The sequence below is a fragment of the Hordeum vulgare genome, chromosome 4H (assembly GCF_904849725.1).
Source record: "Hordeum vulgare subsp. vulgare chromosome 4H, MorexV3_pseudomolecules_assembly, whole genome shotgun sequence".
NCBI lineage: Eukaryota > Viridiplantae > Streptophyta > Magnoliopsida > Poales > Poaceae > Hordeum > Hordeum vulgare.
In genome coordinates, this window is record NC_058521.1 from 322,941,702 (window position 1) to 323,085,880 (window position 144,179).

The following is a 144,179-nucleotide window of genomic DNA, read 5'->3' on the forward strand; positions in this document are numbered from 1 at the left end:
CTAGCCGTTGTGTGCTAGTGAGAGCACTGGCTGGTCAAGGGGGACAGGTTTCACTAGTGCTGTCAGCCCTGATCTGTGGCACAAATTGGGGTTCTTGTCATTTGCGCTTTGAACTAGGGAGGGGCGAGTTGACTGGGTGTTTAGGTTGGTCAGAGGCACTAATACACCAAGTTTGAGGCTTTGACATTGGGTAGAACAGTGGCTAGGTGGGTTTTTACCTTCCTGTCAGAAGGTGTTCGACGGTGGTTTGGGATGCTTCCACTCTACCACTGGAACTACAACTTAACAGGTTTGGTCTAGGGGTTAAAGTAGGGATTTCCACCAATTTTGAGCTCCATTGAACAAGTTTAGCATTGTAAACTTGAAAATACATCAAAATGGCCAGATCTGTCCTCTCCAAAGGGAGTGTGACTAAACAGAGTCTAGAAAATCTCATTTTTGGTGTGGAGTCCTCATTTTAGGTGCCAAACACCCCTTCAAAGTTTCAGCACCATTGGACAAACTTTGCTATGTAGAGTTGTTCCAACTCTATTCTGGACACAAAGGGTTTTAGGCTCATTTGGTGTCTTTCCCCACCTTGGATTAAGGTGAGATTTTATGTGGGCACCAAATATGGCTTGGGGAGGTTCGTGTAATTTAATGGGATTTTATTGAGAGTATGTCCTTTGGAAATACCTAAAAAGGTTAAAATAGACAGGAATGGTTTTCAGGGTTTTATTCAAATAATTGTAATATAAAATAGGGTTGAAAATCTTATATATGGAAAATATATGTCCTTCTGAGTTTCCATGATTTTACTCAGAATTTTCTAAGGCAGAGAAGCATTTTTCCTTGTGGGAATATCATTCCTGGCCTTAGAAACAGACATGTATTTAAAATAGAAAAATAATGTTTTAAAACATTAAATAATGTTTTTGGTAAATAACTAGCAAAAGGGCCCGTGCATTGCAACGGGAGAAAAAAATACCACACGCTTTTAATCTTTCTATAATCATTTTGATTTATTAAAATAATAAGCTAACTAACTAATATAGCGAGTCCTATCCTATTTTGTTAAGAAATCACACATCCATTGTTAATTCCACCATGATGAGAAGTTGAGCGGGACAAGCAAAGCAAAACAAAGAGGCTACGTGAATTGATCAATGGACTGTTATCTTATTTCACTCATGGGGTAGAGAATGTGGGATCAGATGACAAACTGAAGGTGGTGATCCATTCTCTATCTCTACAACAATACGATCTTACATTCAATACATTCATTCATCAGCAAACAAATCCCCACAAAACAAAATTTCTTGCTGGTGCTTGGCACACGGTTGAAGGCATGGGGAGGGGATCTCACCAGATGATGAGTTCCTGCCGGAGGAGGGGATACGATGAGGGGAGCAAGGGTTAGGCGCCTCTATCTGGCCATAAGGAGTCGCCGTTGCCGCGCCATAACCTCGGAGTTCCCCGTGTGAGCCATGGAGGCCCGCCTCCACCTGCAAGTACTTCGCTCCGCCGCGCCGCCGCCGTTCTGCATTGAGCAGACACATCATCCCCAGTCACTGTAGCTGTCGGGTTGATTTGATCCAGAAGCTGCGCTCGAGCGCCGAAACGGGGGCAGCAAACGGGCAGAGGTACGGCTGCGGAGGCGGGTGGGTTGAGATCGACAACAGTGGTGATTGAGGTCGGCCGCGGTGGCGAGTGGTGTGGTAGCGGCCTAGGCACATGCCAGGGTGGACCAGGGTCGACGCGATGCGCTCGAGCGCCGCAACGGGGACAGTGAGCACGGAGAGGTACGGCCGTGGAGGCGGGTGAGTTGAGATCAGCAGCGGTGGTAGTTGAGGTCGGCCGCGGCGGCGAGTGGTGTGGCGGCGGCCTGGACACAGGCCAGGGTGGCCCAGGATCGATAGGAGGAGACGATGCGTACGGGTATAATTTTTGCAGCGAATCGTTTTTCCTTTTGGGTTGCAGATAAATGATGGAGCGCGGGTTGAATAAAAAAAATTACAGAGGCTTTTTTTTATAATAATACCGCGGTGGGTTTTCCGACGGAAGCAATAGCCTCTTTATTATTTGGTATAGATAATAGTATTTGAGTTCAGATCACCAACTTTGGTTGGGATTGCTACTAGGCATCATGAGCTAGTAGTGTAACCCAAGCAAGGCAGTGGTGATCTGGTGTCAAAGAAAAAGAGTTTTGGAAACTCATTTAAAAATAAATAAATTTATCATGGGTTTTGGATCATCAAGCAAACAAGCATAATTCATACAAGACATTCATTGCATTCACAACGTCACTAGAAAACGTTTTAACAAGCTCTGATTTTTGCAACTTAAAGCATTGGTGGTGAAAAACAGGGTGTGACATATGTTGAGATTGCTTTTTCCTCTTTCTTCTTCCTTGCATATGGTAACTATTGTTTGTCTTGACAATTTGCTTTCCTTCAAAATACCTATGCATAGGAAGTATGTTAGACTTTGATATGTTTGTCACATGCTTTATGATGCTTTCGTTGTGCTTCAATTCTTGTCTTTTATGTGAGCATCATTGAATTATCAATGCCTAGCTAAGGGCGTTAAACAATAGTGGTTGTTGGGAGGCAACCCAATGAATTTATCTTTTTCTTTCTGTTTTTTTGCATCCACACCATCATAATTCTGTTATGATTGTGTCTTTTGTGTTTCTTTTTGTGTTTGAGCCAAGCAAAACCTTTATGACTAGTCTTGGTGATGGTTGTTTGATCCTGCTGGAAAAAGACAGAAAGTTTTCGCTCACAAGATTATTTTTCATTTTTGTTCAGAAAGAGCTATTGAGTTGATTCTTTTTGCGGCTGGTTGATATGCCTTTTTCCCAGGCAGTCGTAAATTGTCAGAAATTTTGAGGTACAAGAAGTATACGAAGTATACAGATTGCTACAGACTGGTCTGTTTTTGACAGATTCGGTTTTTGTTGAGTTGGTTGCTTGTTTTTATGACATTATGGATAGTATCGGGGGGTACTAGCCATGGAAAAGTGAGAATACAGTAATCTAACACCAATTTGAATAGAAATCAAGTTTTCTACAGTACCTAAAGAGGTGGTAGTTTGTTTTCTTGTGCTAATGATATCACGAGTTTCTGTTTAAGTTTTGTGTTGTGAAGTTTTCAAGTTTTGGGTGATGTTCTCATGGGCAAAGGGTGGAAAGAGCTCAAGCTTGGGGATGCCAAAGGCATCCCAAGCCAAATTCAAGGACACCAAAAAGCCTAAGCTTGGGGATGCCCCGGGAAGGCATCCCCTCTTTCGTCTTCAATCCATCGGTAACATTACTTGGAGCTATATTTTTATTCACCACATGATATGTGTTTTGCTCGGAGCGTCTTGTATCGTAGGAGTCTTTTCATTTTGTTGTGTCACAATCATCCTTGCTTCACACCTTTTGAGAGAGACATGCACTCATCGTGAATTTGCTAGAATGCTCACCGTGCTTCACTTATATCTTTTGAGCTAGATAATTTTGCTGTATGTGCATCACTTAGATCTTTTAGAGCACGAAGGTGCGTGACTTGGTAGTTGGTTTGTGCTATGAAAGTAGTCCCAAAGGTGATAGGTACCCAAAGAGGATACAAAAACTTCCATCTTCATGTGCATTGAGCAGAAAGAGAAGTCTGATTCCTCTCAATTAGTTTTGAGACGTGGATTTGGTAATATTAAGATTTATGTTAGTACGGTGTTGTGGATCTAGAAATACTTGTGTTGAAGTTAGTGATTCCCGTAACATGCACGTATGGTGAACCTCTATGTTAGGAATTCGGAGCATAATTAATCTATTTATTGTCATCCTTTGTGTTGCGGTCGGGATCGCGCGATGGTTAACACCTACCAACCCTTCCCCTAGGAGTATGCGTTTAGCACTTTGTTTCGATTACTAATAAAAACTTTCGCAACAAGTATGTGAGTTCTTCATGACTAATGTGAGTCCATGGTATAGATGCACTTTCACCTTCCACCATTGCTAGCCTCTCTAGTACCGCGGTGCATAAACCCACCATATGCCTTCCTCAAAACAGCCACCATACCTACCTACTATTGCATTTTCATAGCCATTCCGAGATATATTGCCATGCAACTCCCACCGTTCCATCTCATGACTTGTGCTGTCACTCTCATACCGCCATTGCATGATCATAAGATAGCTAGCGAGATGTTTCAATGTCATACACCAAGCTAGATCGTTGCACATCCCAGTACAGTGCCGGAGGCATTTCCTATAGAGTCATCATCGTTCTAAGCTTTGAGCTATGAGTAAATAAAAGTGTGATGATCATCATTATTAGAGCATTGTCCCATGTGAGGAAATAATAAAAAAGAGGCCAAAGTTGCCCACATAAAAAAACAAAAAGAAAAAAGAGGCCAAAGAGACCAAATAAAGAAAGGAGAGAAGGGACAATGCTACTATCTTTTTCCACACTTGTGCTTCGTAATAGGACCACGTTCTTCATGATTGAGAGCCTCTTGTTTTGTCACCACCATATGCTAGTGGGAATTTTAATTTTATAACTTCGCTTGTTTATTCCAAGGACGGGCTTCCTAAAATTGGCCTAGGTCTTCGTGAGCAAGCATGTTGGATGCACACCCACTATTTCTCCGTTTGAGATTTCACATTCTTATAGCTCTAGTGAATTCTTTGTATGGCAATCCCTACTCATTCACATTGATATCTATTAATGGGAATCTCCATATCCCTTTAATACGCCGAGTCAATGTGACCATCTCCTCCTTTTTGTCTAACAACCACCACCACACTCTATTCCACCTATAGTGCTATATCCATGGCTCACGCTCATGTATTGCGTGAGAGTTGAAAAAGGTTTGAGAAAGTAAGAGTGCGAAAACAATTACTTGACCAATACCGGGGTTGTGCATGATTTAAATTAGTTGTGTGAGGATGATGGAGCATAGCCAGACTATATGATTTTGTAGGGATAGCTTTCTTTGGCCTTGTTATTTCGAAAGTTCATGATTACCTTGCTAGTTTGCTTGAAGTATTATTGTTTTCATGTAAATAGCAAACTATTGTTTTGAATCTTATGGATCTGAACATTCATGTCACATGAAAGAAGTTACAAAGGACAACTATGATAGGTAGCATTCAACATAAAAATTCAGTCTTTACCACTTCCCTACTCGAGAACGAGCAGGAGTTAAGCTTGGGGATGCTCGATACGTCTCCAACGTATCTATAATTTTTGATGGTTTCATGCTATTATCCTGTCAAACTTTGGATGTTTTGTATGCCTTTTATATCTTTTCGGGATTACTTATTAACTTAGTGCCAAGTGCGAGTTCCTGTTTTTTCCATATTTTTGACCCCTTTTAGAGGAGGATTTTAAACGGTGTCCAAACGGAATAAAACTACCGAAAAGATATTTTTCGGAACAGAAGATACGCGCCAGACTTAAGAACCAAGGCAGGGGCCAGCAGGGGACCCCACAAGACCCCTAGGCGCGGCCAGAGGGGGCCGTGCCTAGCAGGCTTGTGGGCCCCTATGGCTCGTCTGTCCTACCTCTTCCGCCTATAAATTCAGAAAAAATCCAAAACTGCGCGAGAGATCCACGAAAATACTTTTCCGCCGCCGCAAGCTTCTGTGTCCGCAAGATCCCATCTGGGGCACGTTCTGGTGCCGTGTCGGAGGGGGATTCGGATATGAAGGGCTTCTTCATCAACACCATGACCTCTCCAATGATGCGTGAGTAGTTCACCATAGACCTTCGGGTCCATAGCTAGTAGCTAGATGGCTTCTTCTTTCTCTTAGATCTTCAATACAAAGTTCTCCGTGATCTTCATGCAGATCTATCCGATGTAATCTTCTTTTGTGGTGTGTTTGTCGAGATCCGATTAATTGTGGATTTATGATCAGATTATCTATGAATCTTATTTGAGTTCTTCTGATCTCTCTTATGCATGATTTCATATCCTTTTAATTCTCTTCAAGTTGTGGGTTTTGTTTGGCCAACTTGATCTATGATTCTGCAATGGGAGAAGTGCTTGGTTTTGGGTTCACCCAGTGACAGAAGGGTAGCGAGGCACGCATCGTGTTGTTGCCATCAAGGGTAAAAAGATGGGGTTTTCATCATTGGTTTGAGTTTATCCCTCTACATCATGTCATCTTGCTTAAAGCGTTACTCTGTTCGTCATGAACTCAATACACTAGATGCATGCTAGATAGCGGTCGACGTGTGGAGTAATAGTAGTAGATGCAGAAAGTATCGGTCTACTTGTCTGGGACGTGATGCCTATATGTATGATCATTGCCTTAGATATCGTCATGACTTTGCGCGGTTCTATCAATTGCTCGAAAGTAAGTTGTTCACCCACCGTATTATTTGCTATTTTGAGAGAAGCCTCTAGTGAACACTATGGCCCCCGGGTCTACTTCACACCATATTTTCAGCCTTACAATTTTACTTCATTGCACTTTCCGCCTCCATATCTCACTTTGCAATCAATCTTGAAGGGATTGACAACCCCTTTATAGCGTTGGGTGCAAGCTCATTTGTGTTTGTGCAGGTACTTTGGACTTGACGCGATTCTCCTACTGGATTGATACCTTGGTTCTGAAACTGACGAAAATACTTACTGCTCCTGTGCTGTATCGCCCTTTCCTCTTCAAGGTAAAAACCAACGCAAGCTCAAGATACGACAGAAGGATTTCTGTCGCCATAGCACACATCTCAAGGGAACCAAACGTTTCCACGTTAAAGGAAACTCACTCCAAGGTTCATTGGACCTTTTAAGATCACTACAAGGCATGGAGAAGTTGTTTATCAATTGGAGCTACCTCCGGAACTTTCAGGTGTGCACAACGTCTTCCACGTGTCACAACTTTGGAAGTGTCTTCTAGCGCCAAGTCGTCCCGATCTTTGCAAGGACATTGACCACCCGGCCATTGATAACCCACAAGTATAGGGGATCGTAACAATTTTCGAGGGTAGAGTATTCAACCCAAATTTGTTGATTCAACACAAGCGGAAGCCAAAGAATATTCTCGAGTATTAGCAGTTGAGTTGTCAATTCAACCACACCTGAAAGACTTAGTATCTGCAGCAAAGTTTCAGTAGGAGAGTAGTGTGATGGTAACGGTAGCAGCGGTAATAGTAGCAGTAGTGACAGCAGTAGCGGTAACAGTAGCGGTAGTGGCAGCGGTAGCGGTAACAGTAACTTAGCAAGGACCAGTAGGAAAAACTCGTAGGCATTTGATCGGTGATGGATAATTATGTCGGATGACATTCGTCATGTAACAATTATAACATGGGGTGATTTGTAACTAGCTCCGGTTCGTCAATGTAATGTAAGCATGTATTCTGTATTTAGTCATACGTGCTTATGGAAAAGAACTTGCACGACATCTATTGTCCATCCCTCCCATGGCAGCGGGGTCCTAATGGAAACTACGGGATATTAAGGTTCTCCTTTTAATAAAGAACCGGACCAACGATTTAACACTTGGTGAATACATGAACTCCTCATACTATGGTCATATCCGGGAGTGGTACCGGCTATGGTCACTCCGGGGTTGCCGGGTCATAACACATAGTAGGTGACTACAACTTGCAAGATAGGATCAAGAACACACAATATTGATGGGAACATAATAGGTTTACATCTGAAATCATGGCACTCGGGCCCTAGTGGCAAGCATTAAGCATAGCAAAGTAGTAGCGACATCAATCTTAGAACATAGTGGATACTAGGGATCAAACCCCATCAAAAAAACTCGATTACATGATAGATCTCATCTAACCCATCACTGTCCAGCAAGCCTACGATGAGATTACTCACGAAAACGATGAAGAGCATCATGGAATTGGCGATGAAGGATGGTTGGTGATGATGACGGTGACGATTTCCCCTCTCCGGAGCCTAGAACGGACTCCAGATCTGCCCTCCAGAGGAAGAACATGTGGTGGTGGCGGCTCCGTATCGTAAAACGCTATGAACTCTTCTCTCCTAATTATTTCTGGGCGAGAGAGACTATATAGAGCTGGAGTTGGAGGCGGCGGAGCCACGAGGGCCTCACAAGCCTGCCAGGCGCGGCCCGGGGGGCCCGCGCCTCCTGGGCTTGTGGGCTCCTGGCTCCGTCCCTCCAGGTAATTCTTGCACCAGTATTTTTTATATATTCCACAAAAAATCCTCGTAAATTTCCACGTCATTCCGAGAACTTTTATTTATGCACAAAAACAACACCATGGCAATTCTGCTGAAAACAACGTCAGTCCGGGTTAGTTCCATTCAAATCATGCAAATTAGAGTCCAAAACAAGGGCAAAACAAGGGCAAATCATGCAAATCAGCCATTGACCTTCAGCCTCATCTCACCTACTGCGAGAGGCCGATCCGCATTCTGGATGAAGCAGAGCGTTGCACCAGAAGCCGCACCATCAAGTATTTCAAAGTTCAATGGAGCAACCACATAGAAGCCGAAGCTACATGGGAGTGTGAAGACTATCTCCGATCTGAGTTCCCTGACCTTTTTAGCACTTAGCTTAGGAATCTCGGGGATGAGATTCTTGTAAGGGGGATAGGTCTGTCACACCCTATTTTTACTATCACTTATCTGTATTGTGAAAATCCGAGCTTGTTAAAACTTTTTCAAGACTAATGTTGTGAGTGCCATGATTGTCATTGTATGCTTGTGTGATCAATCATGTGATGATAAAACCCAATTTCATAAAGCATTGATTTCCAAAAAACCTTACTTATTTCTAAACAGGGAAAAACCCTACCTTGAGTTGCACTACATGCCCTTGATAGAAAGCAGTGCTTCTTCTCGAAGTTGGTGATCTGATTTCAACCTATCTTTATATTCCAAAACCACAAAAATAATTATTTTTGTAATTATTTTCCTAATTAAATAACATGTCCAATTCCGAGGACAGAATTGGTATTCCTACATGGAAAAATACTTTTCTGCCTTAGAAAAATCTGATTATATTTAGAGATGATCAGAAGGACATATATTTTCCATACATAAGATTTCAAACCCTATTTTATATTATAATTATTGAATAAAACCATGAAAGTCATTTCTGTCTGTTTTAACCTTTTGAAATATTTCCAAAGGGAATATTCTCAATAAATCCTAGAAAATTCCAGTGATATCCCTAAGCTATATTTGGTGTCCACATAAAGTTTCACCTTGATCAAAGGTGATTAAGGACCGCAAATAACCCTAAAACCCCTTCTGTCCAAATTGAAGTTAGAGAAACTCTACATAGCAAAGTTTATCCAATGATGCTGAAACTTTGCAAGAATGCCTAATAACTCAAATGAGGGTTCCACACCAAAAATGGGATTTGTGGGACTTAGTTTGCCCACACTCTCTTTGGAAGGGACAGATCTGGTCATATTGGAGTGATTTCATGTTTACAAAGCTAAACTTGTCCAATGGAGATCCAGCTTGGTGAAACCCCATGATTTAGCACCAAACCCAAGCCTGTTAAGTTGCAGCACCAGTGGTGGGGTTCAGCCCCCTCAAACCACTCCCGAGCACCTTGTGACAGATAGGGAAAAGCCACCTTAGCCACAGCTAAACCCAACCCCTTTGGTCCAAACTCATAGATTAGGTGGCCAGTATCTGTGTCTAACCCTAGTCAACTGGCCCCTCACTGGTTCAAAGTGGAAAGGCCAAAAACCCCAATTTAGATTTCAGTTCAAGGCTGACATCACCAGTATTTCTTGTCTCCCTTGACCAGCCAAAGCTCCCTCAAGAACCAAACAGCTAGCCACACTCCTAGCCAGTGCTAGGACATGCTAGACACATCCAAAGTGCCTCAGAGCGCACCAGCATGCCGTGGCATGCCAAAACTGCGCTCTGGGCGCGCTACAGGAAGCCACCAAGGTGGGGGCAGCGTTCTCGGCCAGTTCCAGCCTCCCCCGAGGTGTCCAACCTCTTCCCCGACAACGTCTCTCATTCGAGCAACCCTCACGGCTCCTCCTCTCCCACGCTAGAGCTCGTGCGACGCGTTCCCGCGCGCACCAGAACCGACCAAGGTTGTGTAGCCACGGATGCTCGACTTCTCCCCCTCCCCCTCCGCAGCAGATGGCTCTGGTTGCCCAAAACCATGTCCAGAGACCATGGTTTCGGCCCCAGCCTCTCTCTGCACCCCCATGCGTGCCACAGTGAGTCACCGGTGCTCCTGGATCAGCTCACCGTTGCGGGCCTATAAATAGCCCTCCCCCTCGCTCCAGCACCCCTCAGATAGCTTCACCACGATCACTAGTACCTCCCTAGCCACCCCAGCAACCTAGTAGAGCCCTGGTGCTCAAGATCGACCGAGGCCCCTTCTACTTTGGAGCTCCGGTCGATCTCCGGCTACGCGACAGCTCCTGCGCCCCTTGACCCACCAAACTGATCCTCTCAACCCCATGAAGCTTTCCCCCAACTCGCCCGAGCATTTCTGTGTCTCTAGCCACCTCCTCGACCACCTCCCGAAACTCCTCCACCACGGCCTCCTCGTCGCCGGCGAACCCCTGCCTCTCCGACGTTGTTCCGACAACCAGCAGGTCGGCGACAGCAAGGCGAACCCATTCCAGTCCTTGTTGGGGCTTGAGAGCGCCGGCAACCTCGCTGGCGTGCTCCTCCTCCTCTCTGGCTAGAGGTAGGAGACGACCCTGACAGGTGTTCCCCACCTGTCGGTGGCCCAACCTCCTCCCCCGCACTGTCCACAACCACTGACCACAAGGCCCCGCATGTCAGGTTCCAACCTGACGGCGCGCGCGCCTGGGTAGGCTGTCGGCTAGCCATGGGCCAGCCAAGATCCATGCCGAGCTAGGCGAGGAGTTTTGCCGATTTTCTTTTTATTTTTAAAACCTGGTTTCTAAGATTTTTATAAAAATATTTAACGAGTGTAAAAATATATTTTTTCCACTTTTATTTTTCTAATAATATGATTGGATGAATTTTTCTACAACTACTGTGTTTTACAATAATAAAAAGGACTAAATTGGAATAGTTTTGCTTCTATTTCGTTAATTTCAAAACTGTTCCTTCAAGGGAAATTAAGGCAAATATTTTTCAAAATGATAACTTAGATTTATCAGTAATGAAGAACATTTTTAAAATGACTTTGTGATCTGTTTCTGTGTGAGATATTTCTTAATTATTGTTTTATCGATGATAGAAAACCCGTGTGACGAGGGAATCGGAGCGGAAGACCTCGAAAACCCCGGATACTTAGCTGACCCAGGCAAGCTGCCCTGTGACCATGACTGAGCATAAGTTACTTCACATGATTAAAATAGCAAGTATTTCCATTGCATATGATCATAAGTGTCGGTAATCATTTGATATGATTTACCGATGGCTCCCCCGGAGCACCTGCATTGAGCTTGATCCTACCCCTTGAGGGTCATGCTAATATCATGTTGACAAGTAAAGATAGAAGTAGTATTATCATGAGCATATTGATGACATAAAGCAGGAGTTTATGAAAACCACGTCGGGTGCCACTAATGCCCGAGGGTGATGATGAGTTAGGTGGTCACTTTTGGTGAAGTGATGCACCCAGTATTTGTGTGAGTATGGTTTCAGAAATGGGCTTAGATTTATGATGTGTCGACCGTCCCAACCTTACCAGTACGACCACGTTACCCCTTGTGGGACGTGGTTATGTTAATTACTCTGGTCGGTGCTAGCAAAGAGCCACATTACTAGTAGCGGGAGTGATGTGTGGTCACTCTCGTGATGGGGTCGTGCCCGGTAGGACGACTATGCCATTTTTATGAGTTCCAGTAACACTGTTGGTCCCCGCATGGTTGGTACTGTCTAGAGTCAATGCTCGTAAGACGTACAACATGTGGGCTGGGTACCAATCGAGTTGACCTCTTTGTCTAGTATCGTCAGGGGAAAGGCATTGATCGGGTACTTACCTCGGGTACGTTATATACCGCGAGTCGTGGATGACACGGAAGTTTCCCGGATCTCGTGGGTCTAGCGTACTACCTCTGCAGAGTGTAAAACTATTCGAATAGTCGTGTCCATGGTCAAGGACAGTTGGGTAATGATGCTTAAACTACGTCCAGCTATTTCCGCATAAACCAAGTGTGTGTGTGTGAGGTGATGAAAAAGTCATTGTTATGGAAGTAATAATATGACCAAGTTTGGAGACTTGGCATATTGGGTGAGCCCGGATGGCTCAGCCCTCGACAAATATATTGATATCTGTAACCTGTTCTTCAAAAGTAATTCTTTAACTTAATGCATATTCATGATCATTCCACCAAGATGAGTTACACGAAAGATGTATGATATTGGTATCCTTCACTTTCATTGTTCATATCATGGGCTGTTTGCGAGTACATTCAAAGTACTCATTGGCTTGCCACTGGTTATGTTATTGACCTGACATGGAAGGACCAGAGTTTGGAGATGAGTACGTCTTCGGAGACACCCCTGCGAACTAGGACGCTTCCGAGTCAGAATGCCTGTCGGTGTAGGCTTGATGGCATGGGCACCCGCTTAGCCCCTATGATTTCCGCTACTAGTTGTATCAGAGTGATTTGGCCTTAGGCCCTGCTTTGTGAGCTTGACCATTCGGCCATGTGTTGTAATAATCCGTACTTGGATGTAAGACTCTTTTATTCGGTATCTGTGTTCGATGAGCATTGATCTCTGGGATCACTGAGCACGGCGATCTAGACTCGTAAGTCGGGGTACCCACAGCGACCTTCCCCCGCAACCACCTCCATCGAAGAACATGACCATAGATCAGTTTCTCCAAGTTCTTTGGGAGGAGCACCAATCCAACACTACCACTATCCAACAGAAATACTTCAAGCAAACTAGCAAAGTAATCATGAACTTTTAAAATAACAAGGCCAAAGAAAGTTATCCCTACAAAATCATATAGTCTGGCTATGCTCCATCATCCTCACACAACTAATGTAGATCATGCACAACCCCGGAATTGGCCAAGTAATTCATTTCGCACTCTTACTTCCTCAAACCTTTTATAACTATCACGCAATACATGAGCGCGAGCCATGGATATAGCACTATAGGTGGAATAGAGTGTGGTGGTGGTTGTGAGACAAAAAGGACGAGATGGTCACATTTACTCGGCGTATCAATAGGCTATGAAGATGCCCATTGATAGATATCAATGTGAATGAGTAGAGATTGCCATACAAGAGATGCACTAGAGCTATAAGTATGTGAAAGCTCAAGAGGAAAACTAGTGGGTGTGCATCCAACTTGCTTGCTCACGAAGACCTAGGGCAATTTTGAGGAAGCCCATCATTGGAATATACAAGCCAAGTTATAAAACAAAGATTCCCACTAGCATATGGTAGTGACAAAGCAAGAAGCGCTCAATCATGAAGAACATGGGGCTAACATGAAGCACAAGTGTGGAAAAAGATAGTAGCATTGTCCCTTCTCTCCTTTTCTCTCATTTCTTTTTTTTATTTGGGCTCTTAGGCCTCTTTTTTTCTTTTCTCCCCCCCTTTTTTTGGGCTCTTTGGGCTCTTTTTTTTATTTCCTCGCATGGGATAATGCTCTAATAATGATGATCATCACACTTCTATTTACTCACAGCTCAAAGATCACAATGATGATGACTCCATAGGAAATGCCTCCGGCAGTGTACGGGGATGTGCAATGATCTAGTACGAGCATGCAATGGTAATATGAGAGTGACGGGACAAGTCATGAGACGGAACGGTGGGAGTTGCATGGCAATATATCTCGGAATGGCTATGAAAATTCCATTGTAGGTAGGTATGGTGGCTATTTTGAGGAAGGAATTTGGTGGGTTGTGCACCGGCGAGAATTGCGCAGCACTAGAGAGGCTAGCAATGGTAGAAGGTGAAAGTGCATCTATACCATGGGCTCACATTAGTCATAAAGAACTCACATACTTGTTGCGAAAGTTTTTATTAGTAATAGAAACAAAGTGCTAAACGCATACTCCGAGGGGAAGGGTTGGTAGGTGTAAACCATCGCGCGATCCCGACCTCAACACAAAGGATGACAATCAATTGATCAATTATGCTCTGACTTCCTAACATAGCGGTTCACCATACGTGCATGCTACGAGAATCACTAACTTCGACACAAGTATTTCTAGATTCACAACACCCTACTAACATAACTCTCAATATTACCGAATCCACGTCTCAAAACTAATTGAGAGGAATCAAAACTTCTCTTTCTACTCAATGCACATGAAGATGGAGATTTTTGCATCCTCTTTGGGTACCTAGCACATTTGGGACTACTTTCATAGCATAAGCCAACTACCAAATCACGCACCGCAGTGCTCTAAAGATATAAGTGAAGCACAAGAGCAAAAGTATCTAGCTCAAAAGATATAAGTGAAGCACTAGAGCAAAAGTATCTAGCTCAAAAGATATAAGTGAAGTACTATGAGCATTCTAGCAAAAGTATCTAGCTCAAAAGATATAAGTGAAGTACTATGAGCATTCTAGCAAAATCAGGATGAGTGCATGTCTCTCTCTCTCAAAAAGGTGTGCAACAAGGATGATTGCGACACAAGAAAAGGAAAGACTCCTAAGATACAAGACGCTCTAAGCAAAACACATATCATGTGGTGAATAAAAATATAGCTCCAAGTAATGTTACCGATGGATTGAAGACGAAAGAGGGGATGCCTTCCCGGGGCATCCCCAAGCTTAGGCTTTTTGGTGTCCTTGAATTTGGCTTGGGATGCCTTGGGCATCCCCAATCTTGAGCTCTTTCCACTCCTTATATCTTTGTCCATGAGAACGTCACCCAAAACATGAAAAATTCACAACACAAAACTTAAACAGAAACTTGTGATAACATTAGTACAAGAAAACAAACTACCACTTCTTTTGGTAATGTAGCAAACTTGAATTCCATCTATATTGATGATGGGCTACTGTATTCTCACTTTTCCATGGCTAGTACCCCTCGATACTAACCATAGTTTAATCAAAACAAGCAACCAACTCAACAAAAACAGAACCTGTCAAAAACAGACCAGTCTGTAGCAATCTGTATACTTTGTATACTTCTGGTACCCCAAAAAATCTGAAAAATTACGACGGCTTGGATGAGTTCTTGACTTGATCTTCCTCCCCGGCAACGGCGCCAGAAATTCTTCTGCTACGACAACAAAAGTCCTTCCCTGGCGCTTAGGAATTCTTCTTGTTACTTCTGTGGTTCGCGTCGGTTTTTCCCTTGAAGAGGAAAGGGTGATGCAGCACAGGAGCAATAAGTATTTCCCCTCAGTTTGAGGACCAAGGTATCGATCCATAAGGAGGACCTCGTCAAGTCCAAAGTACCTGCGCAAACACAAACAAGCTTGCACCCAACGCTTCAAAGGAGTTGTCAATCCCTTCAAGATTGTTTGCAAAGTGAGATCTGAATGCGGAAAGAGCAACGGAGTAAAAAGTGTAAGGCTGAAAATATGGTATGGAGTAGACCCTGGGGGCCATAGTGTTCACTAGAGGCTTCTCTCATAATAGCAAATATCATGGTGGGTGAAAAAATTACTATCGAGCAATTGATAGAACCGCGCAAAGTCATGCCAATATCTACGGCAATGATCATGCATATAGGCATCACGTCCGAGACAAGTAGGCCGGTACTTTCTACATCTACTACTATTACTCCACACATCGACCGCTATCCGGCATGCATCTAGTGTATTGAGTTCATGACGAACAGAGTAACGCTTTAAGCAAGATGACATGATGTAGAGGGATAATCTCAAACCAATAATGAAAACCCCATCTTTTTACCCTTGATGGCAACAACATGATGCGTGCCTCGCTACCCCTTCTGTCACTGGGTGAGGTCACTGCATGGTATGAACCCAAAACCAAGCACCTCTCCCATTGCAAGAACCATAGATCTAGTTGGCCAGACAAAACCCACAACTCGAAGAGAATTACAAGGATATGAAATCATGGATAAGAAAGATCAGAAGAAACCCAAATAAGAATCATAGATAATCTGATAATAAATCCACAATTCATCGGATGTCAACAAACACACCACAAAAGAAGATTACATCGGATAGATCTCCATGAAGATCATGGAGAACTTTGTATTGAAGATCCAAGAGAGAGAATAAACCATCTAGTTACTAGCTATGGACCCGTAGGTCTATGGTGAACTACTCACGCATCATCGGAGAGGTCATGGTGTTGATGGAGAAGCCCTCCGTGTCCAAATCCCCCTCCGGCAGGACACCAGGACGTGCCCCATATGGGGTCTTGCTGAGACAGAAGCTTGCGGCGGCGGAAAAGTGATTGCGATCGTCTCTTGATTTTTTTGGGAATATTTGAGAATATATAGGCGCAAGATCTAGGTCAGGGGACCTCCAGGGGGCCCACAAGCCTGGATGGCACGCCCCCCTGGCCGTGGGGTTGGGGCTTGTGGGACCCCTGGCGCTCCTCTGGCTTGGCTCCCAAGTTCTCCGATCTTCTTTCGTTCCAAAAAAAATCTTTTCGGGGAATTTCTTCCGTTTGGACTCCGTTTCAAAATCTCCTCTAAAAGGGGTCAAAAACATGGAAAAAACAAGAACTCGCACTTGGCACTGAGTTAATAAGTTAGTCCCACAAAATAAATAAAAAGCATGCAAAACATCCAAAGTTTGACAAGATAATAGCATGAAACCATCAAAAATTATAGATATGTTGGAGACGTATCATTGACCAAGCACCAAAGCTTGGTAGACTATGACAAGAGGACCGTTCCCATGACCAATAGCCCATGAGTTGAAGTCAAGTATGTTCCCACCCTACCTCTGCTGAAGCTCTGAGGTTAATTGTCTGTCGGGAATTGAGTTAGATCAAGTGCCAGTGGTATGTGGATACCCTGACGTCTTTCCTCATGAGCTGTTCGGAATGCCTCCTAACCATGACATTGAGTTCATTATTGCGCTAATGCCCGAAGCATGGCCCATCTATAAGAAACCCTATAGAATGGGTTCCGAAGAGTTGGCTGAATAGAAGAAGCAACTGGCTAAGCTGCTCACAAAAGGATTTATTCTCCCTAGTGCCTCTCCTTGGGGATCACCTGTTTTATTTGTGTCAAAGGGCCGGAACTATCTGACTTTGCGTCGATTACCATTCTCTCAATGAAGTCACAAGAAATAACAAGTACCCACTAACCAAGATTGAAGACCTGTTCGATCAGTTAAATGGTGCCAAGGTGTTCTCCAAGATTGATCTCAGGTCTGGGTACTACCAGTTGAAGATCACACCTAGGATATTCTGAAGACGACAATTGTGACCAAGTATTGCGTGTATTAATATATGGTCATGTCATTTGGGTTAACCAATGCCCTAGCCTAGTTCATGCACCTCATGAACAAAGTCTTCATGGAGTATTTGGAAAAGTTTGTCATCGTCTTCATCGACAACGTACTCGTTTTCTCCAAGTCTAAAGAAGAACATCATCAACACTTGAGGATGGTCCTAGATAAGCTTCGAGAGTAGAAGATTTATGCCAGAGTCAGCACGTGTGTATTCTAGCTGCATGAAGTTCAATTCTTGGGTCATGTATTGACGACAGATGGATTGTTAGTGGATCCTGCCAAGATTGAAGCCGTGAGTGAATGGAAATCTCCGAACAATGTGAACAAAGTAAGCAACTTCCTTGGACTCGTGAGATACTATCCCAAGTTCGTAGAAGGATTCTCAAGAATTGCCCAACCAATGACTCATCTCTTGTAGAAGGACAAGAAGTTCGAGTGGGCGCCGAATTGTTAACAAAGTTTCCACGAGCTCAAGAAGCGATTTACAACGGCCCCAGTTTTGGCCACTCCTGATATTCACAAGGGGTTTGTGATATATTGTGATGCATCGAGGACAGGGCTTGGTGGTGTCCTGATGCAAGAAGGCAGAGTCGTGGCATATCTGTCTAGATAGCTACGCACTCATGAAGAGTACAACACCACTCATGATCTTGAGTTGGCAGGTACAGTTCATGCCTTGAAGACATGGCAACATTACCTTCTGGGGAAGCAATTGAGATCTACACAGACAACAAGAGTTTGAAGTATATTTTCAGTGAAAAGGAGTTGAACATGATGCAAAGAAGATGGTTGCAGCTAATCAAGGTTACGACCTCAGTGTTCAATACCACCCTGGGAAGGCTAATGTGGTAGTTGTTGCGTTGAGCAGAAAAATCTGTTCCTTGAATGCTATCGTCAAGGAAATGCTACCTTCCTTGTATGAGGAACTTGAAAGCTTCAGGTTGGAGCTAGTCATACCAGGATTTTTGGCCAACTTCGAAGCAAAGCCTATATTGATGGATGACGTTGAGGAAGCTCATAAGGGACACGAGAGCATCGAAGGCATCAAGAAGAAGATCAAGAAAGGCAAGGCCCGAGGATTGTCACTAGATGAACAAGGAGTCATATGATTTGGGAATTGCTTTTGCGTACCCAACAAAGTTGCGTTCAAGAACCTGATCTTGCAAGAATCACATGACATCCCATATTCCATCCATCCTTATGGAACCAAGATGTACCAAGATCTCAAGGCAGGATTCTGGTGGCATGGCATGAAGAGAGAGATAACTTCTTATGTCACTAAGTGTGACATATGCCAGAGGGTTAAAGCTGAGCATCAACGACTTGCTGGACTACTATAACCTCTCAAAGTGCCTAAATAGAAGTGGGACATAGTTGGGATGGACTTCATCGCTGGTGTGGCCAAATCAAGCGAAGGACATGATTTCATTTGGGTCATAGTCGACCACCTGACCAAGGTAGCCCACTTCACCCCCATCTACACCACCTATGATGGTAAACAACTAGCCAACCTCTACATCAACCGTGTAGTGACTCTACACCAAGTTCCAAAGGAGAACGTGTCAGACCGAGGTACCCAGTTTACCTCGAGGTTTTGGAAGAAGTTTCAAGAAGCCATGGGGACCGAGCTATCCTTCAGCACTCCTTTTCAACCTTAGACAGGCGGATAGATGGAGCGAGTAAATCAGATACCCGATGACATGCTCCGTGTTTGTGTTTTGGCATATGGATCCAAGTGGGAAGACTGCTTGCCCTTACCAGATTTCTCCTACAACAACGACTATTAGTCCAACCTTCAGATGGCACCATTTGTGGTCATGTATGGACGTAAGTGTTGCACTCCCCTCAACTAGTCAGAAACCGGGAAATGACTAGTCCTTGGACCAGATATTCTCTAGGAAGCCGAAGAACAAGTTCGACTATTCAAAGAGCGTTTGGAGACCGCCAAGTGAAGACAAAAGAGCTATGCCGACACCCATCACCAAGAAGTAAACTTCTACACCGGAGACCAGGTCTACCTACAAGTTACACCTCTCAAGGGAAGCAAGCGCTTCCACGCCAAGGGAAAGCTCGCGCTAAGGTATATCTTCCACTTTAAGGTCACTTTGAAGCAAGGAGAAGTTTCCTACCAACTCGAGCTAACCTCCGAGTTTTGGGATGTGCACAAAATTTTCCACGAGTCACAACTCTCGAAGTGCCTCCAAGTCCCCAACCGCCCCGACCTCTACAAGGACATCGATCATCAAGTCATCGATCTTCAGCCAAACCTCACTTATCGAGAGAGACCATCCACATCTAGGATGAAGCCGAGCATTGCACCAGAAGCCACACCATCAAGTACTTCAAGGTCGAGTGGAGCAAACTCACCGAAGTAGAAGCAAGATAGTAGCATGAAGACTACCTTAGATGAGAGTTCCATTATCTTTTTAGCGCCTAGCCTAGGAATCTCATGGACGAGATTCTTGTAAGGGGGGTAGGTCTGTCACACCCTATGTTTGTACCACTTTGCCACATGATGATTTTATTAAAAAATAGAGCCAATTAATTTTTTTGCATGCTTGTGATGGTTGCTCTGGTTGCTACTTGCTTGTGTGATTGATAGTGTTTTGAACCACCTAAAATTATTCTCCTCCCAAGAACTCATCTCGTTGACTCCAAACCTTTGCCCAATGATCATGACATGTGTATAGGACGAGAAACTATTTTTATAAACTATTATTTCAATTAAAAGGCATTTATTTATTTTGAGCTTTTTAAAACCCCTTAGTTGAGATTTTTAGTACAAGTCCTCAATTTAGGAGAGATGCTTTACCCAAATATTTTATTTGGATGATATTATCAAAAATACTTCCCAAAACAATACAATAATTATTTTAAAAGTTATTTTCCTATTTTTCTTAAGTACTTCGTTTTGAGGACAAAAATGGTATTTCCTAGGAAAAAATATATTTTATTACTTCAAAAATAGTTGAGAAAATTAAGAGAAACTTAGTGGACATATATTTTCAATATGTAGGAGTTTCAACACATGGTCATGTTCAAAATTTTGGGTAGAACTCCTCAAAACCCTTTCTGCCTATTTCAAGCTTTTGAAATATTTCCATAGGAAATATTCTCAATAAATTCGAGAAAAAATCTAGCAAGTCACACATGCTATATGTGGTGATCTTGCCAAGTTTCATCCCAATCCAACTAGATTTGGTCCACCAAAATATTCCAAAACCATCTTTGTCCGCAACCAAATTTAAGCAACTTTACATTGCGAAGTTTATACAATTGATCTCAGACTTTGCGGGAGTGATCTAAACCTCCAATAATGATGCCACACCAAGTTGTGCATTTTTGGGGATAGATTTACCTAACGAAGTCTACAGAAATCTGATTCTACCAATTTCAGGGTTTTTCATGATTACATTGTCAACCTTTCTTCAATGAGCACAAACCTTGTGATCCCTCTCATTTTTACCCATCAATTCGTCGTGTTAAATCTCAGGCAAGTGGTAAAATTTACCTTCTTGAGAACAACATCAAACACCTTCTAGTGATTTGGTAAAATTTTTGCTTTCACCCTTTCTACTATTCCCCTTCACTCCAAATTCTTACCACAAGCCCACATTGTTACCTTTCACCTCAAGTAAAACTTACACGACCACAACTCTATGATTGATGGGTGAAAACCCCCATTTTATCCCCGTGGACTGCTAGGACATCACTCATTTTTACCTCCCGAGCTAGTTGCCTCTAGTCTTCTTAGCCTCCCTAGACCCTAGAGCATCTTCAGATCCACCACAAGCTAGTGGACAAAGACGGGCACGCAGAGCGCGCAAATATGCCATGGCATGCCAAAACAACTCTCTTGAACACACTACAGTGCACTCCCACAATGTAGGTGCTGCCCAAGGGCTAGCCCCGACAGTCTCGAGCCCCACCATGGTGTCCCATGTGGTGTTCTCGGTGTCCGGAACCCGACGCTTTGTCGGACCCCTCCTCTCTCTTCCAATCTCTCCCCTCTGCAACGCATGCCCGCGGCCACCCAGCTCGGGCATTATGCACCCGCGCTTGGGACCCGCCAGCAGCCTGCCCCGCTCCTCCTTGTCCTCTACCCGACCCAGAACGCGTCCACAAAGGCCCCACACATCTCCCCGGGTGCTCTCTCTCCCTTTGGAAGTCGCCATGGCCTCACCGCCACATGAGCACATGATGGACCGTGGCGTAGCTATTTAAGCCACTCCCAGGCCTCCTTTTTCCCCCGTGGTAGGTTCCTCCTCCTCCCAATCGTACCCCCGTTCCTCTCCATCTCCATGTTCGTGCTCAGATGCTCGTGATCGAGCCAGAGCTCGCCTCCTCGGGCCGCCAGCGTTTGTACAGTGAGATCCCTCCCCGCCGCCCCTTCTTCCTCGATCTGGAGCCGCCGCAACCTCCTCACCCATTCTCCTCTATTCTCCCCTCTATTTGGTGCATGGGGCGATCGAGGCTTCACCTTCCCGAAGTGTCACCACCGCACTTCTCGTCACCGACAAACAGGGGCTCTCCAACGCCCCTCTCCTGGACCAATCGACGTGCGATGAGGTCCTGGACCCATTCGTGCCACCCACTCATCGAACGGCCGCCTAGATTGCTGCCGGTGAGCACCTCTCTCTTCCTGTCGCAAGGAAGGAGATGACTGGTGGTCTCCACCTATCATCATCCCATGGTCTCCCGCTCTCTCTCACTGTTCGGTCTGGCCCACCAGTCAAGTATAAACAGCCACATGCCGCACGCAACCCTCTCCCTTGGCCCTTTTTCATCTCGGTCGGCTGGACTGGCATCAGTTTCATCCCAAAGGGCACAGTTAGCTTTATCTTTGTCCTAGTTTAGCAGATTTTGCAAAAAATCCCTAGATTTAAATATAGGTACAAATGCAATGATTCCAACTCCTAAAAATTTCTACAAGCCCCACCTACTTTATAATGCCATTTGTGTAATTTTATAGAAAGTTTCATGCATGATTTTATTTAAAAACCTAGTTTTAAATATTATAGCTAACTGTTAAAATGCTTTCTATTCCTTTTTATACTGCAAAAATAAAATCCAATAAGTTTTACAAAGCTCATATTCACCCCACTATTTTATAAAAAATATGTACATTTTTAGGGAGACTTTATTTTCTCTGTTTTGTCGTGCTCTTATTTTTGCGTGTTAAATTGCAACAATAGATTGCATGGTTGACGAAGGGTTTGGACCAGAACAATTTTAAGACTTCGTTGAGCTAGGCAAGTAGCCCTATGATCATGTCTAAGAAATCATTTTATTGCATGCCATATAGCACTCTACTTTGTTGCATCTGATTCATGTTGAACCGGTGACCACCTTGGTCGGTTGTCTCTCAAAAACTCCTTTTTGCTACTTGCACTTGGGCATAATCCTACTTTCCTAGGGTTGTGCGGGTGAGAAGTAGTTAGGATGCCAGTAGTTGCTACGACAATGGGATGGGAATATGGATGATGACGATGATGCATGCCCTCACAAGAAATTGATCATGTCATTGCACCTGAAATTCTCCTTTCTGCAATTTACCCATTAGTGCTATATGATGCATTGTTATTCCCTCGTTCCACAACATGGGTTGCTTGCGAGTACATTCAAAGTACTGATTGGCTTGCCACTCGTTATTTAATTGGCCAGGCATGGAAGAGCAAGAATTTGTAGAAGAGTTTCTCGTGATGAACATGCGAACTAGGAGGCTTCCTAGTGAGAATGCATGTAGGTTAAGGTAGATGGCAAGGGTTCACCCTTTCGTCCAAGAATTATACTGCTAGTTATGTTTGGTGTGTCGGCCATCGAGGCCCTATCTATGTAAGACTTGACCTTAAAGGTCTCTATTTGTAGCAGACGGTATGTAAGAATGTAAGACCCTTGTATTCAGCTTTTGTGTGTTCGATGAGCATTTATATCTGGGATCACTGTACACGTGTAATCTTTCATCACGACTTATGAGTAGGGGTCCCCACAAGAATCTCCTCCGCTCCGTAGACCAGGACGAAGGGTGTCCCACTGGTGGCTCGATTTGGTATCATTATAATTGACCAAAGAACCGTCGGGACTTCATGAATCCAGTGCCTTTCATGCTTGTGCAGCTTGTGGAAAGTCCTTGTCTTGTGGTCCCGCAACACTTCCGCATTAGGGTGAGAAACAGAGGTGAAGCAGATCTTGCCGCCAATATCTTGACAATGTCGCATGAAAGTGCTACTGGTGAACTGCGTACCGCTATTGGTTATGATCCTGTTTGGGACCTTGAAACGACAAACAATCCATGTGAGGAACTTGACTGCTGCCAGCGCCATCACCTTTCTTACTGGCTCCACCTCAGTCCGCTTCGTGAAATTGTCGATGGCGATGAACAAGAATTCTAATCCCCTAATAGCACGATGGAGGGGGACGATGATGTTGAGCCCCCACACTGAGAATGGCCAGGAGAGTGGTACGGTTTGAAGGGCTTGTGTTGGTTGGTGTATGTGCTTGGCATGGTATTAGCATGATTCACATGTCATCACCACCGCCAAGCCTCATTGAAGGGTCATGGGCCAGTAGAAGCCTTGCCGAAACGGCTTCCAGAAAAGGCCTCAAAATCCTACGCGGGAGCCACATATTCATTCGTGTATCTCTGCCAACATCTGTTTTCCTTCAACCTCGGTGATGCACCTGAATTTCACCCAGTTGGGTCTCCGAGTGTATAGATCCTAGTCAGTTAACTAGTACATGCTCAACCGTGATACGTCTCCCACGTATCTATAATTTTTTATGGTTCCATGCTATTATCTTGTTAAACTTTGGATGTTTTGTATGCCTTTTATATCTTTTTTGGGACTAACTTATTAACTCAGTGCCAAATGCGAGTTCCTGTTTTTTCCGTGTATATTACCCTTTTCAGAGGACAATATTAAACAGAGTCCAAACGGAATAAAACCTCCGAAAAGATTTTTTCCGGAACAGAAGATACGCAAGAAGCTTGAGAACCAAGACACAGGGCACCGGGGGAGGCCACAAGCCCCCTAGGCGCGGCCAGGGGGGCCCGCACCTAGCAGGCTTGTGGGCCCCCTGGGCTCCTCTGCCCTACTTCTTCCGCCTATAAATCCCCGAAAAATCCAAAACCACAGGAGAGATCCATGAAAATACTTTTCCGCCGCCGCAAGCTTCTGTCTCTGCAAGATCCCATCAGGGGCAAGTTCTGGTGCTCTGCCGGAGGGGAGATTCGGATAGGGAGGGCCTCTTCATCAACACCATTGCCTCTCCGACGATGCGTGAGTAGTTCACCATAGACCTTTGGGTCCATAGCTAGTAGATAAATGGCTTCTTCTCTCTCTTGGATCTTCAATACAAAGTTCTCCATGATATTCATGGAGATCTATCCGATGTAATCTTATTTTGCGGTGTGTTTGTCGAGATCCGATGAATTGTGGATTTATGATCAGATTATCTATGAATTTTATTTGAGTTTCTTTTGATCTCTTATATGCGTGATTTCATATCCTTGTAATTCTCTTCGAGTTGTGGGTTTTGTTTGGCCAACTTGGTCTATGATTCTTGCAATGGTAGAAGTGCTTGGTTTTGGGTTCATACCGTGCGGTGACCTCACCCAGTGACAAAAGGGGTAGCGAGGGACGCATCATATTGTTGCCATCAAGGGTAAAAAGAAGGGGTTTATATCTATTGCATGAATTTATCCCTCTACATCATGTCATCTTGCTTAAGGCGTTACTCTATTTGTCATGAACTCAATACACTAGATGCATGCTGGATAGCGGTCGATGTGTGGAGTAATAATAGTAGATGCCGAAAGTATCGATCTACTTGTCTCGGACATGATGCCTATATGTATGATCATTGCCTTAGATATCGTCATGGCTTTGCGCGGTTCTATCAATTGCTCAAAGTAATTCGTTCACCCACCGTAATATTTCCTATCTTGAGAGAAGCCTCTAGTGAACACTATGGCCACCGGGTCTACTTCACATCATACTTTCAGCCTTACACTTTTACTTTGTTGCACTTTCCGCCTTCAGATCTCACCTTGCAATCAATCGTGAAGGGATTGACAACCCCTTTGTAGCGTTGGGTGCAAGTTTGCTGTTTTTGCATAGGTACATTAGTGATGCGTCCTTGATACTCCTACTGGATTGATGCCTTGGTTCTCAAACTGAGAGAAATACTTACTGCTACCGTGTTGCATCACCCTTTCCTCTTCAAGGGAAAAAAACCAACGCAAGCTCAAGAGGTAGCAAGAAGAATTTCTAGCGCCGTTGCCGAGGAGCATCAAGTGAAGCTTATCCAAGTAAGTGTCGCAAACTCATCTCTTGCATTTACTTTTTTTCCTCTCGTTTTCCTCTCCCCCACTTCTGAAAAACAAGAATTTACAAAAATATTTTCCTTTTTCCTTCGCCCTTTTTCTTTAGCTTGCTCTCTGTTCGCTTGTGCGCTGGTCTGCCTGCTAACACCTGTATGGCCCAACCAAAGGATTTTGATGCTTACTACAAAAGGTTGGAAGAGATTGAAACTACTGTTAAAGGCTTCATGTCTACAGAGTTCGATTATAATAGTTACTTCCGTAGAGAACTAATGTCACACCCTGTTTATGCTATCACTTGTCTGTATTGTGAAATTCTGAGCTTGTTAAAACTTCTTCAAAAACTAATGTTGTGAATGCCATGATTGGCATTGTATGCTTGTATGCTTGACCATTTGAGGATAAAACCCTAAATTCTTTTTGTATAACACTGATTTCCAAAAACCTTTGCTTATTTCTGATCAAGGTAAAACCCTACCTTATGTTGCACTACATGCCCTTGATAGCAAGCAGTGCTTCTACTCATAGTTGGTAATGTGATTTTAACCTATCTTTATATTTCAAAACCACAAAGATAACTATTTTCGTAATTATTTTCCTAATTAAATAGCATGTCCATTTCTGAAGCCAGAATTGGTATTCCAACATGGAAAACATACTTTTCTGCCTTAGAAAAATCTGATTAAATTTGGAGTTGATCAGAAGGACATATATTTTCCATACATAGGATTTTAAACCCCATTTTTATTGTCTTTATTGAATAAAACTATGAAAGCTATTTCTGTCTGTTTTGGCATTTTGAAATAGTTGCAAAGGAAATATTCTCAATAAATTCCTAGAAAATTTCAGCAATATCCCTGAGCTCTATTTGGTGTCCACATAAAGTTTCACCTTGATCAAAGGTAAATAAGGACCCCAAATAACCCAGAAATCCTTCCTGTCCAGAATCAAGTTAGAGCAACTCTACATGGCAAAGTTTGTCCAATGATGCTAAAAATTTGCAGGAGTGCCTAATACTTCAAATCAGGGTTCCACACCAAAAATGGGATTTGTGGGACTTAGTTTGCCCACACTCCCTTTGGAAGGGACAGATCTGGTCATATTGGAATATTTTCAAGTTTACAAAGCTAAACTTGTCCTTTGGAGCTCAAATTTGGTGAAACCCCATGGTTTACCACGAAACCCAAACCTGTTAAGTTGCAGCACCAGTGGAAAAAGCCACCTTAGCCACAGCTAAACCAAACCCCTTTGCTTCAAACTCATAGATTAAGTGGCGCTCCCGAATCTTCTCACCGTCGCGGGCCTATAAATAGCCCTCCCCCTCGCTCCAGCACCCCTCAGATAGCTTCACCACGATCACTAGTACCTACCTAGCCACCCCAGCAAACCAGCAGAGCCCCGGTGCTTGAGATCGACCGAGGCCCCTCCGCCTCGGAGCTCCGGTCGATCTCCGGTTACACGACGGCTCCTGCACCCCTAGACCTATCAAACTAACCCTTTCAACACCAGGAAGCTTTCCCCCAACTCGCCCGAGCATTTCCGTGCCTCTAGCCAACCCCTTGACCACCTCCCGAAACTCCTCCGCCACGGCCTCCTCGTCGCCGGGGAACCCCTGCCTCCCCGTCGCAGTTCCTACCACCAGCAGGTAGGCGATAGTAAGGCGAACCCATTCTTGTCCTCATTGGGGTCATGAGAGCATCGGCAACCATGGCGGCGTCCTCCTCCTCCTCTATGGTCAGAGGTAGGAGACGAACCCGACAGGTGTGCCCCACCTGTCGGTGGCCCAGCCTCCCCCCCATGCTGGCCTCAGCCACTGACCGTAGGGCCCGCACGTCAAGTTCAAACCTTACGGCGCGCGCGCCTGGGCAAGCTGTCGGCTGGCCATAGGCCAGCCCAGCTCTGGGCCGAGCCAGGCCGGGAGTTTTAGCCGGTTTTCTTTTATTTTTAAACCCTGGTTTCTAAGATTTTTATAAAAACATTTATCCAGTGTAAAAATATAAATTTTCCACTGTTATTCTTCGAAAAATATGTAGTATTTAATGATATGCTTGGATGAATTCTTCAACAACTATTCTATTTTTCATTAACAAAAAGGACTAAAATGAAATATTTTTGCTTCTATTTGGTTGATTTCAAAAATATTCCTTCAAGGAAAATTTAGGCAAATAATTTTTAAAATGATACCTTAGATTTATCAGTAATAAAGAAAAATTTTAAAATGACTTGGTGATCTGTTTCTGTGTGAGCTATTTTCTTATTTATTGTTTTATCAACGATAGAAAATCCGTGTGACGAGGGAATCGGAGCAGAAGACCTCGAAGACCTCGGATACTTAGCTGACCAAGGCAAGCAGCCCTTTGACCATGACTGAGCATAAGTTACTTCGCATGTTAAGATAGCAAGTATTCCCGTTGCATATGATTATAAGTGCCGGTAATGATTTGATATGATTTCACCGAAGGCTCCCCCGGAGCACATGCATTGAGCTTGACCCTACCCCTTGAGGGTCCTACTAATACCATGTTGACAAGTAAAGATAGAAGTAGTATTATCATGAGCATGTTGTTGACATAAAGCATGAGTTTATGAAAACCCCGTCGGATGCCACTAATGCCTAGGGTGATGAAGAGTTAGGTGGTCACTTCCGGTGAAGTGATGCACCCAATATTTGTGTGAGTATGGTTTCGGAAATGGGATTAGATTTATGATGTGTCGACCGTCCCAACCTTACCAGTACGACCATGTTACCCCTCGTGGGACGGGGCTATGTTAATTACTCTATGGGTGCTAGAAAAGAGCCACATTACTAGTGGCGGGAGTGATGTGTGGTCACTCTCGTGATGGGGTGGTGCCGGGTAGGACGACTATGCCATTTTTATGAGTTCCAGTCACACCGTTGGTCCTGCATGGTTGGTACTGTCTAGAGTTGGTGCTCGTAAGACGTACAACATGTGGGCTGGGTACCAATCGAGTGGACCTCTTTGTGTAGTATCGTCAGGGGAAAGGCATTGATTGGGTACTTACCTCGGGTATGGGATATACCGCGAGTCGTGGATGACACGGAAGTCTCCCGGATCTCATGGGTCCAGCGTACTACCTCTGCAGAGTTTAAACTATTCGAATAGTCGTGTCCATGGTCAAGGATAGTTGGGTAATCCTGCTTAAACTACGTCCGGTTATTTCCGCATAAACCAAGTGTCCGTGTGTGTGTGTGGTGTTGAAAAGGTGTTGGTTGTGACAGTAATGATATGACCAACTTCGGTGACATGGCATATAGGGTGAACCCGTATGGTTCAGCCCTCGACAGATATATTGATATATGTAACCTGTTCTTCTAAAGTAATTCTTAAACTTGATGCATATTCATGATCATTCCACCTAGATGACTTACACAAAAGATGCATGATATTGTTATCCTTCACTTTCGTTAATTATATCATGGCCTGTTTGCGGGTACATTCAAAGTACTCATTGGCTTGCCACTGGTTATGTTATTGACCAAACATGGAAGGACCGGAGTTTGGAGATGAGTACGTCTTCGGAGACGCCCCTGCGAACTAGGACGCTTCCGAATCAGAATGCCTGTCAGTGTAGGCTTGATGGCATGGGCACCCGCTTAGCCCCTATGTTTTCCGCTATTAGTGTACCTGAGTGATTTGGCCTTAGGCCCTGTCTTGTGAACTTGATCCTTCGGTCATGTGTTGTAATAAACGGTACTTGGATGTAAGACTCTTTTATTCGGTATCTGTGTTTGGTGAGCATTGATCTCTGGGATCTTTGAGCACGGCGATCCCGACTAGTAAGTTGGGGTCCCCACAGAGCTGGTATCAGAGCCATCCTAACTATAGGAAGCCTTAGGTAGCATGGACGATAGCCGAACAATTAGTGCACATAAGCCTGACCCGAGAACCTGCACCCACTAAAAATTTTCTAACCCTCTCCTCTACACCTTGTAGGTGGCCGCCGTACCTGAGATGCTTCTGGAGACGGGCTTTTCTCTCCTTTTGAGCTATAGCCTTGAGAAGTGTCAAGTACGTCGCACACCCATCTTCCTCTACCACGAACACTGGGTCAACACCGACACCAAGGAGTATCACGTGGACGTGATAGTGAAGGCTAACGACTCCCCACCTAGTTGGTTCTTTGAAGGGCCACAGATGTAGGATCTGATGTTGGCCATGGAGACTGCGGTGCGAGAGGCACTCATGCGACTCCCTGACATCCTTCCTGAGATGGCTGACGAGCCAGCTACTCGCCACCTACCTTTTGTTAAAGATAAGGTAGACGGGAGTTGGACACTCAACCCCTCATCCGAGGACGGGACGCCATTGAGGTTTGAGACCTACTTCAGTCTCTCCTCAGACACCTTGACGCATCTTTTGATCAAGGAGTCGACTAGAATCCGCCAAGAGCTGCACCAAGTCAAGGACCTAGTTCGCATGGAGAAGATGAAGAACCGCAAGGTGAAGAAAGAAGGAGCACCCATAATATCACCTGGCTTTGCTTTCCGAGGAGGAATACCCCCGCGTCAGGCCGTTCCTCTCCAGAGTCGTCGCTTAACCGCAGAAGAGTACACCGAACTCTTCGCCACCTCGTCAACCAAGAGACGTCGAGATGGTCTGCTTCCTTCCCCTACTCCTTCAAGGAAGGGAAGCACAAATGAAGACGAAGATAGAGAGGAAGATGAAGGCGAAGATCCCATGGAGCCGCCTTATGAGACCGCGCAGTAGACCGCTTAGCAGCATAGGCAACTAAGGATGTACCGAGTGTAGGAGTTCTTGTATCAGGATTGTATGACCCCAGATGTTGTGTAAGCCTGTTGGATGCAAGTCGCATTCTCCCTTAGGCACCTTCTGAGCGACTACATCAGTTGTTTCAAATTTAATGCAGTACTTCTTTTCAAAACCATGGTCATAAAAATCTTGCACACTAGCACGACACCACACCCCCTCTTTACTAGAACATCATCCCTTTCGAATGCAACCAGTTCAGCAAATTGACCTGTCTACTCCTCTGACAGGATGGTGAATGCAACTCGCAATAGCACCTTCGGCAACCCCGGCTCTGCCTCCTCAGGACAGCAGAAGGGAATAGGAGGGGAAGCTCAAGCTGGAGATCACCACGAGCAGCAAGCCGACGTTCCATCGCCACCACCTCCTCCTGAAAGCTTGACCATGGCTCAGTTCCTTCAAGCTCTTTGAGAGGAGCTTCAGGCCAACAATGGCGCTATCCAACAGGTGGATCAAACCTTGGTGAACCACCCACCGCAGAGCGGGATTGGCAACGGTCGCTCAATTCTCTGTGAGTTTATGCGAACTACACCACCCATATTCTCGGAGACGACTGAACCCTTGGATACCAATGACTGGATCCGCACTATTGAAGACCTTCTCGCACTGGTCAAATACATTGATGACCGTGAGAAAGTCCTCTATGCAACTCACTGTCTCGAAGGCACAACCAGAGCTTGGTGGGATGGATTTCAGATCATGCGAGCAGGGCAAGTCATCACTTGGGCCGTGTTCAAGGATGGATTCCGCGTTTCTCACATTCCTCCGGGAATGATGACCATTAAGAAGCGGGAATTCCGAGCCTTAAGGCAAGGCAGTTGATCTGTCAAGGAGTATTTGCGGAAGTTCAACCTCCTATCAAGATACGCACCAGAAGACGTCAGCACTGAGGCTGCCAAAGTGGAATGCTTTATGGAAGGACTGCAGTAGTCACTCCAGTATCAGCTGGTTGTTTGTGAATGCCTAACCTTCACCAACCTGGTTAATAAGGCTCTTATGTTGGAAGACAAGCGTTGTGCAATGGATGACACCCGTAAGCGCAAGCTAATGGGTAGTGGAGGACCGAGTAGCTCAAAACCACGACCATGGCAGTCAGCCCTGGCAAGACCCAACTATCAGCAGCAACAATACAAGTATCCGACATTTTGCCAGAATTACCAGCCTCAGCAGCAAGTCAACGCCAAGCCAGCGAGCACTCCGCCAAACAACAGTGGGGGCAAGACCAATCTTCCAGCGCAAGTGTCACACCCTGTTTTTCACCACAAGTATTTTGTGTTGCAAAAATCAGAGCTTGTTAAAACTTCTTCAAATAATGTTGTGAGTGCAATGTGAACCCTTGTATGAGTGAATGCTTGCTTGTTTGATGACTCAAACACATGAAACCTTCTTATTTTGCTCTCTTCAAAAACCCTTTTTCCTTTATATCAAGATCACCTTCACCATGTTAGGATACACTACTAGCTCATGAAGCCAAGTTGCACTTCCAACCAAAGGTGGTGATCCGATCCAAATATTATTTTTCATTCATTAAAAACATTAATTGGTGATTTAAAATATTATTTTCTATTTTATATCTATGTCTGTTTCTAAGGACGGTAATGATATTTCCACAAGGAAAATTGCTTTCCTGCCTTAGGAAATTCTGAGTAAATTCATGGAAGCTCAGAAGGACATATATTTTCCATATATAAGATTTTCAACCCTATTTTATATTAATATTATTTGAGTAAAACCCTGAAAACCATTTCTGTCTATTTTAGCTTTTTGAGATGTTTCCAAAGGAAATTATCTCAGTAAATTCCCATAAAATTGCAGGAGCCCTCCCAAGCCATATTAGGTGCTCACCAAAAATCTCACCTTGATCCAAGGTGGGGAAGTGCACCTAATGAGCCCAAAACCCTCTCTGTCCAGAGTAGAGTTGGAACAACTCTACATTGCAAAGTTTCTCCAATGGAGCTGAAACTTGGCACAGGTGTTTGACACCCCAAATGAGGAGTCCACACCAAAGATGGGATTTGTGAGACTCTGTTTGGCCACACTTCCTTTGTAGAGGACAACACTGGTCATTTTGAGGCATTTTCAAGTTTACAAAGCCAAACTGGTTCAATGGAGCTCAAATTTGGTGAAACCCCATGTTTTTACCCCAAGACCAAACCTATTAAGTTTCATTTCCAGTAGTGGAGCCCAAGTCACTGTCGAACACCTATTGATAGGAAGGTAAAAACCCTCCTAGCCACTGTTTTACCCAATGAAAAGGCCCCAAACATGGTGGGTTAGAGCCCCAGAACACCCTGAGCACCCAGTCAATCAGCCCCTCCCCAACTCCAAGCACTAGTGACAAGAACTCCAATTTGAGCAGCAGGGCAGTACTGGCAACACTAGTGTCCCTTGCTCCCTTGACCAGCTCGAGCTCCCACTAAACCACAACGTCTAGGAACACTCCCAGCAACACTCAGGACATGGAGGACACGTACCAAGTGCCCCAGAGCAAGCCAGCATGCCGTGGCATGCCAAAGCTACGCTCTGGGCGCGCTGCAGAGAACCTCCCGCAAGGGGACGACGCCCCGGCCGGTCCCGACCTCCCCAGTTATGTCCAAACGCTCCCCCTAAAACCATTAAGTGCAAAGCTACCCCAGGGACCCTCTCCCCCTCGCGCAAGAGCTCAGGCGACGCATGCTCGTGCGCACCCGACGCGGCCGAGCATGCACGGTCGCTGCGGCTCGAACCCACTCGCTTTCCCTCTGCGGCCGATGCACCAGGAGGTCCTAAACCACGTCCTGAACCCGTGGTTTCGTGGCCAGCACCTCACTGTCCTCGCACGCGCGCCACGGTGAGTCACCAGCGCGCCCGAGTCGGGTCAGCGTCGATGGCCTATAAATAGGTCCCACCCGGCACCCCAGCACCCTCCAAGCAGCTTCAACACGACTAGTAGACACCCCCTAGCCACCAAGTCGAGCTCGCAGAGCCCCGGTGCTCGAGATCGACCGAGGCCCCTCCGCCTCGGAGCTCCGGTCGATCTCCGGCTACACGTCGGCTCCTGCGCTGCCCGACCTCCCATTACACTCCCCTTGACACCAGGAACATTTCCCCCAGCCTTCCCGAGCGAATCCGTGCTCCTAGCCACCAGTTCACCACCAACCCGAAACCCTTCCGCCACGGTCACCTCGTCGCCGGCAACCCAGACCACCTCCGGTGACGTCCCGACCACGAGCAGGTAGGCGGAGGCACGAGGGACCCGTTCCCGTTCCTAGATTGGCCTGAGGACAACGGCAGCCTCGCCGGCGTCCGTCTCCACCTCTCTGGCTCGAGGTAGGAGAAGGACCCGACAGGTGGAGCCCACCTGTCGGTGTCCTGGGGCAGCCAGCGCGCGCAGCCACTGACGCTGACCCCAGGGGCCCGCAGGTCAGGTTTGAACCTGGCCCGTGCGCGCCTGGTGGCCAGGCCTGCTCGCTGGGCCGACTGGATCCAACCCCCTAGCCTTTTTCCTTTTGTTTTAATACAGTAACTTAAATGATTTTTATAAAAATATTTAACCAGTAGAAAAATATGATTCTTCCACCAGTAATTTTCTAAAAGTGAGTAGTATTTTATTCTGTAGTGTTTGACATTCATCAAAAACAGAAACTATTTTGATATACTAAAATGATATTTAAAAGCACTTGTTGCTTCTGTTTGCTTTTAAATAAATATGCTTAGCTAATAAAAACTATAGGAAACATTTTCCAAAATAATAAGCTGAATTTATTCAAACTTTGCAACATTTTTTTAAAAGCACTTTGTGATCTGTTTTTAGTGAGTGCTATTATTTATTTACTCCTTTCTCGACGGTAGAGTTACCGAGTGACGGAGGACCCGGAGCGGAAGACCTCGAAGACCCCGGATACCTAGCTGACCAAGGCAAGCAGCCTTTGACCCTGACTTAAGTATATAAAATGATGCACGCTAGTATAGCAAGTACTTCCGTTGCATCAGATCATAGTGCCGGTTCATCATTGATGTGATGGTACCGAAGGCTTCATCGAAGCCCTTGCATGATAGTAATGTTATTCACCTGGCTCCTCGGAGCACAAACATGATGAGCTGACCCTACTATCCATGAGGATCATGCTACTGTCATGTTGATTAGTAAAGTTATAAGATCTTTGCATTGAGCTTGACCCTACCCCGTGAGGGTCAAGTTATTACCATGTTGACAAGTAAAGATAGAGCATTTATCATGAGCATAATGATGAGTTAAATAAAGAGTTTATGAAAACCCCGTCGGGTGCCACTAATGCCCGAGGGTGATGATGAGTTGGTGATCACTTTTGGTGAAGTGATGCATCGGTGATTTTGTGTGAGTATGGTTCCAGAAATGGGATTAGATTTATGATGTGTCGACCGTCCCAACCTTACCAGTACGACCACGATACCCCTTTATGGGACGGGGCTTTGTTGATTACTCTGGTCGGTACTAGCAAAGAGCCACATTACTAGTGGCGGGAGTGATCGGTGTCACTCTCGTGATGGGGTCGTGCCAGGTAGGACGACTATGCCATTATTATGAGTTCCAGGCACACCGTTGGTCCCTGCATGGTTGATACAGTCCAGAGTCGGTGCTCGTAAGACGTAAAACATGTGAGCTGGGTACCAATCGAGTGGACCTCTTTGTCTAGTATCGTCAAGGGAAAGATGATGATCGGGTACTTACCTCGGGTATATGTGATATACCGCGAGTCGTGGATGACACGGAAGTTTCCCGTTTCTCGTGGATCCAGCGTACTACCTCCACAGAGTGTAAACTATTTGAATAGCCGTGTCCACGGTCAAGGACATTTGGGTGGAGCTGCTTAAACTACGTCCAGTGTTTCCGCATAAACCAAGTGTGTGTGTGTGTGTTGTTAAAAAGATGTTGTTATGATAATCACAATAATATGATCAAGTTCGGTGACTTGACATATAGGGTAAACCCGGATGGTTTAGCCCTCATTAATACATTGAGATTATGACAAGTTAGATGACTTGGCATATTGGGTGAACCCGAATGGTTCAGCCCTTAGCAAATATGTTGATATCTGTAACCTGTTCATCAAGAGTAATTCTTTAACTTGTTGCATATACCTGATCATTCCACCAAATTGCATTCCACTAAAGATGCATGTTACTGTTATTTTTCACTATAAATGCTCATATCATGGGCTATTTGCGAGTACATTCAAAGTACTCATTGGCTTGCCACTAGTTATATTATTGACCAGACATGGAAGGACCGGAGTTTGGCGATGAGTACGCCGTCGGAGACGAACCTGCGATCTAGGACGCTTCCAAGACAGAATGCCTGTCGGTGTAGGCTTGATGGCATGGGCACCGCTTAGCCCTTACGAGTTTCTGCTACTCGATGTATCTGTTTAATTTGACCTTAGGCCTCGCTCTTGAACCCGACCTTCTAGTCATTTGATGTAATAATTTCAGTACTTGGATGTAAGACTCTATTATTCAGTATCTGTGTTCAGTGAACATTGATCCTTGGGGTCACTGGGCACGGCGAACTCGACTTGCTAGTCGGGGTCCCCACAGAACTGGTATCAGAGCCATCCTAACTACAGGAAGCCTTAGATAGCATGGACGTTAGCCGAGAACGTTAGAACACCAGCCTTGCACAAGACTTTTGCACATACAACCTTCTGACTTCTCTCCTATGCCTTGTAGATGGCTGCCGTACCTGAGACGCTTCTGGAGACCGGCTTTCCACTACTTCTGGTGGATTGTCTCAAGAAGTGCCACGTACGTCGCACGCCCATCTTCCTCTACCACGAGCACTGGGTCAACGCCGACACTAAGGAATATCACATGGACATGATAGTGAAGGCTAATGACTCCCCGTCTAGTTGGTTCTTCGAGGGACCACAGATGGGAGAGATGATGTTGGCAGTAGAGACGGCTGCACGAGAGGCGCTCGTGCAACTCCGCAGCATCCTCCCTGAGATGGCTAATGAGCCTGTCACTCGTCACCTACCTTTCATCAAGGAAGGAGTGGATGGGAGTTGGACACTCACCCCAGCCACGGAGTATGGGATGCTATTAAGGTTTCAGACCTACTTCAGTCTCTCGTCGGACACCCTGACGCACTTCCTAGTTAAGGAATCAGTTAAGCTTCGCCAAGAGCTGCACCTAGTCAAGGGCTTGCTCCATGCTGAGAACATGCATAACCCCAAGCTAAAGAAGGCAGGCGCACCTGAAGGGAGGACAGCTGTTGCCACTAGGGGTGGTGTGTTACCCATCCAGACAGTCCCACTTCGCAGTCGCCGCCTGAGAGCGGAAGAGTACACTGAGATCTTCGCCGCCTCGCCTAAGAGACGCCGTGATGTGCGGATTCTTTCTTCCACTCCTATAAAGAAGGAAGATGTTGATGAAGATGAGGATCCTGTTGAGTCCGCCTTTGAGACCGAGCAGTCCGCCGCGTAGGATTTAGCGTAGGCAATTAGGAATACCCCGAGCATAGGGTATCCATGTATCCGTTTCTAGTGTGCGTATGTGTGCATGATGTAAGTCACATATTGCCTTAGGCAGCTTGTAAGTGACTACATCACTTAATTTTTATGAATGCAATTTCCAGTTTGTCAAAATTTTGGTTTTGAAAACTTGGCACATGCACGTATTGGACCCCCTCTTACTAGGAGCGAATCCTTGTATTCCCGAGCAAGGTGGCATTTTGACCTGTCTGTTTCTATGACAGGATGGTGAATGCAACCCGCAACAGCACCTTCAGCAACCCCGGCGCAGGCTCCTCAGGGACGCCACAGGGAACCGAAGGAGAAGCTCACGCTGGAGGTCACCACGAGCAGCCTAGAGACCTTCCGCCACCACCTCCTCCTGAGAACTTGACGATGGCTCAGTTCCTTCAAGCTCTTCGGGAGGAGCGTCAAGCCTGCAATGCCGCTATTCAGCAGCTGACTCAAGTCCTGGTGGACAACCCGTCGCGGAATAGGAATGGCGGTGGTCGCTCTACTCTTTCTGAGTTCATGCGGACTACGCCCCCCATATTCACGGAGTCGACTGAACCACTGGACGCCGATGACTGGATTCGCACCATTGAAGACCTCCTTGCACTGGTCATGTGCACCGACGATCATGAGAAGGTCCTTTATGCTTCGCACTGTCTCAGAGGCACCGCCAGGGCATGGTGGGATGGATTCCAGATCATGCGGATAGGGCAAGTCATCACTTGGGCGATGTTCAAGGAAGGATTTCGCGCGGCTCACATTCCACCTGGACTGATGACCATTAAGAAGCGGGAATTCCGATCCTTGAGGAAGGGTAGTGGAACTATTAAGGAGTACCTGCAGAAGTTTAACCTCTTGTCGAGGTATGCGCCCGAAGATGTTAACACTGAGGCCGCTAAGGTGGAACGCTTCATGGAAGGGTTACAACAGTCCCTGCAATACCAGCTGGTGGTTTGCGACTGCCAGACTTTCAGCGAGCTGGTTAACAAGGCGCTTATGCTGGAAGACAAGCGTCGTGCGATGGACGACACCCGTAAGCGCAAACTGATAGGCATTGGAGGACCCAGCAGCGCAAGACCAAGACCATGGCAGTTAGCACCTGCAAGACCCAACTTTCAGCAGCAGCAGTACAAGTATCCGGTGTTCCGCCACAATTATCAGCCTCAGCAGCAAGCCAAGCCAGCAGTCAACCCGCCAAACAATGGTGGAGTCAATACCAACCCTCCGGGGCAAGTCACCTGCTTTGGGTGTGGTCAGACCGGGCACTATTCCAGGCAGTGCCCCAACAAGAAGCCTAACGCACCGCGTCCCAATGCACCCAACCCCGGTCAAGGTGCACCAGGAAGAAACCAGGCCCCCCGCAACCAACAGTTCAATGGCAGGGGCCGGATCAATCACATCAGTGCAGAAAGAGGCGCAGGAAGACCCGGACTGCATTCTGGGTACGTTCCTCATCAACTCAACTCCAGCAACAGTGTTATTTGATTGTGGGGCCTCACATTCTTTTGTTACTCAAGGGTTTGTGGAGAAGTGTGGTTTAAAACCCACTCTACTCCGTGGGAAGATGGCAATTCAAACCCCGGGAGCTGTATTGCGAACCAACCTAGGGTGTAGAAGGGTCGAGATAGTTATCAATGGGACGAGCTTCTTGGCAGACCTCATTGTGCTTAAGTCGCAAGGTGTAGAAGTAATCCTCGGCATGGATTGATTGGCCAAGCACCAGAGTCTTTTGGACTGTGCCAACAGGGCCATTACCATGACAAGCAACCAAGGGGTCAAGGTCAAGTTTGTCTCTGAGCCAGTATCGGCTCAAGTGCCTCGAGTCAACAGTCTATCCGAGGTAGAGCTTGATCAAGTGCCTATAGTCTGTGAATACCCGGACGTATTTCCTGACGAGCTGCCCGGAATGCCTCCTGACCGAGACATCGAGTTCATCATTGAGCTCATGCCCGGATCAAGGCCTATATATAAAAAGCCTTACAGGATGGGTTCCGAAGAGTTGGCAGAGCTGAAGAAGCAGCTCGAAGAGCAACTCACGAAAGGGTTCATCCGTCCGAGTGCATCACCTTGGGGATCACCTGTTCTATTTGTTTCAAAGAAGGTGGTACCATTCGACTCTGCGTCGACTACCGTTATCTTAATGAAGTCACAATTAAGAACAAGTACCCGCTCCCCAAGATCGAAGACCTGTTTGACCAGTTAAATGGGGCCAGGGTATTTTCCAAGATCGATCTTCGATCAGGATACTACCTGTTAAAGATTCGACCCGAAGATATACCTAAGACTGGATTCGTGCCCGGTAGGGTCTATATGAGTGCACGGTCATGCCCTTCGGTTTGACAAATGCCCAGGCTACTTCATGTACCTCATGAACAAGGTCTTCATGGAGTATTTGGACAAGTTTGTCATCGCGTTCATCGATGACATGTTAATCTTCTCCAAGTCCGAAGAGGAGCATGAGCAACACCCGAGGCTAGTACTGGGAAAGCTTTGAGAGCACCAACTTTATGCCAAATTCAGCAAGTGTCAGTTCTGGCTGAACGAAGTTGGATCTCTGGGTCATACCCTGACGGCACGCGATTTGGCCGTAGATCAGTCCAAGATTACTACAGTGACCAACTAGGAATCACCAAAGGACGTGAAGGATGTCAGGAGTTTCCTCAGGCTCGCGGGATACTACCGCAAGTTTGTCGAAGGATTCTGCAGCATCGCTCGGCCTATGACTCAGCTCTTGAAGAAAGGCCAGAAGATCGAGTGGATACCGGCGTGTGAAGCAAGCTTCCAGGAGTTGAAGAAGAGGCTAACTACCGCCCCGGTATTGGCTACCCCCGACATCAACAAGGAATTCGTGATATATTGTGATGCCTCTGGAACCTGGCTCGGTGGAGTCCCGATGCAAGATGGCAGGGTCGTGGCGTACTTGTCACGGCAACTGCAACCGCATGAGGAGAACTACGCCACCCATGATCTCGAGCTAGCATCTGTGGTGCATGCTCTGAAGACGTGGCGACATTACCTTCTGGGGAAGCGATGTGAGATATATACAGACCACAAAAGTCTGAAATATATCTTCACTCAGAGGGAACTGAATATGAGGCAGCGGAGATGGCTTGAGTTAATCAAGGATTACGACCTCAGCATTCAGTATCACCCCGGCAAGGCGAACGTGGCAGCCGATGCCTTAAGCCGGAAGGCAGGCTCCTTGAACGTCACGCTCAAGGAAAGGTTACCCGTCTTGTATGAAGAGATGGAGGACTTCGGGCTTGAGATAGTCGAACCAGGGTACCTGGCCAACCTCAAGGTCAAGCCTACTCTGGCAGACGACATCAAGGAAGCCCAGAAGGGGCACAAGAGTATCGAAGGTCTCAAGAGGAAGGTGCGAGAAGGCAAAGCCCCAGGATTCTCGATTGATGAGCAAGGAGTACTGTGGTACGGGAAGCGCTTGTGCGTACCTAACAAGGCCGAACTTAAGGACTTGATCCTGCAAGAGGCTCATGACACACCGTACTCTATCCATCCAGGTGGTACCAATATGTACCAAGACATCCGAGAACGATTCTGGTGGCATGGCATGAAGATAGAAATTGGATCCTATATCGCTAAATGCGATGTATGCCAGCGAATCAAGGCTGAACACCAGCGACTTGCTGGATTACTGCAACCTCTTCAAGTGCCGGAATGGAAGTGGGATAAAGTCAGCATGGACTTCACCACCGGGTTGCCCCGGTCGAACAAGGGTCATAAGTCCATTTAGGTCATAGTCGATCATTTGACCAAGGTGGCCCAATTCATCCTCGTTAACACCACCTATGATGGCAGCCAGCTGGCCAGTCTGTACATTCACCGAGTGGTGAGTCTCCATGGAGTTCCCAAAGAGATCGTGTCCGACCGCGGCACGCAATTCACCTCAAGATTCTGGAAGAAGTTTCAAGAAGCTCTTGGAACCAAACTCTCCTTCAGTACGGCTTTCCACCCGCAGACGGGCGGACAGACCGAGAGGGTAAACCAGATACTTGAGGACATGCTCCGCGCATGTGTTTTGGCTCATGGCTCCAAATGGGAAGACTGCCCGCTGTTTGCTGAGTTTTCTTACAACAACAGCTACCAGTCCAGTCTTCAGATGGCCCCGTTCAAAGCGTTATATGGGCACAAGTGCCGCACCCCACTCAATTGGTCCGAAACCGGTGAAGGACTAGTTTTCGGGCCAGAAGCACTGCACGAAGCAGGGGACAAGGTTCAGCTTGTCCGAGAAAACCTGGAGGCACCTAAGTCAAGGCAGAAGAGCTATGCAGACCCTCGTCGCAGAAACGTGAAGTTTGTTCCCGGAGACCAGGTGTACTTGCGAGTCACGCCTCTCAAGGGGACCAAGCATTTCCGCGTCAAAGGGAAGCTAGCTCCAAGGTTCATTGGACCCTTCAAGATCACGACAAGGCGCGGGGAAGTAGCTTATCAATTGGAGCTACCTCCTGAGCTTTCGGGTGTGCACAACGTGTTTCACGTGTCACAGCTCCGGAAGTGCTTGCAAGTGCCGAACCGTCCCGATATTTACAAGGACATTGATCATCAAGCTATTGACCTTCAACCGGATCTTACCTACCGCGAGAGTCCGATCCGCATTTTGGATGAAGCCGAGCGTTGCACCAGAAGCCGCACCATCAAGTTTTTCAAGGTTCAGTGGAGCAACCATACCGAAGCAGAAGCCACATGGGAACGTGAAGACTATCTCCGATCAGAATTTCCCGAGCTATTTGACGCTTAGCTTAGGAATCTCGGGGACGAGATTCTTGTAAGAGGGATAGGTCTGTCACACCCTGTATTTCACCACATGTATTTTGTGTTGCAAAAATCAGAGCTTGTTAAAACTTTTTCAAATAATGTTGTGAGTGCAATGTGAACCCTTGTATGAGTGAATGCTTGCTTGTTTGATGACTCAAACCCATGAAAACTTCTTATTTTGCTCTCTTCAAAAACCCTTTTTCCTTTATATCAAGATCACCTTCACCATGTTGGGATACACTACTAGCTCATGAAGCCAAGTGGCACTTCCAACCAAAGTTGGTGATCTGATCCAAATATTATTTTTCATTCATTAAAAACATTAATTGGTGATTTAAAATATTATGTTCTATTTTATATCTATGTTTCTTTCTAAGGCGAGTAATGATATTTCCACAAGGAAAATTGCTTTCCTGCCTTAGTAAATTCTGAGTAAATTCATGGAAGCTCAGAAGGACATATATTTTCCATATATAAGATTTTCAACCCTATTTTATATTAATATTATTTGAGTAAAACCATGAAAACCATTTCTATCTGTTTTAGCTTTTTGAGATGTTTCCAAAGGAAATTATCTCAGTAAATTCCCATAAAATTACAGGAGCCCTCCCAAGCCATATTAGCTGCTCACCAAAAATCTCACCTTGATCCAAGTTGGGGAAGTGCACCTAATGAGCCCAAAACCCTCTCTGTCCAGAGTAGAGTTGGAACAACTCTACATTGCAAAGTTTCTCCAATGGAGCTGAAACTTTGCAGAGGTGTTTGACACCCCAAATGAGGACTCCACACCAAAGATGGGATTTGTGAGACTCTATTTGGCCACACTTCTTTTGTAGAGGACATCACTAGTCATTTTGAGGCATTTTCAAGTTTACAAAGCCAAACTGGTTCAATGGAGCTCAAATTTGGTGAAACCCCATGTTTTCACCCCAAGACCAAACCTGTTAAGTTTCATTTCTAGTGGTGGAGTGGAAGCACCCCATGTCACTGTGGAACACCTACTGACAGGAAGGTAAAAACCCTCCTAGCTACTGTTTTACCCAATGGCAAGGCCCCAAACTTGGTGGGTTAGAGGCCCAGAACACGCTGAGCACCCAGTCAATCAGCCCCTCCCCAACTCCAAGCACTAGTGACAAGAACTGCAATTTGAGCAGCAGGGCAGTACTGGCAACACTAGTGTTCCTTGCTCCCTTGACCAGCTCGAGCTCCCACTAAACCACAACAGCTAGGCACACTCCGAGCAACACTCAGGACATGGAGGACACGTCCCAAGTACCCCAGAGCGAGCCAGCATGCCGTGGCATGCCAAAACTGCGCTCTGGGCGCGCTGCAGAGAACCTCCCGCAAGGGGACGACGCCCCGGCCGGTCCCGACCTCCCTAGTTATGTCCAAACGCTCCCTCGACAACCATTCAGTGCAAAGCTACCCCAGGGACCCTCTCCCCCTCGTGCAAGAGCTCAGGCGACGCGTGCCCGTGCGTGCCCGACGCGGCCCAGCAAGCATGGTCACTGTAGCTCGACCCCACTCGCTTTCCCTCTGCGGCCGATGCACCAGGAGATCCTAAACCACGTCCCGAACCCGTGGTTTCGCGGCCAACACCTCACTATGCTCGCACGCGCGCCACAGTGAGTCACCGGCGCGCCCGAGTCGGGTCACCGTGGATGGCCTATAAATAGGTCCCCCCCGGCACCCCAGCACCCTCCAAGCAGCTTCAGCACGACTAGTAGACACCCCCTAGCCACCCAGTCGAGGTCTCCGAGCCCCGGTGCTCGAGATCGACCGAGGCCCCTCCGCCTCGGAGCTCCGGTCGATCTCCGGCTACACGTTGGCTCCTGCGCTGCCCGACCTCCCATTACACTCCCCTTGACACCAGGAACATTTCCCCCAGCCTTCCCGAGCGAATCCGTGCTCCTAGCCACCAGTTCAACACCAACCCGAAACCCTTTCGCCACGGTCACCTCGTCGCCGGCAACCCAGACCACCTCCGGTGACGTCCCGACCACGAGCAGGTAGGTGGAGGCACGAGGCACCCGTTCCCGTTCCTAGATTGGCCTGAGGACAACGGCAGCCTCGCCGGCGTCCGTCTCCACCTCTCTGGCTGGAGGTAGGAGAAGGACCCGACAGGTGGAGCCCACCTGTCGGTGTTCTGGGGCAGCCAGCGCGCGCAGCCGCTGACGCTAACCCCAGGGACCCGCAGGTCAGGTTTGAACCTGGCCCGCGCGCGCCTGGTGGCCAGGCCTGCTCGCTGGGCCGACTGGATCCAACCCCCTGGCCTTTTTCCTTTTGTTTTAATCCCGTAACTTAAATGATTTTTATAAAAATATTTAACCAGTAGAAAAATATGATTCTTCCACCAGTAATTTTCTAAAAATGAGTAGTATTTTATTCTGTAGTGTTTGACATTTATCAAAAACAGAAACTATTTTGATATACTAAAATGATATTAAAAAGCACTTGTTGCTTCTGTTTGCTTTTAAATAAATATGCTTAGCTAATAAAAACTAGAGGAAACATTTTCCAAAATAATAAACTGAATTTATTCAAACTTTGCAACATTTTTAAAAGCAATTTGTGATCTGTTTTTAGTGAGAGCTATTATTTATTTACTCCTTTCTCGACGGTAGAGTTACCGAGTGACGGAGGACCCGGAGCGGAAGACCTCGAAGACCCCGGATACCTAGCTGACCAAGGCAAGCAGCCTTTGACCCTGACTTAAGTATATAAAATGATGCACGCTAGTATAGCAAGTACTTCCGTTGCATGAGATCACTGTGCCGGTTCATCATTGATGTGATGGTACCGAAGGCTTCATCGAAGCCCTTGCATGATAGTAATGTTATTCACCTGGCTCCTCGGAGCACAAACATGATGAGCTGACCCTACTGTCCATGAGGATCATGCTACTGTCATGTTGATTAGTAAAGTTATAAGATCTTTGCATTGAGCTTGACCCTACCCCGTGAGGGTCAAGTTATTACCATGTTGACAAGTAAAGATAGAGCATTTATCATGAGCATAATGATGAGTTAAATAAAGAGTTTATGAAAACCCCGTCGGGTGCCACTAATGCCCGAGGGTGATGATGAGTTGGTGATCACTTTTGGTGAAGTGATGCATCGGTGATTTTGTGTGAGTATGGTTTCAGAAATGGGATTAGATTTATGATGTGTCGACCGTCCCAACCTTACCAGTACGACCACGATACCCCTTTATGGGACGAAGCTTTGTTGATTACTCTGGTCGGTACTAGCAAAGAGCCACATTACTACTGGCGGGAGTGATCGATGTCACTCTCGTGATGGGGTCGTCCCAGGTAGGACGACTATGCCATTATTATGAGTTCCAGGCACACCGTTGGTCCCTGCATGGTTGATACAGTCCAGAGTCGGTGCTCGTAAGACGTACAACATGTGGGCTGGGTACCAATCGAGTGGACCTCTTTGTCTAGTATCGTTAGGGGAAAGATGCTGATCGGGTACTTACCTCGGGTATATGTGATATACCGCGAGTCGTGGATGACACGGAAGTTTCCCGTTTCTCGTGGGTCCAGCGTACTACCTCTGTAGAGTGTAAACTATTCGAATAGCCGTGTCCACGGTCAAGGACAGTTGGGTGGTGCAGCTTAAACTACGTCCAGTGTTTCCGCATAAACCAAGTGTGTGTGTGTGTGGTGTTAAAAAGATGTTGTTATGATAATCACAATAATATGATCAAGTTCGGTGACTTGACATATAGGGTAAACCCGGATGGTTTAGCCCTCATTAATACATTGAGATTATGACAAGTTAGATGACTTGGCATATAGGGTGAACCCGAATGGTTCAGCCCTTAGCAAATATGTTGATATCTGTAACCTGTTCTTCAAGAGCAATTCTTTAACTTGTTGCATATACCAGATCATTCCACCAAATTGCATTCCACTAAAGACGCATGTTACTGTTATTTTTCACTATAAATGTTCATATAATGGGCTGTTTGCGAGTACATTCAAAGTACTCATTGGCTTGCCACTTGTTATATTATTGACCAAACATGGAAGGACCGGAGTCTGGCGATGAGTACGCCGTCGGAGACGAACCTGCGATCTAGGACGCTTCCAAGTCAGAATGCCTGTCGGTGTAGGCTTGATGGCATGGACACTGCTTAGCCCTTACGAGTTTACGCTACTCGATGTATCTGTTTAATTTGGCCTTAGGTCTCGCTCTTGAACCCGACCTTCTGGTCGTTTGATGTAATAATTTTGGTACTTGGATGTAAGACTCTATTATTCAGTATCTGTGTTCAGTGAACATTGATCCTTGGGGTCACTGGGCACGTCGAACTTGACTTGCTAGTCGGGGTCCCCACAGCAAGTTACCTGTTTCGGGTGTGGACAAACAAGACACTATTCCAGGCAGTGCCCCAACAAGAAACCCGATGCTCCACGCCCCAATGCGCCAAATCCAGGCCAAGGAGCGCTAGGCAGGAACCAGGCTCCCCGCAATCAGCAGTATCACAGCAAGCGGCAGATTAATCAGATCTCTGTGGAGGAAGGACAGGAAGACTCGGACTGCATTCTGGGTACGTTCCTCGTCAACTCTACCCGAGCAACTATATTGTTTGATTGTGATGCTTCGCATTCTTTTGTTACGCAAAAGTTTGCGGAAAAGTGTGGTCCAGAACCTACCTTGCTTCTTGGGCATATGGCAATTCAAACCCCGGGAGCAGTTTTGAGGACCAACCTAGGGTGTAGGAAGGTCGGGATAGTTATCAATGGGACGAGCTTCTCAGCGGATCTCATTGTGCATAAGTCGCAAGGCCTAGAAGTAATTCTCGGCATGGACTGGTTGGCCAAGCATCAAAGCATCTTGGACTGTGCCAACAGGGCCATTACCATGACAAGTGACCAAGGGGTCAAAGTCAAGTATGTCTCTGAGCCAGTACCCATTCGAGTACCACGAGTTAACAACCTGTCAGAAGAAGGACTCGACCGAGTGCCAATAGTCTGTGAATACACGGACGTCTTTCCTGATGAGCTACCAGGGATGCCTCCTGACCGAGACATCCAGTTCATCATCGAACTCATGCCCGGATCAAGGCCTATCTATAATAAGGCTTACAGGATGGGATCCGAAGAGATAGCAGAGTTGAAGAAGCAACTGGATGAGCAACTTAGGGAAGGGTTTATTCGTCCGTGTGCGTCACCTTGGCGATCACCTGTTCTCTTCGTGTCCAAGAAGGATGGGACAATCAGACTTTGTGTCGATTACCGTTCTCTCAATGAGGTCACGATCCAGAACAAGTACCCACTCCCAAAGATCGATGACTTGTTCGACCAACTAAATGGAGCTAAGATATTCTCCAAATCGACCTCCGATATGGATATTACCAACTAAAGATCCAATCCGAAGACATACCGAAGACATCATTTGTGACCCGGTACGGTCTATACGAATGCGATGTCATGTCTTTTGGATTGACTAATGCCCAACTTACTTCATGTACCTCATGAATAAGGTCTTCATGGAATTTCTGGACAAGTTTGTCGTCGTATTAATTGATGACATATTAATATTTTCCAAGTCTAAAGAAGAGCTTGAGCAACACTTGAGGTTAGTATTGGAGAAGCTTCGAGAGAACCAACTGTATGCCAAGTTCAGCAAATGTCAGTTTTGGCTGAACGAAGTTGGATTCTTGGATCATACCATGACAACAAGTGGATTGGCAGTTGATCCCTCTAAGATCACCATGGTAACCAACTGGGAATCGCCAATCGACGTGAAGGAAGGTAGGAGCTTCCTCGGGCTCGCGGGATATTACCGCATGTTCGTAGAAGGATTCTCCCGCATCGCGCGACCTATGACTCAGCTCTTGAAGAAAAGCAAGAAGTTCGAATGGACGCCGGAATGTGAATCAAGCTTCCAAGAGTTGAAGAAGAGGCTAACCACCGCCCCGGTTTTGGCCACTCCAGATATCAACAAGGAGTTCATGATATATTGCGATGCCTCAAGGACCGGGCTAGGTGGGGTTCTAATGCAGGATGGCGGAGTCGTGTCATACTTGTCATGGCAGCTGCGCCCGCATGAGGAGAACTACGCCACCCATGATCTCGAATTGGCAGTAGTAGTGCATGCTCTAAAGACATGGCGACATTATCTTCTGGGAAGCGATGTGAAATATACACAGACCACAAGAGTCTAAAGTATATCTTCACCCAAAGGGAATTGAATATGAGGCAACGAAGATGGTTAGAGTTAATCAAGGAGTACAACCTCAGGATTCAATATCACCCCGGTAAGGCTAATGTAGTGGCTGATGCCTTGAGTCGTAAGACCGACACCTTAAACGTCATGCTTAAGGAAAGGCAGCCCGCCTTATGTGAAGAATTGGAGAACTTTGGGTTGGAACTAGTGGAATCTGGATTCCTAGACAAACTCGAAGTCAAACCAACGCTTGTAGAGGACATCAAAGGAGCCCAGAAGGGTCACAAGAGTATTGAAGGTATCAAGAAGAAGATTCAAGAAGGCAAGGCCCCGGATTCTTGGATGATGATCAAGGAGTGGTGTGGTTTGGGTATGCGTACCCAACAAGGCTGAACTCAAGGATTTAATCCTAAGGGAAGCACATGATACACCCTACTCCATTCACCCCGGTGGTACCAAGGTGTATCAAGATCTCCGAGGATGATTCTGGTGGCACGACATGGAGAGGGAAATCGCGTCGTATGTGGCCAAGTGCGTCGTGTGCCAGCAAGTTAAGGCTGAGCATCAGCGACCCGCAGGGGTGCTACAACCTCTCAAGGTGTCAGAATGGAAGTGGGACAATGTAGGCATGGATTTTGTTACCGTCTTACCAAGGTCTAGCAGGGGTCATAACTCGATATGGGTTGTTGTTGACCATTTGACCAAAGTGGCCCATTTCATCCCTGTCAACACCACTTATGATGCGAACAAGTTGGCTAGTCTCTACATTGAGCGTATGGTAAGCCTTCATGGAGTTCCCAAGGAGATTGTATCTGACCGAGGCACGCAGTTCACCTCAAGGTTTTGGAGGAAACTTCAAGAGGCCCTCGTTACCAAGCTCTCTTTTAGCACCGCCATCCACCCACAAACGGGAGGACAAAAGGAAAGGATGAATCAAATACTCGAAGATATGCTCCGCGCATGCGTGCTAGTGCATGGAGCCAAATGGGAAGACTGTCTGCCGTTTGCTGAGTTTTCATACAACAACAGCTACCAATCCAGTCTCCAGATGGCCCCGTTTGAAGTATTGTACGGACGGAAGTGCCGCACCCCGCTCAACTGGTCGGAAACCGGAGACGGGCTGATTTTCGGTCCAGAAGTCTTGCACATGGCAGAAGAGTAGGTGCAACTAGTCCAAGAAAATCTGAAGGCAGCCAAGTCACGACACAAGAGTTATGCGGACTCTCGCCGCAGGAATGTGGAGTTCAATCCCGGAGACCTAGTCTACCTCCGCGTCACACCTCTCAAGGGAACCAAGCGTTTCCACGTTAAAGGGAAACTCGCTCCAAGGTTCATTGGACCATTTAAGATCACGGCAAGGCGTGGAGAGGTCGCTTATCAGTTGGAGTTACCTCCGGAAATTTCGGGTGTGCACAACGTCTTCCACGTGTCACAACTTCGGAAGTATCTTCAAGCGCCAAATCATCTCGATCCTTGCAAAGGCATTGACGACGAGGCCATTGACCTTCAGTCTGATCTCACCTACCGCGAGAGGCCAATCCGCATTCTAGACGAAGCAGAGTGATGCACCAGGAGCCGCACTATCAAGTATTTCAAGGTTCAATGGAGCAACCACACCGAAGCCGAAGCTACATGGGAGCGTGAAGACTATTTCCGATCTGAGTTTCGAGTCCTTTTTAGCACCTAGCTTAGGAATCTCGGGAACGAGGTTCTTGTAAGGGGGATAGATCTCACACACCTGTTTTTGCTATCACTTGTCTGTATTGTGAAATTCTGAGCTTGTATGCTTGACCATGTGAGGATAAAACCCTAAATTCTTTTTGTATAACACTGATTTCCAAAAACCTTTGCTTATTTCTGGTCAAGGTAAAACCCAACCTTAAGTTGCACTACATGCCCTTGATAGCAAGCAGTGCTTCTACTCATACTTTGTAATCTGATTTTAACCTATCTTTATATTTCAAAACCATAAAGATAATTATTTTCCTAATTAAATAGCATGTCCATTTCTGAAGCCAGAATTGGTATTCCAACATGGAAAAATACTTTTCTCCCTTAGAAAAATCTGGTTAAATTTGGAGGTGATTAGAAGGACATATATTTTCCATACATAGGATTTTAGACCCCATTTTTATTGTATTTATTGAATAAAACTATGAAAGCCATTTCTGTCTGTTTTGGCAATTTGAAATATTTCCAAAGGGAATATTCTCAATAAATTCCTAGAAAATTTAAGCAATATCCCTGAGCTCTATTTGGTGTCCACATAAAGTGTCACCTTGATCAAAGGTAAATAAGGCCCCAAATAACCAAGAAACCCTTCCTGTCCAGAATCAAGTCAGAGCAACTCTACATGGCAATGTTTGTCCAATGATGCTAAAAATTTGCAGGAGTGCCTAATACCTCAAATGAGGGTTCCACACCAAAAATCGGATTTGTGGGACTTAGTTTGCCCACACTCCCTTTGGAAGGGACAGATCAGGTCATATTGGAATATTTTAAAGTTTACAAAGCTAAACTTGTCCTTTGGAGCTCAAATTTGGTGAAACCCCATGGTTTACCACCAAACCCAAACCTGTTAAGTTGCAGCACGAGTGGTGGGGTGCAACCCCCTTAGCCAACTGTCGAACACCTTCTGATAGTTAGGAAAAAGCCACCTTAGCCAGAGCTAAACCAAACCCCTTTGCTTCAAACGCATAGATTAAGTGGCCAACATCTGTGTCTAACCCCAGTCAACTGGCCCCTCACTGGTTCAAAGTGGAAAGGCCAAAAACCCCAATTTAGATTTCAGTTCATGACTGACAGCACCAATATTTCTTGCCTCCCTTGACCAATCTAAGCTCCCACAAGAACCAAACGGCTAGCTACACCCCAAGCAAGTGCCAGGACATGCTAGACACGTCCGAAGTGCCTCAGAGCGCACTAGCATGCCGTGGCATGCCAAAACTGCGCTCTGGGCGCGCTATAGGGAGTCACCAAGGTGGGGGCGACGTTCTTGACCAGTTCCAACGTCCCCCGAGATGTCCAATCTCCTCCCTGACAACCCTCCTGCGTCGAGCAAGCCTTAGGGCCCCTCCTCTCCCACGCTAGAGCTTGCGTGACGCTTGCCCGCGCGCGTCAGAACCGGCCAAGGTTGCGCGGCCACGAATCCTCGACCCCTCTCTGTCCCTCTGCTGCAGATAGTTTGGGCAGTCCAAAAGCACGTCCTAAGACCGTGGTTTCGACCCCATCCTCTCTCTGCACCCCCATGCGCACCACGGTGAGTCACCGGCGCTCCCGAATTTGCTCACCGTCGCTGGCCTATAAATAGCCCTCCCCCTCTCTCCAACACCCCTCAAATAGCTTCACCACGATCACTAGTACCTCCCTTGCCACCCCAGCAAACCAGCAGAGCCTCGGTGCTCGAGATCGACCGAGGCCCCTCCGCCTCGGAGCTCCGGTCGATCTTCGGCTACACGACGGCTCCTACGCCCCTCGACCCATCAAACTAACCCTCTCAACCCCAGCAAGCTTTCCCCCAACTCGCCCGAGCATTTTCGTGCCTCTAGCCAACCCCTCGACCACCTCTCGAAACTCCTCTGCCACGACCTCCTCGTCGCCGGCGAACCCCAGCCTCCCCGTCGTTGTTCCAACCACCAGCAGGTAGGCGACAGTAAGGCGAACCCCAGCAAACCAGCCAGGCCGGGAGTTTTAGCCGGTTTTGTTTTATTTTTAAACCCTGGTTTCTAAGATTTTTATAGAAACATTTAACCAGTGTAAAAATATAATTTTTCCACTTTTATTCTTCTAAAAATATGTAGTATTTAATGATATGCTTGGATGAATTCTTCAACAACTATTCTATTTTTTCATTAACAAAACTGACTAAAGTGAAATAGTTTTGCTTTGCTTGGTTGATTTCAAAAATATTCCTTCAAGGAATATTTAGGCAAATAATTTTTAAAATGATACCTTAGATTTATTAGTAATAAAGAACATTTTTAAAATGACTTTGTGATCTGTTTCTGTGTGAGCTCTTTTCTTAATTATTGTTTTGTCGACGATAGAAAATCCGTGTGACGAGGGAATCGGAGCGGAAGACCTCGAAGACCTCGGATACTTAGCTGACCAAGGCAAGCAGCCCTTTGACCATGACTGAGCATATGTTACTTCGCATGTGAAGATAGCAAGTATTCCCGTTGCATATGATCATAAGTGCTGGTAATCATTTGATATGATTTTACAGAAGGCTCCCCCGGAGCACATCCATTGAGCTTGACCCTACCCCTTGACGGTCCTGCTAATACCATGTTGACAAGTAAAGATATAAGTAGTATTATCATGAGCATGTTGTTGACATAAAGCAAGAGTTTATGAAAACCCCGTCAGGTGCCACTAATGCCGAGGGAGATGAAGAGTTAGGTGGTCACTTTCGGTGAAGTGATGCACCAAGTATTTGTGTGAGTATGGTTTCGGAAATGGGATTAGATTTATGATGTGTCGACCGTCCCAACCTTAGCAGTACGACCATGCTACCCTCATGGGACGGGGCTATTATGATTAATCTATCGCTGCTAGAAAAGAGCCACATTACTAGTGGCGGGAGTGATGTCTGGTCACTCTCATGATGGGGTCGTGCCGGGTAAGACGACTATGCCATTTTTATGAGTTCCAGTCACACCTTTGGTCCCCGCATGGTTGGTACTGTCCAGAATTAGTGCTCGTAAGACGTACAACATGTGGGCTGGGTACCAATCTATTGAGCTCTTTGTCTAGTATCGTCAGGGGAAAGGCATTGATCGGGTACTTACCTCAGGTATGTGATATACCGCGAGTCGTAGATGACACGGAAGTTTCTCGGATCTCGTGGGTCCAGCGTACTACCTCTACAGAGTGTAAACTACTCGAATAGCCGTGTCCACGGTCAAGGACAGTTGGGTATTCCTGCTTAAACTACGTCCAGTTATTTCCGCATAAACCAAGTGTGAGTGTGTGTGTGTGTGTGTGTGTGTGGTGTTGAAAAGGTGTTGGTTGTGAAAGTAATGATATGACCAAGTTCGGTGACTTGGCATATAGGGTGAATCCGGATGCTTCAACCCTCATATATTGATATCTGTAACTTGTTCTTCTAAAGTAATTCTTTAACTTGATGCATATTCATGATCATTCCACCTAGATGACTTACACCAAAGATGCATGATATTGTTATCCTTCACTTTCGTTAATTATATCATGGCCTGTTTGCGGGTACATTCAAAGTACTCATTGGCTTGACACTGCTTATGTTATTGACCAGACATGGAAGGACCGGAGTTTGGAGATGAGTACGTCTTCGGAGACGCCCCTGCGAACTAGCACGCTTCCGAGTCAGAATGCCTGTTCGGTGTAGGCTTGATGGCATGGGCACCCACTTAGCCCCTATGTTTTCCCCTATTAGTGTATCAGAGTGATTTGGCCTTAGGCCCTGTCTTGTGAACTTGACCCTTCGGTCATGTGTTGTAATAATCGGTACTTGGATGTATGACTCTTTTATTCGGTATCTGTGTTCGGTGAGCATTGATCTCTGGGATCACTGAGCACGACGATCCCGACTAGTAAGTTGGGGTCCCCACAACTAAGAGAGAAAAATTCTTTTTTGGCTTTTATGAATAAAGAAGTTGATGATATGGCCAAGGAATTCCTTGCGCTAAATTTTCATTTTGCTCCTCCTGAAAAATTGGTATGCCAGATTTGTGATAAACATGCTACTTTAGTCAATAAAATGGCTGCTAAACCAGAATTATGTGATGAGAATCACGAAGATCTTAAAGTGCTTGGTGTGACTCCAAATCAATCCTTGTTTTCTAGTGCCAAACCTAATGATGATGGGGTTGGATATGAATCCATCTTGGAAAAACGCCCCAATGATTCAGAGTCTATGTATCTTGATGCTTAAAGCATTGAAAGTGGAGTAGAGGATATCAAAACTTTGAGTAATAATGAAACTACTACTTTGGATTTCAAGGAATTCAATTATGACATTTGCTCTTTGATTGATTCTATTTCCTTGATGTAATCCTTGCTAAACTCTCCACACGCTTATAGCCAAAACAAGGCCTTTACCGATCATCCGTCGATGCTATTATGAAATCTCTTGAAGAGAAATTGAATTGGAAGTTTCTATTCCTAGAAAACTTCATGATGAGTGGGAACCTACTATCAAAATCAAGATCAAAAACTATGAATGCAATGCTTTGTGTGATTTGGGTGCTAGTGTTTGCGCGATTCCAAAGTCTTTATGTGATGTTCTAGGCTTTAGTGAGATTGATGAGTGCTCTCTTAATTTGCATCTTGCGGATTCTACTGTTTAGAAACCCATGGGAAGGATCAATGATGTTCTTATTATTGAAAATAGGAACTATGTACCCGTGGATTTCATTGTGCTTGATATTGATTACAATCCTACATGTCCTCTCATTCTTGGTAGACCTTTCCTAAGGACTATTGGTGCTGTCATCGATATGAAGGAAGGGAATATTAGATTTAAATTTCCTTTAAAGAAGGTCATGTAGCATTTTCCTACAAAGAAAATAAGACTGCCTTATGAATCCATGATGAGGGCTACTTATGGTTTGACTACCAAAGACGACGATACGTGATTCTATCGCCTTATGCCTAGCTAAGGGCGTTAAACAATAACGCTTGTTGGCAGGCAACCCAATGAATTTACCTTTGCTTTTTGCTTTCTGTTTTATTGTGTCCACACCATCATAATTGTGTTATGATTGTGTCTTTTGTGTTTCTTTTTGTGTTTGAGCCAAGTAAAACCTTTATGACAAGTTTGGTGATGGTTGTTTGATCCTGCTGGAAAAAGACAGAAACTTTTCGCTCACGAAATTATTTTTCATTTTTATCCAGAAAAATATTTTGAGTTGATACTTTTTTCTGCTGGTTTATATGCCAATTTCCCAAACTGTCGTAATTATTCAGAATTTTTGACATACCAGACGTATACGAAGTATACAGATTGCTACAGACTGCTCTGTTTTTGACAGATTCTATTTTTGTTGTGTTGATTGCTTATTTTGATGAAACTATGGATAGTATCGGGGGGGGGGGGGTACTAGCCATGGAAAAGTGAGAATACAGTAATCTAACACCAATATAAATAGAAATCAAGTTTTCTATAGTACCTCAATAGGTGGTAGTTTGTTTTCTTGTGCTAATGATATCACGAGTTTCTGTTTGAGTTTTGTGTTGTGAAGTTTTCAAGTTTTGGGTGATGTTCTCATGGACAAAGAGATAAAGAGTGGAAAGAGATCAAGCTTGGCGATGCCCAACGAATCCCAAGCCAAATTCAAGGACACCAAAAAGCCTAAGCTTGGGGATGCCCCGGGAAGGCATCCCCTCTTTCGTCTTCAATCCATCGGTAACATTACTTGGAGCTATATTTTTATTCACCATATGATATGTGTTTTGCTTGGAGCGTCGTGTATTATAGGAGTCTTTTCTTTTTGTTGTGTCACAATCATCCTTGCTGCTCACCTTTTAAGAGAGATATGCACTCATCGTGAATTTTCTAGAATACTCGTTGAGCTTCGTTTATATCGTTTGAGTTAGGCAATTTAGCTCACATGTGCTTCACTTATATCTTTTGAGCTTGATAACTTTGCTCTGTGTGCTTCACTTAGATCTTTTAGAGAACGGCGGTGTCATATTTTGGAGAAATAATAACTCCCGATCTTCACTTATATCTTTTTGAGAGTGGTCTCTCTGAGCAACTTGGTAGTTGGCTTGTGCTATGAAAGTAGTCCCAAAGATGATAGGCGCCCAAAGACGATACAGTAAAACTTCCATATTCATGTGCATTGATTAGAAAGAGAAGTTTGATTCCTCTCAAATAGTTTTGAGACATGTATTTGGTAATATTAAGAGTCATGTTAGTAGGGTGTTGTGAATCTAGAAATACTTGTGTTGAAGTTAGTGATTCCCGTAACATGCACGTATGGTGAACTGCTATGTTAGGAAGTCGGAGGATAATGGATTCATTGATTGTCATCCTTTGTGTTGCGGTCGGGATCGCGCGATGGTTAACACCTACCAACCCTTCCCCCAGGAGTATGCGTTTAGCACTTTGTTTCGATTACTAATAAAAACTTTCGCAGTAAGTATGTGAGTTCTTCATGACTAATGTGAGTCCATGGTATAGATGCACTTTCACCATCAACCATTGCTAGCCTCTCTAGTGCCGCGCAACTTTTGTCGGTACACAAAACCACCATAGATCTTCCTCAAAACAGCCACCATACCTACCTATCATGGCCTTTTCATAACCATTCTGAGATATATTGCCATGCAACTCCCACCGTTCCGTCTCATGACTTGTGCCGTCACTTCCATATTGCCATTGCATGATCGTAAGATAGCTAGCGAGTCATACGCTAAGCTAGATCATTATTGCATTGTTCTAAGCATTGAGATGTGAGTAAATAAAAGTGTGATGATCATCATTATTAGAGCATTTTCCCATGTGAGGAAATAAAAAAAAGAGGCCGAAGTTGCCCACAAAAACTATATGGAAAGAGGCCAAAGAGCCCAAACAAAAAAAGAGAAAAAAAAAGAAAGAAGGGACAATGCTATTATCTTTTCCACACTTGTGCTTCATAATAGCACCATGTTCTTCATGATTGAGATTCTCTTGTTTTGTCACCACCATATGCTAGTGGGAATCTTCATTATATAACTTGGCTTGTATATTCCAATGATGGGCTTCCTCAAAATTGCCCTAGGTCTTCATGAGCAAGCAAGTTGGATGCACACCCACTAGTTCTCCTTTTGAGCTTTCACATACTTATAGCTCTAAGTGCATCCATTGCATGGTAATCCCTACTCTTTCACATTGATATCTATTGATGGGCATCTCCATAGCCCTTTAATACGCCGAGTCAATGTGACCATCTCCTCCTTTTTGTCTCACAACCTCCACCACACTCTATTCCACCTATAGTGCTATATCCATGGCTCACGCTCATGTATTGCGTGAGAGTTGAAAAAGGTTTGAGAAAGTAAGAGTGTGAAAACAATTACTTGGCCAATGCCGGGGTTGTGCATGATTTAAATTAGTTGTGTGGGGATGATGGAGCATAGCCAGACTATATGATTTTGTAGGGATAATTTTCTTTGGGCTTGTTATTTTGAAAGTTCATGATTACCTTGCTAGTTTGCTTGAAGTATTATTGTTTTCATGTCAATAGAAAACTATTGTTTTGAATCATACGGATGTGAACATTCATGTCACATGAAAGAAGTTACAAAGGACAACTATGCTAGGTAGCATTCCACATCAAAAATTCAGTCTTTATCACTTCCCTACTCGAGGACGAGCAGGAGTTAAGCTTGGAGATGCTTGATATGTCTCCAACGTATCTATAATTTTTTATGGTTCCACGATATTATCTTGTAAAACTTTGGATATTTTGGATGCCTTTTATATATTTTTTGGGACTAACTTATTAACTAAGTGCCAAGGGCCAGTTCCTGTTTTTTCCGTGTATTTGACCCTTTTCAGAGGAGAATATTAAAAGGAGTCCAAACGGAATAAAACCTCCGAAAATATTTTTTTCGGAACAGAAGATACGCATGAAGCTTGAGAGCCAAGGAAGAGGGCACCAGGGGAGGCCACTAGCTCCCTAGGCGTGGCTAGGGGGCCCGCGCCTAGCAGGCTTGTGGGCCCCCTGGGGCTCCTCTGCCCTACTTCTTGCGCCTATGAATCCCCGAAATATCCAAAACCACGGGAGAGATCCACGAAAATACTTTTCCGCCGCCGCAAGCTTCTATCTCCGCAAGATCCCATCTGGGGCACGTTTTGGTGCCCTGCCGGAGGGGGGATTCGGATACGGAGGGCTTCTTCATCAACACCATTGCTTCTCCGATGATGCGTGAGTAGTTCACCATAGACCTTCGGGTCCATAGCTAGTAGATAAATGGCTTCTTCTCTCTCGTGGATCTTCAATTCAAAGTTCTCCATGATATTCATGGAGATCTATCCGATGTAATCTTATTTTGCGGTGTGTTTGTCGAGATCCGATGAATTGTGGATTTATGATCAGATTATCTATGAATCTTATTTGAGATTCTTCTGATCTCTTAGATGCATGATTTCATATCCTTGTAATTCTCTTCGAGTTTTTAGTTTTTTTTGGACAACTCGATCTATGATTCTTGCAATGGGAGAAGTGCTTGGCTTTGGTTCATACCGTGCAGTGACCTCACCCAGTGACAGAAGGGGTAACGAGGCACGCATTGTGTTGTTGCCATCACGGGTAAAAAGATGGGGTTTATATCTATTGCATGAATTTAGCCCTCTACATCATGTCATCTTGCTTAAGGCATTACTATGTTTGTCATGAACTCAATACACTAGATGCATGCTGGAAAAGCGGTCGACGTGTGGAGTAATAGTTGTAGATGCAGAAAGTATCGGTCTACTTGTCTCGGACGTGATGCCTATATGTATGATCATTGCCTTAGATATCGTCATGACTTTGCGCGGTTCTATCAATTGCTCGACAGTAATTCGTTCACCCACCGTAATATTTTCTATCTTGAGAGAAGCCTCTAGTGAACACTATGGCCCCCGGGTCTACTTCACATCATATTTTCAGCCTTACGCTTTTACTTTGTTGCACTTTCCGCCTTCAGATCTCACCTTGCAATCAATCGTGAAGGGACTGACAACCCCTTTGTAGCGTTGGGTGCAAGTTTGCTATTTTTGCGCAGGTACATTGGGGCTTCGTCCTTGATACTCCTACTGGATTGATACCTTGGTTCTCAAACTGAGGGAAATACTTACTTCTACTGTGCTGCATCATCCTTTCCTGTTCAAGGGAAAAAACCAACGCAAGCTCAAGAGGTAGCAGACCGTCGGGCTACTCTTTTGGCTTCCTACTGTTGTTCGGGGAGGTCTCCTGTCTAGAGGTACCGGACAATCCGCTGCACCCAATTCAGAGCCCGAGGCTTGAGGACAAATATCAAAAGCGTCTCTTTCGCCGCGGGAGCGCTAGCTTCGACGGTAAGGACTCCTTGTCCTTCCGGAGATTGACGCTTACCGTCGAGCGCTTAGTCACCCTGGGCATATAAGCCCAAGATGCAATCCTATCCTTTTTTTGGCGCGAGGGCTTCAACAGGGATAGAAGCGCATCTCGTCGTTTTGCAAGAATGGATATCGTTACAATTACATGTACTGAAAAGATGAGTATAAGGAGTTGGATTACACTCGCCGCAAGCTACATGATCACATCAATACAACAATATATAGTCAGCATGTAGAAGAGTAGAGTCCGAGTGCAGACGAAAAACAAACGATAAAAGAACGACGTCCATCATTGCTATCATAGGTTGCCGGCCTGGAACCCATCCTAGATTGACGATGAAGAAGAAGAAAACTCCAATTAGCACAATGATCACACTCACGTCTTAATATCACTTTACCTTTACCTGGAACTGCCGTTGTAGTAATCTATGAGCCACAGGGGACTCAACAATCTCATTTCCGAAGGTATCAAGACTAGCAAAGCTTAATGGGTGAGGTTTGGCTAAGTGGTGAGGCTCCAACAAGCGACTAAGCATTTATTTGGGGTGGCTAACTTACGTGTACAAGAATAAAAGCGCGGGATGATCTACGCATAATGGACGTGACTAATAATGATCAAATGAATGATCCTGAACACCTACTTACGTCAGACATAACCCCATCGTTGCCTCTTACGAATACAAAACTCACGAGAAGAGATAGTCACGGTTACGCACCCGTTTCGCATATTTTACGTAAGTTTACTTCATGTTATCTACAACCGGATGTTAAACAATGTATCCAAGTTTGCCACATAACCGCGGGCATGACTTTCCGAAAGATTTAACCCTGCAGGGGTGCTCCAACTAGTCCAACACAAACTACCACACGCTGCGCCAGAATAACCTCGATCAAGGAAAACCCGTGATCTCCTCGGGTTCCTTTTCGAAAACCTCAACCTCGAGATAGCCCAAAGTATCGTCGGTATCTGTAACTATCAAGATATGACACTTTCCTTATTTGGGGGCGAGGCCTCAAAACGGGAAAGGGTCGCATCTGAGCGTCTCACAAGTAGAATAACAATGCCATTACATAAATAGAGAGATGAGTATAAGATTTGGCTTACACTTTCCACATGCTAAATTACAATCCACACAAGCATTCGTTATTCATACAAAAAGCAGGGTCCGACTATAGACAAGATAAACATCAAAATCATGCTATCACATCTTGCTAGTCCCACAATCATGACCATGCGCCTCTAGTCCTCGGGGTACGTCACATACAACCTGCCATTGTCTTCATCGAACTCCCCCTCAGCTGGGTATCCTCTAGAAAACCTGCATCTGGGGTACCTGTACCTTGGGGTGTTTGTAGTAAACTGTGAGCCAAGAGGACTCATCAATCTCATGACCTTGGTATCGACCCTAACTAAGTTAAATAGGCGACGTAGGTTAAGTGTTTGAGTTTGCAGCACCCTAAGCATGTATGGTGGCTATCTTACGATGAACAACAATTAAATATGGTGGTCTACGCAAGGCGGTCGAAGACAAGATTGATCACTAAGTGATCCCGAACACCTACTTACGTCAATCATAACCCCATCGTGTCCTTGATCACAGAAGGAGCTCTGAAGGAAACAATCATGGTTACGCCACAGTTGGCAGTTTTATTTGGATTACTTTATGTTGTCTAGACCCGGATGTTAACAAAATATCCATGTTTGGCACATAACCGAGGACACGACTTTCCGAAAGATTAAACCCTGCAGGGGTGCTCCAACTAGCCCATCACAAATTAACACATGCCGCAGAGTAATCCTCTATCACGAAACTCGTGATCTCGTTAGATTCCTTAGTGGAAAACCTCAACTCTGAGAAGACCGAAAGTCTCACCGGAATCCCAATGCACAAGATATCTCGTAAAAGGTAAAACTAATCCAGCAAGGCCGCCCGGCGTGGCGACAGTCCCGATAGGAGCCGCGTATCTCGTTCTCAGGGTGTGGGGACCCCGACTTACGGGTCGAGATCCCGTGCTCAGTGATCCCAGAGATCAATGCTCACTGAACAAAGATACCGAATAAAACAGTCTTACATCCGAGTACCAATTATTACAACACATGACCGAATGGTCAAGTTCACAAGGCAGGGCTTAAGGCCAAATCACTCTGATACAACTAGTAGCGGAAATCATAGGGCTAAGCGGGTGCCAATGCCATCTAGCCTACACCGACAGACATTCTGAGTCGAAAGCGTCCTAGTTCGCAGGGGCTTCTCCGAAGACGTACTCATCTCCAAACTCTGGTCCCTCCATGTCTGGTCAATAACATAACTAGTGGCAAGCCAATGAGTACTTTGAATGTACTCGCACACAGCCCATGATATGAACAATGAAAGTGAAGGATAACAATATCATGCATCTTTGGTGGATTTCATCAGCATGGAATGATCATGAATATGCATTAAGTTAAAGAATTACTGTAGAAGAACAGGTTACAGATGTCAATATATCTGTTGAGGGTTGAGCCATCCGGGCTCACCCTATATGCCAAGTCACCAAACTTGATCATATCATTACTTCCATAACAACACCTTTTTAACACAACACACACACACACTTGGTTTACGCGAAAACACAAACACACACCTTTTTAACACAACACACACACACTCTTCAGAGGTAGTGTGCTGGACCCACGAGATCCGGGAAACTTTCGTGTCATCCACGACTCGCGGTATATACCATACCTGAGGTAAGTACCTGATCAATGCCTTTCCCCTGACGATACTAAACAAAGAGGTCCACTCGATTGGTACCCAGCCCACATGTTGTACGTCTTACGAGCACCATCTCTAGATAGTATCAACCATGCGGGGACCAACAATGTGCCTGGAACTCATAAAAACGGCAAAGTCGTCCTACCTGGCACGACCCCATCACGAGAGTGACCACACATCACTCCTGCCACTAGTAATGTGGCTCTTTGCTACCACCGACCAAAGTAATCAACATAGCCCCATCCCATAAGGAGTAACGTGGTCGTGCTGGTAAGGTTGGGACGGTCGACACATCATAAATCTAATCCCATTTCCGAAACCATACTCACTCAAAATACATGATGCACCACTTCACCAAAAGTGGCCACCTTGCTCATCATCACCCTCGGGCATTAGTGGCACCCGACGGGGTTTTCATAAACTCTTGACTTATACCAACAACATGCTCATGCTATTATTCTAATATTACTTGTCAACATCATGATAGCATGATCCTAAAAAGGGGTAGGATCAAGCTCAATGCATGTGCTCCGGAGGAGCCATTGGTAACATCACATCGAATGATTTACCGGCACTTATGATCATATGCACGGAAATACTTTCTATTTAAACATGCAATATAACATATGCTCACTCATGGTCAAAGGGTTGCTTGCCTTGGTCAGCTAGGTATCCGGGGTCTTCGAGGTCTTCCGCTCCCTTTCCCTCGTCACACGGATTTTCTATCGTCGATAAAACAATAAATAAGAAATAGCTCAGACAGAAACATATCACAAAGTCATTTTAAAAATTTTCTTTATTACTGATAAATCTAAGTTGTCATTTTGAAAAATATTTGCCTCAAATTATCTTAAAGGAACATTTTTAAAATTAACCAAACAGAAGCAAAACTATTCCAATTTAGTCCTTTATATTATTGAAAAACGGAATAGTTGTAGAAAAGTCATCAAATCATATTATTAAATACTACATATTTTTAGAAGAATAATAGTGGAAAAATTATATTTTTACACTGGCTAAATATTTTTATAATAATCTTTGAAATCAAATTTATAAAAATACAGAAAAATGGGCTAAGCCCCTGGCCTGGCTCGGCCTCGAGCTGGGCTGGCCCAAGGCCAGCCGAGAGCCTGCCCAGGCGTGCACGCCGTCAGGTTTGAACCTGACGTGCGGGGCCCTGCGGTTGGTGGCTGTGGACAGCGCGGTGGAGGAGGTTGGGCCACCAACATGTGGGGCACACCTGTCGGGGTCGTCTCCTACCTGTGGCCAGAGAGGAGGAGGAGCACGCCGACGGGGCTGCCGATGCTCTCAAGCCCCAACAAGGACTGGAATGGGTTCGCCATGACATCGCCTACCTGCTGGTGGTCGGAACAACATTGGAGAGGCAGGGGTTCGCCGACGATGAGGAGGCCGTGGCGGAGGAGTTTCGGGAGGTGGTCGAGGAGGTGGATAGAGACACGGAAATGCTCAGGCGAGTTGTGGGAAAGTTGTTTGGGGTTGAGGGGATTAGTTTGGTGGGTCGAGGGGCGCAGGGCACGTCGTGTAGCCGGAGATCGACCGGAGCTCTGAGGCGGAGGGGCCTCGGTCGATCTTGAGCACCGGGGCTCTGCTGGTTTCCTGGGGTGGTTAGGGACGTGCTAGGGGTCGTGGTGAAGCTATCTTAGGGGTGCAAGAGCGAGGGGGAGGGCTACTTGTAGCCCCAAGACGGTGAGACGATTCGGTAGCATCGGCGACTCATCGTGGCGCGCATGGGGGTTATCGAGAGGGGCTGGGGATGAAACCACGGTCTCAAGACATGGTTTTGGACTGCCAGAACCATCTGTTGCAGAGGGAGAGAGGGAGGAGTCGAGCATCCGTGCCCGCGCAACCTTGGTCGGTTCTGGTGCGCAGGGGCATGCGTCGCACGAGCTCTTACGCAGGGGAGGAGGGGCCGTGAGGATTGCTCAACGCAGAGGGGTTATCGAGGAAAAGGTTGGACACCTCGGGGGAGGTTGGAACTGACCGAGAGCGTCGCCCCCACCTTGGTGGCTTCCTGTAGCGTGCCCAGAACACAGTTTTGGCATGCCACGTCATGCTGGTGAGCTCTGAGGCACTTTGGACGTATCTAGCATGTGCTGGCACTGGCTGGGATTGGGGCTAGCCGTTTGGGTCTCATGGGACCTTCGGCTAATCAAGGGAGACAAGAAATACGGGTGCTATTAGCCTTGAGCTGAAGCCTAAACTGGAGTTTTTGGCCTTTCCACTTTGAACCAGTGAGGGGCCAGTTGACTCGGGTTAGATATGGATACTGGCCACTAAATCTACGAGTTTGGACAAAGGGGTTGGGTTTAGCTGTGGCTAAGGTGGCTTTTCCCTATCTGTCACAAGGTGCTCGACACTGGTTTGAGGGGGTTGCTCCCCACCACTGGTGCTGCAACTTAACAGGTTTGGGTTTGGTGCTAAAACATGGGGTTTCACCAAGTTTGAGCTCCATTGGACAAATTTAGCTTGGTAAACTTGAAAATACTTCAATTTGACCAGATTTGTCCCTTCCAAAGACAGTGTGGGTAAACTAAGTCCCACAAATCCCATTTTTGGTGTGGAGCCCTCATTTGAGATATTAGGTACTCCTGCAAAGTTTCAGCATCATTGGATAAATTTTGCTATGTAGAGTTGCTCTAACTTCAATCTGGACACAAGGTGTTTTGGGGTTATTTCTGGTCCTTAATATCCTTCGATCAAGGTGAAACTTTATGTGGACACCAAATATGGCTTAGGGATACTACTGGAATTTTCTAGGATTTTATTGAGAATGTTTCCTTTGGAAATATTTTAAAAGCTCAAAACAGACAGAAATGGCTTCTAGGGTTTTATTCAAATTATTATAATATAAATAGGGGTTTAAAATCTTATGTATGGAAAATATATGTCCTTCTGATCATCTCCAAATTTAATCAGATTTTTCTAAGGCAGAGAAGTATTTTCCCAAGTGGGATTCGAATTCTGGCCTGAGAAATGGACATGCAATTTAATTAGGAAAATAATTATAAAAATAATTTTTTGTGTGGTTTTGGAATATAAAGATAAGTAAAAAATCAGATCACCAACTTTGAGTAGAAACACTTCTTGCCATCAAGGGCATGTAGTGCAACTCAAAGTAGGGTTCTACCTTGATCAGAAACAAGTAAAGGTTTTTGGAAATAAATCAATATTGTAAAACAGGGTTTTTATCATCACATGATCAAACACACAAGGATACAATGACAATCATAGCACTCACAACATTAGTTTTGAAAAAGTTTTAACAAGCTCAGATTTTTGCATTACACAGGAGTGGTAGTAAAAACAGGGTGTGACACACCTATCCCCCTTACAAGAATCTCGTCCCCGAGATTCCTAAGCTAGGTGCTAAAAAGGTCCATAAACTCAGATCAGAGATAGTCTTCATGCTCCCATGTTGCTTCGGCTTCGGTGTGGTTGCTCCAATGAACCTTGAAATACTTGATGGTGCGGCTTCTGGTGCAACGCTCAGCTTCATCCAGAATGCGGATCGGCTTCTCGCGGTAGGTGAGGTCAGGCTGAAGGTCAATGGCCTGATGGTCAATGTCCTTGTAAAGATCGGGACGATTTGGCGCTTGAAGACACTTCTGAAGTTGTGACACGTGGAACACGTTGTGCACACCCAAAAGTTTCGGAGGTAGCTCCAACCGATAAGCAACTTCTCCACGCCTTGCCGTGATCTTAAAAGGTCCAATGAACCTTGGAGCAAGTTTCCCTTTAACGTGGAAACGCTTGGTTCCCTTGTGAGGTGTGACACAGAGGTACACCAGGTCTTCGGGAATGAACTCCACATCCCTGCGGCGAGAATCCGCATAGATCTTTTGTCATGACTTAGCTGCCTTTAGATTTTCTCGGACAAGTTGCAGCTTCTCTTGTGCCTTCTGCAAAACTTACGGCCCGAAAATCAGTCCTTCTCCGGTTTCGGACCAGTTGAGCGGGGTGCGTCACTTTTGTCCATACAACACTTCGAACGGGGCCACCTGGAGACTGGACTGGTGGATGTTGTTGTATGAAAACTAAGCGAACGATAGACAATCTTCCCATTTGGCCCCATGCGCCAAGACGCATGCGTGGAGCATATGTTCCAGTATCTGATTCACTCTTTCCGTTTGTCCGCTCGTTTGCGGGTGGAAAGCGGTGCTCAAAGAGAGCTTGGTTCCGAGGGCTTCTTGGAACTTTTTCCAAAATCTTGAGGTGAACTGCGTGCCTCGGTCCGATACAATCACCTTGGGAACTCCATGAAGCCTTACAATACGCTCAATATATAGACTAGCCAACTTGTACCCATCATAAGTGGTGTTGACAGGAGTGAAATGGGCCACTTTGGTCAAATGGTCGACAATAACCCATATAGAGTCATGGCCTCTCCTAGACCTTGGTAAGCCGGTAACAATGTCCATGCCTATCTTGTCCCACTTCCATTCTGGCACTTTGACAGGTTGCAGCAGTCCTGCAGGTCGTTGATGCTCAGCCTTGACTTCTTGGCACACGTCGCACTTGGCAACATAAGACGCTATTTCCGTCTTCATGCCATGCCACTAGAATCTTTCTCGGAGATCTTGATACATCTTGGTACCATAGGGGTGAATAGAGTAGGGTGTATCATGTGCTTCCTGTAGGATCAAGTCCTTGAGTTCAGCCTTGTTGGGTACACATAAACGTTTCCCAAACCACACTACTCCTTGTTCATCCACCGAGAATCCTGGGGCCTTGCCTTCCTGAATCTTCTTCCTGATGTCTTCAATGCTCTTATGACCCTTCTGGGCCTCCTAGAGGTCGTCCACCAGCGCTGGTTTGACTTCGAGGTTATCTAGGAATCCTGATTCAACTAGTTCCAAACCGAAGTTCTCCAATTCTTCATATAAGGCGGGTTGCCTTTCCTTGAGCATGACGTTCATGGTCCTGGTCTTCCGGCTTAAGGCATCAACCACTACATTGGCCTTACCAGGGTGATATTGAATGCTGAGGTCGTAGTCTTTGATTAACTCCAACCATCTTCGTTGCCTCATATTGAATTCCCTTTGAGTAAAGATATACTTCATACTTCTGTGGTCAGTGTATATTTCACATCGCTTCCCAGAAGGTAGTGTCGCCATGTCTTCAGGGCATGCACTACGGCTGCCAACTCGAGATCAAGGGTGGCAAAGTTATCCTCATGCGGGCGTAGTTGCTATGAAAGATACGCCACGACTCTGCCATCCTGCATTAGAACCCCACCGAGTCTGGTCCTCGAGGCATCACAATATATCACAAACTCCTTGTTGATATCTAGAGTGTCCAATACCGGGGCGGTGGTTAATCTCTTCTTCAATTCTTGGAAGTCGGCTTCACACTCCGGCGTCCAGTCGAACTTCTTGCCTTTCCTATAGAGCTGAGCCATGGGTCGAGCGATGCGGTAGAATCCTTCTACGAACTTGCGGTAATATCCCGCGAGTCCGAGGAAGCTCCTGACTTCCTTCACATAAATTAGCGATTCCCATTTAGTTTCCGTAGTAATCTTGGAGCGATCAACTGCCAATGCACTTGTTGTCATGGTATGACCCAAGAATCCAACTTCGTTCAACCAAAATTGGCATTTGCTGAACTTGGCATAAAGTTGGTGCTCTCGGAGCTTCTCCAATACTAACCTCAAGTGTTGCTCATGCTCTTCTTCGGACTTGGAAAAGATTAAAATGTCATCAATGAATACGACGACAAACTTGTCCAGGTATTCCATGAAGACTTTATTCATGAGGTACATGAAGTAAGCTGGGGCATTAGTCAACCCAAAAGACATGACAGTGCATTCGTACAAACCATACCGAGTCACGAATGCAGTCTTGGGTATGTCCTCGGGTCGGATCTTCAGTTGGTAATATCCAGATCGGAGATCGATCTTGGAGAATACCTTAGCTCCATTTAGCTGATCGAAGAAGTCTTCAGTCTTGGGGAGTGGGTACTTGTTCTTAATTGTGACCTCATTGAGAAAATGGTAATCGACGCAGAGTCTCATAGGCCCATCCTTCTTGGACACGAAAAGAACAGGTGATCCCCAAGGTGACGGACTTGGACGAATAAATCCTTTCTTGAGTTGCTCATCCAGCTGCTTCTTCAACTCCGCTAGCTCTTCAGATCCCATCCTGTAAGGCTTCTTATAGATAGGCCTCGATCCGGGCATGAGCTCAATGATGAACTCGATGTCTCGGTCAGGAGGCATCCCTAGTAGCTCATCAGGAAAGACGTCTGGGTATTCACAAACTATTGGCACTCGATCGAATAATTCCTCTGACAGGCTGTTAACCTGTGGTACTCGAGCGGGTACTGGCTTAGAGACATACTTGACTTTGACCCCTTGGTCACTTGTCATGGTAATGGCTCTGTTGGCACAGTCCAAGATGCTTTGATGCTTGGCCAACCAATCCATGCCAAGAATTACTTCTAGGCCTTGCGAGTTAAGCACAATGAGATCCGCTTTGAAGCTCGTCCCATTGATAACTATCCCGACCTTCCTACACCCCAGGTTGGTCCTCAAAACTGCTCCCGGGGTTTGAATTTCCATATGCACACGAAGCAAGGTACGTTCTAAACCACATTTTCCGCAAAATTTTGCATAACAAAAGAATGCGAAGCACCACAATCAAAAAATATTGTTGCTGGCGTAGAGTTGACGAGGAACGTACCCAGAATGCAGTCCGGATATTCGCGTGCCTCTTCCGGGAAATATGATTTATCCGCCCCTTGCTGTGATACTGCTCATTGCGGGGAGCCTGATTCCTGCCTGGTGCTCCTTGGCCTGGATTTGGCGCATTGGGGCGCTGAGCATCGGGTTTCTTGTTCGGACACTGCCTCGAATAGTGCCATGTTTGTCCACATCCGAAACATGTAACTTGCGCTGGAAGATTGGTCTTGATTCCACCCTTGTTCGGCGGATTGCTTGCTGGCTTGGTGTTGACTTGCTGCTGAGGCTGGTTGTTCTGGCGAAATGTTGGATACTTGTACTGCTGCTTCTGATAGTTGGGTCTTGCTGGAGCTGACTCCCATGGTCGTGGCTTCGTGTTACTCGGTCCTCCACTACCCATTAGATTGCGCTTACGGGTGTCGTCCATGGAATGACGCTTGTCTTCCAACATAAGGGCCTTATTAACCAGATCGCTGAAGGTCCAGCATTCACAAACAACCAGCTGATACTGGAGTTACTGCTGTAGTCCTTCCATAAAGCGTTCCACTTTGGCGGCCTCAGTGTTGACGTCCTCAGGCGCGTACCTTGACAGGAGGTCGAACTTCTGCAAATATTCCTTGACGGATCCACTCCCTTTCCTTAAAGCTCGGAATTCCCGCGTCTTAATGGTCATCATTCCAAGAGGAATGTGAGTAGCGTGGAATCCATCTTTGAACACTGCCCAAGTGACGACTTGCCCTACTCACATGATTTGAAATCGATCCCACCAAGCTCTGGTTGTGCCGCCGAGACAGTGAGAAGCATAGAGAACTTTCTCACGATCATTAGTGCACTTGACCAGCACGAGGAGGTCTTCGATAGTACGGATCCAGTCATCGACATCCAAAGGTTCAGTCGTCTCCGTGAATATGGGTGGCGTAGTTCGCATGAACTCAGAGAGAGTTGAGTGACCATTGCCATTCCTGTTGTACGGTGGGTTGTTCACCAAGGTTTGAGCCAGCTGCTGAATAGCGGCATTGTTGGCTTTACGCTCTTCTCGAAGAGTTTGAAGGAACTGAGCCATGGTCAAGCTTTCAGGAGGAGGCGGTGGCGGTGGAACATCGTCTGGCTGCTCGTGGTGATCTCCAGCTTGAGCTTCCCCTTCGGTTCCCTGCTGCTGACCTGAAGAGGTAGAGCTGGGGTTGCCGAAGGTGCTGTTGCGAGTTGCATTTACCATCCTGTTAGGGGAGTAGACAGGTCAATTTGCCAAACTAGCTGAAATCATAAGGGATGATGCTCTAGTAAAGAGGGGGTCTGGTGTTGTGCTAGTGTGAAAATTTTAAGCCAATGGTTTTGAAAAGAGCTACTACATTAGATTAAAAACAAGCGATGTAGTCGCTCACAGGCTGCCTAAGGCAGAATGCGACTTGCATGCAACAGGCTTACACAACACTCGTGGTTCATACAAACCGATACAAGAACTTCTACGCTCGGGGGTACATCCTAATTGCCTACGCTGCTAAACTAAGAGGCCGACTCCGCGGTCTCATAAGCGGGTTCTGCGGGATCTTCGTCTTAATCTTCACCTTCATTAGTGCTTCCCTTCTTTGAAGGAGTAGGAGAAGGATGCGGACCACCACGGCGTCTCTTGGTTGGCATGGTAGCGAAGAGCTCGGTGTACTCTTCCGCGGTCAAGCGACGACTTTGTAGAGGAGTGGCCTGAAGCGGTGGTATTCCTCGGAAAGCAAAACCTGGTGGTCCTACGGGTGCTCCTTCCTTCTTCACCTTGCGGTTCTTCATCTTCTTTGTGCGAAGCAGATCCTTGACTTGGTGCAGCTCTTGGCGGATCCTAGTTGTCTCCTTGATTAAAAGGTGTGTCAAAGTGTCGGAGCAAACACTAAAGTAGGTCTGAAACCTCAGTGGCATCCCGTCCTTGGAAGATGGTTTGAGTGTCCAACTCCCGTCTACCCCATCCTTAACAAAAGGTAGGTGACGAGTAGCTGGCTCGTCAGCCATCTCGGGAAGGATGTCAGGGAGTCGCACGAGCGCCTCTCGTGCTGCGGTTTCCACTGCCAACATCAGATCTTCCAACTATGGCCCTTCAAAGAACCAACTAGTCAGGTAGTCATTAGCCTTCACTATCACGTCCACGTGATATTCCTTTGTGTCGGCGTTGACCCAGTGCTGGTGGTAGAGGAAGATGGGCGTGTGGCGTACCTGACACTTCTCGAGGCTATCACTCAAAAGCAGAGGAAAGCCCGTCTCTAGAAGCATCTCATGTACGGCGGCCATCTACAAGATGTAGAGGAGAGAGTTAGAACGTTTTTAGTGGGTGAAGAATGTCAGGTTAAGATCTATGTGCATTAGTCATCTCGGCTTCCGTCCATGCTACCTAAGGCTTCCTATAGTCAGGATGGCTCTGATACCAGCTCTTTAGGGACCCCGACTTACGGGTCGAGATCGCCGTGCTCAGTGATTCCAAAGATCAATGCTCGCTGAACACAGATACCGAATAAAAGAGTCTTACATCCGAGTACCGATTATTACAACATACGACCGAATGGTCAAGTTCACAAGGTAGGGCCTAAGGCCAAATCACTCTAGTACTACTAGTAGCGGAAATCATAGGGGCTAAGCGGGTGCCCATGCCATCAAGCCTACACCAGTAGGCATTCTAACTCGGAAGCGTCCTAGTTCGCACGGGCGTCTCCGAAACGTACTCATCTCCAAACTCTGGTCCCTCCATGTGTGGTCAATAACATAACTAGTGGCAAGACAATGAGTACTTTGAATGTACTCGCAAACAGCCCATGATATGAGCAATGAAAGTGAAGGATAACAATATCATGCATTTTTGGTGGATTTCATCGGGATGGAATGATCATGAATATGCATTAAGTTAAAGAATTACTTTTGAAGAACAGGTTACAAATGTCAATATATCTGCCCAGGGCTGAGCCATCCGGGCTCACCCTATATGCCAAGTCACCAAACTTGATCATATCATTACTTCCACAACAGCACCTTTTTAAGACAACACACACACACACTTGGTTTATGTGGAAATAACTGGACGTAGTTTAACCAGGATTACCAAACTATCCTTGACCATGGACACGGCTATTCGAATAGTGTTACACTCTGCAAAGGTAGTACGCTGGACCCACGAGATCCAGGAAACTTCCGTGTCATCCACGACACGCGGTATATACCATACCCTAGGTAAGTACCCGATCAATGCCTTTCCCCTGACGATACTAGACAAAGAGGTCCACTCGATTGGTACCCATCCCACATGTTCTATGTCTTATGAGCACCGACTCTGGACAGTATCAACCATGCAGGGACAAACGGTGTGCCTGGAACTCATAAAAATGGCATAGTCGTCCTACGTGGCACGACCCTATCACGAGAGTGACCACAGATCACTCCCGCCACTAGTAATGTGGCTCTTTGCAAGCACCGACCAGAGTAATCAATATAGCCCCGTCCCATAAGTAGTAACGTTGTCGTACTGGTAAGGTTGGGACGGTCGACACATCATAAATCTAATCCCATTTCCTAAACCATACTCACTCAAAATACCCGGTGTACCACTTCACCAAATGTGGCCACCATGCTCATCATCACCCTCGGGCATTAGTGGCACCCAACGGGGTTTTCATAAACTCTTGACTTATACCATCAACATGCTCATGCTATTATTCTAATATTAATTGTCAACATGATTATAGCATGATCCTAAAAAGGCGTAGGATCAAGCTCAATGCATGTGCTCCAAAGGAGCCATCGGTAACATCACATCGAATGATTTACCGGCACTTATGATCATATGCATGGAAATACTTGCTATTTTAACATGCGATAAAACATATGCTCAGACATTGTCAATGGGCTGCTTGGCTTGGTCAGCTAGGTATCCGGGGTCTTTGAGGTCTTCCGCTCCGATTCCATCGTCACACGGATTTTCTATCGTCGATAAAACAATAAATAAGAAATAGCTCACACAGAAACAGATCACAAAGTCATTTTAAAAATGCTTTTTATTACTAATAAATCTAATTTGTCATTTTGAAAAATATTTGCCTCAAATTCTCTTGAAGGAACATTTTTGAAATTGACCAAACAGAAGCAAAACTATTCCAATTTAGTCCTTTATATTATTGAAGAACAAAATAGTTGTAGAAAACTTCATCCAATGATATTATTAAATACTGCATATTTTTAGAAGAATAAGAGTGGAAATTATATTTTTACACTCACTAAATATTTTTATAAAAATCTTTGAAATCAGATTTTTAAAAATAAAGAAAAATGGGCTAAGCCCCTCGCCTGGCTCGGCCTGGAGTTGGGCTGGCCCAAGGCCAGCCGACAATCTGCCCCAACAAGGACTGGAATGGGTTCGCCATGGTGTCGCCTACCTGTTGGTGCTTCGAACAATGTCGGAGAGGCAGGGGTTCACCGGCGACGAGGAGGCCGTGGCGGAGGAGTTTCGTGAGGTGGTCAAGGAGGTGGCTAGAGACACGGAAATACTCGGGCGAGTTGGGGGAAAGCTTCCTGGGGTTGAGCGGATCAGTTTTGTGGGTCGTGGGGCGCAGGATCCGTCGTGTAGACGGAGATCGGCCGTAGCTCCGAGGCGGAGGGACCTCGATCGAACTTGAGCACCGGGGCTCTGCTGGTTTGCTGGGGTGGTTAGGGAGGTGCTAGAGGTCGTGGTGAAGCTATCTAAGGGGTGCAGGAGTGAGGGGGAGGGCTATTTATAAGCCCGCGATGGTGAGCCGATTCGAGAGTGCCGTTGACTCACTGTGGCGCGCATGGGGGTGTAGAGAGGGGTTGGGGTTGAAACCACGGTCTCAGGACATGGTTTTGGACTGCCAGAACCATCTGCTGTGGAGGGACGGAGGGAGGAGTCGAGCATCCGTGGCCGCGCAACCTTGATCAGTTCTGGTGCGCGCGGGCACGCGTCGCACGAGCTCTAACGCGAGGGAGGCGGGGCCCTGAGGGTTTCTCGATGCAGAGGGGTTGTCGGGGAAGAGGTTGGACACCTCGGGGGAGGCTGGAACTGGCCGAGAGTGTCGCCCCCACCTTGGTGGCTTCCTGTAGCGCGCCTAGAGCGCAGTTTTGGCATGCCACGGCATGCTGGTGTGCTCTGGGGCACTTTGGACGTGTCTAGCATGTCCCGATACTGGCTGGGAGTGTGGCTAGCCGTTTGGGTCTCGTGGGAGCTTCGGCTGGTCAACTGAAGCCTAAATTGGAGTTTTTGGCCTTTCCACTTTGAACCAGTGAGGGGCCAGTTGACCGGGGCTAGATATGGATACTCACCACTTAATCTAAGAGTTGAGAGCAAAGGGGTTGGGTTTACTTGTGGCTAAGGTGGATTTTCCCTATCTATGAGAAGGTGCTCGATAGTGGATTGAGGGGGTTGCACCCCACCACTGGTGCTGCAACTTAACAGGTTTGGGTTTGGTGCTAAAACATGGGGTTTGACCAAGTTTGAGCTCATTGGACAAGTTTAGATTTGTAAACTTGAAAACACTTCAATTTGACCAGATCTATCCCTTCCAAAGAGAGTGTGGTTAAACTAAGTCCCACAAATCCCATTTTTTGTGTGGAGCCCTCATTTGAGGTATTAGGCATTCCTGCAAAGTTTCAACATCATTGGATAAACTTTGCTATGTAGAGTTGCTCTAACTTCAATCTGGACAGAAGGGATTTTGGGGTTATTTGGGGTCCTTAATCACCTTGTATCAAGGTGAAACTTTGTGTGGACACCAAATATGGCTTAGGGATACTACTGGAATTTTCTAGGATTTTATTGAGAATATTTCCTTTGGAAACATGTCAAAAGGTCAAAACAGACAGAAAAGGCTTCCAGAGTTTTATTCAAGGAATTATAATATAAATAGGGGTTTAAAATCTTATGTATGGAAAATATATGTCCTTCTGATCATCTCCAAATTTAATCAGATTTTTCTAAGGCAGAAAAGTATTTTCCCAAGTGGGAATACCAATTTTGGCTTCAGAAATAGACATGCAATTTAATTAGGAAAATAATTAAAAAATATTTTTTTTGTGGTTTTGGAATATAAAGATAAGTAAAAATCAGATCACCAACTTTGAGTAGAAACACTTCTTGCCATGAAGGGCATATAGTGCAACTCAAAGTAGGGTTTTACCATGATTAGAAACAAGTAAAGGTTTTTGGAAATAAATCAATATTGTAAAATAGGGTTTTTATCATCACATGATCAAACGCACAAGCATACAATGACAATCATGGCACTCACAACATTACTTTTGAAAAAGTTTTAACAAACTCACATTTTTGCATTAGAGAGGAGTGGTAGTAAAAACAGGTTGTGACACAAGGCACGACCGGATGAGCTTGACGTCAGGTTGGCTAAACCCTAGGTGACCAGGGGCACCGGACATCGCTCAGGTTGTACCAACACTCATGAGGAGCACTGGCCCGAGTCGTTGATTAAGTTCTAGGGGTAGCTATTCCCTATGCTTTTTATTAAGTTATTAGCAAATTTAACACCAAAGTTGGGCATGGCTGGAAAAGCTTTAATCTAAGACGAATTATCAAGGGTGCCCCATAACAACCCCGATCGTGTTAGGATCGCTTCATTATGGAATAAATCACCGGTAGCCGATACTAAGGCGGCAACAACGGAACATCTCACCTGGCAAAAGGCCAGGCCTTTCGTTATTTACCAAGTATATAGGTGCATTAATTAAGTATATAGGTTTCATGGCAATTTTTGATGGCCTATATATCCTGTGGTACGTAGCAGAGATGTAGCGAAAGAAACGGAGCACTAAGCATAAAAAGCTAGAAACGGTATCGTGGTCACGATCATCTTGCCTGTGATTTCTTCAGAGTGCATGTGATCCTGATCTTCCTACACGATGTGACAACCCGAGACCGACGCTCCAGAAGATTCCCCTCTTTTCCGTTCTTGACATGTGTTTATTTTTATTTGTCGCATCGTCATCACATCATGCGCATCATCCGCATTGCATCGGCACTCCGCTGCCGCTAGTTTTCAAAACTTGCATCCGTTATTAGTTGCTGGTTTTCTTCGTGTTCGTCGTTGACCGTGTTGAGCCCGACCACACTCGCACGTGCCCGCGGCATCGTCAAAATCTTGTTTTTAAAAGTGTGTATAAAACTTTCTCTGATTGGGTTGAAACTTGGCATGCGGTCTTATTTTAATATAGGTAGGCCGCCTGCCAATTTTCGTCGCAATCGGAGTCCGTCTGGTACCCGAACGGTCTATCATCGCACGATTTTCGGTATTTTAAATGGCGTTGCCGGGTGTCCGTTTTGCCTCTCATCTCCGGCTAGTCTACTCTACACGGCCACTTAGCCCGTTCCCGCGTCGAGATCGTCCAATTTAGGTCGCGCGGTTCAAACCGGGCCGAAAAATAGCTAACCCTAGCCCTCTTTTGCTATAAATTGCCCCAAAAACATGCCTAATCTAGCCCCTCTCTCTCTCCTCCTCGTTTCTGCGCCACCCCACCAAACCCTAGCCGCCTCCCAGCCCTCTCTATCCTCCTCAGCCGCCGCCGGCCCGTCTGGCCCAGATCCGTCCCTCCTGGCTCGAAGCGCCGCCGCCTAAGCCGAGCTCCCGCCGTGCCTCCCTCCTCCCGCTCGACCGAGCTAGCCGCAGCCCTAGGCGCTGAGCCTCATGCCGCCACCGGCGAGCCGCCGCATCCCGCCGACCAGCTGCCGCCCTCGCCGTCGAGCCGCAGCTCTCCCATGGCCGCCGAGCTCCTGCTCCAGAAGCCGCTGCCGCCTATGTTCGCCTCGCCGCCATCCTCCGCTGGCCAGTTGCGCCGCCCCTCGGCCTCCCTCGCTGCCAGGCCCCGCCACCCTCCGCCGGTAGCCGCGCCGCTGGAGTGCCGCAGGCCGTTGCCGCCGCCTCATCCCGAAGACCGTCGGCCGCCGCCCCGCCTCGACGTTCGTCTCGCGTCCCGATCTAGAACGGGAGCCAACTCCGTTGACCGCGCTCGCCCCATGGGCTAGCTCCAGCCAGCGACGTGGCCCAGCTCGAGCCGCGGACCAGCCGACCGAGCCAGGCCCAGGCTCTCCACCAGACCGAGGCCTGCTAAGGTGATCCACCGCCCCTGCCCCTTATCCCTCGCACACGACGCGATCTAGTTGTAGGTGCGCACGCATGAAGGCCCAATAGCACTAGTTTCGGCCCGTGTAGAATTTAGGTTTTCCCTGGGATTTAATAATTTCAGAAATATGCTAGATGTTCAAACGTCTATAACTTTTATTTCGTGTATCGGAACGGAACGATTTATATATGTAACTTGTGTAGTTTTTCACGTAGATTATTATTTTGCAACTTGCATGCATGTTTGATGTAGTTTGAACCGATGTATGCCTAGAATTGCGTGCTATCCTAATAGAGATTTATTCAGTAGTTATTTTCGTGCGTGTCCGGATTGCTCAAATCCCGTAGATTAAATGTTCGTGTTATTAGGGACCTTTTGCCATGTATTTTAGAGTAGTTGTTTGCATTTTTGCATGTAGGTTACGTCGGTAGTTGGTTATATCATGTTTAGGACATATTCGGAGATATACGTGTGGTGTTATTTTCATTTTGCAACCCCACAAATTATACATGTTTTCGGGTAGAAAAATACATAGAATTTAACTTTGCATTTAGTTTTAGCTTTTAAGCAAGTTTATGCGCGTGATATTTTGCCATGTTGCCCTTTTGGCTATTTTGTGAGATTTATTCCGTGCATGATATGAATGAGTTGTCAACTAGAGATATGCCCCTGGATATGTATGCTAGCCTCTGTAATTTTGGTTGCAATAGAGAACCATGTTTAGGTGTTGTTTGCTTGTTGTCAACATGCTAGAAAATAGTGCTGATTTGGAGATGCTGAAATATTTCTAAGTCTGAAATCTATTATATCTTGTTGATGTCTTGCCATGAGTTTTTCTGGTGATCTATAGGTCTTTTGAGGTTGGTGCAATGGAGTTAATTGTAGTCCTTAAGATTCTCTAGCATGCTGTCAATTTTCATGCTGTTTGGTGCCCTGTAGCATATAGTTTTGCTGCTGTCAATATGCCTTTAGATCGAAAACTGCACTATCAAAAACTGATATTTTCACCAAGTCTGAAACTGTATGTGAGATGCTATTTTTGAGTTCTTTTCCTAGTGATCCATGCCGCCATGCTAAATGTTATTGGAAGTATGTTGAAGTGCATCTTGCCCTCTACTGTCTCATGTGTTGTTTGAGCATTTTGGATTTATGTAGCTTGTTGTTCGGGGGTGTAGAAAATGCCATGTTGCTGTTTTGGGCAGGTTGTAGTGATTTCTTGTTTAGGTTGTAGTTGTTGAACCGCTGTTCCGTTTTGATCGTGTCGTATATGAAACTTGCTTAGAATCTTGTGTAGTTACATATTTTGTTGCTGCCTTCTTGGTTTCAGATGCTTGTGACTGTCGTTGCACACATATTGCATTCATGCCATCATATCTTATGGTGTACGTATCTTATGAACCGTAGCTCCGTTGGAGATGTTCTCGATGTGTAAATTGATTGAAACGACGTGTAGAATCACGTGGAACTATTTATTTTGCTGCTTAACAAATATTTAAACGTGTTAATTCAGATCTGGACAGAATTATAAATTAACGCATGAGGTCGTCTCGGAGATGTTATATGTCATTTCCGACCTCATTTAAAATACCTAGATAGATAGCTTAATTACGCTTCACCTTTTGCGATGTTTAACCACATTTAATATTGTCGTGTACCTAATCGGGATAAAACTAAATAATTCGTATGTGGAGTTTCGCCAATATGCAACGAGTTGCATATTGAACTTCACTTAATGTGTAGTGTTTGACTGTTGTGAATTGCCATGCCATGTCTTGAATATATTCAATTCATCATGCATCATATGTGGATTGCAGCTTGTCTTGCATATGCCATGGTGAACATCGTGTGTTGATTCTTGTTTCCAGTTTCCTCCGTCTCGATAGAGTTCCGCAAGCGTGTCGGAATGTGAGGACCCATTCGACTACATCGGTTCATCTGCTTCACAGAGTCGTTCTTCTTCCAAGCGGGATCTCAGGCAAGATGACCATTTCCCCATATACTATTACTATCATTGCCATGCTAGTTTTATCGTTTCTATCGCTATGTCTCGTTGCCTACCACCTGTTAAATATCAGCCTCTCAACATTGTCATGAAAACCTTCAACCTTTTCACAACCTAGCAAACCACTGATTGGCTCTGTTATCTCTTGCTTAACCATGTGTTAGCGTTGCTAGTTGTAGGCGCAGTTGCTTCCATGTGATAACATGGGTTCCTTATTATATCACCATATTAAATGCAATTTAATTTAATGCACCTATATACTTGGTAAAAGCTGGAAGGCTCGGCCTTTCTAGCCTGGTGTTTTGTTCCACCTTTGCCCCCTTAGTTTCAGCTACCGGTGTTATGTTACATAATTGAGTGCTCCTAACACGATCGGGATTGTTATGGGGACCCCCTTGATAATTCATTTTAGATTAAAGCTGGTCTGGCAAGGCCGAACATTGGTACTATATTTGCCCAACATAATAATACTGTTAATACTGAAAAAGCATTAGGCGTCATGAACCCGAGGAGAAATTCAACATAATACAGGGAGGGCCAATGCTGATGGTGCTGGTCCAAAACAGAGCACTGTGAGGGGCCAACCCAGGGCAACCTGGAAGATTTCTATCAGGCCACCGTACACGTGGCTTATCCGTCGTGTCCTGAGAACGAGATACGCGGCTCCTATCGGGATCGTCGACATGTCGGGTGGCCTTGCTGGATTAGTTTTACCTTTGACGAATGTCTTGTGCATCGGGATTTCGGTGAAACTTTGGGTAATCTCAGAGTTGAAGTTTTCCACTAAGGAGTCCGACGAGATCGCGAGTTTCGTGATCGAGGATTTCTAAGCAGCTTGTGGTAATTTGTGATGGACTAGTTGGAGCACCCCTGCAGGGTTAAATCTTTCAGAAAGTCATGCCCATGGTTATGTGGCTACGTGGAAACTTTGTTTAACACTGGTTCTAGACAGCTTGAAATTAACTTAATTAAAATATGCCAACTGAGTGTGTGACCATGACTGTCTCTTTCATGAGCTCCTTCTCCAATCGAGGACACGGTAGGGTTATGTTTGACATAAGTAGACATTCAGGATCATTCGTTTGATCATCAGTAGTTCACATCCGTTATGCGTAGATCATCCCCCTCTTATTCTTGTACTCGTAAGTTAGCCACCTCATATAATGTTTAGTCGCTTGCTGCAGCCTCACCACTTAACCATACCTCATGCATTAAGCTTTGCTAGTCTTGATACCTTTCGAAATGAGATTGGTGAGTCCCCTGTGGCTCACAGATTACTACAACACCAGTTGCAGGTACATGTAAGGTGATTAGGAAGTGAGCGCGATGATTGATCATTTGGAGATGGTTCTTCTTCTTCTTCTTCTTCATCGATCTAGGATGGGTTCCAGGCCGGCAGCCTGGGATAGCAAGGATGGACGTCGTTCTTTTCTCGTTTGTTTCCGTCCGTAGTCGGACCCTGCTCTTCTTCGTGTTATTTATGTATTGTACTGATGTGACTCTAATGTAGCTTGTGGCGAGTGTAAGCCAATTCCATATAATCTTCTCTACAGTTCATGTACTTGTAACGATATCCATTCTTGCGAAACGACAAGATGTGCTTCTATCCCTGTCGAGGCCCTTGCGCCAAAACAAGGATAGGATCGCATCTTGAGCGTTACACACGAACTCACCGGACTCTCCGAACTCGTTTCTGGTCCCAGTTGATACCCAAAAGAAAACAAGCAGTAAATAAATACCAACAAGAAGATGATGCCACAGACATAATGATGCAAGCATGAACTACCTCTAACCATGCACATGAACCACCCTACACCGTTAAAACTAGTGCCACCTCACCACAAGGGGACTTTCTACAAAAATACTCAAATCCAAAAACCAGTACCACCATTGGATTCCTTGGGATTTTCTACCCCAAATCCATATATCATACTGCCCATGTATCATTCAGAAAAACACCACAAACAATGAAAGAAAAACTAGCAGAGAAGAAACTACAACATATTCGGAAGAGGGTTGTTCTTGAGCCTGACCAATTTGGCAAGTCCGTATCTAGACATTTCTAGAAATGGAAATATTCCTATTGAACACAAATAAATATACACAAAAAAAGAATAACAAGAAATATATGATAAGGAGGGGGACTCACCTGGGAGTGGCCAGGGCCCCCTCACTGGATGACATGTGGGCCCCCGTGGCCCACTGTCACCCAGACACTCACACACAACCTCAACACACCACACACACACTCGAAAATTACCTCAACAAAAATAGGTGCAGGGGGGATTCGAACCTGCACCCTGCTAACACACACACATGTAGCGCACCACTGTGCTACTTCCCCGCAACTTGTTAGAGAGGGGGTCGAAGACCTCCTCTACTGAAGCCATCCCTCTGCTAACTTCAAGCAACGAAAAAAAAGCGGGGACATGGGATTTGATCACACGACCTCCCTGGTTGCGCGCGGTGCTCGCACCACCATACTATAGCTCGGAGTTTGGCTGAAAGAGGGGGGGGGTTGCTGCACCTAAGCTATGGACGGGTCAATAGCTCCTGTTCGACGTATTTGACGCGGAATGGAAGCAGTGCGACGTTGTTGATCAAAATTGCTCTGGTGCGACATCTTTGAAGCAAACAATAGCTGCAATGCGACATGGCTCTGTTTGGCCATGAAATGCAAAACTCAAGGGGTTAAGTTATGACACGCGGGGCCCACTAGCTAAACACGTCAACATGAGACCCACCACTTACTCGCATGTGTGCGGGACCCACAACTTATCCACATAAGCATGGTCGTGCTCATCCGTGTGCCCGGACCCGAGCCAGCCCATCCTCCCCCCATTGCTTGCCCTTCCTCCCTTTCCCCCACCTTCTTCTTCCTCTTCTTCGGCGAGGAAGCGCGTCGCCGGCGAGTGATGTCTAGCTCGAGCTCGTCCTCCCGCCAATGGAGGAAGTACGGTCGAGTGCCGCTAACAAGATGCCCCGATTGCCCACGCATGGAGCCTCTGAAGCGTCTGATTTGTATGAGGGAAGAAAATGGCAACCGTGGGCGCGACTTCATGAAATGCTTGAGTAGGCCACAGCCGGGGCAAGTTAGATCTGTCTACTTCACCAATCGTATGGTCTATTTCTCCTAATTTTTTCTTTTTTCGTCAAATTTGGGCGATGGAGCTAGGGTTGGATCTAGAGTTCATGAGTTGCCGACCCCTGTTTTTCAGGTTCTGCGGAAATGCGGGTATTTCGAGTGGCTCGATGAGTACGTTGAGAGGTTGAAATTGGAGGGATCAACTGAAGGGCTCAATTTTGGGGCACCGCTTGCTGTGGAACACGCCCCCCATTTGGCGGACAGATCAGGTCATTGTTATGGGCAAGCTGAACTGGGGTGTGAATTGAAGAAAATGGGCAAGCAACTAAAGCAACTGATCGATTTGAAGCAGCAAGGAAATATGATGGCTGGAGCATTTTATTGCTGTGTCATTGCTATGGGTTTCTTTTACTTGACGTTCATCAATCACTAGAAATTGATAGAGTTTCAGTCAGTGTGTCAATCTAGTTTCATTTGTTAGCTGAATTTGAATTTATGTGAAGCAAAACCTGCTTGTGTTTGAATTGGATTATTTTAGAATGCAGCAATTGATGAAAAAAATGCAGCAATTCATAATGTGCAGCAATTCTTCAGTTAACAGAGTGGAGGTGCATCTCGTTTAAAAAAACAGAGTGGAGGTGCAGAGTTCATGGTCAAACAAAAATTGTTATTGGGTCATGGGCTGTGATGGATCACTTTTTGAGACACAGATGTAAATCGATTGTTGTTCATCCAACAACAAATAGCAGATAACATAAAAAATAGCACCGGAAATTTAACTTATAACAGATAGGAAATAGATAAAAAAATAGTTCATCCAACAACAGATAGCATCCCAGATAACAGATCGCACAGATCGCACCAACAAATAACTGCAGCATCAGTTCGTACAGCCAACACCAGCAACAGTTCATCCAACCAGAGCTTACATCCATATACCAAAAGTAGTTCTAACTTATATGCTGACATATAGCAACATACCTAACCAGTAACAGCCCCTGATGGCGCACTTCAGTTGTTATTGAGGTTCTTCACGCGCTCTGATCCGCGCACCACCAACTTCTTCTTGTTTCCGCCAGTGAAGACTGGCGAAATGATCTGCACTTCAGGGTCGAGGACGGCAGCAGGCAGCGCGAGGACAGCATCAGTCACCCTCTCCGTCCTCGAGGCAAGACGGGTAGGATCCGGTTGCGGTACCGTCATGCTGGATGAGCGGTACATCCACCACCTTGCGCGCTGCGCTGGGTCGGTGGTACGCTGCACCTCCCTCATCGCCCAAAGGAGGACAGAGGAAGGAGGGACGCAGTAGCCGGGGGGGGGGGAAGGCACGGAGCTTCTCGTCCTCTCGCATCACATTGATCAGGCCACGTGCGTGGTTCTGCATCATCTCGATGCTTGGGAACCAGCCCGTGATTTCACGAAGCTGCTGATGGATCTCTTGGTTGTTGCCGACGAGATCTTGCACGGCCTTCTGCCAGGTAATGCTCTAGTCCATGGCGCCGACGGTTGCGTCGTGTGGGAGGAGATGGGGGAGAGAGCGAAGAGACGGAGGGCGGCAGTTTCTGTGTAGGAGGAGATGGGGGAGTTGTGCGAAGAGACGGTGGGTTGGTGTGTGGTCTTTTCATCATTTACACCAGCCTGCCTCGGAAACCGAAACGGCCAACGCTTGAAAAACACGCTAACACTAAATACAGAGGGTACCGAAATACAGAAGTAGTACTATTTTTTTACGGGAACGCGAGCATTCAGTTGCATGCACTAGATAGAACTAGATAGAACATATATGAACTAGATAGAACATAGATAAATGGGTACCCTAGATAAATAATCACGACATAGATATATAGAACATATATGAACACGACATATAGTACCATTACATAGATAAATAAGGACGACATAGATATCTAGTACGATTACATATATAGATAGATAAGACCCTAAACCCTAACTAGATAAATTAACTCCTCCTCCTCCTCCTCCCCATGGCACAACCGGGTGCTCCAAGCTCGAAGGACTCATTCACTCATCGTCGCCGTCGATGCGGTACGGGAGAGTGTGCATGCTGCCGTTGTGGAAGATGCTGTCCAGATCAGTTAAGATTTTGTATGTTGTGAATGCGATAAACTCGCATCCACACCGGAAAACACGACCGAGGAGGTTGTAAGCATCGACACTGTTGGTGAACCTCACAAGAAGGCCGATAGGATAGCCATTATTAGTCCGCTCCTCCACGTCGAACATCACCGGAGAACACCTGGGAAGGTGGCGGTAGCCGGCGGAGAGGAAGAACTCGGTGAGCGCCCTTGCACCCCTCCACCTCGAGATCGCCCACACCCGTAGGGTGTTCTCCACCTAGACTTGGGGAGGGTAGAGCATCTCGGGGATGGTGCGCGGCACACGGTAGGTCATCCCGGTGTAGTAGTTCATTTTCCGGCGTCGAGGTGGAGAAGATGGACTAGGAGATGAAGAATAAGATGGACTAGGACATGAAGAAGAAGGAGAAGATGGACTAGGAGACGGTGGGAGAAGATGATGTTAGGGGGTGCTTCAAACCCGTGCTTAAATAGGGGTGCTAGCCATGGTGTGAATTAGTGTGAAACGGCTACCGCATGGCATCGAGGGGGCATCGAGTGTATACACACGCCAGGTAGCACAGGGTCAATTAAAACATGGTACATGTCGCACATGAGCAATTAAAACGAGCCGAAAGATGACTGCCGCGTCGGTCGGGTTGGGCAACGAGGTTCTGCATGGCTGAGCCGCTGCGTGCCTCTGCTGCGCCGGTCGGGTTGCTGCTCTCTATGGCGTCGGGCGTGCTCCCGCTCGATCGATGCGCATGCATGCAGTGTCGGTCCAACGGGAGAGCGAGGGTAGGCAAGGCTATGGACGAGCGAGAGGAGGCAGGTCTACGCGCATGCAAGCGCGTCCCCATGCATGCAAGGCTGGTACGCGTTTTCTCGTCCAACGGATAAAAGGGTGGGCCACCTTTAATTAAGCCCAACAACGCATGCACTTGTCTTCTCGTCCAGCGATAAAAAATATGGCTAAAAAGGCCAGCCAATCAGAGTGAAGGCTTCGGATCGCTGTTGACGTAGCCCTAACGCGCGATCTAGACCGTCCATTCACGGCGATCCAATGGTCCGATGGGGTGCTGGGTTTTGAGAGGTTTGGACGGGGTTTTGAAGGGTTTTGATGGGGTTTTGAGAGGTTTTCAAGGGCTAGGGTAGAGCATAACTAATTCAAAAAAATCAAAAAAATATAAAACTTATGCCAATCATCATTATATGTGACTAGGTTGCTAGGAAAAATATTAAACTTGGACTATGAATTTTTTCATGAAAAACCCTTCACAAAAGTGACTATCACGTAGGAGGTTGTACAGTGTTCAAAAGTTAGGGTTGGCTATAACTAATTCAAAAAAATATCAAAATAATATAAAACTTGTGCCAATCATATTTCTATATGACTAGGTTGCTAGGAAAAATAGTAAACTTGGACTATGAAGTTTTTCATGAAAAACCCTTCACAAAAGTGGCTATCACATACGAGGTTGTACGGGTTTCAAAAGTTAGGGTTGGCTATAACTAATTCAAAAAAATCAAAAAAATATAAAACTTGTGACAATCATCTTTCTATATCACTAGGTTACTAAGAAAAAAATAAACTTGGACTATGAAGTTTTTCATGGAAAACCCTTCACAAAAGTGGCTATCACATACGAGGTTGTACGGTTTTCAAAAGTTAGGGTTGGGTATAACTAATTCAAAAAAATCCAAAAAATATAAAACTTGTGCCAATCATCTTTCTATATGACTAGGTTGCCAGGAAAAATAGTAAACTTGGACTATGAAGTTTTTCATGAAAAACCCTTCACAAAAGTGGCTATCACATACGAGGTTGTACGGGTTTCAAAAGTTAGGGTTGGCTATAACTAATTAAAAAAAATCAAAAAAATATAAAACTTGTGCCAATCATCTTTCTATATGACTAATATGTCAAGTTTCATTTTTTGGCTGATTTGGAGAAGGTCAAAAAAACTTGCTTACAAATGGGGCTTTGCAAGGGGGCTTGGAAGGGGTTTTGGAGCTGATTTGGAGCACATTTTTCATGTCCAAAGTTTCACATAATAAAAGTTCTCCGATTAATCACCTAACATGTGTAATAGTACATAAATCATTGTAACACCATATGACATAACAAATAACTTCAAATTTGAATTTTGGCTCAAATTTGAATTTTGTCTCAAACTTGAAATTTGTCTCAAACTTGAATAGTATTACACAAATACATTTCATATGAAAAATACGACACCATACCACATACCAAATAACTTCAAATTTGAATTTTGTCTCAAACTGGAAATTTGTCTCACGCAAACTTTTATTCTATAACATAGTGCAACACCGAGTTCACTTCACTTCAGCTTCTTCTTCTTCTTCTTTTTATCAATGCTTCTCTTTACCACTATACCCAGTTCACTCAAGCTCTTCGTTTTCATCACTACATCATCTGGAATATCATCAAGCTCAGTTGGCAAAAGAACTTCCAATATAGGCTTAGTTGGCACCACATCTCTGGAAAAACAGGGTTCGGCAACACAACTTCTAATATAGGCTCAGCGTGCCAACAACAGCTGGAAGATAATCATTTGGCACCAGATCCATATCTTGCTCATTTTGCACCGCATCTTGATTTTGCAGCACATCCAAGTCTTGCTCATTTTGGACCACATCTTCATTTTGGAACACATCCAAGTCTTGTTGCTCATTTTGCAGCACATCCAAGTCTTGCTCATTTTGCTCAGTTTGCATTGTTTCACCATAACTTCTCTTTTTTCTACAACCATTGCCTCTTTTCTTTTTCTTTAGCCAACAATCTTCAACAACAAGGGGCTCAGCTAGACACTTCCTCCTAAAAAATTTAAGCATGTCAATTGGTTTGTAATTGAAAACTACAGCCAAATAGTAAACATAAAAAACATTAGCACACATACTTTGGCCTTTTAGGAGTGTAACAACACTTGGAAGATCCAGCTCGGTGCCCAAGTTCCTGGCACAACTTGCATCTATTTTTGTTACCTTTCTGGGACCTTTTTGGTTTTCCATCCTTCTTTCCCTTCCCTTTTTTACTACTCCCACCTCTCTCGAACCATGCCTTGAATCTGCTCTCTTTAGGCCTACCAGCCTATCTTTTTGTTAGGGGAGGACACATGGAAAATTCTATGTCCACTTCAGGCCACTGAGACTGATCTGTAAGTGTTGGAATTGGAGTTGCATATGCAGCCTTGAATTTTGCTACTGAGTAATATTCGTTCAAATAAGGGTGCATGTTTATCTTTGGTCGGGAGTCCAAGAAAAGTATGGCATGATCACATGGTTTCCCAGTGTGTTGCCACTCCAAAAAAGTGCACTCATGCATTTCAGTGTTAACAACATGCCTTCTACCACTTTTGGTATCTCTAACTTCAGCACCCCACATAGATGATTTTTCAACAGATAAATGTGTAAGATTTCTGCTCCTGTTGACCACCTGTTGTACCACTGCAGGAAGCTTGTCCCCTTGCAGAAAATCACCAATCCTTCTTCTCAATTCCCACAAGCGCATGACCATGATCCTGATTTGGTCAACCATGTCATGCACAGGCAGGTTTTTCAATTGCTTCACCTTGGTGTTAAAACTTTCTGCCAAGTTGTTGTTGATATGATCACACTTGATGGCAGTGTTAAATCCTGACCTATACTATAATAGAGAATGGTAGGTGTTCACCCATGGACCAAATTCAGGGCATGCTGTCATTATTTTACCAAGATGATATGAATATGTCTCTTTAGTGTAAGATCTTGCTGCTGGCCACATGCGACCAAATTCTTCCCCTCTAAACTTTTTGATCAAATTCATCCACATATGGCCGAAGCACTCTCTCTGCTCACAATGGGGGAACACATTCTCGACTCATTTTCTAGCCCTTTGCATGCATCTGTGTGGACTGCCAAAGGTGACACTGGACCTCTGCATCTCTTCAACTGCATCTTGAACCATGTCCATGAGACCTTCATTTCTGACTGAAACAAGCCAATAGCAACAGGGAACATCCAATTGTGTCCATCTAAAGCATTGCAAGCTGCCAATTGACCATTCCACTTGCCGGTCAAAAATGATGAGTCTATGCTCAAATATGGACGACAACCTGCCTTGAAGCCATCGATGCAAGGTTTAAAGCCATAAAAAACATTGAGAAAAGGACTCTTCCTTCCTCTGTTACCTCAGTATCTATCTCCACAACACTGTGAGGTGATCTCTTCTCCACCTTTGCTTTGAAATAATAAAGCATCCTAAATGTATTTGCCTAGTCACCATATAATTCTTTCATTGCCCTTTGTTTTGCCTTCCACACTGTATTATACTTGACCTTAATTGGGTACTGCTTTTCCAAGTCTACTTTAAGTTTCTTTGTAGTAGTATTTGGTTTCTTGGCTAAAATAGGAGTGATCTTTTCTGCAATCCAATGTTGTGATGTCATGGTTGATACTCTTTGTGAACTTTTAATACAAGTATGTTGGTGTGGGATTTGATTGACCCTAATGGTACTTCCATCAGGTTGGCCTCTAGCAGATATGTACCACTTGCAACGCTTGACACTTCCATCAAAACCTCTGCATCTTGCATAAAACTTTTTTCTGTCAGTCCACTTTGTCTTGGCATCAAACTCATGTTTGATGGCATAAGTCTTGAAACACATTCTGAATTCATCTATGTTTGGGAACAACTTCCCTACTGCAATAACAGGGTTTTCCTTGTCATAGACATTTACCAACTCATCATCATGTGCATCATCAACATAATATGCAGCATCTTCCATCAGCTGTCCATCCACATCTTCACATATATCTCTTTGAGCGTCAGTAAGCGGGTTAGTAGTTTCATCATTCTCTTCCTTATCTTCATCAGGTACTAGAATGCCAATTTTTTTGGCCATCTCAGTGCATCCATTGGTGCAATGACTAAATCAGTTGGTTCATTTAATTCAACCGAATTCCAATCAACAGAAAGAACCCTTGCAACATCATCAGAGCCCTCTTGTGCATCTGCATCAGCCCCCTCATGTAATACTGTCACCTCACCCATACACATGGGCATTCTCTGCCTCTCTGAAGCCCAATCATCATCTACCATTTGTGCAGCCAATTTCGAGGGAACATATCCAACCTTAGAATCTGATTTCAGATCAACCAGCTCTACACGAAACGTAGTTTGTTTGGTTGTCCAGCCATTTTGCCGATCGATTTCATCAACCATCTCTTCGCCATCCTCAATTCTCACATACTGTCCTTTCCAATTATCAAACCATAACAATGCTACCTCTTGCTTGGGACCCCAAAAAATGCTCTCCCCAATTTTTTCCACCACATTCCTCACGACCTTCTCTTCCATGCTCTATAGTTCTTGTGGATCAATCTTTGATAATTCAACCTCCCATTTCACAATAGTATCTCCCTCTATGTCGTGCAAGCTACCATCACCTAGCTTCGCCTTAGAAGGAAAGAATTCGATACTAAATTCAAATGTCCGAGCATCATCGGCCTTGTTTTTCAATGACGCGCACTGTGAGCTAGCGGAAGCAGACGAGGCATCGCATAGGATGGAAAGGATGCACAGATTACCTAGTCAACATTGTTGTTGTCTCTGGAGGCTCCATCACCTTTAGCCCCCCTCCGCCCACCCAAATCTAGATCAAATCGCCCAAAAAACAGAGGAGGGAAACAGGAACTGCTGTGAGATGACACAGAAGGAAACGGGCTCGACAAGGGTTCCGGATTCACTCACCACAGCGCCGCCATCGCCGAGATCGAAAGCTCCGCCGCTGCAACAAAAGCGCCGCCGCCATCTTCGGCTCACCGCCGGAAGCAATAGAGCTTCAAACGGGCGGTTCAGACAGACAGGCCAAGCATGGGGGGGACAGATGCACTGTCAAGTGGGGCCGCAAGTTGACGATCTGCCAAGTACGACCCACATGTCTTAAACATAACCTCACTCCCGTTGATGACCATTTTAATCGCCCGAGTGGGCCTTTGGCTATTTGGGCCAGAGAAACATCGCAGAGGATCTAATCCGCATCAAATATGTCGCATAGGATGCAATTCGCATCAAATGTGTCGCACAGGAGCTATTGACCCGCTATGGCGAGAGGCCTTCTCCTACCTCTAGACACGAGTTGCGGATAAGGAGGAGACGACACCAGCAAGCGGAGAGGCGTCAACGGCGGCGGGGGCCTACCGGCGGGGGTACGGGAACCCTCGGGGGTTCGATTACCGGGGCTAGGAGAGCCTAAGGAGCAGGGCACACCGGATGCAACGAGCTCGAGCAGAGCTCGTCCTGGCCAACGGCGCGGACGCTACAGCGGCTATGGCGAGGCTACATGCAGGGGAACACGCGCGGGAAGGGGAGGTGCTCACCGAGGGGGTTTTGGAGGTGAGATTGGGCTCAGAGCAGAAGTGGTTCGGCGCTGCAACTACGTGCAGGTTCCTCCTGCGTCCGGCGGGGCCGAGCGCGGGCTCATCAAGGTGATGGCCCTCTAGCCACCCTACCGACAGGAACGGGTTGAGGGAGGCTCCGACAACTTCGCAGCCATCTGCAACTCCCCGGAGGAGCTACCGGTGACGGGGGGAGACGGCGGGGACACTGCAAGCACTCTGTTTCCCTGAACTTTCTGAAGCTCCACCTCTCTGTAGTTACTTAGCAGAGGGAGAAGAAGGAGGGAAGAGGAGGTGGTGGTGGTGAGGAGGACGAGCATGCAACCCTAGGCCACAAGGGCTCCTAAATAACCTCGGGATCATGCTTGGAGCCACTGGATTGAGGGGGATAAGTGATCTGTGGCTCTGGTCTAGCCGTACTAATGATGATAGCCGGAGGAAGAAGACGGTCGTGCTGTGGGCTTCCTCTGAGGGAGATGGGCCACCAGAGAGCTAAGAAGGCCCAAGCCCATACTCTCTTTTAAAACTGAAAGGAAAACCAAAACAATCCTACACCTTTTAATAAAACCAGCCCCACCAATAATTCCCACACAATTATAAAGGGTTTTTTAACATAAAATGAAATACCTTGCTAAGCAGAAAAATATAACCTATTTAAAGAAATAGGTCTAGCTAATTTGTGGTCAAGGTAAAATGAATACTTTTATTCATGAACCTAAGCTTTTCTGCAAATAAAACAAAAAGGAGAACATCAAATTAAACCAGAGGGCTGCCCCGTAAATAATAATTGACTTTCTAAGGAAGATTGAACATTTTTAAAAGGTCAAAACAAAAACTTCAAAAATCCCCTAAGGTATTTGAAAAGAAAGGGTTTTTTTGGACATGGTGCAACTAAGGGGTTTTGAAGGGCTCTTGTGGTACCCACACCACACATCACAAGAACACCCGTCACGTATGCTATCACACAACACACCACCACGTTGTCACCACAACACAGATCAAACAAGAAGCAAGAGGAATATGACATGCATGATGCATAATGCACATGAAATGACAACATCACCAAGTCTCTCATCCATCACATTGCATCACAAGGTTGCCAAACATGGAAAGGAGTTACAAGGGGGAATCAAAATCATTGAGGTTGTCACAGTATCCCTCGCACAAGACGTTCGAGAAGAGTAAAACAAGTCAAGCAAGGCCACCCGGTGAGCCAGATCCGCATCTAGAGCCGCGCCTTCTCTATCTACGGGCATCATCCGTCTATGCAAAGTGGACGATAGCCTGAAAACACCTCGAGTTACCCCGAGGTGGCACCGCCGACTGCTAGGTGGCTGGACCAGCACTCATGAGGAGCACTGGCCCGGGGGGGTTGATTAATTATCCACGAGGTTATCAAACCCTATGCATATTTTAGTTGTTATTAAGCAAATAGTACCAACGTTGGGCCTTGCCAGATGAGATCTAACCCAAAACAAAAATCTAAGGGGTCCCCATAACAACCCCGAGCATGCTAGGAGCTCTCAATTATAGAACGTAACACGGGTAGCCGAAGCTAAGGCGACAAAGGTGGAACGAAACACCAGGCTAGAAGGCCAAGCCTTCCACCTTTTACCAAGTATATATGTTCATTAAATTAAATAGAAATTATACGGTGATATAACAAGGAACCATGTTGGCACATGGAAGCAACTCCACCTGCAACTAGCAACTCTATAAGAAGGTTGAGCAAGCGGGAACATAGCCAAACAGTGGTTTGCTGGGTTGTGGAAAGGTTAGAGGTTTCCATGGCAATGTTGGGAGGTATCTTAAACAGGTGGTAGGCGGCAAGACATAACGAAAGAAACAAGACAACTAGCATGGCAATGATAGTAATGGTATCTAGGGAAATGGTCATCTTTCATGTGATCCCGCTTGAATGAAGAACGAACCCGTGAAGCATACAAACCAACATAATCGAATGGATCCTGACACTCCGAAGAGGTTCGAAACTCTATCGAGAAGAAGCAAACGAGAAATAAGAATCAACACACGATATTCACAACGCACATGCACGATATGAAGCACAACCTAATATGATGCATGTCCAGTTTAACATGCAAGGCATGACATGGCAATTCACAACAATCAAACACTACACATTAAGTCAAACTCAATATGCAACGAGGTGCATGTTGACGAAACTATACATACGAATTATTTAATTCACTCCCATTTAGGTACACAACATATTAAATGTTGTTAACATGGCAAGAGGTGAAGCACAAATTATCTACCTAGCTAGGCATTTTAAATGATGCCGGAAACGACATATAGCACCTCCGAACTGACCCCCTGTGTTAACTTCGAAATCTATCCAGATATGTCCTAAACACATTTTATATTTGTTAAACGGAATAATTAAGTGCAGCGCGGGAAACTACACATCATTCTAGTCGGTTTACATATATTGCTCATCTCCAACGGAGCTACGGTTAACTAGCTACGAATTAAACAGACTTAGCATGCCATCATGGAAAATGAGGCAAACAGAAGGTTTAATCATTTTAAATATGCATGAGAGTTTGAAAATATTAATCTACACAAAATTATACACGTTCTACATATGTAACTTATTCCGATCCGACCCACGGTTTAAAAGAGACGAGCGTTTTAAAATCATGCAATTTTCTGAAGGTTCTAGGCGCGGCCTGGTCGGTGGGGAGGAGGCCATCTGGAGTGGGTCGCGGGGCTGGGCCGGCTCGCTGGAAGTGGCCCACAGGGCGAGGCACGCTCGTTCTCGTCTCCCCCATGCTCCTGCGAGAGAGGGAAGGACATGGCAGCGACACAACTCCCATGGCTTGAGGCCAATAGCAGTGGGAAGCAGGGGCTCCCGCCGGCCTGGGAACTGGCGGATCCGTAGTCAGGGCACCAGATCTAGCGGGCTACGGGGCTAGGCGACCTGCGGCACGCCAAGGTGGAGCTTCGGGCGAGCATGGTGGTCCTGTGAGGGAAAATGGCGGGATAGAGATTAGGGAGAGGAGAAGTAAGGCAGGACAGGGAGAGACAGAGAGAGGGAGGAGGCTCTCCGGCCTGATCCGGGTCCTGGCAGCGGTGGCTCGCCAGAGGGGCACGGCAGCCCAGCTGGGGCGGTGCGGCAACAACGAAGGGAGGTAGAGCACAGAGCTTGGGAGGCTCTGGATCGGGAGCTCCTCTCCAGATCTTAGCGAGGAGGCGAATGGGCTTCGTGGGCCCCGCGCGGGCCTGAGTGGGCCTCGCGGCTGGGAGGGAGAGAGATTGCGGTTGGCGGCGGTTAGGGTTTGGGGCATGGGAAACAAGGTGGGAGAGGGGTTAGGGTCCAAATTAGGCAGGTTAGGCTGTTCATATAGGGAAAGGGGGCTAGGATTTGGGGAATTAGCCCATTTTCGGACCCTCCAATCGTGATAGGATGGCACCGATCGCTGGAAGTGGCTAGGTGTGCTTAGTGGCTATTTAGACGTGGTGTTGGGATAAGATGAGAGGGAGATGGTGTGGCCCGTGACAGAGTTTTAAAACGCCGAAACGTATGACAATTAAACCGGCTATAGTGCTGCTATATATTTAACGACACGGGTACCAAACGAACTCCGATTGCGACGGAATTTGGCAGCCGGCCTATCTACATTAAAATAAGACCAAACGCCAAGTTTCAACCCAAACCAAAATATTTTATGCACACTTTAAAAAATAATATTTTAACAGTGCCGCGGGCATATGTGTGTGTTGTTGGTGTGAAAACGGTCAACGACAAAAACGGAGAGAGCCAGCAACTAATAACGGATGTATTTTTGAAAACTGGCAGCAACACAGTGCCAATGCAATGCTGATGATGCACATGATGAATACAACAACCAGATAATTAACATGGTGACAATGGAATAAAGGGGAATCTTCTGGAGCGTCGGTCTTGAGCTATTACAGGGCATCCTTCTTGGCGACCACGGATGGCTCTACTGGGAAATAGTCATGAGAGCTGATTTTCCTCTTCTTGGCTCGCCTCCTTGGCGGTGTAACTGATGGTTGAGTGAGTCGGATCATGAAGGGGCCTGGTTCCACAAGCGACTTCTGAGGTGCTTGCTTCGACAGGTCATCGGTGATGCTGTTCTCTATCGTTGGGACGTGTTCCTTCTGTAGACCTTTGAAGCATTCCTCCAACTTTCTCACTTCAATAACATAAGATTCCATCACGGGGCTTTGATACTCCTTGTTGATTTGTCGCAGTACTAGCTGTGAGTCCCCTCACACTATTAGCCTTTTGATTCCTAGTTCTGTCACTACTCGTAGCCCAGCAAGCAAACCCCTCGGACTATTGTTGGTAGATACCTCCTGAGGGAAGTGCATTTGTATCACATACTTGAGGTGCTCTCCGGTGGGTGGTATGAGCACCACTTAGGCACTGGTGCCTTGCAGCAAGAAAGCTACGTCAAAGTACATGATCCATGCCTGGGGGGTTTCCTTGCCGTGAAGGGCTGTCTCCAAGATTTCTTCATCTGGTGTTGGTGTCCACTCGGCAATGAACTCTACTAGTGCCCACCTCTTGATGGTTCTTGAGTTCTCAAATTTCAGATCGCCACTAGCAAGCTCCAGGGCCCACTCGATGATCCGTCTTGTTACTTTTGGGTTCCTTAGGATCCATTGTAGTGGGAAGCGGGTAACAAATATGATACGATGCGCTTCGAAGTAGTGGTGCAGCTTGTGGAGGCTATGACGAGGCCAAAGAGAAATTTCTGGATCCGAGAATATCTCGTACGAGACACCTCGAGAAGGGAGCTCACAAAATATATGGGTTGCTACACCTCCTTTTTCTTCTGTGCTCCCCACTGTTTTGCATGTCGTGCCACTTCCGAGTCATACTCTTGGCTCATTGGGGTTGACTTGGGGATGCAGGCCCCTGGGCCAGAGGTCACTGTTTTTCCGTCCTTAGCCTCCCTTTTTGCCACTAGTGTGGTGATGACCACCTGATTCATTGCTGCCAGATACAACAGTAATGGTTCCTCCGGCCTGGGCAAGACTAGGATCGGGGCCGAGGAGATGTACTTCTTCTGGTCTTGTAGTGCTTCCTCTGCTTCCGAAGTCCATGTAATTGGTCTCGCCTTCTTCAAGATTTTGAAGAACGCTAAGGCCTATTCCGCGGACCTGGAGATGAACCTGACTAGAGCAGCGACACAACCGACCAGCACACGGACGTCCTTAACGTGCTTTGGGGCCTCCAATTGCTCAAGGGATTAAATTTGGCAAGATTGGCTTCTATCATGTGCTGAGATATAAATAAACCAAGGAGCTTACTAGACCAGATCCTGAACAAGCACTTCTCAGGGTTGAGCTTCAAGTTGATCTTGCGCAAGTTCTGAAAGGTCTCCTCCAAGTCTTGGACTAGCGTGTCCTCGTTCCTGGTATTGAGTACAATGTAGTCCATGTAGGCTTCCATATTTCTGTGCAAGTGTGGTCCAATGCTGATGTGGACGACCCTCAAGAACATGGAGACCGCACTCTTCAAGCCAAATGGCAGGCGCCGGAAGAAGTACGTGCCAGAAGGGGTGATGAAGGTTGTTTTCTCTTCGTTCTCCTTGGCTATGAAGATCTGGTGATAACCGTAGTAGGCATGAAGGATCGACAATAGGTCGCAGCCGGCAGTGGAATCTATGATTTGGTCGATGCATGGCAAGGGGAAGGTGTCCTTCGGGAAAGCCTTGTTGACATCTGTGAAGTCTATGCAAAGCATCCACTTCCTGCTTGTCTTGTGCAGCATTACGGAATTTGGCAGCCATGTCGGGTGGAGAAAACCCCTGACTAGCCTTGCTACTTCCAACTTCTTAATTTCTTCGGTGATAAATTCCTGCTGCTACAAAGCTTGCTTTCAGACCTCCTGCTTGATGGGGCGTGCATTAGGGCAGATGGCAAGATGGTCCTCGATCACCTCACTAGGAACACCGAGATATCAGACGGTTGCCACGCAAACACATCGACATTCACCCGCAGGAAGGAGACGAGTGCGCTGTCCTATTTGTTGTCGAGGGTGGCACTTATAGTGGAACTACCTCCCTCGCCATCCTATCCACTAGTAGAAAACAGGGATTTGGTCCAGGCGAGATAAGAGCTTTAATCCCGGTTTGGTTACGAACCGGGACCAATGGGTGCATCAGTCGCGGTTCGTGAGGCTAGGGCGCCGGCCAGGCTAGGGTCCTGGTTCGTCTGACCCCTTTGGTCCCGGTTCCAGATAAGAAGAGGGACCAATGGTCCTTGATCCTGGCGCAGAACCTTTAGTATCGGATGGTGGCTGGAGCCGGGACTGAAGGTCAGTCTTCTGTCCCAGTTCTGGCCACCAATCGGGACGAAATAGATGCCTATATATACTCGCCCCTGCCCACCCTGTCCTTTGTTTTTTCCACTAGAAGGTGGGAGGTGTGTGTGCTCCTCTCTTTTGGCTTCCTATGCACATGAGGTGTTCGATGAAATGCCCGAGGCACACTTAAGATTTTTCCTCTCCAAGCTTGCCCTCCAAGGTCCATTTTCCTCAAGATTTGTTTAGGTCTGGCGGTGCAAAAACTACACAAGTGTTCTAAAAGGTTAGCTACTTCATCCTTTCATCTCCCACTTCAAGTTTAGGTCATTTCAAATGCTCTAAAAGTAGAGTGGTTTGTATGTTTTTGTGTAGGAGTGTATGTGGGAGTTCTTTGGATTTAGATGCACAATCTAAGCTCAAGTTAACTTCTTAGAGTCTGCACATGTGTAGGCTGCCGTCCCGTCCCCGTCCTCACTATCGTCGATCGCCCGCGCCGATCTCGTTGCCGGCACCACCATGGTGAGCCTCTTGTTCTTATCTTCTTTTTAAAAGAAAAAAATTTCTTACTTTTATGATTTAGATAGATACTAGTATAAATTTCTTACTTTTATTATTGTTTGTTATTATATAGTGCGATGGTTTTCGTATCGGCCCACGTCGGCCACCGTCCGACCTATGATTCGTACGTGGTATATTTTATTTTATAACTATTTGGTTCATCTAGTGTTTATGACAATTATGCCGACCAACGTGACATGGGAGGTATATGAACCAGAAATTCCAACCGACTCTCTTGTCGAGACGTTAAATTTAGTTGAAAAATAAAACAATTACTTGAAGAAAAAATTGAAAACAATTGAGGTGAAGAAGATGACATTGGAGTTGCATGTTGCCGATGTCGTCGATGATCAAAAGATCAAGATGGATGCAATGCGGTTGAAGATGGATGCAATCCGCTTGAAGAGGGATGCAATGCACTTGAATAATAGGAATATTAGAAAATATGCCATTGATAAAGAGGCTTGGTATCAATTATGATGTTGGCTCAATTGTTACCTTAGTTGCGATTTTGATTACATTTGTTGTTGTATTTAAATTTTTTACATACTTGTATGTTGTTTTATGAGAACTATATATGAACTTTATGTATTTAGTTTTGCAGCAATAACATTTGATCACTAATGTACTTTGGTTTTAATGTGATGATGAACTTGTATCAATTTGGTCATTTTCCATTTATGATGTTTTGGAATGGTTTTTTATATACTTAATTTCATAATAGAGATGAACTACTAATGGATATACGGTGGCCGACGCACTTCGGAGTACATTATGGGCGTGCAAAATTTTCTCGGTGTGGCCGAGTCAATCAAGCAGAATGGTTTTATGTACTGTCCATATGTTAACTGTGAGAATACGAACGATTACTCTTCTGCGAAAACCCTTCATGTCCACCTACTTGAGAAGAGTTTCATGCCCCACTATTATGTTTGGACCAAGCACGGAGAAAGAGGGGTTATGATGGAAGACAATGAAGAACAAGAGTAGATGACAATTATCCGGATCATATGTTTCATGAATATGGTGATACTGCAACGGGGGAAGATGAAGATCAAGAGGCACCAGATGATGTGCCCGATGATGATCTTCGCTGGGTTATTGTTGATACACAGAGGTAATGCAAAAGTGAAGGAGAGAAGTTGAAGTTCGAGCGCATGTTAGATGATCACAAAAAACGGTTTTACCCAAATTGCGAAGATGACACCACAAAGCTCGGTACGACACTGGAATTGCTGTAATGGAAGGCAGAGAATGGTTTATCTAACAAGGGATTTGGGAATCTACTAAAAATAATGAAGACAAGCTTCCAAAGGATAATGAATTGCGTGACACTACGTACGAAGCAAAAAAGGTTCTCTGCCCTCTAGGATTGGAGGTGTAGAAGATATATGCATGCCCTAATGACTGCATCGTCTACCGCTGTGAGTACAAGGATTTGAACGCATGCCCGGTAGGCGATGCATTGTGGTATAAGATCAGACGATATGACCCTGGTGATGTTTAGTGCTAGCGCCCCTGGAAGAGGGTTCCTACAAAGGTGATCTGGTATCCTCCTACAATACCATGGTTGAAACCTTTGTTCAGAAACAAAGAGCATGCCAAGTTGATGAGATGGCACAAGGAAGACCGTAAGAAAGACGGGAAGTTGAGAGCACCTGCTGACGGGTCGCAGTGGAGAAAACTCGAGAGAAGGTGTGGGGAATTTGCAGGTGACACAAGGAACGTATGGTTTGGTTTAAGTGTATATGGCATTAATACTTTTGGGGACCAGAACAACAATCATAGCACTTGGCCCGTGACTATATGTATCTATAAGCTTCCTCCTTTGTTGTGCATGAAGCTAAAGTTCATTATGATTCTAGTGCTCATCCAAGGCCCTAAGCAACCCTGCAACGACATTGATGTATACCTAAGGCCATTAGTTGAAGAACTTTGACAGCTGTGGAATGGAAAAGGTGTACATGTGTGGGATGTAAGACCCAAGATGCGACCCTATCCTTATTTTGGCACGAGGGCCTAGATAGGGATAGGAGCACATCTCGTCATTTCACAAGTTGGTATCAGAGCAGTACCGACCTAGGATCCCCCTTGATTGATCAAACTTGGCCGAGTCGAGTCTAGTGAAAAACTATTTTGAGTCTTAGATATATCGGAGAGTAGGTTTCTTTTTTTCTCCTCATCTATGCTCTGGTGAGGTTCATGACTTAGGAATTTTAATTCTACTCCTCTTCTCACTCCAAAAAAAGTTAGGATCGCGCGGATATTTTTGGAATCTATATCATGTTGATGTGACGGAGTTCTGTCTTGGTGCCTCCTGTCTGACTTGATTTCTTCCGGGGAGTTGAGGTCCAGGGGATTCTTGAGCACATCGTTATCATTCAGATTTCGTAGTATCTAAGAACGGAGGATGTTCGAAATTGCTTCAATACTAGTAGTGGCGAGAGATGTTCGACTTCCCTAGTACTGGTGCAGATAGATCCAGTTGTATCGCCACACTTAGTATCATTGTGATTACGAGGGTCTCAGAAAGATGAGTTTACGAGATCTCTGGTTATGTGTTGACGGATGTGATACACTAGACGGGTTAGTATAGGAGTCGAGTGATATATTACTCCTTGTATCCGTGGACCAGATTGCATGACCACGAATTTCGGAAGTTCTTAGGTAGGAATTCTAGTACTTAATTATAGGACAATCTTGCAACGGATGCATGATGTGAGGTTGGGGTTCGACATCTAGAGAATCCGTTTGTTCACGGTCATCTTACAACGGTTCCTGTTGTGTCTTAAAGAGTCATTGTAGCTTGCTACGACTCGGGGACGCTTCGTATTTCGTGTGCACTGCCTTGTACATGATGGCTATTGTACGATCGAGCCCGTGCGAATCTATCCACAAAAATATTGGATAAAGTCTTTGTCATGAATTTGTTCCAGCTTGTTTTGTAAGCCTCACCCTTTGTTTTCTTGGAGTATGGTAATTCGAGTTGCTTCAACGTAAAATGGTGATTTCACATCTTTTCCAAGAGGTGTTCTGATATTTTTGTGGGAATGCAAATTCTTTTGCTCAATCAAGTTTTCTTTCCAATTCTTTTCAACTGGAGTCGTCATGTCAATTCCTTTCAACCGGTGTGCTTATCTTCAAGTGAATTCTATCCTCTCCAATGTTGCAAGATCAGTCTTTCATTTCTTTCGAAGTTTGTCTCATCTGTTCCAAATGGTCTTTGTTTTTCCCCGCTCTCCCGTCCTTTTCTTTAGTGATTAAATTTCATCCAAGTGGATTACATTTCATTGTTTCTTCCGCTATCTTTTCTTTTCTCTCCGATCCGGTGATTCCTTCTGAAGATTCTCAGAAGTTGCTAGTTCATCATTTTTCATTCTTGTTCTCTTTTCCGGTGGATTCAATTCAAGATCTCGGTGTCCTTCATATCCTTTTCATCCTTTAAATTCTTTCCCATGTTGAAAATTCTTATCAAGTCTTTCTTTTTTTTCATCTCTCCTTATTCTTTCCGGAGTGTTGAAGTTATCTCAGAAGTCCTTGTTTTTTAATTCTTTCAATTATTTCAAGGGTCTCACCTCTTCAAGTTTTCATTTGTACAGGTGCAATATCTCTCTTTCGGAGCAATCTGTTCAACGGTGTTTCTATTCAGTGGGCCCATAACTCACACGTTCTTTCCCAAGATCTTTTCAGGCTCTTGTAATCTTTCCCGGAGATCTCTAATTCTTTTTAAATTTGACTTAAGAATAAATTTCATCAGTCATATCCCTCCTCCAAGGTCGTTTCAAATTTATTTTCATATTTGTCTCAACCTTTCATTCTTCATTATTCTGGAGTGCCTTAGTTATTTTTTATGGTGTTCTCCTCATCATTTTCAGCTTGGAAGACCGAAGGATTGTTTCTCTCAAATCTTGTCCATTCTTTTGAAGTTTATCATCTCAGCTTATGCTATCTTCTCAATTGTTCACAATCATGGGAATCTCTTTCTTGCTATCCGGTGCATTTCAGTGCTATTTTGATTTCTTGATCCTCCGAAGGCCATCATTTGAGAATATTTCTTCATTCTTAGCTTTCAGCTTTCATTTTCAAATTCTTCTCAATTGTTGTCTCTTTGTTCGTTTCTTTATTATTTTGCTGGCTTGTTCAAGTTTTCAGTCGGTGAATCATGATTTCTTTATTCTCATGTATCTCCATTCATTATTGGCATCCGCCTTCCTTCCAACCCTTTCCTGTGTCTCCTTCAAGACTTCTTCAATTTTGTGCTCATATCTCCTCAATCTTTCCAAGAAGAATAAGTGGTATGCTAAATACGTTCCTTTTTGTCAATTTAACTTGATGAAGCATAAGCATAACATAATTCTTATTCTTGTCTCATACTGAATTCAATTCTTCTTCTGGAGTGGCTCATGATATCAATTTTCTATTCAATGTTGTTCATCTTCTATTTTCGGAGTTCCAAGTTTTCTCAAGCTTATCATCGTGAAGCTTCATCTAAATCATTGTAAGGCCTTTAATCTTATTCTTTCATCCTTTTCATGCCGGTGTTCTTCAAGTGGTTTTCATGGTGGTTCTTCAAGGATTCAATTCCTTCTCAATCTTTTCTTCAAGATTCTTGTTGGAGAACCTCAAGTGTTCATTCTCTTGCATTTCAAAGTTCAATTCTTCCTAAATTTTCCTTTGAGGTGGTGTTATAGCATTCTTGTTAGTGCATGAGTCTCGAAGAGAATTTGTTTCAGGAATGAGATAATTAAACCCACCAATTCCTGCAATCATGAGATATTTTAACCCATGATTTCTTCATTGAGCTATCTTGGTTTAGACTTCACCTAACGCCTTGTATAAGGGTTGTTGCTATTATGGTGTTGCATTAATCCAAGTTTTCAATGTTTCCCCTTGGTGTTAGAAGTTTTCCCTTTCTTGTTGCATCCAATCAATCCTTGTTTCTGTTAGTGGCTGGTTGTCACCTCATTATTGGAGATGGTTTTCATAAGTCCACAACAAGCTTGTTCTTTCATTGTGGTTTTTCCAACAACTTCGTTCAATTCTTCTGCAAGGCTGCTTGTCAAATTCAATTGTCATAGTAGTTGTCATTTTCTTCTTCATTCTATTATTCTCACAGATCTAATTTCTATTCTCTTGTTCTGGAGTGTGATGTCTTCTTTCATGATTTTTCCTTGCTTATCAATTTAGTTAGTTTGTTGTGAATATTTTCAAGTTCTTTCTATCTTATCGAATTTTGTCCTCATTTCCTAACGAAGTGCTTCCGAATTTTTCTGCGAATTCTTGCTTGTTTCTCATATCATTCTTCATCTCTTTGCGACCTTCAAGGATTGTTGGTTTCACTCGTTTGTCAAAAAAGCAACTAAGATTTACCTTTTCCTCTTTCTCATCCTTTTCCCCCTTTCATTCTTGGATCTCGGGTCGAGATCCTCTTGTAGTGTCGGGGAGTTGTGACAGCCCGACACTGACACTCCAGAAGATTCCCCTCTTTTCCATTGTCGTCGTGTTATTATTTTGTTTGTCGCATTCATCATCGCATCATTCGCATCATTCGCATCATTGCATCGGCACTCCATTGCCGCCAGTTTTCGAAGCCTGCATCTGTTATTAGTTGCCGGTTCTCTCCGTGTTCGTCGTTGACCGTTTTGAGCCCAACCACACTCGCACGTACCCGTGGGATCGTCAAATCCTTGTTTTAAAAATTGTGTATACAACTTTCTCTGATCGGGTTGAAACTTGGCGTGTGGTATCATTTTAGTGTAGGTAGGCCGCCTGCCAATTTTTGTCACAGTCGGAGTCCGTCTGGTTCACGAGCGGTCGACCGTAGCGGCACCGTCATCGGTATATCGTTGGATGTTTTCGATGTTTAAAAAAACGCGTGTCACGGGCCGCTAACATTCCCTCTCTTCCCCACCTAGCCCCTCTCCACAGTGCACCGACCTGCGCGCAACCAAGCCCGAAAACCTCACGGGACCCGAGCCGGGCGGTCGTGATTATTGGATCCGGGTCAACCCCGGTTTTTCAATAGGACGCCTAGCCTATTTTTACACTACGTCCGATCTAGATCGGAGGGTCGAGATTAACTTAAGGTAGCCCCTAGCCTATTTATACCAGCCAAACTCTAGTTCAATCCCAAAAAAAATCCTCCTCCCATCCAATCACGCCACCGCCGCCGCCGCATTCATCTCCCACCTTGGGATCCTCCCAGATCCAAATTGCTCCAATCGTGTGTGCTCTTGGATATGTCCATGCGCGTGTAGACGACTTCGTCTCAACGATCACAGGAGTTGTAGCCCAACAGATGAGCTCGTCCCTCTCCTTCTTTCTCCTCCCATTCTCTCTTTCCCTCTTTGATTTTTCCTTTCTGTCTCCCTTTCTTCAGGCAACAACAGTCGCGCGACAGCCTCCTGCAGCCCAAGTCGTCATGGTCGAGCGACCCATGCTCGGTCTTCTTCACCCGAGCGCGCCCCGCGGTGACCTCGCCGCTTCGGTAGCCTCCTCCTCTGCACGCCCTTTGTCGCGTCATCAACTTTTTTTGGCGAGCCATCTCTAGCCGCGCGTGCCTTCCTCGCCCCTCTCACCGGCCGGCCAACTGGACCAGGCCCAGCCTCTCTTCGCCGGCCACCTAAGGCGCAGATGCAGCTAGGTCCTCGTTCCCCGACCTTTCTCTTCCCTCCGTGCCTCCTCTCTTTCTCCCCTAACCTCTCCCTGTGCTTGTTCCCGTGATGCAAAGAAGCAGGCTACAACTCTCCGCCAAGGCCAGCCCGATGGAGCTCCATGCCTCGTCGTCGTGGTCAACCTCATCGATCACCGTCTCTAGGAATGGAGCAGACACCCTGGATCTCCCTCCATCGCCTCGCCTAGACACCATGCTGAAAGCAAGTGGCGCCACCGCATCTGCATCCTGCATCCCCAGCGACATGGTGTGGACCTGCATACTCAGCCACGGTAGAAGAGAAAGCCATCTCTGTTTGCATATTCATTTTGGTTCAGTCAGAGTTATGTTCTAGTTCATCTCGCGTAGACATCCATGTTGTACCAAAGTTCGATGTACACCAGATGGTGAGCGCCTTAGTGTGCAACCGTAAGGTCTTGGGTTCAAATCCCATGCACCCCTATTTTTGGTTTCTTATGTTATTGGTATAGGTTGGCCCCTTTGGCCGTTTCATTTTGAGAAAAACCCATCTTCATTAGCAATCACATCGTAGCCCATGTTTGTGACCAGCGCTAGCACGAGGGAGGTTCTGGGTTCGACTCCAGATCTACCCAATTTTTGCATTGCCTTTTATTTTCTTTCAAGCACACACATGGGCATTTGGACCCGATTTACTCTTGGGCCGCTGCACTATGCTGCTTCGGGCCCATGCATGTTTTTTCCACCTGTGTAGATTTAGCATTTTCGAGCACATGCATATTTTTATAAATGTCGTATTTTTTAAATCATGCGTCGGACCGGAATAAGTTAAATATGTAAAACGTATAAAATTTCACGTAGATTTATATTTTTCAACTCTCATGCATGTTTAAAGTTGTTTAGTGTGCAGTTTGCATTGGTTTGCGTGTTGACGTGTTAGAAACGGTTTAGCACGGAGTTCTTTAACCGTAGCTCCATTGGAGATGAGCCATATATGTAAATGGACCGTAACGATGAGTAGAATCACATGAATCACTTTGTTTTTCCGTTTAACAAACATAAAAGGTGATTAAGACAAATCTAGACAGATTTAGAATTTCATGAGTGGGGTCAGTTCGGAGATGCTATATGTCGTTTCCGGCCTTATTTAAACTACCTAGTTAGGTAGATTATTTGTGCTTCACCCCTTGCAATGTTTAACAACATTTAATATTGTCGTGTACCTAAACTGGAGTGAACTAAATAATTAGATGTGGACTTTCGTCGATATGCAACTCGCTGCATATCGAGCTTCACTTAACGTGCATCGTTTGCATGATGTGAATTGCCATGTCGTACCTTGCATAAATAACCCAGACATGCATCATACGTGTTGTGCATCGTGTCATGCTTTTGTGATGTTACCGTGTGTGATTGTTGTTGTTTCCTCTCGATAGAGTTCTGACCGCTTCGGAGAGTGAGGATCTGTTCGACTACGTCGGTTCGCCTGCTTCACGGAGTCATTCTGCTTCGAAGAGGGATCTCAGGCAAGATGACCATTTCCCCAGATATCATTACTATCATTACCATGCGAGTTGTTTCATTTCTATCGCTATGTCTCATTTCCTACCACATGTTAAATGTTAGCCTCTCAACATTGCCATGAAACCTTCAACCAGTTCACAACCTAGCAAATCACTTATTGGCTATGTTACTGCTTGCTTAATCATATGTTAGTGTTGCTAGTTGCAGGTGCAGTTGCTTCCATGTGATAACATGGGTTCCTTGTCATATCACCCTATTAATTGCTAATTAATTTAATGCACCTATATTCTTGGTAAAAGGTAGAAGGCTCGGCCTTTCTAGCCTGGTGTTTTGTTCCACCTTTGCCCCCTTAGTTCCGGCTACTGGTGTTATAGTCCGTATTTGAGCGCTCCTAACACGATCGGGGTTGCTATGGGGACCCCTTGATTTTCGTTTTGGGATAAAACTCATCTGACAGGGCCCAACATTGGTACTACATTTGCCTAAAAACTAATAAACCACATAGGGAGTAATTAACCCGAGGAAATTTAATCAACCCCTAGGCCAGTGCTCCTCATGAGTGTTGGTCCACCTACCTACCAGTCGGCGGTGCGACCTCGGGGAAACTCAAGCATTTGGCAATTGTCCACTATGCATAGACGGTTGTGTCCTGAGAACGAGATACAGAGCTCCTATCGGGTTCGTCGACACACCGGGTGTCCTTGCTGCATTGGTTTTACCCTTGACGAATGTCTTATGCATCGGGATTCCAGTGATGCTTTGGGTTTTCTCGTAGTTGAGGTTTTCGACTAAGGAATCAGAGGAGATCGCGAGTTTCGTGGTCGAGGATATCTATGCGGCTTATGGTCATTTATGATGGACTAGTTGGAGCACCCCTGTAGGGTTAAATATTTTGGAAAACCTTGCCCGCGGTTATGTGGCTATGTGGAATCTTTGTTTAAGATCCGTTTCTAGATGACTTGAAGTAAACTTAATTAAAATATGCCAACGAAGTGCGTAACCGTGACTGTCTCTTTCATGAGCTCCTTCTCCGATCGAGGACACGGTGGGGTTATGTCTGACGTAAGTAGGTGTTCAGGATCATTCATTTGATCATTATTAGTTCACGACCATTATGCGTAGATCATCCCCCTCTTATTCTTGTACACGTAAGTTAGCCACCAAATAAATTCTTAGCAGCTTGTTGCAGCCTCACCACTTAACCATACCTCACCCATTAAGCTTTGCTAGTCTTGATACCTTTGAAAATGAGATTGCTGAGTCCCCTGTGGCTCACAGATTACTACAACACCAGTTGTAGGTACAAGTAAGGTGATATTATGACGTGAGCGCGATGATTGTTCTTTTGGAGTTTCTTCTTCTTCATCGATTCAGTATGGGTTCCAGGCCTACAGCCTAGGATAGAAAGGATGGACATCGTTCTTTTGTCGTTTGTTTTCATCCGTAGTCGGAACCTGCTCTTCTTCATGATGATTATGTATTGTACTAATGTGACTCTGATGTAGCTTGTGGCGAGTGTAAGCCAATTCCATATACTCATTTTTTTAGTACATGTACTTATAACGATATCCATTCTTGCGAAACGACGAGGTGCGCTCCTATGCCTGTCGAGGCCCTCGTGCCAAAATAAGGATAGGGTCACATCTTGGGCGTTACATGGGATGAGCACAAACAACAAGAATTTGACCTACATCCATTGCTGTTTGTAGCCATCAATGATTGTCTTGCTATCAGTAAAGTTTCAGGACAGACAAACAGGGATACTACGCAAGCACACACTGTTTAGATGACACCGAAAGTATATATTTGGACAAATGCAGGAAGAATGTGTACCTGGGACATCGTCGAATTCATCCGACCAACGATCAATGTCGAAAGAAAGGCAAGCATTTAAAAGGTGAGTCCGATAACCGGAAGAAGCCAGCCCTGTGTACTGGTGATCACATACTTGCTATGATCAATGATTAACAAGTAATCTTTGGAAAGGGTCGTGGCGGAAAATCTGTTCCGAAAGACGCTGAGGGACGCGCACCCATGTGGAAGAAGAAATCTATATTTTGGGATCTACCCTATTGGAAAGACCTAGAGGTCTGCTCTGCAATCGAAGTGATGAACGTGACGAAGAATGTTTGTGTGAACCTTCTAGGCTTCTTGGGCGTGTATGTGAAGACAAGAGATACGCCGGAGGCGCAAGAGGACCAACAACGTGTGCACGAAAAAGACGACATGCATTCAAATGAGTATGAAGGTCCTTCCAGCTACACTCTTACCAAAGAAGAGAAGGAAATCTTCTTTGAATGCCTGCTTAGTATGAAGATTTCGTGTGGCTTATCGTCCAATATAAAGGGAATAATAAATATGGTAAAGAAAAATTTATAGAACCTAAAGTCTCATGAATGCCACGTGATTATGATGCAAGTGCTTCCGGTTGCATTGAGTGGGCTTCTATCAAAAAATGTTCGATCAACCATTGTGAAGCTATGTGCATTCCTCAATGCAATCTGTAAGAAGGTAATCGGTCGAGAAATCATACCAAGGTTAAAGAGTGATTTGGCGCAATGTCTTGTCAGTTTTGAGCTTGTGTTCCCACCATCGTTCTTCAATATCATGATGCACATCCTAGTTCATTTAGTCGACGAGATTGGCATTCTCGGCCCTGTAATTCTAAACATTATGTTCCCCTTTGACAGGTTCATGGGAGTCTTAAAGAAATATGTTCGTAACCGTGCTAGGCCACAAGGAACCATCTCCATGGGCCACAAGGAAGATTGGTCTCCCTCAATCATGGTATGAGGGGAGACTGACTGGAAAAGGCATGCTAGGATCAGACTCAATAATATGTATGGACGGGCATTATTGGGCTCAAGAAAACTACACAGTTCTACAAAATTCTACCTTGGTGATGTCGTATGTCAATGAACACAAGAATATTCTGCGCTCCAAACACTCACAGAAGTGTGGCGACTGGATTACATGTGAACATATCAGGACTTTCGGCACTTGGTTGCAAACACTGCTCTTTGTTGACAACACTATTAAACATGAGATGTACTCGTTGGCCACGGGACCATCTTCGACTGTATTGACTTACAAATGTACGAGATAAATGGGAATACATTTTACATGATCGCCCAAGATCAAAAAAGCACCAACCAAAACAGTTGTGTCCGCTTTGATGTAGCAACCAAGAGGGGAAAGGTCAGATATTATGGTTACATACTGGACTTATGGGAACTTGACTATGGACATGATTTTAAGATCCCTTTATTTCGGTGCAAATGGGTCAATCTGTCAGGAGGCGGGGTACAGGTAAACCCAAGTACGGGATAACAATAGTGGATCTGAACAATCTTGGGTACATAGACAAACCTTTCGCCCGAGCCAATAATGTGGCGCAGGTTTTCTATGTGAAGGACATGTCTACAAAAACAAGAAAATAAAAGATAAGGAAGCGAATACATCATACGATGAGCCAAAGCGCCACATAGTTCTTTCAGGGAAAAGAGACATCGTGGGCGTGCAGCACAAGACAGACATATCTGAAGATTATGAAAAGTTTCATGAAATTCTTCCCTTCAAAGTGAAGGCTGGCCCAAGCAACCTTCTAAGCGATGAAGATTATCCGTGGTTATGGCGCAATAAGCAAAAAAAGTAAAGACTATCTCTCTAGAACTATTCTGATGATGGGTTTGATTACGTGAAGAAATGAAATCCCTTTGTAGTAGATGAGTTTTCGTTCAAAACCCTGATACTTCGAAAGAGATTGTCGATTTTGTACACGAAGTGCGCATCCAGTTTTTCCTGTAACCCCCTCAACTTTTTAGCACATGCTATGTGGTTGAAATGATGATAACATGCCAACTTTCAACCTTTTCAGAGTTCATTTGTAGGGCTTTTCGATTTTAGGGTCATTTAGCTCTAAAAATATCTGTAAATGCACGAAAAATACCAATTGAAGCCAAATAAGGCTAAAAATTGATGACGTGGCTTTGAATGGTGCATGTTGAATGCACAAAAAGTCTGGAGTTGAAATAAGTTCAAAAAATGAAATCCCTTTGTAGTAGATGAGTTTTGGTCCGAAACCCTGATACTTCGACATAGATTGTCGATTCTGTGCAGGAAATGCATCCAGTTTTTGCCCTAACCCTCTCAACTTTTTAGCACATCCTATGTGGGTGAAATGATGATACCACGCCAACTTTCAACCTTTTCAGAGTTCATTTGTAGTGCTTTTCAATTTGAGGGTCATTTAGCTCAGAAAAAATTAGTGAATGCACAAAAAATCCCAATTGAAGTAAAAAAGGATTGAAAATTGATGGTGTGGCTTTGAATGGTGCATGTTGCACGCATAAAAAGTCAGGAGTTGAAATAAGTTAAAAAAAATGAAATCTCTTTGTAACACATGAATTTTCGTCGGAAACCCTCATACTTCGAAAGAGATTGTCTCTTTTGTACACGAAGTGCGTATACTTTTTGTCGTAACCCTCTCAACTTTTTAGCACATGCTATGTGGGTGAAGTGATCATACCGTGCCAACTTTCAACCTTTTCAGAGTTCATTTGAAGTGCTTTTCGATTTCAGGGTCATTTGGCTCAAAGAATAAACTAATAGCAAAAAAAATGAATTAAAAATAATCAAAATGATGTTAACTAGAATTATCAAAGTATTGATTTGTTTAAAAGAATGAACTAAAAAGAATCAAAAAACAATAACTAAAATTATCAAAGTATTTAGTTGTTAAAAGGAATGAACTAAAAAGATTGAAGTGAAACATTAACTAAAAAGAATTAAAAAAACATCAACTAAAAAGAATTATCATAAAGTTTTTTTGTTAAAATCTTTAATAGCAAACTAAAATAACAGAATAAATCAACTAGTAAGCTTTTATAAACCTCAGGTTATGATCACAGTGTAATTTTGCAAAAAAACAACCTGCCCTCCTAATAGGCCACCATGGCCTACATATGACTAGAAACCCAAATATACTTGGGCCAAGATGCAGGCCCACGGAGCAATTAGTACCAACAATGCTGAGAAAATGTTAGGCATGTACTACCTACTGCCGCATTAGGGCTTATAAACCATTTCAAGTGCCCTTCGTTGGCGAGGTGGGACTAAACTCCCACCACCCCGCGCCAGCGCCAGGACCAGCCCTTTAGTCCCGGTTGATGGTTCCAACTGGGACTAAAGGCCCCCCTTTAGTCCCGGTTTGAATCACCAACCGAGACTATAGTACTGGTGGTTTCACGCCCTTTGGGCTGGTGAAATTCACCTTTAGTTCCGGTTGGTGGCTCCAGCCGGGACTAAAGGGTGGAGTATATAAACATCCCTTGGAGAATTTACCCCCAATCTCTCCCATTCTCTCCCCCGACACTGAACCACAGCACAACGTCGCCACACTGCTGCACCGGAGATCATCGTCGCCCACACCTTCCTCGATGCACGCCGTCACCGAGCCCTTCCCCGACGCACGCCGTTATAGACACCTCGTTGCTATGAGCACCGCCCCGATCCCCTCCTCTTCGTCGACCACAACGTCGTCGCCAACGCAACCCCCGATGTTGTCCTCGAGCCCTGCCCCCTCGCCGACGCCTCTTCACTATGAGCGCTCCTTGATCCACTCCTCTCCTCCTATCCCCCCATGCGTGGTGTCGACACCTTGGGAGAATTTGTATGCCCAGGATGATTATGCTCATAATCCATTCACATCTGTCATATTTTGTTCTGAGTGTATGTAAAGAATTGAGAGGAAAACATTATCCTCAAGTTCATCTTGTGTATATAAATTTCATCTTGGGTGTTAATAGCTTGTTGTATAAACTTGGTCAAAATTTACATGGATTTTCAAAACGCGGTCAAAACTTACTCCATTATAAACTTCGAGCAAGTTTATAGGAAACAATGTAAATTATCAGGACAACAAATTTATATGCTGTGAAATATATTCCATGATTATTCTAATGGTACATTGTGGGTGTTAATACCTTTTTGTATAAACTTGGTCAAAATTTACAAAGTTCATCATATACTACAGATCTTTATTAGGATAATTTTCAAAATAAATTAGTTTTTCATATACATTATTGGAACATTACTTTTATAAGGGATTGGATTCTTCAGAATTTTTTAATAAGGGATTTATAAAGAATGCCGCCATTATGGATGTGCACAAGTTGATCCAATTTTTTTCTGATCACATCTACGTACCCTAGCTAGCTTCTATATGTCATGTTGTCTTGAAGAAATCCATGGCTTAATCATTAGCCAGAAGTAACAGGCGCATGATGGTACAAAGCTCTCCAGAGTTGTTTTTGGAACGGAGTTCCTTATAGTATAATTCGCTTTGTGGTACGAAGTTCAGCAAAGGCCTTCCAAATAGCGATATTCGGAAGGCTCTTGCTCAACTTCGTACCAGAAAACGTATTATCCTATCCAAGACTCCGTTCCAAAACAACTTTGGAGAGCTTCATACCATCATGCGCCTATTACTTCCGACTAATGATGAAGTCATGGTTTTCTTGAATCCTTTGACAGTGGACAACGTAACATATAGAAGGGTAGATGCGATAAGGAAAAATATGGACCATTTTCTGCACATCCAGAATGGCGCCATTTTGTTAAATCCCTTAAAGGTTAAGAGAATCCGTTATGATTCTGTCCTGTTCTCGATGTCAACGATGTATTAGAGAGAGGCAGTCCGCTTGCCCGACCAACTATCGAGGCCACCCAAACCCTAGAATAAAGAGAGTCGTTGTCGATCTACCCCCTCCCCGATAACTTCGACATGAGGGGGACGTTGTACATGCATGAGAGAGAGGTGGAACGCTCGCCCGACCAACTATCGAGGCCACCCAAACCCTAGAAGAAAGAGCATCGTTGTCGATCTACCCCATCCCCGACAACTTCTACAAGAGGGGGGACGTTGGACATGCATGAGAGAGAGGCAGTCCGCTCACCCGACCATCTATCGAGGCCACCCAAAGCCTAGAAGAAAGAGCGTCGTTGTCGATCTACCCCCTCCCGGGTAACTTCAACATGAGGGGGGACGTCGGACATGCATCTCTCATGTTTGTATATTGCCATGTTGTAATATATTAACATGAGAGGCAGTCCGCTCACCCGACAAACTATCGAGGTCACGTTAATCCATCTCTCATGTTTGTATATTCCCATGTTGTAATATTTGCAGAAACCATGGACACAGACTGGTAAAAATAGGATTTGTTGGTGGATATAATTCATGATAGACGTGATCCCTTCTCGTTTCTCGATGACATCGATGGTCAAGAAGGAGGGGATGAAGGCTTCGGTGATCCAACAATGGAGGAGGAAGGTGGTCATGAGGGCTCCAGTGATCCAACAATGGAGGCATAAGGAGGTCATGACGGCTCCAGTGACTGAATGGCGGAGGAAGGAGATCATGATGACGACTCTGGTCACCGAACGAAGGACGGAGCCTTAACTGTTGCAAAATCTGGCGAGGTATATATGTATATATATTAATTAAGCATGTGCTGACTTGATGCATTATATGTTTTGGTAACGCTTCTTTCTTCTTTTAGCCCTCCGGATCTAGCCAAACTTCCGTAAGGAGACGAGGCCCGCAGAAAAGGTTGCGGGAGGATGAAAGGTTCATGATCACAGAAGTCGCGCAAAATGGCCAACCGATTGCTCCCAAGCAGAGCAAGGACACATTTGTACATCAGTGCATAATTGTTGTTAGGGACAGCGTCCCGATCACAATCCAGGAAAGGAATTAGAAGGACCCTGAAGTTTCTTATGTCCATGATAGAATGAAAGATGATCTTTTGACCTCGGTGGTGACAAATTTCAGCCTACCACCAGAGGAGGATCTGAATAACCCAGTTATAGAGTGGAAGGTCAAGGCGTTTTATCTAAAAAAGATGGCAGAACTATTAAAGAACTGGAGGAAACATTTGAACACAAAGTTTGTTGAGAAAGATGAAACACCAGAGCTCATCGGTCAATATGAGAAGATCAGAGATCACTGGCCCGCATTTTTGGCCTACTAGAAATCGAAAAAGGGTAAGCAAAGGTGAGAGACAAACAAGCGAAATGCTGCACTAAAGAAGTATCACCATACCACGAGGTCAGGTGGCTACAGCAAAGCCAGTCCGTTGTGGGAAAAAGATCAACAAGACCTGCTTGCTAAAGGGGTGCAACTGGAGATATTGCACTAGCCAGATCTGTCAAGGAATTGGATCTTCCCGGTTGGGGGAACTTTGGACCCAGAATCAAGGAAGTGTGCTTGTACGAACGAACAACTTGCGATACACATTAGCAAGATTTAGAAGGCAATCAAGGCTGCGCAGTAAGGGACGTTCATTCCCGACGGAGAGAAGGACGAGGTGACAGAGGCCCTCAGGAATCCTGAACAACCTGGACGAACATGAGGCACATCAAGCTCCGTTTTGTGGGTGCATGGGTTTACTAACATCGATGGTTATAGAAGCCGACAGAGAAAGAAAAAAGAGGAAGCAACCGAAACGCAGAAGCTCAGTGCAAGATTAGCGAAACTAGAGGAACTTGAGAGCCAGCGAGTTACCAGCCAACCATCTCAGCGGCATGAAGATCATTCCTTGGAAGCTGCCACAGAAGCTACCCCACCATCTCAACAGAGAAGCAGCGTGGCTTCCACGGAGCTCGTTCAGCCTGATTTCACGGCTCCTCGCTATCCCGTGGTTAGTATCACGGGGGCTAAACATTGTGCGCTAATGGCGAAATGCAAGAACGTGACCTTTAAGGCGGCGGTCGACTTTCTTCTACCTCCTTGAGCGGAGGGAACTTTCCATTGCCGTCCGATTCCACATGACTATGCTATTGTGACTGTGGATGAAATAAGGCAGGGATTTGAGGAGCTAGAGCTTGACTACCCTACAGGTGAAGGGGATATTCATGTGTAAAATGCTTTAAGGTCTACATGTCTATGGATAAAGGAGTACATCAAGCTTGCACACTATACGCCTCTAGAGACTCCGCCTCCTCCTCATCCTCCTCCTCTGGCACTTGAGTGCACTCCGCCTCCTCCTCCTCCACCTCCTCTGGCGCCTGAGCGCACTCCGCCTCCTCCTCCTTCAAATCCTCTGGCGCCTGAGCGCACTCCGCCTCCTCTAGCGTGTGAGCGCACTCCTCCACCTCCTCCGCCTTCTCCGGTGCGTCAGCAATGGTGGAAGAGAGACGCCGCCGCTTCGGCAGCTAGCAGTACTGGAGGTGGGAAGCAACTCAAATATGGTCCAAGCCTCAACCCTCTTCCAATGTTACCATATGAGAGGACTCCCGAGAATAAAGCGAAAATCGTGGATGCCTATAATAAGGCCTATTTTGCACCTAAACGTCCACCTCCAAAGGAGAAAGTTGGTCCGGTAAAAGCGAAGCGCTGTCTGGATGCCCTTGAGCGACCACCATCGGTACCGCATCCGCTGCCATCATACTATGAGGGAAATATTCAAAAGACATATGTTAAAGCGATGCAGTCGAAAAGCTTAAGTATCAGTGGTTCAAGAAGTGGGAAAAAATTCCCCAGCTCGGCGAACAGGAGAAGCAATCTGCCCCCGCTCAAGGTGTTTACTGATGTCGCTAATGTTGATCCGGGGTTAGAGGCCACTAATTATCCTATTTTCAGCCCTGTTGATTTCGTAAGCGATGATGTACAGTTTGAAATTTCCCCGATAGTATCCCTTAGATACCAGTGCGGGAAGCCTCTCGTGAAACGTGAGCAGTTGACGGAACTATGAACGATGATGCAAAGACTGCATGATTGGTACTTGAAAGCCTACAATGATTCAATCAACATTATCTACGTGGGATATAAAGATGAGAACTTTTACAATGGAAACATGTCGTTGTTTGTTGAATTTGACGCATTATTTCAGTTAAACAATCAAGATGCCCTTGACAAAACGATCGGTAGTTCCTATCGTCTGCAAGTATTATTTCTGTAATTAAGTCTCTAGCTCATCTGCTTCATTATTGTATGTGTAATTATCCTTGCTATATTATGCAGATTGAAGAGCCTCGAATGCAAAAGAGGAAAAATATATGTAATACACCAAAGCATGCAAAGAACAACTTGCTATTAGCATTACTTCGACAACATGACAGAAGGGAAATACTATTTCCTTACAACTTCGGGTGAGTGTTACTAGTTGTCTTCTGCACATTATGTTTCGCTTACTCGAGGTTAAGTGTAATTGATGAGTTATGCGTGCGCAAGTTTCACTTTGTTCTGCTAATCATTAGGCTTGACGAGGGAGTAGTACTTGTCTTGGACTTGCTACGTATAGACCCTACAGAGTTGGCGCGGTTAGTGAAATTCTCCAGAAGTAAGTTCAATCATTATTGCAGCATATCGACAACTTTTTTTATTTCCTGATATCAAGTAATCATTTTCTTTGCCATACATGGTTTGGAAAAAGTTCACCAAGAAAGTTATGGGTGATTGAAATAAGGAGCTCCGATTTACCTTCTGGAAAGTAAGTAGTACTAGCTAGTTCCACGCCTCTTGATTTTCATTCCTTCTAGTTTCAATACCATTACCATTCTTGATTATTATTTTGATATAACTCTATTCTCGTCAAGTAATGCTTGAGGTAGGAAACCGGGACTAATTTATGTGGATAGTTCGTTTTCTAGTGCATTCACAAGACGACCTATGAGAAGGGCACATGTTTTAAAGACCTTGATGTACGTAAACAGTATTCACATTTTTATTTTAATACCATAACCTTTGTTGAGTTTCATTCATATACGCACACACACGCACACACAGATATATATATATATATATGTATATTGACCCCTTCTTTAAATTAGATCGAGCGGAAGCGGGAAGAACTCCTACCAACCCATTGCATACGAGAAATTCAAGAGGAATTGGTGGGATTCTTTGTTGAGCGTGTCATACCATCAGATGGGGAATATCATGAGGATTTCCTTACAGATTTTGGTGGATGATAGATATTAGCTAGTTAGGGATTGCAATAGATGTTACATATTGTATTTATGCATGATCGTGTACTATATGTAGTAGCGTCAAGTTGTTCGACCAAGCACGGAGAAAGAGAGGTGAGTTCTCACTATATATGTCCTTGATGATGTTGTGTAATTAATAGTTTCTTCATTTGTTTACTGGTTAGCGTCAAGTTCTCTCTATATATAATAGCTACCATCGACCAAGCACGAAGAAAGAGAGGTCACTTCTCTCTGTATGTAGTAGCTAGCTAACACAATATGAAACCCAAAATAAAACCCTCCAAAACCCTACCCCCCCTCCCTGTTTAAAAAAACAGTGCCTGCGAGCTGCTGACGCGTGGTTGCTTTTGGTCCCTGTTGGTGTTACGAAAAAGGACTAAGGGTCCTCCTGCCTGGGCGCCCTGTAGCATCCACGTGGAGCTCCTTCGGGCCCGGTTCATAAGCCAACCGGGATTATAGGTTTGGGCCTTTAGTACCGATTGTTTTGTCCAGGTTGAGGAATCGGGACTAAAGCCCCTCTAGAACCGGGACTAAAGCCTTGTTTTCTACTAGTGTCACGCACCCACTTGATTCATCTTGGGGATGGTCACTCTGTTTCTCTTTCCCCCGGCTGCAGAAGTCTCATGCGAGTCATCAATGGGTGCACTCCACTTAGCAGTGGGCTTTCCAGATTCGTTGTGAGTCTTGCCGGAGGTCTTGGTCTTTCTTTTGGCAGGAGCTAAAACCTTATCAGCAGACGCTACAACAACCTCTCGGTAGATCTTGTTGACACACATGACTGCGTATTTCTTGTCTGCATGGATGGCGATGATGCTCATCGGCCGTGGCATCTTGAGCATGTTATAGGCGTGGTGGGACGCTACCATGAACTTAGCCAACACGGGACGGCCCAGGATTCCCTTTTACGGCAGCGCCATCTTGGCGATTTCGAAGGTGACCTTCTGTGTCCTGAAATTGAGCTCGCTACCGAATGTGACCCGAAGGGTAATCTTGCCTTCTGTTGAAACCTTCGCCGGTCCACTCCTTGGAAGGATCTCATGGGTTTAAGATCTGAATCAGGTTTTGCAGCCTCTTGATCACATCGATCGATATCATATTTAGGTCGGCCCCACTGTCAAACAACATCTTCGTGACCCTGAGATTGCGCACCATTGGCAAGACCAACAACGGCATGCAACCGACCATGGTGATGTGATCAAGGCAGGCCTCAAAGTCAAAGATGATGGGAGTGTTGGACCACTTAAGAGGTTTCCTTATTTCTACAGCTGGTTGTGCCGCGTTGAATTGGCGGACCCATTGCTTAAGATGCTTGTGGTAGGAGTGCAAAGAAGCGACTCCATCAACACACATAGCATCTATAGCCTTCTGGAACTCCTGCATGTTGGAATTCTTTCCATCCTCATTATCATCACTGTCAGATTAGTTCTCTCGGCCCATGGTGGGCTTCTCTTTCTGTAGCTTGGCCTTGCCAAGATGGCCACCTTCGTTGTCGCAGTTCTTCTACTTAGACACACCAGCACCGTCTTGGCCTTTTTCCTTGTCGCGCCTTTCGTACTCATGCTTCTGCTTTTCAGCAAGTTGTTCTACTTGGAAGCACTCGTTGACGTTGTGTCCCTTAGTGAGGTGGATCTTGTAGTATGGCTTGCCGGTCTCGACGCCTTCCACGGCCTCGTCGTCTCCGGAGCATGCAGCAACATCCTTGCCTGGCTCCTCACGCTTGGCCTTCTTGCCGGTGTTAGGCTTTCCGGAAATCTCGAGAGCCATCACCACTTTCCCTTTGCACTTTCTGTTGCGCTTGCATCCCTTGTTCCAGGAGGTAGGCATGCCCTTATTGCCGTCGAAGTCAACTGCCGCACCAGCGTCCTCCCCCGGGAGCCTTCTTCCCTCTTTAGCCCACGCGCACTTGTCAGCCAAGGCTTATAGCTCGGAGACATCCCGCACCTTGTTGATCATCATCTCGTCGCGCATGTGGCGATTGTGCACGTTTGTTTTGAATGCAAGAATCACCACAACGGTGGATGTCTTGGATGTTGTGCTGCATGGGGCTGAATATATGGTTGTATTTCCGGAGGATTTCACCGTCCCGCTCGGGTAAAACGTGCAGATCGCTGGGCTGTCGTGGGAGCTTGTGGCCCCAATGGTAGGCCCCAATGAACTGGCTACACAGGTCCACCTAGAAGGAGATGGACCCCTCCGGCAAGTTCATCACCTAACTCCTCTTGTTGAGTTTGAGCACCAATGGAAAGTAGTTGGCGAGAACCTTCTCATCTCGTCCCCTAGCAGCATGCACCACGATGGTGTAGATAGCTAGGAACTCTGGTGGACTGATGTTGACGTCGTACTTGTTTGATAGTCCTGACTTGAAGGACATGCTCAAAGGCCAGCAGACTTGTCGCAGCTTAGGGTGAACACCGGTCATCCTACCTCGCAAGGTAGGCTACCGGGCGCCCCTACGAGGGCTTCTCGATGACTAGATCCACGCGACCATCGGATTGGCAGTGTGTCCCACGCCGCCTCTCGATTATGGTATGCGCATCCTCCTTGCGCCGGTCCTTAAAAAATTGATGTTGATGTTGCTTGATCCACGGGTCCATCAAGGCTTGAGACACTTTGTCTTGTACATCAGCCCAGAGGGTGTCTTGCTGTTGTCGTAGGGGCGAATTCACTGTGGGCGCCCCGCCGACGTCGGGCCTGGCGGTGGGTGATACATCTTCAATGTATCTATAATTTTTTATTGTTCCATGTTGTTATGATGTCATTCTTTGATGTTTTATAATCATTTTATAACAATTTTATATTATATTTTGGGACTAACCTATTGACATAGTTCCTTGTGCCAGTTGTTGTCTTTTGATGTTTGTTTCCTTCGCAGAAAATACCTATCAGATGAGGTCCAATTGCCATGATACTTTATGGAGATTTTTTTGGACCAGAAGGAAAATTTGGGGCCAATAATGAGAAGCAATCAAGGCGTAGGTGGGCCACTAGACACCACGATGCGCCAGAGGCCCCTAGCGCGGCCTGGTGTCTAGTGGGGCTCCCTGGAAGCTTCTCCATCACCTTTCAGCTCTATAAATACCCCATTATTCAGAAAACCCTGGAGTAGTCGGCGAAAAACTGTTTCAGCCGCTGCAAGTTCCAGAGCTAGGAAAACCAATCTAGAGCCAGTTCTGTAGAGGAACACGATTACAGTAGCTAGATGGCTTTCTTTCTCATTTTGTTTCTCAATACAATGGTCTCTCGGAGATCCATATGATGTAACTCTTTCTTTGCGGTTTGTTTGTTGGGATTCGATGAATTGTGACTTTATGATTAGATCTATGATAACATATTCATGCTTGATTATTATGGCGTCATATTTCTTCTTAGATATTTGGTTTTTGTCTAGCCAACTTGATCTTTTATTCTCCAATGGGAAGAGGTGCTTTGTGATGGGTTCGATCTTGCGGTGCTTAATCTGAGTGACACAAAGAGACATGATACGCATGTATCGTTGCTATGAAGGATAAAATTATGGGGTCTATTCCTACTTTAATAAATTTTGTTGACATCATGTCATCGTTCTTAAGGCATTACTCAGTCTCTCCATGAACTCAATACACTAGATGCATGGTCGATAGCGGTCGACGTGTGGAGTGATAGAAGTAGATGGAGGTAGAAGTCGGTCTACTTATCTTGGACGTGATGCCTATATACATGATTATTGTCTTGAATATCGTCATAATTATTTGCTTTTATATTAATTGCCCAACAGTAATTTGTCTACACACCGCTTGCTATTTTCTCGAGAGAGGCCACAAGTGAAACCAACGGCCCCCGGGTCTACTTCACATCATCTATTTGCAATTTCTACTTTGCTATTTACTTTTATACTTTATTTTATCTTTTGTTTTAAGATGTATATTATCAAAAAGCTAAGAATTGCTTGGTGCATTCTATTTGTTATCACTCTTATTTGCATCTATCAATATGTGAGCAACGTTTGTGGGCCCTGCATGCGCCGCCCGCCACGCACGCGAGGAACCCATCGTGTCTGGCTTGTATTTTTTGCCAAAGCTCAACAAGCTCTAGATGGTCACCCTCTAGTCCTCCATCAACTCCGGCATAGGCAGAAAGTTCAGCAACAACTAAGCCTATGCTAGAGCTTCTCCCGCGGTCTTACGGACTAAGCGGGCCGAGGCGCGGGTGGCCCTCTTACTCTGGCAGTGCCAGAAGGAGCACTCTCCCGCGCCGTCGTCCGTCGATGGACCTCACTATGGGGAGGTGGCTAAGCATGGTCACGTGTTCCTTTCATCATGGTCTTATCAGTGCGACAGCGCGGGTCATCATCCTGCGGGCGCGGGTCGCGGTTGTCTAATGAGGGGTGCGGAGGAAGTTCGGTGGCCACCGCCATAGCTGTCGCTGCGGCCGTGGTTGTGCTAGCACGACGGCGGCGTCCTGGCCATGGATTGCCGAGCTCCGTGCAGTATTGTGGTTGCGTTCACTAGTGTGATGCACCTGGTGACCACCCTCAGCCTCGTTGCCCATTGTGGCTGATGTGGGCAGCCTGGACATCGAAGGGCCGGTCTGATACGTCTCCGTCATATCTACTTTTCCAGACTCTTTTGCCCTTGTTTTGGACTCTAACTTGCATGATTTGAATGGAACTAACCCGGACTAACGTTGTTTTCAGCAGAATTGCCATGGTGTGTTTTATGTGCAGAAATAAAAGTTCTAGGAATGACATGGAAATTTATGAGGATTTTTTGTGGAATATATAAAAAATACTGGCCACAAGCCCACTAGGCTTGGGCCCCCCTGGCCGCGCCTCGCAGGCTTGTGGGGCCCACGTTGCTCCACCGCCTCCAAATCCAGCTCTATGTAGTCCCTTTCGTTCGGAAAAATTCAAGGAGAAGAGTTCATCGCATTTTACGATACGGAGGCGTCGCCACCTCCTGTTCTTCCTCTGGAGGGCAGATTTGGAGTACGTTCCGGGCTGCGGAGACGGGAGATCGTCATCATCGTCATCGCCAACTTTCCTTCATCGCCAATTCCACGATGCTCTTCACCGTTCGTGAGTAATCTCATCGTAGGCTTGCTGGACGGTGATAGTTGGATGAGATCTATCATGTAATCGAGTTAGTATTGACGGGGATTGATCCCTAGTATCCACTATGTTCTGAGTTTGATGTTGCTACTACTTTGCCATACTTAATGCTTGTCACTTGGGCCCGAGTGCCATGATTTCAGATCTGAACCTATTATGTTGTCGTCAATATATATGTGTTCTTGATCCTATCTTGCAAGTTGTAGTCACCTACTATGTGTTATGACCCGGCAACCCCGGAGTGACAATAGCCGGAACCACTCCCGTAGATGACCATAGTATGAGGAGTTCATGTATTCACTAAGTCTTAATGCGTTGGTCCGGTTTTTTATTAAAAGTGGAACCTTAAGATCCCGTAGTTTCCAGTAAGACCCCGCTACCATGGGAGGGATGGACAATAGATGTCATGCAAGTTCTTTTCCCTAAGCACGTATGACTACATACGGAATACATGCCTACATTACATTGACGAACTGGAGCTAGTTACATATTTCTTCCTGTTATAACTATTGCATGATGAATAGCATCCGGCATAGTCATCCATCACCGATCCAATGCCTACGAGTTTTTCCTACTCGTCCTTGCAACGTTACTTTGTCGCTATTGCTGTAACTGCTGCTACTATTACTCTGCTGCTGCTACTGTTACTCTGTTGCTACTGTTGCTAGCACACTACTTTGCTACTGATACTTTTCTGCAGATACTAAGTCTTTCAGGTGTGGTCGAATTGACAACTCAACTGCTAATACTTGAGAATATTCCTTGGCTTCCCCTTGTGTCGAATCAATAAATTTGGGTTGAATACTCTACCCTTGAAAACTGTTGCGATCCCCTATACTTGTGGGTTATCAAGACCTTTTTCTAGCACCGTTGCCGGGGAGGCATAGCTATATTCTCTGAGTCACTTCGGATTTATGTCTGCTGATCACTATGAGGAATCCGAGAGATCCAAAAACTAAAGTCTTGCCCTCAACTAAGAGGACAGGTAAGGAACTGCCATCTAGCTCTGCACTTGATTCACCTTCAGTTATGAGTAAGTTTGTGACACCACCTCCTGCTAGAAATTTTGATGTGTCGCCTGTGCTTGATGATCCTACTTCTGCTGTCCATGATGCTTGTGATGATGCTATCCTTGATACTTCTTTGCCACTAGGTGCATTCCTTGATCCACAAATTGCTAGAGTTGCTGTTAGATGTGATGATACTTCTGAAACTTCTGAGATTATTGAGGTAGAACCTGCTATTTTGCATGTTAGAACTAGCTCTCCTAGATATGAATTGCCTGATATGCCTGAGGGTTATGTTCTGGAGGGAGAGATAGCTGAGGACTTTCTTGCTTGTAAGGATACCTATGATGTTGAGAACTTACTGCGCAAGTGGAAAGGAAAATCTCGTAAAGCTACGATGAAATACGACCCGAAGTTTGCTACTTCGCCTATCTTTGTGAACGATAAGGATTATGAATTCCCTATCGACCCTGAGTTAATCACTCTGGTCGAATCTGATCCTTTTCGCGGTTATGAGTCTGAAATGGTTGTAGCCCATCTTACCAAACTGCACGATATAGCCACCCTATTCACGAGTGAGGAAAAGATCCGCCACTACTATATCCTTAAGCTGTTTCCCTTCTTGCTAAGGGATGATGCTAAGACTTGGTTCACTTCTCTTGCCCCTGGTTGTGTGCGTAGCCCCCAGGATATGATCTACTACTTCTGCGAAAAATATTTCCCTGCCCATAAGAAGCAAGCTCCCTTGCAGGAAATATACAACTTTGCGCAAGTTGAAGAAGAGAGTGTCCCACAAGCTCGGGGGAGGCTCGTCTTGCTACTAAATGCTTTGCCTGATCACCCTCTTGAGAAGAATGAAATACTTGATATCTTCTATAATGGACTTACCGATGCTTCTAGAGACCACCTATATAGTTGTGCTAGTTGTTTTTTAGGGAACGAACCGTAGAACAAGCTGAGCTCCTATTGAATAATATGTTGTGTAATGAGAATGCTTGGACTATTCCCAAACCAACTCTGAAGACAACTCCGAAGAAAAGAGGTATTCTATTCCTTAGTCCTGAAGATATGCAAGAAGATATGAAATCTATGAAAGAAAAGGCATTAAATCTGAAGATGTCAAAAATCTTCCACCTATCGAAGAGATCCCTGGTATTGATAACCCGATACAGGTAGTAGAAGTAAATTCTCTTCGTAGATTCAATGAGAGTGATATTCCTTTTGATAAACCTGTTAGCTGATGCCTGGATGAATTGGATAACTTTGTTGCCAAACAACAATGTTTCAATGATTATGTTAGCAGACAATTGGAACGGAATGCTTGTATGCTTAGTAATTTAAGTGATTGTGTGGACAGAAACGTCAATGATCTTAAGCTCCTGAGTAAACATACCTCTATGGTTACTACTCAAGTAGAACAAGTACTTAAGGCTCAGAATGACTTTCTCAATGAGTTGAATGACAATTCTGTCAGAGTCGTCACTAGAGGCGGTAGAATGACCCAGGAACCTTTGTCTCCTAAGGGTCATCCTAATAGAATTGAACAAGATTCTCAAGGATTTAGCACTGATGCACTTGGTCATCCTAGGAAGAAGAAGAAAGATGATAGGAACTTGCACGCTAGCAACCCTATTGCTGTTACACCTGAGAGTCCAAACGATGTCTCTGTCTCTGATGCCGAAACACAATCTGGTGATGAACATGAGCCTAATGATAATATTGATAGTGATGTTCATGATGATGCTCAACCTATTAATGATAAGGATGTGGAGATTGAACCTGTTGATCTTGATAACCCATAGCCTAAGAATAAGGAGATACGATAAGAACGACTTCGCTGCTAGGAAGGATGGTAAAGAAAGGGAACCATGGGTTCAGAAACCCATGCCCATTCCTCCCAAACCATCCAAGAAAAAGGATGATGAGGATTTTGAGCGATTTGTTGAAATGATTAGACCTGTCTTTCTGCAAATGCGTTTGACAGATATGCTCAAAATGTCTCCGTATGCTAAGTACATGAAGGATATTGTGACGAATAAGAGGAGGATACCTGAGGTTGATATTTCCACCATGCTCGCTAATTATACCTTCAAGGGTGGAACTCCTAAGAAACTAGGTGATCCCGGAGTGCCCACTATACCTTGCTCCATTAAAGGAAACTACGTTAGAACTGCTTTATGCGACCTTGGAGCCGGTGTTAGTGTTATGCCTCTCTCTCTTTATCGTAGACTTGAACTGGATAAGTTGACACCCACTGAAATCTCTCTGCAAATGGCCGACAAATCAACTACTTTCCCTATCGGCATTTGCGAGGATGTGTCTATTGTGGTTGCTAACGTTACTATCTTAACGGACTTTGTTATTCTGGATATTCCCGAGGATGATGCCATGGCGGTCATCCTTGTTAGACCCTTTTTAAACACTACAGGGGCTGTTATTGAATGCAACAAAGGCAATGTCACTTTCCATGTCAACCGTAATGAGCATACGGTGCACTTTCCGAAGGAACAATATCGAGTACGTTGCATCAATGCTATCGAAAAAACTTCATCGATTCTTATTGGGAGCTTTGAATGCCCTATACCTACTGTCAAGATGAAGTATGATTTGCTGGTTGGGGATATGCACATCCCCATTGTGGTAACCTAGTGACTATTCGAAAATTCTCTGTTTTCTTTTGCGATTCGAAATTTTTTGTCAAGGAGACTTCATCAACCTCATTGACGGATTTCTTTCGATGACCATGAGATGGATGAATCATGGAGTCACAAACCTTTGTTCCAATCTTTCACTTTCGGTTGTTTAGAAGAAAAATGATAGATTTAGCTTTAGTTTTCCCTGTTTTCTGCTTTTTGCATCCTGTAGAAAAGTACCCTGAAAATAAAAGTTCTCCGAATGCTGTGAAAATCAAGTATGATTTTTTCTGGAATTTTTGAAAAATCTGAGACGGAGAGCTAGTCAGGGGGCTGCACCAGCAAGCCCTGGAGGCGCGGGCACCCCCTGGCCGTGCCTACTAGGCTTGTGGGGCCCACGTGAACGCCCTCCACTTATTCTAGCTCCCATCTACTTCTCCTACCTCCAGAAAAAATCGTTTCACAGCTCAAACCAGTGTTCTTGCTCTTCTTACTGCGATTTTCGATCTCCTTGTGGAAAGCACCATTCACCAAACTATTTTAGGGAAATTGCTCCTTGGTATGTGACTCCTCCATTGGTCCAATTAGTTTTTGCTCTAGTTCCTTATTCATTGCGTATTTTTGCTGCCTTGGTGACCCTATTCTTGAGCTTTGCATGCTAATTTTAGCTGGTCCCAAGTAGTTTTGATGTGTGATATGGCCTCTAGGCACTTGTCGGAGTAGCTGCTATTAGTTTTATTGAGCCTTGTTCACTTTTCCTCTGATTCACTGAAAATTTCAGAAAAGGAAGATGTTCAGGAGAAACAATCATGGTGGTTCCTCAAGCAAGAGGGGTCCCCGTCTCGCGATTCGGGAACCCGATCCTTATCAACCGAGGAACTCACAGGTACAACCATGTGAATGGCCTTCTGATGAATTCATGATTGAGGCAGGTTTCAAAGACGAGTTTGATACACTTGTTCACAACGTCGGACTCGAAGAATTCATCTCCAATAAATGTGAACAGTATGTTATTCTCACTGCCTCTTTTGTTCGTAGATTCAAATTTTCAGTTGGCCGTGATAAATTTGTACTATTTGATCTCTATGACAAATCGTATACCATGGATTTAGAGGATTTCAATAGAATTTGCAAGATACCTGATTGGGGTAGTCTCAATGATCCTCCTAAATCTTCGGTTAGGGATTTTTCTCTCTAGTATAACTGTTGGAGAAACTAGAGATATTACGCAGGCTACCATGGGGAGCATTCATTTTCCTGCCTTGCATTACTTTGCCCTCTTCATAGGTAGATGCATTAATGGCAAGATCGAGCATTGTCACCTTTGCGCACCCGACCTCAGTATTCTTAAGAGCGCAGTAACGGGTGATAGAAGTTTCAATATGGGAGCTATAATAGCAAGGAGGCTAAATAATAGTGCTAATGAAGGGGATTTCTTTGGTGGGATCTATGCCACTCGCATAGCAAATTTTCTTGGAGTACCCCGGAGTTGGTTATTTCCCTCCTTGGGAGTAGACCAACTTAGGCCAAAAGCCAAATCTTGGGGGAGTACGTGTTTCTCACTGACTTTATATTCTTGCTTACACTTTCACTTTTATAGTCGGTGTTCACACTTTGCCACTGTATCATCCATGCTAGTTTATTTCTTATTCTCGTTTGGCTTGTTGGGAGCTTTCCCTTTCTTCTTTGGCTTGTTTGGCTTGTTGGGAGCTTTCCACTTTTCGTGTGTTTGTCGAGATTGAGAAAAACCCAAAAAGATTTCCCTTTCTTCTTTGGCTTGTTGGGAGCTTTCCCGTGTAAATAGTTTTCTTTTTCTTTGGGTCCAGGTAGAGGGCCATGGTTACAATGTTTAGTGGCTCTCGCATGCATATCTGTTATCTGTTAAAGAGCCATATTACTTTGTCTTCTCTTTGTGTTTGCTTGTAGATTCCAGCTTAGTCCAATGCACGAGCAGTCTTATTATTGTTCACATCATTCGATCGTGCAAGTGAAAGGCAATAATGACGATATATGATGAAGTGAATGAGCCTGGAAAAGATGGTATGAACTCGATCTATTTTGTTTTTGTAAATATGACTAGCTCATCGTTCTTGATTGAGCTTTGTTGTGAAAGTGACATGTTTGCAATGACAACTTAGAGATCATAGTTTCCGATGCCATGCTTAATTAACTAGGAGCTTATAATGGTTTCTCTTGGATGCCAACATGAATCCCGAGATGATTATCTTGTAGTATGATAGGATGGTATCCTACTTTGAATGATTCAAGTGGCTTGACTTGGCGCATGTTTACGCATGTGGTTGAAACAAAATCAACATAGCCTCTATGATATTCATGTTCATGGTGATTTATGTCCTACTCATGCTTGCACTCAATGTTGGTTAATCTCAATGCATTTTGATGACTGTTGTCGCTCTCTAGTTGGTCGCTTCCTAGTCTTTTGCTAGCCTTCACTTGTACTAAGCGGGAATACTACTTGTGCATCCACTTCCATAAACCGAAAATTGTTCCATATGAGTCCACCATACCTACCTATATGCTGTATCTACCACCCGTTCCAAGTAAATTTGCATGTGCCACTCTCTAAACCTTCAAGAAATAATCTGTTTTGCATGCCCGAACCGCTCATGTGGTGACAGGGGGCTATCAGTATCTTCCATGCTAGGCGTGTTATCCTCGATATGTGTTTATTCACTATCACTCACGAGAAAGGGGCCGGTAATTGGAATACCAAGTTCCATGCTCAAAGCGAAAAGATAATTGCAAACAAACCTCCCCTGGATTGATGTTGGTATGGACGGCACCCGAGTATTCAGCTAGTCGTGGAGTATGATTGATCGGTGGTGGGGGAGTCAAAACTTTACTTTTCTGTTTGGGAACCGCCTATAGCATGTGTAGCGTGGAAGATGGTGAAAACTCTTGATCATTGCGTTGACAATGAAAGCATGCCACCCAAAATTATTTATCTCTGTTTTAAAAGCTTGACCTCTTGCACCTCTGCAAATCAATGCTTCCCTCTGCGAAGCGCTTGTCTATTTATGTTTTTGTTGAGTCATCCTCTTCTTATAGAAGCACCAATTAGAGAGCACCTCTGTCATTTTTATGCTTTGCTTTTAATTGAGATTGAGTATGACCGTGACTGGATCTTCTTTGTCATGAATTACAATGTTTAGTCAGCCCTTGGTCTTGAAAGGTGTTGTGCATTTATATTTTGAGGTCTCATAAACAACTAGTGAGATACCATCTGTTCATACTACTTCATGGTTGTTTTGATTGAAGTGTTGATGTTTGAAACTTATTATTATTGCTCGCTAGTTGATTAGGCCATTGATATGAGTTTACCATGAGACCTAGATGTCATTTGCATTTGTGGCTTGCTTGTGATCTTGCTGAAATTCTGTTTATGAGTTAGGCATAGTTGCAATAACAAGATCAAACAGAGTTCGTAAAAGTTTTTCTTTTGCACTTTCAGTTTGTCAACTCAATTGCTTGAGGAGAAGCAAGGTTTTAAGCTTGGAGGAGTTGATACATCTCCATTGTATCTACTTTTCCAAACTCTTTTACCCTTGTTTTGGACTCTAATTTGCATGATTTGAATGGAACTAACCCAGACTAACGTTGTTTTCAGCAGAATTGCCATGGTGTTGTTTTTGCGTAGAAATAAAAGTTCTCAGAATGACCTAGAAATATACAGGGATTTTTTGTGGAATATACAAAAAATACTGGTGCAAGAATCAACTGGAGGGGTGGAGCATGGAGCCCACAAGCCCACCAGGCGCCCCCCCTGGCCGCGCCTGGCAGGCTTGTGGGGCCCACGTTCTCCACCGCCTCCAAATCCAGCTCTATTTTGTCCCTTTCGTCCGGAAAAAATCAAGTAGAAGTGTTCATCGGGTTTTATGATACGGAGGCGCCGCCACCTCCTATTCTTCCTCTGGAGGACATATCTGGAGTCCGTTCTGGGCTCCGGAGAGGGGAGATCGTCACCATCGTCATCACCAACCTTCCTTCATCGCCAATTCCGTGATGCTCTTCACCATTCGTGAGTAATCTCATCGTAGGCTTGCTGGCCGGTGATGGGTTGGATGAGATCTATCATGTAATCGAGTTAGTTTTGACGGGGATTGATCGCTAGTATCCACTATGTTCTCAGATTGATCTTGCTACTACTTTGCCATGCTTAATGCTTGTCACTAGGGCCCGAGTTCCATGATTTCAGATCTGAACCTATTATGTTGTCGTCAATATATGTGCGTTCTTGATCCTATCTTGCAAGTTGTAATCACCTACTATGTGTTATGACCCGGCATCCCCGGAGTGACAATAGCCGGAACCACTCCCGGAGATGACCATAGTATGAGGAGTTCATGTATTCACTAAGTGTTAATGCGTTGGTCCGGTTCTTTATTAAAAGGAGAACCTTAATATCCCGTAGTTTCCATTAGGACACCGCTGCCATAGGAGGGATGGACAATAGATCTCATGCAAGTTCTTTTCCCTAAGCACGTATGACTACATACGGAATACAGCGTACATTACATTGACGAACTGGAGCTAGTTACATATCTCTCCATGTTATAATTGTTGCATGATAAATATCATCCGGCATAATCATCCATCACCGATCCGAAGCCTAAGAGTTTTTCCTACTGGTCCTTGCTACGTTACTTTGTCTCTACTGCTGTAACTGCTGCTAATGTTACTCTGCTGCTCCTACTGTTACTCTGTTGCTATTGTTGCTCTCACACTACTTTGCTACTAATACTTTTCTACATATACTAAGTCTTTCAGGTGTGGTTTAATTGACAACTCAACTGCTAATACTTGAGAGTATTTTTGGCTTCCCCTTTTGTCGAATCAAGAAATTTGGGTTGAATACTCTACACTCGAAAACTGTTGTGATCCCCTATACTTGTGGGTTATCACGGTCTTCGTGCCACCCCTAGTCCAATTGGGAGACTTGGGCGCTGAGTAAGGCAGCGGAAATGTCGGTGAAGACACACGCATAGAATAACTCCCGTACCTGGCATGTCAAAGATGTTAGGGCAATGGTGTCGGTGTCAAACCCGGTGGATCTCGGGTAGGGTGTCCCAAGCTGTGGACCTTGGATCGATGGGTTACACGGGACGAAGGGGACGATGTTTACCCAGGTTTGGGCCCTCTTGAGGATGTAAAACCTTATGTCCTGCTTGATTATATTGATGTGTATGAGGATTACACAGTTGATCTACCTCTAGATCGTATGAGCTAAAACCCTAGATGAGTCAACTTGTATATGCGGATGAAACCCTCTAGTTTATATAGGCACCAGGGGTTCCTAGGATTACATACAACCGACCTCCAGCCGGGGACGGATGCCCCATTCTAGCCGATGAAAAGACAGACTTCGAAGCTTTCCTTCTTGAACACGAGGTCATCATGCATTCTGGTCTTCAATATACGGCCCGTAGGTCGCCCTCTAAGAGATGGGACGACCATACGAGGACTCCTTAGTCTAGGACTTCCTTAGTAGCCCCCGAACTAGCATCCAACACCGATGTACATGGTCTTCAGCATCTCCTTATATCCATAGTCATTCACCAGTTCTTGATTATCGAAGCATCAAGGGGCCCATGACCTTAACCTTTCCGCTCGAAGATCGATAGTAGCACGTAATTCCTGTGTGCATTAATGAAGACAAGCAATCCATCGGTCCCTCACAGAACCGCTTCTTGTAACTGAGTGAGAAAAGCACTCTTTATAAACATATCAAATCCGTCCTTAGGTGAAAATCACCCTTCAGGAACCACCAAGAAACCCAAAAGCTCTAGCGCCTACATCCATGGCGGGTTCCTCCTCGCGAAACATTGGTCCCCTCCCAGGAGACTCGGCAAGCTGCTTCGTTTTTTTCTCGAGTTGCGCAACGTTGAAGTACAAGGATATCGTCGCACGTTGGATCTTCTGCCCACTCGTGTTGGATTGACCTCCACAAATGGCGAGGCCTTTGCAAAGAATTTCCCTGCCCCGCAAAAGGGTGAAAGGATCTGCTTCATTTCTTTCCTATTGTGAGGTATGTGCTTTCCGGTCCACCCCTTCCTGATGGGCTTACTAGAATTCTATGGTCTATAGCATCACCCCTGGCTCAATCCTTCAAATGTCAGGCTTCGTAGGCCTATGCGAAATTTTCTTGGGCTGCAAGCACCACTTTGACCTATGGAGAAAATACTATAGCCTCATTCCCCGAACTAGGGGAACATCAATTCAGGATGTGGGTGGAGCCGCAGTATGGCATATAGCCAGTATCGGATAGCTGATCGGGACTCCAAAGAAGGAAACCAATGAGTGGTATTCATAATGATTTTATACTGAGGACATTCTCTTATTCGACCAGCTCGAAGGGGTATTCGTGAATACACCGAGGTCCCCTTAAAGAAGTGGGTCAGTTGGGGGCCGGTGAGTTCCACCCAAGAAGAGAGCTCCAAAGTAAAACACCTATCCGTCAAGGTGAGGTTACTTTGGCACAGCGGGCTGACCATCATTGAGGTGATGGCTGCAATAATTACCCACTGCGTCCAACCACTCCAATAGCGCACGCACCACTTGTGGTGCTATAACATGACAAGCAACACTACCCGTTCCAAACGACATGGACTGGGCAATCAAGAAGCTTTAGCAGTTATTTTGACCGACCTCTTCAAATGGGAAAAAGAAGATTTTGCCCGCCTCACCATCAGGGTGACTTCTCAGCATATAATCTCATTGAATGGGTAAGTGTGATCATGTTCTCGTAGTCCGGATGCTTATTATTGATTTTACCAATCAATGACCCGTTGTTCTCCTTATCACACTTGGAAGCGTTGGATTGATACGGTCCACTGTCCTGCCCCTCAGCCAGAGAATTACTCCCGTGATGATGACCACAGATTCCATGAGGATCCGATGGTTTCAATCGGCTTTGCAGACGGAGTATTTTATCAAGAATGCGTCGATGAACACAAGGTGGCCCTTCAGGATGACAACCCTGGGCCTCTCCCATGTTCTGCACCAAAGAAAAGGAAAGCCAACACTCAAACAGGGGCCATACCTCCCGTCACCCCAAATGTTCCTCTCTCCAACTCCAAGGGTCGTCGGTCCATGCGCCAAACTGCATACCAAGCTATACTATCTGAGGCTGTGTCGAATGAGAAGAGGATTCCCGCACATGGGGCAAAGGCGGAAAATATGTCGGCCGCCCCTTTTACCAAGAGTTATACATATCAACTACTCCCCTTTTATGGTTTACAATTGCCTTGAATGTGCATGACCCTTAGCCGAAATATTCAGGAGACGTGTGGAACCTCCTTCATCTGAAGACGCTGCCGAAGTGTCCGGCATTCATCAAAACCTGATGTTTTCGGATAATGCGAGAGTTCCGAATATGGACCCACTCCCTAACGACCCCGAGGAGTTTTTGGCAACTAATTCCGAAGCCGAAAGCTTGGCGAAAAGAGTCCTTCACTCACCCTGTTTTTTCTGAAGAGGAGCTTAAAGCTCTTAGCTCAGCATATACATACCTTGGGCTAAGAGAGCCGGACTCGAGAAAGCGGCCAAGCTTATGTCTTCCCATCTTTAGGTAAGTGATTGATTTTTGATAACCGAACATAAGGTTGGACCCAGTATCCCCAAGCCTTAATTTGGCTGGGACGACCAAGTTAAGGGCCAGGATAATAATATGCCACCTTGGAAGCCCTAAAGTAGGACAACGAAAAACTGGCCAAAGATTTCGAGTTAAGCCACGCTGAATTCCAAGCCAGCAAGACCAAACTGGAGGAGGTGAGGAAATTCACCAGAGAAGCACAAAGTGAGTAAAATTATTTGAAATGTGTTGAACTTTAATGGGATTTCCTTTACAACAAAGAACTTTGTTATAGCAGGCGAATCTATAGGCCAATTGCAAAAAAGATTTAGATGCATCCCGACATTCCCAAAGGTATGCCGAATTCCGGCTTGAAGCTGGTCATCCCGTGTTAAAGTGATGTCGGGAATAAAATAACCAACTCAAGGTGGACAATAAACGGCAAGCCAAATAAATTGAGAATTTGATAGCTAGATTGGTGCAAAACCATGAAGAGAATCATAAATTAAAGAGTTAAAGTAAATTCCTGACCTGGAATGTGATAAATCACTTTTTATTGCGTTGATCATAAAAATGGGAAATTCCCTTTGATCAGGTCTCCTGAGTTGATGTCCCGAGGAAGAAGTTAGCCCTTTGACGGGGGCATGTTGAAGTAGTTATCCCTTGTGCACGAGCGAGCTCGAAAATCTATGAGAAGCACGATCAAAGTGTTTTTGCCAAATGGAAATCCTCTATAACTAATGACCAAGCTTACCGAGCGGTCCAAAGGAGCGCGGAGTCGCTTCGAGCAGTGGAACATTTTGGCCTGCCGCAAAGGAGCTCAGGAGGCGTCGGCTGTGGTGAAGACCCGTTTTACCCAACTTAATCCAAAGCACATGTCCTGGCTTGGGCCGTCTGGGCCGGATGGCAAAGAGATTCCTCTTCACCTGGTTTAGGACCAAGTGATGTCCGCCGCCCATCTTTCACAAGAAGACTGGACCTTAGATCTCATAATAGATCATCTTGACCAATTGCCTAGCGCGTGATTCTATGTAATTTTGTATTCATGTATCAAGACACTTCCTTTCGTGTTTGAAGACTCTTTGTTTAACCGACCAATGGCTTCTACCTCCCCTGTTAATAAATGGGTTGTGTTTCGTATTGTGTATCTTGTGGTAACAGGACCTAATTTCTGAGAACCAGGCAATTCGTCCATGTGGTGCGAAAAAACAAAGAGAGCAAAGAAGGATTATGTTATATTACGATGAGATGTAAGAAACATCTTCCAAAGAAAACAGTTCCTCGATGGGTTCCTTCCTCCGGGCTACTACATAAAATGTAGATGTTATAGCTATGTATCCTTGCACTACGGATAGCTGCTATTTCGAGATGAATGATCCCCTTTTGTGGTGAATATTGCCGATTATATGAACCTCATTCATAGCCGACCAAGTTGTATCTTAAGAAACACTAGCTTTCGGGTTCACCCATCTAAGGTACGTATCCGGATGAACCGGTCGTAACAATCGCAGAAGTGCTCCCTTTACCCCCTAGCCGAACATTCGGGGACATAGGGGGTAAGCACAGGAGCAAGGCAACCTAGCATTGCAAGAATCCTAAGTCCAATTGAAGAATATTGTGGCATAAATCGATGTTCAGTCGAGGCATATAGTATATAAAGATGTAGGATAAATTAATACATTGAACGGCTGCCCTATAGAAGCCTCAAGGTGATATCGGGTTTAGACACTCTATTTTTCATGAATGTGTTCCGATAAATGCTTTGAGCAGTTCGGTTGATCTGAACATATCCTAGGAAAAATTAAGTGATCCTACAAAAGTCAACAAGAAAAAACTGAAAAAAGAGAAAAAAATATAAGGGTGTGAAGAAGGTAGCGACATCTTTCTAGCCGTAGAAACACCAAAGGCGAGCTGTGTTCCATGGGTTTGGCTCTAGGCGGTTGTCCTCTCGGTTCCGCAGGCGATAAGCTCCTCCTGTAAAGACTTCATACATTATGAAGCTCCCATTTGGGGTTAAGTTTATGCTTCTTCTTCTCTGGGAAGCATAGAACGAGTTCGCCCACTTTGTATGCCTTTGCCCGAACTTCCCTCCTCTGATAGTGTCGTGCATGTTGCTGATAAAAAGTAGACCGGGCTTGAGCTATATCGCGCTCGCCTTCCAATGCATCTAAGTCATCTTGCCAATCTAACTTGGCCTCTCTTCCCTCATATATGCTCACCTGAGGCGCGTCGTGGAAGATATCGCAAGGGAAGACCACTTCGGCCCCGTACACCATGAAAAACGGTGTGTACCCTATTGAATGATTCGGGGTGGTACGTAGGCCCCATAGTACGGATTCAAGCTCCTCCACCTAGTGGCATTCATACTCTTTGAGAAATTGGACCAACTGGCATTTGATACCACTCATAATAAGCCCATTGGATCGATCGACTTGTCCATTGGTCTGGGGTGATATACTAAGGCATAGTCAAGCTTAATGCCCAAGTTTGCCCACTAATCTTTCACCTCTTGGGTGGTAAAATTGGATACATTGTCCGTTATTATGTTGTGTGGGATACCATGAAGGTGTAAGACACCGAGTATGAAGTCGAGGACCAACCCGACTTTGGTAGAGCTTACAGGCTTTGCTTCGATCCATTTGGTGAACTTGTCAACCATAACGAGGAGGTATCTCTTTTTCTTGGTGTCACGCCCAAGATGCGACCCTATCCTCAATTTGGCATGAGGGCCTCGTCAGGGATAGAAGCGCATCTCGTCGTGTCGCAAGAATGGATATCGTTACAAGTACATGTACTGAAAAGAAGAGATATATAAAGAATTGGCTTACACTCGCCACAAGCTACATCAGAGTCACGTCAGTACATTACATAATCATCAAGAGTAAGAGCAGGGTCCGAGTACGGACGAAAACAAACGACAAAAGAAGAACGACGTCCATCCTTGCTATCCCAGGTGCCGGCCTGGAACCCATCCTAGATCGATGATGAAGAAGAAGAAGAAGCAACTCCCAAAGAACAATCAACGCGCTCGCGTTGAGTAACCTTTACATGTACCTGCAACTGGTGTTGTAGTAATCTGTGAGCCACAGGGGACTCAGCAATCTCATTTCCAAAGGTATCAAGACTAGCAAAGCTTAATGGGTGAGGCATGGTTAAGTGGTGAGGTTGCAGCAGCGGCTAAGCATATATTTGGTGGCCAACTTACGAGTACCAGAAATAAGATGGGAGAAGATCTACGCATAACGGACGTGAACTACTCATGATAAAAAAAATGATCCTGAACACCTACCTACGTCAGACATAACCCCACCGTGTCCTCGATCGGAGAAGGAACTCACGAAAGATACAGTCACGGTTACACACACAGTTGGCAAGTTTTAATTAAGTTAACTTCAAGTTATCTAGAACAAGTGTTAAACAAAGCTTCCACGTTGCCACATAACCGCGGGCACGACTTTCTGAAAAGATTTAACCCTGCAGGGGTGCTCCAACTAGTCCATCACAAATTACCACAAGTCGCATAGAAATCCTCAATCACGAAGCTCGCGATCTCGTCGGATTTCCTAGTGAAAAACCTCAACTCTGAGATTACCCAAAGCATCACCGGAATCCCGATGCACAAGATATTCCGTCAAAGGTAAAACTAATCCAGCAAGGCCGCCCGACGTGTCGATGATTCCGATAGGAGTCGCGTACCTCGTTCTTAGGATACGACGGATGGGTCACACTAGGAGAACCAAACCTCGGGTTGCCCCGCGGTGGCCCCGTAGTCTGCCAATTTGGACCAACACTCATGAGGAGCACTGGCCCGGGGGTTGATTAAATTATCCTCGGGGTCCGGAAAGTCCCAATGCAATTTTATTAGGTGTTTAGGCAAATTTAGTAACAAAGTTGGGCCTTGCCAGACCAGTCTTAATCTAAAACGAATTATCAAGGGGGTCCCCATAACAACCCCGATCGTGTTAGGAGCGCTCAATTATGGAACATAACACTGGTAGCCGGAAACTAAGGGGGCAAAGGTGGAACAAAACACCAGGCTAGAAAGGCCGAGCCTTCCACGTTTTACCAAGTATATAGGTGCATTAAATTAAATAGCATTAATATGATGATATAACAAGGAACCCATGCTTTCACATGGAAGCATCTGCACCTGCAACTAGCAACGCTATCAACAGGGTTAAGCAAGCCGTAACATAGCCAATCAGTGGTTTGCTAGGTCGAACAGGTTGAAGGTAATCATGGCATTGTTGAGAGGCTGATATTTAACATGTGGTAGGCGACGAGACATAATCGATTGAATCGATAAAACTAGCATGGCAATGATAGTAATGGTATCTGGGGAAATGGTCATCTTGCCTGAGATCCCGCTTGGAAGAACAACGGCTCCGTGAAGCAGACGAACCGACGTAGTCGAACGGGTCCTCACATCCGACACGCTGCGGAACTCTATCGAGACGAAGCAAACCAGAAACACAAATCAACACACGAAATTCACCACACGATGCACAACACATATGATGCATGAGTTGCTGAATACATGCAATTCACGGCATGACAATTCACGCAATCAAACACTACACGTTAAGTGAAGTTCAATATGCAACGAGTTCCATATTGAGGAAACTCCACGTTAAATATTTAGTTCTATCCCGATTAGGTACACGGCAATATTAAATGTGGTTAAACATGGAAAAAGGTGAAGCGTAATTAATATACCTATCTAGGCATTTTAAATGAGGTCGGAAATGACATATAGCACCTCCGAGACGACCTCACATGTTAATTTACAATTCTGTCCAGATCTGAACTAACACATTTAATTAGTTGTTAAACAGCAAAACAAGTAGGTTCACGTGATTCTACGCGTCGTTTCTAGCAATCTACACATAAAGAACATCTCCAACGGAGCTACGGATCAAAAGTTACAAGCACCGCAAGATATGATGGCATGAATGCAATATGTGTGCAACGGCGGTCACGAGCACCTCAAAACATACCACCATCAAAAGAATATGAAACTACACAAGATTCTAAGCAAGTTTCATGTAGGACACGATCCAATCGGAGCTACGGTTCAACAACTACGAGCAAAACAGGAAATCACTACAATCTGCCAAAATCAGCCACATACCATTTTCTACACCCCACAACTACGGCTACACAACTCCTATATGCTCAAGCAAGGCATGGCACGGAAGAGGGCAAGAAGCACTACTACAAACAACTAACAACAACTAGCATGCTAGAGAAACATAAGGGCTACAACTAACTCCATTGGACCAACCTCAAAAGAGCTACAGATCACAAGATAGAAGCAAAACAAAACAGCAAAAAAATATAACAGATTCCAGACTTAGAAAATATTTCAGCTCCTCCAAATCAGCACTATTTCTAGCAACTTGAGAGCAAGCAAACCACACCTAAACATGCATTTCTTTTGCAACTAAAAATACCAGGGGCTAGTCTAAACACCCAAGAACAACTCCCTAGTTGACAACTCCTTCAAACGAAGCACGAAATAAATCCTACAAATTAAACAAAAGGGCATCCCGGCAAAATATCGTGTGAACTAATTTGCTCAAAAGCTAAAACTAATTGCACAGAAAAATTCTACCCCGGAAACATATAAAATATGTGGGGTTGCACAACAAAATAATGCCACACGAAAATGCGAGAAAATAACTTATACACGGGGAAATAAACTACCAGCAAATCCCTACACATAAAAATACAAATGACCGCTCTAAAATGCATCAAAAAATGGTCCCTAAAACATAGGCATTTATACTACGACATCCGAGCAACCCGAACTTGCGCGAAAATTAAATACGGGACGTATCCTATTAAAACAACACGTTATTCTCGGCATCCGGCACGCTAAACGATGTCAAACAACTATGCAAGTTGCGCCAACGTATTCTACGCGAGAAACTACATGGAAACCATATCTAAATCATCGCGATCCGAACTACGATCAAAAAGTTACGGGCGTTTATATGTACGTTTATATGTGGAATTTAATTAAACCTGAAAATTCCTAATTCACTAACGGGCCTAACAGAGAGGGCGCGACCACAATCTGACGCCTAGTGCGCGAAATAGACAGGCAAGGGGGAATTCACCTGAGTGGGCCTCGGGCCCATGACGGCGGGGAGGAGAAGAGGAGGATCTCGGGTGGCTCCAGCTGGGCCGGATCTGGCCTCGCGAGACCGGGGCGAGCTAGGCCGGCTTCGCGTGGCTGCTGCGCGGCCCACCCATGCCTAGGGCACGGGGCTACGCGTTCGTGTGCTCGCAATCTCGATCTGGTCCGGTCTGCGGCGGCGGCGGATCCGGGAGACCCCGACCGAACGATGCCGTGCGGCGGCTGCCGGCGCTCTCCACGGTGGCAAAGGGACCCGGCAAGGTACCCCCAACCGGCGGCGAGCTCGGGAAGGAGGAGGCGCGACTGCTGCAGCGCTCGGGTCGGCGGGAGGTTGAAGGCGGCGGCAGCGGCTACAACTCCAGCCGGCTCAGGCGAAGCAGTGCTCCGGCGAGCTCATGGCATGCGGTAGGGAGCTCCCGCAAGGGCTCGCTAGGGCGGCTTCACGGGGAAGCCAGCAGGAGGGGGCCGATGGCCTGCCATGCAGGTGCTCGGGACGAGCTGCGGGACCCTCGGGCCCAGATGGGCTCGGGGAGGCCCAACGCGTGCTCCGCGGCCCGGCGGCTGGAGGTGGGAGAGAGAGGCTGCTGGGGGAGATGGCGGCTAGGGTTTGAGGGGTGCACGGAAAACGAGGCTGGGGGCTGCTGTCTAAAAATAGTCACGGGGGGTCTATATATAGACAAACGGGGGGCTAGGGTTATCCGAATTCGGCCCCGTTTTCGCCCTCGCGATCGGAATCGTACGAACTCGAACGCGGGGTCGGATAAGTGAATGTGTAGAGTAGGCTAGCTGGGGAAGAGAGGGAAACGGTGCGGCACCGCAACGCGATTTTAAAACACCAAAAAACGTTCGACGGTAGACCGAATACGCTGCCGCTACGATCGACCGTTCGGGTACCAGACGGTCTCCGATTGCGACGAAACTTGACAGGTGGCCTACCTATATAAAACTAATATCGCACGACAAATTCCAGCTCAATCGGAGAAAGTTTTATAGACGCTTTAAAAGCAGGGTTACGACGGTGCCGCGGACTCGTGCGTGAGCGGTCGGACTCAGAACGGACAAGACGAGAACGGGCAACTACTAGCGGATGCAAGTTTGAAAACTGGCGGCAACGGAGATGCCGATGCAATGCAGATGATGCGCATAATGCGATGATGATGCAACAAGAGAAAAAAATAGACACACGACGGAAACGGAAAGGAAAGGGAATCTTCTGGAACGTCGGCATCGGGCTGTCACAACTACAAGAGGATCTCGTCCCGAGATCCAAGAATGAAAGGGGAAGAGGATGAGAAAGAACAAGAGGTAAAAACTTAGTCGCTTCTTTGACAAACGAGTGAAACCAACGTCCCTTGAATATTGCAAAGAGATGAGGAATGATATGAGAAAGAAGCAAGAATTCATGGAAAATTTCGGCAGCACTTCGGTAGGAAAATGGGACAAAAAATTCGATAAGAAGAGAGAATTGGACAATATTCATAACGAACAAGTAAATAGAGTGAGGGAACACCATGATCTTGATAGAACAACATAATAGACCCAAATGAGCAACATCACAATGCCTCCGGAACAAGAGAATATGAACTAGCTCATACGGAAGAAGAGAATGAAGACTAAATGTCAACTATCATCACAATAGAATTGAAGAGCCTCCAGACAGAGAATTGACTTAGTAGTTGGAAAACCAACAACGAAGAACAAGACAGAATTGGGCTTATGAATATCATCTCAACCAATATGAGGTGACAACCAACCACTAAAAGAAACACGGATAGGTTGGGAGAAACAAGATATGAACAATTTCTTACACCATGAGGATACATTGAGAACTTGGATTAATGACAAGCACCATGATAGCAACAATCCATAGGAAAAGCTTTAGGTGAAACCCAAACCAAGATAGCTCAATTAAGAAATCATGGGTTGAAAATATCTCATGATCAAAGAATTGGTGGGTTTAATTATCTCATTCTTGAAAGGAAATCTCTTCGAAACTCCTACAGTAACAAGAATGCTATAATACCACCTCACAGGATAACGGAAGAACAATTGCACATATAAATGCAAGAGAAATGATACTTGAGGTTCTCCAACAAGAATCCTGAAGAACACTTAAGAAAGAATGAAATCTTGATGAACCACCACGAAGGACCACCGTATACAAATGAATGATGCAAAAATATGAAGGTAGAAAAGAATAAGATTATGACCTTGCCAAGATTTAGATGAAACCTCACAAAGAGATACTTAAAAGAACTTGAAACTCCAGAAAAGAAAAGATAAGCACACTTGAGAAAAAGGAATTGATATCATTAGCCACTCCGGAAGAAGAATTGAAATCATTAGATGAAACAAGAATAAGAATTATGTTATGCTTATCCTTCACCAAATTAAATTGATGACAAGCAACGGATCTCGCATCCAACTTATTCTTCTGAAAAGATTGAGGAGAGATATGAGCACAAACTAGAAGAATTGTTGCAAGAAACACCGGTGAGAATTGAAATAAATGAGACAACCATCAATGAATGGAAAAACAAGGGAAAGACGGGATCATGACCCATCTAATAGAAAACTTGAACAATCCACCGGAATAAACGAGAGACGGACGAAGAGACAACAATTCCGAAGAATTGAGGATGAAAGCTCAAAGCTGAGAACGAAGAAGTCTTCTAATAAAATGATGGCCTTCGAAGGAACGAGAAATAAAATACAACTCAGAAATGTACCGGATAGACAGAAAGGATTTACTCATGATTGACAACAATTAAGATGATGGCACCAAGCTGAAATGATTAATCTCCAAGAGAATGAACCAAGATTCGAGAGAAACACTCGTTCGGATAACAAGCTGAGAATGATGACGAGAAACAACACCAAGAATACTGAGACACTCCGGAATAATGAAGAATGCAAGGTTGAGCCAAATATGAGAATTGATTCTAATAGATCTTGACGAAGGGATACGACTGATGAAATTCATACTTACGTCATAGTTGAAAAGAATTAATGATCTCCGGGAAAAGATTAAAAGAGCTAGGAAAGATCCTGGGAAAGAACCTGTGGGTTATGGACCCACTCAAAGAAACCACCGTTGAAAAGATTGGTAGAAAGAGAGATATTGCACCAGTAAAAATAAAACTAGATGAGGTTAGCACCTCGAAATAATTAAAAGAATTGAAAACTCGAAACTCACAGATATCTTCAGCACTCCGGATAGGTAAGAGTAGAATGAATAACAGGATAGGCTAATAAGAATTCCCAACATAGGAAATAATTACAAGGATGAATAGGATATGATGAACACGGACAACTTAATTAAATTCACCGGTACGGATGATAAGAATGAACAAATAAGACACGAAGCTCGTGAGAATCTTCACGATGAATCACCGGTTACGAAAGGAAGAACAGATAGCGGAAGCACAATGAAATGAATGTGCTTGGATGAAATCCAATCACCGAAGAAAAAGGGCGGGAGGGCGGGGAAAAACAAAGACGACTTGGGACAGATGAGACGAACTCCGGATGAAATGAGAGAACGATCTTGCAAAATTGGAGAGGATTAAGTTCACTTGGAGAGAAATACACCGGTTGAATGGATTTGATAAGATGACTACGGTTGAGAAGAATTGATATGACAATTGATTCAGCAAAGAATTAATACTCCCATGAAAATATGAGAACACCACTTAGAAAAGATCTGAAATCACCCCTTGACATCGAAGCAACTTGAATTACCATATTGCAACAACACAAAGGGTGAGGCTTATGAAACAAGCCAGATCAACTCATGAGAAAGATTTCGTCCGATATTTTCGTGGACAGGAATCCACTAGATGTCGAACCCCAACCTAACATCATGTATTTGTTGGAAGATTGTCCTATAAGTAACTACTTGAATTCCCACCTATGAATTCCCGAAATATCTGGTCATGGAATCTGGTACACCGATACAAGGAGTAATAACACACAACTCCTATACTAACCCGTCACCTGTATCACATCCATCAACACACAACCAGCATCTCGGACATTCATCTACAACAGACCCTCGTGATCACAACGATACAAAGTATGGCAGTACTCCTGAACAATCTGCACCAGTACTAGGGACATTGGGGTTATCTCGCCACTAACAGTATTGAAGCAATTACGAACATCCTTCGTTCTGAGATACTAAGAAATCTGAATGATAACGATGTGCTCAAGAATCCCCTGGAGCTCAACTCCCTTGAGACTTAGAGCAGATAGGAGGCACCAAGACAGAACTCCATCACATAGGCATCTTATAGATTCCAAAAATATCCGCGTGATCCTAAAAAAGATTTTGAGTGAGAAGAGGAGTAGAATTAAATTATTACGTCAAGATTCCTCACCAGAGCATAGAAGAGGAGAAAAAAGAATCCTACTCTCCGATATCTAACTAGAATCAAAGCAGTTTTTCACTAGACTCGACTCGGCCAAGTTCGATCAATCAAGGGGGATCCTAGGTCGGTACTGCTCTGATACCAACTTGTCACGCCCAAGATGTGACCCTATCCTCAATTTGGCACGAGGACCTCGTCAGGGATAGAAGCGCATCTCATCGTGTCGCAAGAATGGATATCGTTACAAGTACATGTACTGAAAAGAAGAGATATATAAATAGTTGGCTTACACTCGCCACAAGCTACATCAGAGACACATCAGTACATTACATAATCATCAAGAGTAAGAGCAGGGTTCGACTACGGACGAAAACAAACAACAAAAGAAGAACGACGTCCATCCTTGCTATCCTAGGCTGCCGGCCTGGAACGCATACTAGATCGATGAAGAAGAAGAAGCAGAAGCAACTCCAAAATAACAATCAACGCGCTTGCTTTGAGTAACCTTTACCTGTACCTGCAACTGGTGTTGTAGTAATCTGTGAGCCACAGGGGACTCAGCAATCTCATTTCCAAAGGTATCAAGACTAGCAAAGATTAATGGGTGAGGCATGGTTAAGTGGTGAGGTTGTAGCAGCGGCTAAGCATATATTTGGTGCCTAACTTACGAGTACCAGAAATAAGAGGGGAGAAGATCTACGCATAACGGACGTGAACTACTCATGATCAAAAAAATGATCCTGAACACCTACCTACGTCAGACATAACCCCACCGTGTCCTCGATCGGAGAAGGAACTCACGAAAGAGACAGTCACGGTTACGCACACAGTTGGCATGTTTTAATTAAGTTAACTTCAAGTTATCTAGAACCAGTGTTAAACAAAGCTTCCACGTTGCCACATAACCGCGGGCACGGCTTTCCGAAAAGATTTAACCCTGCAGGGGTGCTCTTTAGTCCATCACAAATTACCACAAGCCGCATAGAAATCCTCAATCACGAAGCTCGCGATCTCATAGGATTTCCTAGTGGAAAACCTCAACTCTGAGATTACCCAAAGCATCATCGGAATCCCGATGCACAAGATATTCCGTCAAAGGTAAAACTAATCCAGCAAGGTCGCCCAACGTGTCGACGATCCCGATAGGAGTCGCGTACCTCGTTCTCAGGACACGACGGATGGGTCACACTAGGAGAACCAAACCTCGGGTTGCCCCGCGGTGGCCCCGTAGTCTGCCAATTTGGACAAACACTCATGAGGAGCACTGGCCCGGGGGTTGATTAAATTATCCTCGGGGTCCGGAAAGTCCCTATGCAATTTTATTAGGTGTTTAGGCAAATGT